The sequence below is a fragment of the Vitis riparia genome, chromosome 11 (genome assembly GCF_004353265.1).
Source record: "Vitis riparia cultivar Riparia Gloire de Montpellier isolate 1030 chromosome 11, EGFV_Vit.rip_1.0, whole genome shotgun sequence".
Classification (NCBI taxonomy): Eukaryota; Viridiplantae; Streptophyta; class Magnoliopsida; order Vitales; family Vitaceae; genus Vitis; species Vitis riparia.
The window spans coordinates 4,238,685-4,382,863 of record NC_048441.1 but is presented as its reverse complement, the minus strand read 5'-3'; the positions used below and the strand labels follow the sequence as shown (position 1 = coordinate 4,382,863).

Sequence of the window (144,179 nt, the reverse complement as noted above, 5' to 3'; positions counted from 1 at the left end):
AAGTAATCATCAATGTTTGTGTGGACCCCGCATTTCGGCTCAATGCGTTTCCCACTCGATGGCGAAACTCGCTTTTTATTCGAAAAATTGATCTTTATTGATTATTTGAAAATGACTTGGAGTCGCCACTTATTTTTGTTTTATTTTTTTAAAGGGTAAACAAAATAAGAAAGAAAAACCCTAAGTGTGACTCCTTATTTTGGGAAAGGCGATCTACGAAAAACCGGATTGGGTTCGGGGGTCAGGTTACTTATCGGGAAGGTACGGTAAAGACCGTAGCACCCCTCTAAGTCCCTAAAAACGGGTCTCTACTAATAAAATGAAGCAATCGTGGCATCTAATGAAGAAATCGATGAATACCCGAATTGATCATGCACATATGGGAATTAGTAGATATATACAGAATGACCAAAGTGAGAATAGATGCGTACCTGGGCAACGAGCCGTTATGCGCTATCAAAAAGTGAGGTTAGTGCACAATTATTGAATATTTTCGAGCATGCTATAGAGAGGAATAACATCAATCACGCTTGGCAATCAATCAATCAATTAATCAATCAATTATAAAATCACATATGTCGGGCCCCCACCAAAGCCCGTTTATTTTAGCATGAATTAATTCCATAAATTCCATTAGTCGAAATTACGGAATTTAAATTCATGTTTATTTTAAAACATTTTAAAATCATGAAAAATTTGAAAGTGACTCACCGAAAAGGAAAATGGCGGCCAAATTTTATTGAAAAACGGGTTTTCGGAACCTAAACGAAAGAAACTATGGATGAAAAATTAAAGAGATGAAATATTTTTTTAAAAAAAGGAATTTAAAAAAAATATTCACAAACTAGAGTTTAGGAATCTATTTTTAAAAAATAAAAGATGAAGAGATAATAAAAAAAAAGGTAAATAAATAAACAAAAGGAAGTGAGGATGTGTGGCTTAAAGGTGCGTCAGTTTCAAACCCACTGAATATCGATTGGAGGAAGAATCATGGAAGGTGCCGACCCTTCTACAAGATCAGAATTTAATGGCGTGCACAGCTCATCATATCTGCTAGTGGACCCGAGCGAAGTGGGTCCCCATCATAATATTTGAGATCTCCAATTTTATTGAGTGAGACAGAAAAGGTAGGTGTGATCTCCAGATCATCTGCTGGCAATTTTCTGAGGAAGTCAACGCTCTCTTCAAAATATGTGACTGCCGAATCAGCATCTCCTGTTGCTCGACTAGAACTGCTTCTAGTTGTGAACACAATTCAGATGTGTTGCCCAGTTTTTCCAACTGACCACGGATATCTTCTGCACATATACTAAGCCTTGATTTTGCACTTTCAACATTATTAGCACGAAATGCCCTCATCGCATGTTGCACCAAGAATGCACCTCTCTCCAAAGACGCATCCCCATATATCACTGTTTTATTATCACCCACTACTTCCTCTGAGTCTGTATTAACATGAAGCCTCTTTATTCTACTATGACCTTCAATAAAGCGATCAACTGTACTCTGAAGATTCATATCAGCTTCAATCTCCTCAATGTCGGCTCCACATAATGGGCAATCTTTATAACGCGAGATACTTGTCTTGCAATATACATAGGAAAAAGGCACACATTTGCTGCTTTCAAAGAGAAGCGCTTGGCATATCATACAGCTGAGAGGACCCAGCTTAAAAGTTTGAGAATCATATCCAAAGGGACACTTTGGTCAAATGCTGGCAGCATCGACAGAATCCTTTTTCGTGCTGGCAGAATCACCAGAATCCTTTTTGCCCTTGCCTTCAAGCTCCAACTGGTGCTTATTTTCCTTTGCAAATCTCCAAGAAAACGACCACCACAAAGGAATTTCCTCCTTAGCACTAATGATCAGCAATTCCCCCTTAAAAATCACTCAAATCCCTCCGTTTTCACTCCTCCTTCTCTTTAACTCTCACCAAAAAATATCTCAATCTCCTTTGGTGCCTCACCAGTTGCATCATTCCCTTCTGACATGAGTGCTCAGAATCCCAATTTTGAGGAGCTTCTGATGGTCCAAAAACACATGGCGGTTTCAGTTTCTGACCACTTGAGAGGAGAGCGAAGGGGGTGTTGATGAAGCCATGGACGCGAGGGAAGTATTGGCAGGTATGAAAATCAGTCAAGACAGGAATGTTGGGGGACGTATTTGCATGGGACTAGGAGGACGGATTTGTTGGGTGTAGGGAAGCAGTGGGCTTCATTGATATTTGAAGGGGTAAGAGTGGACTAACAGGGCTTTGGGGTTCAGCGCCATTGAGTTGACATCTGGGCATGGAAATCACAGCACCGGAGCGAACAGAGAGGGGAAGAGACTTGGAAAGGTCGCCAAGGAAAATCTCCCATATCCCTCTCTAAACACTGCCAAAGGATTGTTTAACTCATTTTTAGATTTTTGAAAGCATGAAGATGGACCACAACCAGTCAAATTTGGCACTACATTTATTTCGCCTGGAACATCTTCTGAGGAATCGCGTGACATGCAAGCATGCATTTCTGAACAGGTATCACTCTGATCCTGCAGATTATGACTACTCTGTCTGCAAACATGCTGAGAACACGAAGTTTGGGGAGCAATTAATGGGCCTTGAGTGGTTTCAAAGTCCTCCTAAATTTCAGGAGTGACATAATCAGAAATAGAGTCTTCAGAACCCACATCGTCAGATAATACATCATCATCTCTTCTGCCACTAATTTTGCTACAAGTTCCTCTTGATGCGTCTACTGCATCCATTTCAATCTGATGTTTTGCCTCATGGAATTCATCATTTTTTTTTTTTAGGATCTCATCATTAGTTGGTTCTTCAATTTCACTGCTACTGTTTTCTGATTCAGAAAGTTCAGAAGAAATAGAACCCGCCCGCAAGTGATTACCCTTCGTTTTCATCTTAGACTCCTCCTTAATGGCAGCTTTACTTCGCTCTTAAGCAGCAAATTTTCCATAATCTGAAAGTGAGGACAACAAACCGACACATCAACAATTGGAACACGAGAAACCATTCCAATCAATCCCCCACTTGATGAAGGCAACACTTGGTCAGCAGCCTTGGCAGCTTCAATGCCACTAAGAATGATGTTGAATGAAATAGCTCTCCCACATCTCCAGTCCTTGTCAGTGAACACATTAGTGGACTCAGCAACAAATTCGTCTCTAGGTTCCCAATACCAAAGACGGTGACTGGCATCTCACCCACAGCTTGTCCCATAAACTGAACTCCCATACCCTTGCAGCTTTTCCTTCTCTATCAGAGCACATGGCCATGCCCTGAATTGTTCATACTAACAAATTAATAATGAAGGTCAACAAACCACTTGCACATCCAGCCATCCAAAGGTAAGGATTGTCCCGACATCAACTAAACTGGGATTCTTTCTCGGATATTAAATACCACCCATTTATCGCTGCTTATATTATTCCTCATTCATATCTGAATGTGGGTGACACTCCCCGTCACAGAAATCATGAGAGTGTGAAGATACAACCCCATTTCACCAGATTCTCCTTAGCAGCATTACTGAGACAGGGCCAAACTGATACCAAAGACCACCATCTTCTTCAATTGAGTTCTTCTCAAAACATTTTCGAGGGAAAAATTGCTAGGTCTATAGCCAAACTCAAACAAAAAACCCAACACTAAAACAAACAGAAACAGAGGAAAGAGGGTGAAGAAAAACAGGGCATACATAGGAGTGCATGATGCCGTTAAATCTAAACTCCACCTTAATAAAGATTTAGGGAGCCTTAAAAAAAAACTGGTGGGGGAAATTCGAACGATATTAACGTGCCAACAAATAGCAGAATGAACACGCAATGCACACAAAGGGAAAAGAGATTCAGCACATAATCATGAAAAAGCAGTTTAACACATTAGATAATCAGAGCAAGTATCCAGATATCAGCAGAATGCATAGCAAGACAGTAATAATGGAGAACTCAGAGTATGGGAATGCTAAACCTGTGCGATTCCTTTCAAACGTAAGCTACTTGGTTCTTAACATGCTACCACTCTTCTCATCTCTTCTCAGCTCTCTCTGAGCGATCCCTCCCCTGCTCTTGCTTGCCCTCCAAGCTAAAGAATATCCTCAAAAATATCTCTGTAACCTTCTGAACTCCAGAATCCCTCCTGTAACCAGCTTGCTCTCTCTATATTTGAAGAATACGCTCCCCTACCTCTCAAGATCACCAAAACAAAAGCCTCCACTCCTAAAGCTCCCTGAATCTCTCGGAATGGCAGCCTCCTCTCCAAAAAAACGAATACCCCCCTCAACCTCTGCCACAACTTCCTTTTTCTCCAAAAATCTCTATCTCCCCTGTTTCTCTCCGAAAAGCTTCCTCAAAAGCCTCCAAAAGAATCTTTTTTTTTTCCTCTCCCCGATTTGCCCCCCACTAACAACCTGCAGAAAACCACCACAAAAAGCACTACTCTCTGCAGCTGCCAGCCTCCACTCACCTCCACATGCAGCTAGCAACGTCCTAACAAAAACGCTCCTCCTTCTAGAACCTTCTTCCAAGTGTCCCTCCCCTAGTGGTTCTCAAAACCACTTCTTTGATTCCACCACAGCCAATCCGGGATTGACACATGGCCACCTAAGGTGACGACACCTGTCAAACTTGGCTGCAGCAAAGCAAACCCTGAATGGGGGTCTACAGTTTGTTTGATGTATGGGCAGGTCATACAGGGAAGCAAACCTTTTGCACATAATGATGGACATCCATACGAGGTGGGTTGCTCACACTCTGATGACCCAACTGAGGTACGCCATGGCACTACGACTTTATTACTTCACAAACAAACTTGAGCACCATCCTCATTCTAGTTGATCGTACTAATTGATATTCATTCTCCCTAACACTAGACCATTGAAGCACGGTTGAGTCGGAATTCTGAACATCTTATGAGCCTCGCTTCATATGTGGCACAAGACATTGTCACACTACGTGCAAGGTCCAGTGGAGGACAAAGTGGTTATGCACTCACCCCACCACAAGAAGCTGTGAATGTAGAAAGAAAGAAAGACAAGGGAAGCACCGATGTACATCCTTGTAGTGATGAAGTGATGAGAAAAGGATCCGGTGCCGCAAGCACTCATTCTGGCCAGCAAAGAGTCACCGATGCAGCAGTAGATGATGGCCCATGTATTAACCACGGCACATTCCCACCTTCACAAAAGAGTGTTGAATTGCAATCACTTAAAGGGGTGAAAATTGGTGTTCAAGAAGGCTGTGGCAGCAAAGAGCCTTCTCCTACCCCTAGGCGGAGAGTTAAACACACAGCGAAAAGGCTTGTCAAGTCAGCCGCCATTTGCAATTCCCCTTTCGTCTCGCAATGTGTTCAACTATTTCCTAAAATAAGCCAACAAGAAAGGTTAGTTGCGGATTATGCGTTGTCAGAAGACGGTGAGCCAAAGTACTTCACATGAATTCACCATTTATTGTTAAAGTTGACATTATTGTTAATGTTTATGGCTATTGACTTAACACATTTTTGACATTGCAGCGAGATATTGTGAGATATGCATGGCACATATATAACACGGGATGAGCTTTCTTTGCTCAATGGAGGCCGTTGGGTAAATAGTGTGGTATGTCTCAAAGATTTCTATTCTGCCTTGGTCATTATATAAGATGCACATTATTATGTTTTATGGTCATTTACATGTGTACATTTTCAGATTATCGGACTGGTCTACCGAATGATGAATGCAGAACAAGTTATACCACCGCGCGCACACTATTTCAACCCATCATTCTCCGTGAGGCCTTAATCATAATTCTTTAATGCGTTTCTCTATTATTTTAAATTGGAGACTATGTGGTGAGCTGTAAGAACAAATGGACAGGTGGTGCTAGCCAGCCTTATGCCAAAGGCCAAAAAGCATGAAATCAAATAGCGGTGTCGGATGTTCCTTCATGCTGAATTTTGGGCCATGATTTCTCAAGTTGTGATAAGGTACGTCAAACCTAGTACAATGGCATCATGGTCAAAGTCTTTGTTTCAGTTAATTATCATATTATAGTGCCCTACTAACCTATTAATGTCAATGTCATCAATATGTGTGTAGCTATTTTTTCCCGTCTGCGACAACAACCATTAGCACATGCACGTGGTCAATATTCCAGCTTCAAGGGTCGAAATCTTATCTTTGTTGCCTTTAAGAAGGGGTAACAGGATAAGTGTCATATCGAGACACTTGTCTGATGCAATTGATCAAGCATTCCATGCTCATGGCATGCTCAGGCGATTGGAGGTCTCAAAATTCCAGCATGTGCAACCCCAAATTGTGCAACAACTAAATGGGTAGATTACTTTAACCGTTATTATTTTACGTATCATTAAATATGCGGTACTGGTGTATTTGTCTTTTATGCTTGATGTATGCATATGATTGGTGTAATGCAATTGGTGATGTAGATATAATTGTGGCATGTTCGCAATCAAGTACATGGAACATTGGAACGGGGCGACACTTGCACATTCAATCACGGAGGTAAGTGCAACCAAGACTTTAGAAATTGGTTTATTTGAATTTTTACCAAACCAGCCTATGATTTTGGTGTGTGTTGTGCAGGACAAGATGCATCTATATCGACTAAGGTTGGTCGTTACTTTAGTTACTAATGCAGCAAACAATGCTAGAGATAAGGTCTTGAAGGCATGTCGAATTTGATTAATAGAGGCCACCTTGGACAAGCAAGGTCAATGATGAAACCATACTTGCATGAGAGTGGGGCTGGTGGTGCCGGCAGTGCATAATCAGAAGGTGGCGCCCTCTATTTTTTTCTCTTTTGCTTGTTTCTCTTGAAAATTTATATTTGAGGGAATTTCCTTTCCAATAAAAAATACTCAGACATAAAAGTAGACTTTTTCCTGGAATCACAATTAAATACATATGAACTAAGCCAATAAATTAGTGTCCTTGTGAGTTTTGATAAGAGAAGACACACACTAGAATGAATACCCTGTGAAGTATTTTATTTATTATTATTTTTTTCTGTGATAAGTACCTTGTCAAGTGATTTTAATAGTTATTACTAAAAACTTTATACTAGAATTATATCTGCTGAAAAATATAGAGGCTTATTGTTTGAATATTTGAGCATGTAGGCTTTATCAATGGAAATTTAATGGTGCAGAATCTGGAGGTGGTTCGTAAGCTGGAAAAGCACTAAGAAAAGAAGAACAAGAAAATAACAAGGTTCTCCTCATTAATGCGATCTCACTTGCACATGCCAGTTGTAAGTTCTCATTTCTTGGATGGTTTGGATCTTTATGTTAAAGTTGTTAGTATCATGTGAAAGAGCTACTATCATACTATTGACTTCATTTTTTTATTGTGTTGTGAATTTCATTAGGTGCTTATGTTTTTTGCTACTTTCAACGATACAGATAAAAATTATGTTATTATTATTATAATTTTTTCTTAATTGCAGGCGACACTTGGAAAACAAGATGGTTGATAACCATAAAGACATAAGCAATGTTACAATTTGGAATCGTGGCTGCTGGAGGAAAGGATGTGATCATAAGACATTCTCATCATGACTTAGACTTTATAATATAACTGTTCCTATTTTGATTTTTGTTTGTAAATGTAGGCATGCCCAAGACCGAAGCCATCTAAAAACTATATAGATGCATCATAATTGGTTTTTTGGTTTACCATTTTTACTTTGGGCACCCATTGCATACTTCTGATATATTTGGGTTGTGACCCCCTTTCTGTTAGGTGCTTTTAGATTAATTTACCACTGACTATAAAAAATACATTGGTATATGAAATTTTCGTTGAGCTAAAAAGGTTACTCCATGACCTCTTTGCAGGTGCGTAGTTCTAAGAGAGCCATGAAATATGAGAAACTATTGGCTAGGTTGAAGAAATTGATTTCTATTCTACCTACTATTTGGCCAAGCTAATTCTGCTATATGAGAGGTGAAGCTGAAATTTTTAAGTAAGATATGGTGAATTCTATTTTGTGTCATCATCATGAATAACACCTATTGAATATCTGCATACTGCTGATATTGAATCTGTAATGGACAGTATCTCTTGGATTCATTGAAGACGTCTACAGACTGGTCCATCTTATGCCAAATCCATCCCACTGTGAGCTTATTATATGCTTCTCTTGACAGTTCTAAAATCGTCTTTTAGAAGTCTAATGTTAATGGATTTGCTTTAGTCCTAGAAGTAGTAGTTGGTTAACTAGTTAAACTTGCACATGCTATGCCTATAAACATCTTTTTGAAGTTTTGTTTGATATTCCATCACTTGTGGCTCAGTTTTGATGTCTCTTCCTTACTTCAAAGGCAAATGGTGATTGCAACCTTGTATGCTAGGACTAAAAATTTGTTCCTTCATTTCATTCAGCTTGTCCCCAATAATAAACTGGGTCGAGCAGAACATAGAAAGCCAGTTGAAGATAAGGCACCCAGAATTGGTTGAATGGTTTAGAATGGTGGAAATGCCACGTATAGCGGGATTTTTCATTCCATTGTTGAAGAAGTGGTCTATGGAATATGTTGGAAGGTTAGCTCACAGAATTCTCAGCTTTTAGTATAACATTGTTGAATCTTGGACAAATTCCCACTGCTTTTACAGGTTTATTTTTTCATCTAGTACCTTGAATTGGGAAAATAGTATAAAACACAATAATTTTTAGTGGTGTTGCAGGGATTATTCTTACTATAAGCTGTTGTGTGGCAGTAGGAAAATTGGGTTCTGGCCAAATTTCCTGCCACTTGTTTATACCGTCTATTGAGGACGTATTAATAGAGCTCATGAATTGGTCACACAGTCTTGTTTCAGTGGATAAATTGCACCAATTAGCCACTGAGGCAGGTTTTGAACAGGAGTTCCTGTATAATTTTGGTACAAAGATTCTGCCTAGCCAGAAAAGTGAAGATGTAGAATTTTGGATTGGTTTGGCTCAGAAAAAACTCGCTAAAGCAATTCGCAGAGAAAGTGTATTTTCAGGCCTTCAAACTTTTCAAGACAAGGTCAGTTCAGTGATTCATGTAATAACCTCCTGGCCTTTGTCATGGACACTTTTGGACAATCCTCAGATAATTTCATTTTCAATTTACTGAACTATAAGAGTTTGTTCTGAAGGATTCCATCAAAGCTAAGTGTTCAAGTTCTACATAAGCAAACATATAGTTATCATCCCAAATGTCGATCCCTCATTCGGAATTGTGAATATTTGAATGCTAAGGGAAGTATTTCTCATGTTCTAAGGCCTGGTCTTACCTTTCTCTATTAATGGTTGACAGGTTCAAGAGAGTAATTGTCTGGCTACTCTAGGAATTTTTGCATTTTTGGGAAGAAAAACAAGATTATTTTTGTTTGGAATGGGAATAAAGGATCTTAATGAGCAGGTTAAGGACTTTCTCAGGTACATCACTCTGCATTTTTTTTCTATAACCCTTTTAAACTCTCAACTTTATCCTTAGACTCCAGTAGGTTCAATGCTTTGATTTTAGTTACTTTGAGTGTGGTAGCCTTTTCATTTACCCCAAGTTTTCTTCACTCTCTGTGTATCAACTTTTCATGGAGGTCAGTTAGTTTTGACACACTTACAATAGGGAAGGAATTATATGAAAATATTCTAATATTCAAACTCCCTTTATAGGTAGTAGCTGATGAAATTGGATGGCTTGATTTTTATGCTGCATTTCATTTTGGATTCAATCAAGAGAGAAGGAGGTCCAAACAGCATGCCATCCAAGCAGAGAAAGAGATTATTTTACATGCCGTTTTTACGGTTTGCTATGATGTTTTCTCTGGGTTTGCACTTTTCAGCAGTTCAACTCAGCAAACCTTAAATGCAGACTTGTTGGCATTCTTGCTCCGAAGGTAGTAAGCATAATCTCAATTTTAAATTTTCTTTCATAGAGTTGCCATGATTGTTGATTTATTTTACTTTTTATATTTTTTTTTCAGTCAGAGCCTGCTTACTAGTTGTCTGGAAGACTACTGGGCTGCCTATGATAGATCAGGGTATGATAATGCTGATTTCTCAAGCAGTCAGTTGCAGAAGATTGCAGAAAGAAATGCTCTTCACCAAACACAATCCATTGAAACCAAAGACACTACAAGTTCATCTCTAACCTTGGATGCACAATAGAAGGTGACTGACTTAATGACAAGGAGAAATCCAGAAAAAATACCTCACTCTGGGAATAAACTGAGCAAGGTATGAGTCCTCAGTGGATAGATGAACCCAACAACAATTGTGAAACACCATTCTGAAATTATTCTTTGTAAATAAGTGATTGTACTACACAATTTTAGGGAACAATTACAATAATTTGCTGTTGGCAGGCTAGCTGCAAAGTGGGGACAGAGACAAGAACCTTGATGGAGGCAAGAAGGACAGCTGAATCAGAGGCTCTACATCAAAATTTACTCAGAAAATCCAGCATGAAGTTGATATCTACAAGCTCTGTAAGTCCAATGATCATCTGACTCAATGATTGGTAAAAAAAAACCATGTCAAAGTTCATATGGTAATGCTTCAAATTGAACTGTGTTTAAGGATATATGGATGGGCACTCAGGTGCTTTTCATAGACATCATGGCTTCTCTGGAGCTTCTGCTAAAGCAAATGCGTGGCCGCAGGGTTATAGAAAGGGAAAGAAAGAAGCTAAAACAAACACTAGCTGATATTGCTTCACTTATCCCAGTTACAATTCTAATGCTACTCCCTGTGATCACCTACTCATCAACTCTTTATTCTCCAATTTTTAGTCTTTCATCATTGGCTGAAGTAGCAGTTGGCTTTCTCTTTTTATATCCATGTTTGTGACTTTTGATAAGACAAAATGAATTATAATTGCCATAGAAGACAATTTATCTGGGCTTGCATCAACTGTGAAAATAATTATAAGAGAGGTGCTTTAAAATCCTTTTATCTTTTTCTGTGATCCAGGTATTTGTTGTAGGGCATACAGCCATCTTAGCAGCTATAAAGAAGTACATGCCATCCTTGGTAATTCTTGTCACCCTTTCTCTTTTCATATCCATATTTGCATTTTAATATTTTCCATTTCCATGGGATTACACCCTATCATGCACTATGAATGGTCATAAATCAGTCGTGTCTGCGCTAGCAGTTTCTGATGGTGTTCTTTACAGTGGGAGTTGGAATGGAACCGTCAGGCTGTGGTCTCTTAATGATCATAGTCCTTTGACAGTATTGGGGGAAGACACACCTGGAAATGTGATCTCAGTTTTGTCTCTAAAAGCTGACCACCATATGCTTCTTGCAGCTCATGAGGACGGATGCTTAAAGGTTTCTGATTCTTGAACCCTACTTAGTCTACACTAGAATTGGTAATCTTCCAATGGGGCATCTGGTGCATCCATGGAAAATAAAATAATCCAGTTTTGATTGATGTGGGCTTTGAACTCTCACTTTAGTCATGTAAAATAAAGCAGTCTCCAAATTGTTAATACAAAGAACAGAAACGGTTATCAATTATCCTCATTTTGAAATGATCATATCTCTTAAACACAATACCCTGGGTAAAAGAAAAATGGATGCATCCCAAATGGTTCCAAAAACAATTTGATCTTTATTTACAGTGCGCCCCGTTGGAGTATTATGAAGTCACTGGCCAAGAGGGGATTGGTATCTACCAAATTGCCAATGCCTTTATGTAGAGAACCTATTATGCGTTTACTTTCTTCTTCGCTTTTTCCAGATCTGGAAGAATGATGTCTTTATGAAATCCATACAAGCCCATAATGGTGCTGTTTTTGTTGTTGGCATGGAAGGGAAATGGTTGTTCACAGGAGGTTGGGACAAGAGTGTCAATGTACAGGTACGTTTGCAAAATGGTGTTTGCTTGGCTTATAAGCATAATTAATGATGGATGCTGTAAAACATATTAGCACTTTGAAGTTCTTTTTAACCTTCAATTCTGTTTTCTCTTTCAACTTTTGGTTTTTATTTAAATCTAACCTTGAATGAAAGGTTTGTTGCATTTGGTCAATGAATCAGTCTCATGGCCCTTTATTTGTAGGAGATATCAGGAGATGATCTTCAAATAGAAGCATTGCCAGTTGGATCTATTGCTTCCGACTCCACTGTAACTGCATTGTTATACTGGCAAAGAAAGCTTTTTGTTGGCTGTGCTGATAGAATTATCAAGGTAGGCTATACTTTTTACTCCGGTTTTTTTAATGAGAGACTGACTATCCATAGAGTTCAATCTAGAAAACTTCTTGTTACAATTACAAGTTTGAAAACCCCATTACTTGTTGAAATCTAAAAAATAGTCTACCTGTGCTAAGAATTTGCTTATAAAAAACTAACTTCAAGCATTCTGAGCAGAAACTGGATCATTTTAGTTTTGGAATATACGATGTTCAATGTACCATCTCAAGAAGTCATTTTATTATTGAATCTTTGTTTAATTTCACCAGGTGTATTCTGGGCAGTGATGGAAGCATCACTTAAGAAGATGTTAACCAAACTCAATACGTTGGTGAAGCTGCCAAGGGTGATGGGTCCATTACTGAGATGAAAATGGGGGAAGGAAAAACCTTGGTTTCCACATTAGCAGCCTATCTCAATGCCCTCACTAGTGAGGGTGTTCATGGTATGTGTTCTGTCTTAACTTGTTTGAAATGTGGTTGTTGCTTTTATGTGTGCAAATGAATGAAACAATCATGCATAGTTTTTCTTCAATGGCATTGAAAATGTGCTAGTAGAGTGATTCAAATGTAAGCAAGGCAATTGAATTGCTTGTATTGATTTGTGGAAAACATCCATGAGTACAAGAATCAGGCTAGGCGTCTCAATAATTATATTTTCTATGATCTCCTTCTGGGCTTCAGTTGGTTAGTTGGAATATATCTCCTGACAGAAAGTTAATGTTAAAATTTGTCTTATTTAAAGAGTGATAGGACTAGGGGTGGCATTAAAACTAATTTTGGAGGCTTCTTTGTCACAAATGTGCAATGGGGAATCTCTCTTTGGAAAATAGGCACATGACAACTATGGATTCAAATGTTAGCAACTATAACAATAAACATACTTAAATTTACGAATAATAAATGGATAGATGTTAGATTAGTGCCCATTGGTCCATCTGTGCACTAGGTAAGTGGCCCATCAATCCATTTTGTATGAACAAATTTCACAGCTTGCAAATCAAGAGGAAAGACAAAGAGCGAATAAAATAAATTTGTATTGATTCAAAATAAATGATTGGTACAAGTCCAATGTATATTCTATACAAAATGAGGCATGAACCTTGATGGTTCTATTCAACTCAGCTCTATGAAAGTGGGATTAGCATTGATAATCAACAACTTGGAATAAACATCTTGTTCTATCTGCCTGTCTGATCATAAATGAATTTGTTTGTTTTAGAATTAGCTATAATCATACTTCAACACTTTCCCCCTAACCTGTTATTTTGTGCTTATTCAATTTCATGGTTATGCTCTTACATTCCTCTTTAACTAATCCCATGTCTCTTATATTTCTCTTCTATAGGAGTAGGACAAGAGAATTGAAGAACTGACAGCAGAGTTGGAAAATGCAAGTCAGAGGTGTAAGGCATATCGAGCCAGTTTGCTTGCTGCTTTGAAAGATATGGAGGGAGAGAAACTAAAGATAGCAGTGAAAGTTCATAACACAAGGCTGAATCTCAAAGGTTGAACTCAGAGAGATGGTGGGCGTGCCTTATCCGTCATCGCCTTCATCATGTATACTACAAAAATAGCAGAAACCAAAGAGTGTGAGTTGGGTTGGTTTACATTGTGATGGACTATCCATGATCTCTACATATTTTTCTTTAGTGACCAAAAGAGAGTACAGTTTTTGTTTTTTGTTTTGTTTTGTTTTTTTTTTTTTTTTGCCTTAACCCTAGCACCATTGGTGTAATGTGTATTTGTTGTGAAGAATTCTAATAGGCTTGTATTGTTATTTCATTCTGCTTCTTGTTCAGTTTCTCCTCTTCTACTCTCGTGATTTGAAAGAAAAAGTTCAAAATCATTAATATGTGATATGCTATTAAGACCATGTTTGCTTTTGGAAAATTTTGATCATGTTTGCTTTTGGAAAATTTTGATAGAAAATGTGTAGAAAAGAAAATATAAAGAAAAAGTAGAAAAAAAGTCAAAAAAAAAAAATTATACTCAATGAATTATGTTTATATGGTTATTTAGACATTTGGTGACACATCATGGCCTTATCCATATGCATTTACACATTTGATTTAAACCCAACTTAAATCCTTCTGAAGACCATACCAATGGCTTTACTAATGGAAAATGAAAAGTTGAAAAACTTTCAGAAAATTCAATCTACTTTGAAGGATCAAGAAAACAATCATGAAATAGTATAGCATTTTATTTTGACACAGGTACATGTAAGGATTGAAGTTATCTTCCAATACACTGTATTTGCTTACATACTAGCACAAATCAATCAAGATAGTTTTATATTTGAAACTAAAAGTTTTCATGAGGCAACACATACAAACTAGCAATAGCAGCCGAGTTATGCAACATATAATCCAAGTGTACAACCATTCTTATACATAGAGGATTTACATGTAATATAGGAGGTTACTAAGTTGCTACAGAAGCATACAAAGACATTAAAACTTCTGCCTTCCCATTATGCTCAAAGCTGACTCAAGGTAAATAACTAAATGCATTCGGATAGTATTAAGACCCAGGACACATATTTATTTGTCTTAATTGAAATTTCATAGACTCTGATAGTGCAAAATTGTTACATTTTTCCTAAATCACAAATTACCAAGTTTGACAAGTGAAAGTACATGAAGTTGTTAACATACTTCAGAAATAGTGTTTAAAATTCAAGCTCAGATAAACTATTATGGCAGAGATTATCAAATACAGTGGTTTTGCTTTTAAGTTGCTTAGATTAGTTTTGCATCAAGATTGTCCAAATTAGATTGATTTTAAGTAAATAACAATTGACAGTTGAGACCTAAGTAGAAGTCAACCGATTGATAATGTCAAAATCATATCCAAACCTCCAAAGCAACAAGTTTAAACAAACCTGAGCTGCAAGAGTATGGAGAAAAGTCCAAGTAGCCCTTCCAAGCTCTACTTTAGTCACAGGATTAGCTGATTTTCCCTGAACAAAGAATTAATGAAAAAATTTAGCAAGAAAGCCAAGTCTTATATAATACCATATGATAGAATAAATTCACCAAGTAGATGCAAATATGAATAGATATCGGCATTACAACACAAATCAGGAACTAAGAATCCTACATCTGGTATGTGTAGATGGTTTCACTAAATCATCAATTTTTACATGGCAAGTTCAATGTACCATGATAGAAGTACCAAACCGAGACAAATGCCATAAAATGGGGAAAACCCACTTCAACCAACAAGCCAGTCACAAAAAACCAAACATTAGACAAGGTAGTAGCTAAGGACCCTTAAGGTAGTACCTAAGGGATATTAAGGTAATACCTAAGGGCTCTTAAGGTAGTACCTAAGCTACAGTCCCAAAAAACCAAAGGTGAACCACTTGAACACATATGAGAACCACATAATGACATGGGATAAGGGTCACAAATGAAGACCCGAGGCTTGGGAGAGGTTGACTTGAAGTTTTGGTAAGGTAGTACCTAGGGGCCCTTAAGGTAGTACCTTAAGGCCACTAAGGTAGTACCTAAAGGCCACTAAGGTAGTACCTAAGGAACAGTAGCAAAAAACCATTAGTGGACCACTTGAGGACTAAAGAGAAGCATATAATGGCATCGTCTAAGGGTCACAAAGGACGAAACGAGGATTGGGAGAGGTTGAGTTGAAATTTAGCAAAGGTAGTACCTAGGGTCCCTTAAGGTAGTACCTAAAGGCCACAAACGTAGTACCTAAGAAACAGTAGCAACAAACCATTGGTGGACCACTTGAGGACTCAAGAGAAGCATATAATGGCATGGTCTAAGGGTCACAAATGAAGAGCAGAGGCTTGGGAGAGGTTGAGTTGAAGTTTAGCTAAGGTAGTACCTAGGGTCCTTTGAGATAGTACCTCAAGGCCACTAAGGTAGTACCTAAAGGTCACTAAGGTAGTACCTAAGGAACATTAGAAAAAAACCATTGGTGGAACACTTGAGGACTCAAGAGAAGAATATAATGGCATGGTCTAAGGGTGACAAAGGAAGACCCGAGGCTTGAGAGAGGTCGAGTTTAAGTTTAGCTAAGGTAGTACCTAAGGTCCCTTAAGATATTAACTAAAGGCCACTAAGGTAGTACCTAAAGGCCATTAAGGTAGTACCTAAGAAATAAAGCAAAAAACCATTGGCGGACCACCTGAGGACTCAAAAGAAGCATATAATAGCATGGTCTAAGGGTGATAAAGGAAGACCTGAGGCTTAGGAGAGGTTGAGTTGAAGTTTAGCTAAGGTAGCACCTAGGGTCCCTTAAGGTGGTACCCGAAGGCCACAAAGGTAGTACCTAAAGGCCATTAAGGTAGTACCTAAGCAATAGTAGACAAAAAACCATTGGTGGACCACTTGAGGACCGAAGAGAAGCATATAATGGCATGGTCTAAGGGTGACAAAAGAAGTCCTGAGGCTCGGGAGAGGTTGAGTTGAAGTTGGGTAAGGTAGTACCTAGGGGCCCTTAAGGTAGTACCTGAAGACCACTAAGATAGTACCTAAAGGCCATTAAGGTAGTACCTAAGGAACGGTAGCAAAAAAACCACTGGTTGACCACTTGAGGACTCAAAAGAAGCATATAATGGCATGGTCTAAGGGTGACAAAGGAAGACCTGAGGCTTGGGAGAGGTTGAGTTGAAGTTTAGCTAAGGTAGTACCTCGAGTCCCTTAAGGTAGTACCTGAAGGCCACTAAGGTAGTACCTAAAGGCCATTAACGTAGTACCTAAGCAACAGTAGCAAAAAACCATTGGTGGAACTCTTGAGGACTCCAAAGAAACATATAATGGCATGGTCTAAGGGTCACAAATGAAGAGCAGAGGCTTGGGAAAGGTTGAGTTAAAGTTTAGCTAAGGTAGTACCTATGGGCCCTTAAGGTAGTACCTGAAAGCCACTAAGGTAGTAACTAAAGGCCATTAAGGTAGTAATTAAGGAACAGTAGCAAAAAACCATTGGTGGACCACTTGAAGACTCAAGAGAAGCATATAATGGCATGGTCTAAGGGTCAAATATGAAGAGCCGAGGCTTGGGAGAGGTTGAGTTGAAGTTTTCGTAAGGTAGTATCTAAGGAACAGTAACAAAAAACCATTGGTGGACCACTTGAGGACTCAAAAGAACCATATAATGGCACGGTCTAAGGGTGACAAAGGAAGACCCGAGGCTTGGGAGAGGTTCAGTTGAAATTTAGCTAAGGTAGTACCTAGGGTCCCTTAAGGTAGTACATGAAAGCCACTCAAGTAGTACCCCAAGGCCATTAAGGTACTACCTAAGGAACAGTAGTAAAAAACCACTGGTGGACCACTTGAGGACTGAAGAGAAGCATATAATGGAATGGTCCAAGGGCAACAAAGGAAGACCCAAGGCTTGGGAGAGGTTGAGTTGAAGTTTAGCTAAGGTAGTACCTAGGGTCCCTTAAGGTAGTACCTGAAGGCCACTAAGGTAGTACCTAAAGGCCATTAAGGTAGTACCTAAGTAACAGTAGCAAAAAACCATTGGTGGACCACTTGAAGACTCAAAAGAAGCATATAATGGCATGGTCTAAGGGTGACAAAGGAAGACCCGAGGCTTGGGAGAGGTTGAGTTGATGTTTAGCTAAGGTAGTACCTAGGGTCCCTTAAGTTAGTACATGAAGGCCAGTAAGGTAGTACCTAAAGGCCATTAAGGTAGTACCCAAGCAACAGTAGCAAAAAACCATTGGTGGATCACTTGAGGACTCAAGAGAAGCATATAAGGGCATGGTCTAAGAGTAACAAAGGAAGACCCGAGGCTTGGGAGAGGTTGAGTTGAAGTTTAGCTAATGTAGTACCTAGGATCCCTTAAGGTAGTACCCAAAGGCCACTAAGGTAGTTGATTACTACTCAAAAAGTGCTATTTTGTAGCTTTTAATTAATCCTTTTAAACACTTTTGAGTAGTAGTTAGTGTCTTTTAACCCAATTAGCATGTTAAGGCCCCTTTCAATCAATTCTAATCAAATTGTGTAAGTTTTGGTGTTTTTGTTAATATTTTGATCACCAAAGCATTATGAGATTGAGGAGAGTTTTATGGAATCCTTGGCAAGAAATGGGAAGCTTAGAGGAATGAAGAATCAAAGCCTTGAAGCACTTTTGCCATAAACAAGTCTGGAATGCAAAGGGGAAGCAAAGAGAATCCAGCCATGAAGCATTCTTGATGACAGTCACTGCAGCCACTTTTGGAGTACTTCCTGAAGTCCAAATTATGCATACAATATGTCATTTGAAAGCTTAGGAAGTCAACAATCCAATGCTTCAAACCGTGTGCAATTTGGAGCTGAAATGAGGAAGTTACAGCCTTTTAAAGGCAACTGCTCTAAGCTGAATGAAGGATTCAGCAAAGTGTTGCGGAATCAGCCTTTTGTTGCGGAATGATTTCGCAACACTTTTGCACAGTGCTATGGATTTCCCCTGAAGCTTCACGCTGCGATGGAAGCCAAATACCACAAGATGGAAGCCAACTTCGCGGAGGTGTTGAATCAGCCTTTTGCTGCAAAGAAATTTCGCAGCCCTTCTTGTGCACCTACGAAATCTCGCAGACCTCATTTTCACCTGCGAAACGGTCCTGAAGCTTCCCGATAGTTGTGCACCGACTCTTTTAGATCTTTTCTTCTGATATTTTTGTGTCTAAATTTCCATTTGCTCCTTGTATTCAGCCACTCATGTAATTCCTTAGCTAGGAAGTATCCAAGGAAGGGTAAATTACCTTCCTATATAAACTCTCAGGGGGTGACTCTCGGAGAGGTTGTTCTAGGAGATCCATCATAGATATATGTAAGCAACGAACAGAGCACTTGCTCTGTTTCTTCTATATATTTTTGTTTTATTGTTCTTTTTCTTTCTAGCCAACCAAACTTTGAGGATTTTTCCTCAGAGGATGAGAGGCTAAGCTCTTTGTCTCTTGGAGTGAAGAAAGCCGGGTAAGTTTCCTCAGGCATAAATTGGAAGTTTTGTTGTTTTAGTTTTTAATGAAGAGAAAGAGTGACCGTTAATGGTTTTTATCTTTTTAGTTAACTTAAAATGCCTTTAAATCACCTGGGCCAACACTTGGTAAGGCAAGTGATCTCCATCCATGGAGATTCACTAGTTTACCCCTTGCGAGCCTCTGGGAGATGAGTTGAAGGTAGGATTTTCTAGATTTGCCAACACTTGGTAAGCTTTTGGACTCCAAGGAGACATCCATTAGTTATCTCTTGCGAGCTTGTGAAGGGAAATCCAAGGTTAAAGATCACCTTGAATGGCAAGTGCTAGGTGAGAGGCACGAGCCATTGTAAGTTGCATCAGTGAGAGGGATTTAGTGTTTGAACCCATTAATGGGAAGCATCTGTACAACACCGGTTGGAGAAGGAACTATATGTTAATTCTCTAATGCGAGGAAAAGAAACAAGTGACTGGAACTCTCCTTTTTGCATGAGGAATCTGAGCCTAGTGATCTGAAACTCCAAGAAACACTTTTCTTTGTAAGTAAAATTAGTTACTATTATTTTTGGTTAGCTTAAAACCAATCTTTGTTCAAACATCTTTTTGTTTTCTTTTAAAGCTAACCTTGAATTGAAAAGGCACCAATTCAGCTTTGAATTAATATCATTTATGAAGTGAAAACCCATCCCAGTGAACGATCCTAGAGCCACTATGCTATAGTAGCTTTGTCTTTGCTACCCTAGTATATGGTGTAATAGGTTATAAATTTTGTTGATTAATCCCTCAATCAAGGAGCACCAGCTGGACACGAATCAGCTGAGACACCAATTAGGCATGAATCAGTAGTACCTAAAGGCCATTAAGGTAGTACCTAAGGAACAACAGGAAAAAACCATTCGTGGACCACTTGAGGACTCAAGAGAAGCATATAATGGCATGGTCTAAGGGTCACAAATGAACATCCAAGGCTTGGGAGAGGTCGAGTAGAAGTTTTGGTAAGGTAGCACCTAAGGAACAGTAGCAAAAAACCATTGGTGGACCCCTTGAGGACTAAAAAAAAGAATATAATGGCATGGTCTAAGGGTGATAAAGGAAGACCCGAGGCTCGGGAGAGGTTGAGTTGAAGTTTAGCTAAGGTAGTACCTAGGGTCCCATAAGTTAGTACCTGAAGGCCACTAAGGTAGTACCTAAAGGCCATTAAGGTAGTACCTAAGGAACAGTAGCAAAAAACCATTGGTGAACCACGTGAGGACTGAAGAGAAGCATATAAAGGCATGGTCTAAGGGTAACAAAGGAAGACCCGAGGCTTGGGAGAGGTTGAGTTCAAGTTTAGCTAAGTTAGTACCTAGGGTCCCTTAAGGTAATAAATGAAGGCCACTAAGGTAGTACCGAAAGGCCATTAAGGTAGTACCTAAGCAACAGTAGCAAAAAACCATTGGTGGACCACTTGAGGACTTAAAAGAAGCATATAATGGCATGGTCTAAGGGTGACAAAGGAAGACCCGACGCATGGGAGAGTTTGAGTTGATGTTTAGCTAAGGTAGTACCTAGGGTCCCTTAAGGTAGTACATGAAGGCCAGTAAGGTAGTACCTAAAGGCCATTAAGGTAGTACCCAACTAACAGTAGCAAAAAACCATTAGTGGACCACTTGAGGACTTAAGAGAAGCATATAAGGGCATGGTCTAAGAGTGACAAAGGAAGACCCGAGGTTAGGGAGAGATTGAGTTGAAGTTTAGCTAAGGCAGTACCTAGGGTCCCTTAAGGTAGTACCCGAAGGCCACTAAGGTAGTACCTAAAGGCCATTAACATAGTACCTAAGGAACAGTAGGAAAAAACCATTGGTGGACCACATGAGGACTCAAGAGAAGCATATAATGGCATGGTCTAAGGGTCACAAATAAACAGCCAAGGCTTGGGAGAGGTTGAGTAGAAGTTTTGGTAAGGTAGTACCTAAGCAACAGTAGCAAAAAACCATTGGTGGACCCCTTGAGGACTCAAAAGAAGAATATAATGGGCATGGTCTAAGGGTGACAAAGGAAGACCCGAGCCTTGGCAGAGGTTGAGTTGAAGTTTAGCTAAGGTAGTACCTAGGGTCCCTTAAGTTAGTACCTGAAGGCCACTAAGGTAGTACCTAAAGGCCATTAAGGTAGTACCTAAGGAACAGTAGCAAAAAACCATTGGTGAACCACGTAAGGACTGAAAGGAAGCATATAAAGGCATGGTCTAAGGGTAACAAAGGAAGACCCGAGGCTTGGGAGAGGTTGAGTTGAAGTTTAGCTAAGTCAGTACCTAGGGTCCCTTAAGGTAATACATGAAGGCCACTAAGGTAGTACCGAAAGGCCATTAAGGTAGTACCTAAGCAACAATAGCAAAAAACCATTGGTGGACCACTTGAGGACTTAAAAGAAGCATATAATGGCATGGTCTAAGGGTGACAAAGGAAGACACGAGGCATGGGAGAGGTAGAGTTGATGTTTAGCTAAGGTAGTACCAAGGGTCCCTTAAGGTAGTACATGAAGACCAGTAAGGTAGTACATGAAGGCCAATAAGGTAGTACCTAAAGGCCATTAAGGTAGTTCCCAAGCAACAATAGCAAAAAAGCATTGGTGGACAACTTTAGGACTGAAGAGAAGCATATAAGGGCATGGTCTAAGAGTGACAAAGGAAGACCCGAGGCTTGGGAGAGATTGAGTTGAAGTTTAGCTAAGATAGTACCTAGGGTCCCTTAAGATAGTACCCAAAGGCCACTAAGGTAGTACCTAAAGGCCATTAAGGTAGTACCTAAGGGACAGAAGGAAAAAACCATTGGTGGACCACTTGAGGACTCCAGAGAAGCATATAATGGCATGGTCTAAGGGTCACAAATGAACAGCCAAGGCTTGGGAGAGGTTGAGTAGAAGTTTTGGTAAGGTAGTACCTAAGCAACAGTAGCAAAAAACCATTGGTGGACCACTTGCGGACTCAAAAGAAGCATATAATGACATGGTCTAAGGGTGACAAAGGAAGACCCGAGGCTTGGGAGAGGTTGAGTTGAAGTTTAGTTAAGGTAGTACCTAGGGTCCCCTAAGTTAGTACCTGAAGGCCACTAAGGTAGTACCTAAAGGCCATTAAAGTAGTATTTAAGGAACAGTAGCAAAAAACCATTGGTGGACCACTTGAGGACTCAAGAGAAGCATATAATGGCATGGTCTAACGGTGAGAAAGGAAGACCCGAGACTTGGGAGAGTTTGAGTTGAAGTTTAGCTAAGTTAGTACCTAGGGTCCCTTATGGTAATACATGAAGGCCACTAAGGTAGTACCGAAAGGCCATTAAGGTAGTACCTAAGCAACAATAGCAAAAAACCATTGGTGGACCACTTGAGGACTTAAAAGAAGCATATAATGGCATGGTCTAAGGGTGACAAAGGAAGACACGAGGCATGGGAGAGGTTGAGTTGATGTTTAGCTAAGGTAGTACCTAGGGTCCCTTAAGGTAGTACATGAAGGCTAGTAAGGTAGTACATGAAGGCCAATAAGGTAGTACCTAAAGGCCATTAAGGTAGTGCCCAAGCAACAGTAGCAAAAAAGCATTGGTGGACAACTTTAGGACTGAAGAGAAGCATATAAGGGCATGGTCTAAGAGTGACAAAGGAAGACCCGAGGCTTGGGAGAGGTTGAGTTGAAGTTTAGCTAAGATAGTACCTAGGGTCCCTTAAGATAGTACCCAAAGGCCACTAAGGTAGTACCTAAAGGTCATTAAGGTAGTACCTAAGGAACAGAAGGAAAAAACCATTGGTGGACCACTTGAGGACTCAAGAGAAGCATATAATGGCATGGTCTAAGGGTCACAAATGAACAGCCAAGCCTTGGGAGAGGTTGAGTAGAAGTTTTGGTAAGGTAGTACCTAAGGAACAATAGCAAAAAACCATTGGTGGACCACTTGCGGACTCAAAAGAAGCATATAATGGCATGGTCTAAGGGTGACAATGGTAGACCCGAGGCTTGGGAGAGGTTGAGTTGAAGTTTAGCTAAGGTAGTACCTAGGGTGCGTTAAGGTAGTACCTGAAGGCCACTAAGGTAGTCACTAAAGACCATTATGGTAGTACCTAAGGAACAATAGCAAAAAACCATTGGTGGACCACTTGAGGACTGAAGAGAAGCAGATAATGGCATGGTCTAAGGGTGATAAAGGAAGACCCAAGGCTTGGGAGAGGTTGAGTTGAACTTGAGCTAAGGTAATACCGAGGGTCCCTTACGATAGTACCTGAAGGCCACTAAGGTAGTACCTAAAGGCCATTAAGGTAGTACCTAAGGAACAGTAGCAAAAAACCATTGGTGGACCACTTGAGGACTCAAGAGAAGCATATAATGGCATGGTCTAAGGGTCACAAATGAAGAGCCGAGGCTTGGGAGAGGTTGAGTTGTAGTTTTGGTAAGGTAGTACCTAAGGAACAGTAGCAAAAAACCATTGGTGGACCACTTGAGGACTCAAGAGAAGCATATAATGGCATGGTCTAAGGGTCAGAAATGAAGAGCCGAGGCTTGGGAGAGGTTGAGTTGTAGTTTTGGTAAGGTGGTACCTAAGGAACAGTAGCAAAAAACCATTTGTGGACCGCTTGAGGACTCAGAAGAAGCATATAATGGCATGGTCTAACGGTGACAAAGGAAAACCCGAGGCTTGGGAGAGGTTGAGTTGAAGTTTAGCTAAGGTAGTAGTTAGGGGCCCTTAAGGTAGTACCTAAAGGCCACTAAGGTACTATCTAAAGGCCATTAAGGTAGTACCTAAGGAATAGCAGCAAAAAACCATTATTGAACCACTTGAGAAATCAAAAGAAGCATATAAAGACACAGTCTACGTGTCACAAGGGAAGACCTCAAACTTGGGAGAGATTGAGTGTAAGTTGAGCTAAGGTAGTACCTAGAGTCCCTGAAGGTAGTACCTGAAGGCCACTAAGGTAGTACCTAAAGGCCATTAAGGTAGTACCTAAGCAACAGTAGCAAAAAACCATTGGTGGAGCACTTGAGGACTCAAGAGAAGCATATAAAGGCATGTCTAAGGGTCACAAAGGAAGGCCCGAAGCTTGGGAGAGGTTGAGTTGAAGTTTTGGTAAGGTAGTACCTAGGGGCCCTTAAGGTAATATCTGAAGGCCACTAAGGTAGTACCTAAAGGCCAGTAAGGTAGTGCCTAAGGAACAGTAGAAAAAAACCATTGGTGGACGGACCACTTGAGGACTCAAGAGAAGCATATAATGGCATGGTGTAAGGGTGATAAAGGAAGACCTGAAGCTTGGGAGAGGTTCAGTTGAAGTTTAGCTAAGATAGTACCTAGGGTCCTTTAAGGTAGTACCTAAAGGCCACTAAGGTAGTACCTAAAGGCTATTAAGGTAGTACCTAAGGAACGGTAGCAAAAAACCATTATTGAACCACTTGAGAAATCAAAAGAAGCATATAATGAAATGGTCTACGGGTGACAAGGGAAGACCTAAGACTTGGGAGAGATTGTGTGTAAGTTGAGCTAAGGTAGTACCTAGGGTCCTTGAAGGTAGTACCTGAAAGCCATTAAGGTAGTACCTAAAGGCCATTAAGGTAGTACCTAAGGAACAGTAGCAAAAAACCATTGGTGGAGCACTTGAGGACTCAAGGGAAGCATATAATGGCATGGTCTAAGGGTCACAAATGAAGAGCCGAGGCTTGGAAGAGGTGGAGTTGAAGTTTTGGTACGGTAGTACCTAAGGAACAGTAGCAAAAAACCACTGGTGGACCACTTGAGGACTGAAGAGAAGCATATAATGGGATGGTCCAAGGGCAACAAAGGAAGACCCAAGGCTTGGGAGAGGTTGAGTTGAAGTTTAGCTAAGGTAGTACCTAGGGGCCCTTAAGGTAGTACCTAAAGGCCACTAAGGTAGTACCTAAAGGCCATTAAGGTAGTACCTAAGGAATAGTAGCAAAAAACCATTACTGAACCATTTGAGAAATCAAAAGAAGCATATAATGACACGGTCTACGGGTGACAAGGGAAAACCTGAGACTTGGAAGAGATTGTGTGTAAGTTGAGCTAAGGTAGTACCTAGGGTCCCTGAAGGTAGTACCTGAAAGCCACTAAGGTAGTACCTAAAGTCCATTAAGGTAGTACCTAAGGAACAGTAGCAAAAAACCATTGGTGGAGCACTTGAGGACTCAAGGGAAGCATGTAATGGCATGGTCTATGGGTCACAAAGGAAGGCCCGAAGCTTGGGAGAGGTTGAGTTGAAGTTTTGGTAAGATAGTACCTAAGGGCCCTTAAGGTAATATCTGAAGGCCACTAAGGTAGTACCTAAAGGCCAGTAAGGTAGTACCTAAGGAACAGTAGCGAAAAACCATTGGTGGACGGACCACTTGAGGACTCAAGAGAAGCATATAATGGCATGGTGTAAGGGTGATAAAGGAAGACCTGAGGCTTGGGAGAGGTTCAATTGAAGTTTAGCTAAGATAGTACCTAGGGTCCTTTAAGGTAGTACCTGAAGGCCACTATGGTAGTACCTAAAGGCCATTAAGGTAATACCTAGGCAACAGTAGCAAAAAACCATCGGTGGACCACTTGAGGACTCAAAAGAAGCATATAATGGCATGGTCTAAGGACGACAAAGGTAGACCCGAGGCTTGGGAGAGGTTGAGTTGAAGTTTAGCTACGGTAGTACCTAGGGTGCCTTAAGGTAGTACCTGAGGCCATTAAGGTAGTACTAAAGGCCATTATGGTAGTACTAAGGAACAGTAGCAAAAAACATTGGTAGACCACTTGAGGACTGAAGAGAAGCATATAATGGCATGGTCTAAGGGTGACAAAGGAAGACCCGAGGCTTGGGAGAGGTTAAGTAGAAGTTTAGCTAAGGTAGTACCTAGGGTCCCTTACAGTAGTACCTGAAGGCCACTAAGGTAGTACCTAAAGGCCATTAAGGTAGTACCTAAGGAACAGTAGGAAAAAAGCATTATTGAACCACTTGAGAAATCAAAAGAAGCATATAATGACACGGTCTACGGGTGACAACGGAAGACCTGAGACTTGGGAGAGATTGTGTGTAAGTTGAGCTAAGGTAGTACCTAGGGTCCCTGAAGGTAGTACCTGAAAGCCACTAAGGTAGTACCTAAAGGCCATTATGGTAGTACCTAAGGAACAGTAGCAAAAAACCATTGGTGGAGCACTTGAGGACTCAAGGGAAGCATATAATGCCATGGTCTAAGGGTCACAAAGGAAGGCCCGAAGCTTGGGAGAGGTTGAGTTGAAGTTTTGGTAAGGTAGTACCTAGGGGCCCTTAAGGTAATATCTGAAGGCCACTAAGGTAGTACCTAAAGGCCAGTAAGGTAGTACCTAAGAAACAGTAGCAAAAAACCATTGGTGAACCACTTGAGGACTAAAGCAGCATATAATGGCATGATCTAAGGGTCACAAATGAAGAGCCGAGGCTTGGGAAAGGTTGAGTTGAAGTTTTGGTACAGTAGTACCTAAGGAACAGTAGCAAAAAAACCATTGGTGGACCACTTGAGGACTCAAAAGAAGCATATAATGGCATGGTCTAAGGGTGACAAAGGAAGACTCGAGGCTTGGGAGAGGTTGAGTTGAAGTTTAACTAAGGTAGTATCTAGGGTCCCTTAAGGTAGTACCTGAAGGCCACTAACGTAGTACCTAAAGGCCATTAAGGTAGTACCTAAGGACGAGTAGCAGAAAACCATTGGTAGACCACTTGAGGACTCAAAAGAAGCATATAAGGGCATGGTCTAAGGGTGACAAAGGAAGACCCGAGGCTTGGGAGAGGTTGAGTTGATGTTTAGCTAAGTTAGTATCTAGGGTCCCTTACGACAGTACCTGAAGGCCACTAAGGTAGTACCTAAAGGCCATTAAGGTAGTACCTAAGGAACAGTAGCAAAAAACCAATGGTGAACCACTTGAGGACTCAAGGGAACCATATAATGGCATGCTCTAAGGGTCACAATGGAAGACCCGAAGCTTAGGAGAGGTTGAGTTGAAGTTTTGGTAAGGTAGTACCTAGGGGCCCTTAAGGTAATATCTGAAGGCCACTAAGGTAGTACCTAAAGGCCAGTAAGGTAGTACTTAAGGAACAGTAGCAAAAAACCATTGGTGGAGCACTTGAGGACTGAAGAGAAGCATATAATGGCATGGTCTAAGGGTGATAAAGAAAGACCTGAGGCTTGGGAGAGGTTCAGTTAAAGTTTAGCTAAGATAGTACCTAGGGTCCTTTAAGGTAGTACGTGAAGGCCACTATGGTAGTACCTAAAGGCCATTAAGGTAATACCTAGGCAATAGTAGCGAAAAACCATTGGTGGACCACTTGAGGACTCAAAAGAAGCATATAATGGCATGGTCTAAGGGTGACAAAGGTAGACCCGAGGCTTGGGAGAGGTTGAGTTGAAGTTTAGCTACGGTAGTACCTAGGGTGCCTTAAGGTAGTACCTGAAGGCCACTAAGGTAGTACCTAAAGGCCATTATGGTAGTACCTAAGGAACAGTAGCAAAAAACCATTGGTGGACCACTTGAGGACTGAAGAGAAGCATATAATGGCATGGTCTAAGGGTGACAAAGGAAGACCCGAGGCTTGGGAGAGGTTAAGTAGAAGTTTAGCTAAGGTAGTACCTAGGGTCCCTTACGGTAGTACCTGAAGGCCACTAAGGTAGAACCTAAAGGCCATTAAGGTAGTACCTAAGGAATAGTAGGAAGAAACCATTGGTGGACCACTTAAGGACTCAAGAGCAGCATATAATGGCATGATCTAAGGGTCCCAAATGAAGAGCCGAGGCTTGGGAGAGGTTGAGTTGAAGTTTTGGTACGGTAGTACCTAAGGAACAGTAGCAAAAAACCATTGGTGGACCACTTGAGGACTCAAAAGAAGCATATAATGGCATGGTCTAAGGGTGACAAAGGAAGACCTGAGGCTTGGGAGGGGTTGAGTTGAAGTTTAACTAAGGTAGTACCTAGGGTCTCTTAAGGTAGTACCTGAAGGCCAGTAACGTAGTACCTAAAGGCCATTAAGGTAGTACCTAAGGAACAGTAGCAAAAAACCATTGGTGGACCACTGGAGAACTCAAAAGAAGCATATAATGGCATGGTCTACGGGTGACAAGGGAAGACCCGAGGCTTGGGAGAGGTTGAGTGTAAGTTTAGCTAAGGTAGTACCTAGGGTCCCTTAAGGTAGTACCTGAAAGCCACTAAGTTAGTATCGAAAGGCCATTAAGGTAGTACCTAAGTAACAGTAGCAAAAAACCATTGGTGGAGCACTTGAGGTCTCAAGAGAAGCTTATAATGGCATGGTCTGAGGGTCATAAAGGAAGACCCGAGGCTTGGGAGAGGTTGAGTTGAAGTTTTGGTAAGGTAGTACCTAGGGGCCCTTAAGGTAATATCTGAAGGCCACTAAGGTAGTACCTAAGCAACAATAGCAAAAAACCATTGGTGGACCATTTGAAGACTCAAAAGTAGCATATAATGGCATGGTCTAAGGGTGACAAGGGTAAACCCAAGGCTTTAGAGAGGTTGAGTTGAAGTTTAGCTAAGGTAGTACCTAGGGTCCCTTAAGGTAGTACCTGAAGGCCACTAAGGTAGTACCTAAAGGCCATTAAGGTAGTACCTAAGGAACATTAGCAAAAAACCATTGGTGGAGCACTTGAGGACTGAAGAGAAGCATATAATGGCATGGTCTAAGGGTGACAAAGGAAGACCCGAGGCTTGAGAGAGGTTGAGTTGAAGTTTAGCTAAGGTAGTACCTAGGGTCCCTTAAGGTAGTACCTGAAGGTCACTAAGGTAGTACCTAAAGGCCATTAAAGTAGTATTTAAGGAACAATAGCAAAAAACCATTGGTGGACCACTTGAGGACTCAAGAGAAGCATATAATGGCATGGTCTAAGGGTCACAAATGATGAGCCGAGGCTTTGGAGAGGTTGAGTTGAAGTTTTGGTAAGGTAGTAGCTAAGGATCAGTAACAAAAAACCATTGGTGGACCACTTGAGGAGTCAAAAGAAGCATATAATGGCATGGTCTAAGGGTGACAAAGGAAGACTCGAGGCTTGGGAGAGGTTGAGTTGAAGTTTAGCTAAGGTAGTACCTAGGGTCCCTTAAGGTAGTACCTGAAGGCCACTAAGATAGTACCTAAAGGCCATTAAGGTAGTACCTAATGAACAGTTGCAAAAAACCATTGGTGGACCACTTGAAGACTCAAGAGAAGCATATAATGGCATGGTATAAGGGTCACAAATGAAGATCCGAGCCTTGGGAGAGGTTGAGTTGAAGTTTAGTTAAGGTGGTACCTAGGGTCCCTTAAGGTAGTACCTAAAGGCCACTAAGGTAGTACCTTAAGGCCACTAAGGTAGTACTTAAGGTACAGTCCATAAAAAGCACTTATGGACCACTTGAGCATTGGAGAGAAGCACATAAAGGGATGGTGTAAGGGTAGGGGAGGAAGGTCCAAGGCTTTGGAGAGGTTGAGTTGAGATTTAGCTAAGGTAGTACCTAAGGGCCCTTAAGGTAGTACCTAAGGTACAATCCCTAAAAAACGAGACTACTTCCTAAAATTACCTTCTAAAATATTGTTATTGAGCCTTAACTTGAGGTGGGTCATTGGATGAATGGTTCTATAATTGAGAAGTGCTGACCAAAATCATCAAATCAATTTCGACCCCATATGTAAAAGAGAGCCTTTTTTTTATCTACTGTCCCAAAAATACACTGAAATGTTGAATTTAAATGGTTTTCTATTAGTTTGATATGGGGATGAAGTGTTGAATTTAAATTTTCTACTGGTACCATTATTATTAATTTTTCCTCAAAAAAGGTGAAGAAGAAGACAGGATTACTCCTTGAAGGTGGAAATTCGTACCAGCAGAAATGATCTTCTTCTTCACCTTTTCTGAGGAAAAATTACAGGATTACTTCTTGAAGGTGGAAACCCACTGAACGGAGACCCACATAGCTCATGTTGTGTTTCCTCTGATCGGCTTCTTCTCGGTTCAGATTTGAATGCTTATTACATGGAATATTTTGGATACCAGTGGCTGCGTACATGGAACCGTGGTGGCTGCTGACAAGGAAAACAAAAGGGCTATTTTGGAATAACTTTTTGAAACAGTATTTAGTGCATAAAGCCCATATTCCACTTTCTATGGGTTTCATTATATAACCTTCAAATGGGCCTCCCGAAACACAACTTCCCCTTTATTAGTTTACTTCTTTTATATAAAAATAAAATAATTAGATATACATAAATGCTTAATTAAAGGGATTAAAATAAGATATTACTGATCTACAGATTTAAGTGGGAGTAACCACCCCGGGGCCCGAGAATGATTTGTAATTAGATTTGCACAATTGCAATAATGTTACAGGGGGGAATTTCATAAATACCCTGAAATTTCTAGTGAAAAATTAAAATAATTAAAATAATTAAAATATAATTATTTATATTTTTGATAGAATTATTTAACAAAAGGGCCCCCGTGAGGTGGCTCTAAATTTTTTTAGCGCCTTCACATTTTTGCCCCACACCATAATTTAGGGTTTTGTTTGCTAGTTTTCTTCTCACCGTAACCGATTGGAACAGAAGTAGAGGGATGTCGTCGAGGCCGGAACTTCAGGCGCCGCCAGAGATATTCTACGATGACACCGAAGCTCGCAAATACACTTCCTCTTCTCGGATCATCGAAATTCAGGCACTCTTGTTCACCAACTCAACCCCTTTCCTTGCAACTCCCTTGGAGCTTCGTATGGTTTGGTTGCTCGGAAAATTAAATTTCGAATTTTTTTTGAGCAACCAAGTCGTCACTTGATTTCAATTTTTAATATCTTGCGTGTATATACATATATGTATTTCTTCTTTGGTCTCATTTTAGTTTGTATGTTGAAAGGCTAAGCTCTCGGAAAGAGCATTGGAGCTGCTTGCTTTGCCTGATGATGGAGTTCCCAGATTACTCCTTGACATTGGTAAATATTGACAGAGAAGTATTTCGATTGAATAATTTATTGTTTATTTGGTTGTTTAGAAAGGAAAAGAAAATTAGATGTTAACATCTTAGGATCAAATATTTTGGAAATTTTTATTTAAATTGAACTAGGTTAAGTTTTGTGGAAGTTTTAGTGTGTGTGTGTTTTTTTTAAATTGTCTGTTTTCTTTTTTAAATCCCAAAATAATGATTTTTTTACGTTTAAATGTTTAATTGATTGGGTTTAAAAGAAAGAGAAATTCAGAATGTGATAAAAAGCGTGAAACGTTAAGAATTTGAACTGGAATATGTGAGTTCTTGACATTGGTATTTAGCAAATGGAAAGTAGTGAATTTTTATTTTTATTTTGTTCATGTTTGGCATGTTTTGTAGATAATGTTATTATTAAAAATCTGGATAACAGAATTTTAACTTTTAAAGCAATACCTTTCTTTCACTATTTTGAACATATTGTCGTGGAATTAACATTCACCATTTTTGTATTCATAGGTTGTGGATCTGGACTTAGTGGGGAGACACTGTCTGAGAATGGACACCAATGGATTGGTTTAGATATCTCAGAATCAATGCTTAGTATGTGGACTGCCAAGTTTGGTTCAGTTTGATATCATTTTGTTAAAGTTTGCTTTATTTTGTCTTCCAGGTTTGATTTAGAATGTTTTTCTTTTTTACATTCAAGATGTTGCATCAGAGCGCGACGTTGATGGTGATCTATTGCTTGGAGACATGGGTCAGGTAGCCACCTAAATATCAGATTTTGATTTTTAAATTTATTGTTACTATATTAATTTTGTACTCTGCTACATTCAAAAAGAACTTTTGCAGATAGAGAACATAATATAGTTCATGGCTTAGGCTACATCACCAAAAGTGTTGTGTTATTTATATCCTAAAATCTTTTACTTTTGTGAAGTGATTCTATTCTAATAAGAGAGGAGAAAGGAAGGACAGATGTGCAGTCAAGTCTTTGAAATTATTTTTTTTTTTTTTATATGGTGGGTTTTTACATATCAGCTAGATCATGTAAATCAAAAACTTTGAACTCTAAGCAAGGGAAAATGCATAGTATTTGTGACTGCTGGCCATGATTAAGTTTGTATTGTATAATAAACTGCATATTGAGTGAAAATTTGACATTTTGTTTGTCATCTGAATGTCAATTGTGAAATTAGTCACATAGACATACTGACTGGTTCAGATTTACAGATGGAAATATGTCCACCCTGATTGTGAGTCCCTTAAAATCAATGATAGAGTTTTAAAAAATCCCAACTTAGATATCACTAACCTTCTTTCATGTCTTGCCAATAGATATTCTTGTTACGTGTCCATAATTGAGAACCATGGTTGTTCCTCAATCATATATTTCACCTTTAGCTTCAGCAGTTTATAACCATGCTGGGCTGTAAGAACTTTTCTGGATTTTTGATGATTTGGAGTCAGAATAGCATATTTATGCAGATAAAAATTATTTTCTACTAATGATTTTATTTTCCCAATGGTCGATGTACGCTTAATACATGAAATTCATTTCTATTTATCAAGTGATGCTCTGTGAGAAGATTGCTATGAAGTATTGTTGAAGCAGCCTGAGTGTTACAAACCTTAATAGGAAGTATTCTGCCTCCATTCCTCTTTTTGATTCCTCTTGAAATTCTTACACAATATGAGCTTGTCACCTCATTTGTTCCAATCAGGGTCCATATTTATCAAATTTTGTACATTGTGGAAGGAATTCTAGTCCTTTGCCCTTACTGATTCATTGCAATGAAATGGTTGTTTTTGACAAAACAAGGTCCATATATGTGAAATAATCAGGATATCATGAGCAAAAATTGCTTCAGATGGTTTGATCATGTGCAACCAGGAGCAATGAATACACCATTACAGAATAGTTTCTTTTGATTTGAACAGATTACATGATATGTAGGACAAAAAGAATAAGCATTGAGACTATGAAATAATATAATTACATGGCTATGAATTAGCCAAAAATAAAAAAATAAAAAAGTAGACCTACTCAATTGAGCAGAATAATGATCAGTGTCCTCTGTAGCCAATCTAAACAGCAGAGATCAGGCTCTATTGACCTATTCTGTGCATGAAATAGAGGATGGTGTTCCTCTGTGATGCATTATTTTGTGATTTCAGTTGTACTGTGATGTATCTTTTGTCATTTCATGTCATTTCTCATAGTTACTAGGGATGTCCAGAGACATTCTATGCTTCAGAATTATCTAACTGATTGTGGACAGAAGGTTAATTTCTTCCTTATACTGCTTTTTTTGAAGCAACTGCTGTTGGATTCCATATCCCATTCACTAGTGCTTAATTTGGTGTTTTGGTGTTGATCAAACTTCAATTGCTAGTTATCAGGAAATGCTGATATGTTTAGATTTTCAGGGTTTAGGACTTCGACCAGGAGTCATTGATGGTGCTATTAGCATCTCAGCAGTTCAGGTTTGCCTTCTTTGTTCCAGCTCTCTGTTTTCTTGGCATAAGTATTGTGATTGATTTCTTTGACAAGATAATATTTATGTTATTAGAATTTGCTCTATTTTGCATTTATGCACAGAAATTACAGAATTATGTATTTTTACTCAAGATATACCAATTCTTGCTTAGCCCTGTATTTGTAGATTTCATTTTCACTGAAAAGTGTATGTAAACCAAGTATTTAAACTAGGCCCATGTTCACTTAACTGCTGTAGATCAAGACCAATTCATCTCCATAACAGATTCAGGTGCTGAGCAGATTACACTTGGCTTGGCTGTAACGCATTAACATGCACAAATTTGTGGTTATACCTGATGTTTATAAAGAATACAGTGGTTGCTGCTTCAACCATTTTCTGTTTGGTTCTTTTTATGGATATATAAGTAAAGGTAGACAAGTTCAAAGGGATTGAGTGACATGCAAACATTAGAAGAAGAGTTTTTGAAGCCTGTACTTCAACTGTTTTCTTTGCGGTTTTTTTCTAGATATATCACTAAAGGTAGACAAGTTCATAGGAGATTGAGTGACTACAAACATTGGAAGAAAAGTTTTGGAAGCATGTGAGGTCTGGAATGTTGTATGACATAATGCCTTATCTCTTTCTGATAAAAAAACAATGCCTTATCTCTTTTGATCTATCATTTTGGAGCTTCATGCTTTTGCAGTGTTTCTTTTACTTGATCATGTTAGTTCACCTTAGGAAACCCAGTTGAGGAATGACTCTATTAACTTAATCATGCCTGAGCCTTAAGCCCATAGACGTGGCTCAGCTTGTGATGGGCTAATTTTTTGTGTTACCAATTGCTTTGATATATCCTCTACATGGTTCTTTGGTGCTTTAGGAAAAACGATACTCTGTTAGATGCTTGGCTGCATTTATGTTCCTCTTTTTATAACTGCATTTGTGCTATCTTTTTATTTTATCCATTTTTGATTTACAGTGGTTATGCAATGCTGACAAGTCCTCGCACGAGCCACGGTTAAGATTGAAGTATATCTAGATTCTTATTTTTCCCCAATTTGAGTAAAAGAGCATGCTTATTTCATTTGTGTGGGAGTGAAGAAAATCTGAAAAATTCTTTCTTTTTTAACCAAAAATAAAATAAAATAATAATAATAATTGAAGCATGGTTAACATTTCGTGTCTCCTTCCTGTAATTTAGTGTGTTTGGTTTAATCTCCTTGTAGGGCTTTCTTTACATCATTATATAGATGCTTAGCAAGGGGAGCAAGAGCAGTGCTCCAAGTATATCCTGAAAATGTTGCCCAACGTGAGTTGATCCTGGGTTTTGCAATGCGTGCTGGATTTTCTGGTGGTGTGGTTGTCGATTTCCCGCATAGGTATGCGAAATATCTTTAGGTCAATCTTATAATGTGCCTATCAAATAATCTGCTTTGCTTGTTGTTCATGGGGAGGAAACTGGCTGCAGTTCAGGATGTTTTCATTGCATGAGATTACTTTCTGCTCTGTTTATTGCATAGCAGAATGATTGTCTAAAAATAGCCTAGGAAATACTGCTTATGATTATGCTATCAAGGTAAATGAAATAATTGAAGAATGCTAGGAAAGGATAGAACCTGAGGAAATTCTATATACAACTGTACAATTGCTACAGCTCATACAAGCTGGAAAAAATCTTCAATAATCTGCCACACAAGCTGAGGGATTTTCCAACCGGCAGATTTTCCAACTGAGGAAAATGTAGTTATTTTTCAGAGTGAAATATAAGTTTCAAAATACGTGCATGTCAGCAAGCACATACATCGACAACAAATGTTCCTGACATTCAAATTAATGAATACTGAATGGATGTTAGTGTCTGTTTTCATTCAAATGGATTGGAATGATATATTTCAGAATCTTCTTCATCATGAGGCCCCCACTCCAGAAACATGAGTCAAACACTTCTTGTTTATGGTTCTTCAATCCCTGAGATGATTTTGCCCAGGGTGGTGCTACTTTTAGCATTTTTGTCTTTGTTTTCTTAATTGTTTACTTAAAAAATTCCTTATCCTCCCTTTGTATCTCCAATCCATTTTATAGGGAATCAAAGTCTAAATCAAGGATTTTCTTTTTCCAAAAAATGGAAAAGTTGTGATTTTTTAAGGGCTTAATGCAACATTTTGCAGTCATTTAGAATATCCTTATCATATAATTTGGCTAAAAATGGATAGCTTGAAGGGGGGGTATTTCCACACTCAAGGAGAATTATGTAGGATAAATTAAGTGCTAGTGATTCTGATAAAAGAAAATTGTTAAGTAAAAATAGTGACTGCTGAATCAATTGGCATTCGGTATGTAAATCAAAAGGATTTAGACGTCAGAGAGAGCTTAGTTAGAGCTTGAGGAGATGGAGTCTCTGTGTATTGTGTTGTAGTCTAAACTTTTTGTATGGATTCCTTGTGTAATGGAGTTCAATCATTATTTGGATCAGGTTTTTTGTAATTGTGGGGAGGACTCCTCATCCTTCTCATGTTTCCTTTAACATTAATATATTCATCTTTTGTTTCTGATAAAAATAAAAATCATGACTGCTGAATCAGTAAATTAATATTTTTTGTTCCCTTGGGACAAAATATTCCAGGGAAACTGAGCCATTGTGCTTTTACATCGGTAGTTCCTTGTGTTAATAATATATGCTAATAAACTTTTAGGTATGTTCCTACTTTGTATGCTAATTCTCCATTTTGCTCCCAAGTATGGTGTCTTACTGTTCACCTTCTCTTGGTGCTTTTTGCTTTAGCAAACCTTTTCCTTTGAACTTGGAAAAAGGGAAATGATTAATTGGTTGTGAAATGCTGAATAGTGACAATTTTTGAAGATTTTATGATGAATGAGGCTAAATTCACTTGGAAAGTTACAAAATGGGCTGAATTCTCTTGGGAAGTTGTGAATGAAATATCTGAGATTTAATTTTAGTAGAATCCTCGGTCCTTGAAATTTACATATGTTACTAACTAGAGGACTACTATTCTGCAACAGTACTAGGAGTAGAAAAGAATACTTTGTCCTCACTTGTGGTCCACCCTCACTAAGCACAGCTGTCCCAAAGGCGAAAGGTGAAGATGGAGAGAGTTGTTCTGATGATGAGAGTAGTGGAGATGAAGAAAATCAAACAGTGAGTTGAGTTTTATTGGGCATTGATTTTTCTTGTTTCTGTCTTCATTTCTGTTAACTACACTTTGGGTGCATGTTTCTGTGCAGGTGTCCATTTCAGACAGGCACAGACCAAGGAAAAAGCAGAAAATAACCAAGAAAGGGAGGGGGAGGGAATGGATACTGAAGATGAAGGAACACATGAGGAGAAAAGGAAATACTGTGCCGCCAGATACAAAATACACCGCTCGCAAACGAAAGGCCCGCTTTTGATTCCCTTTGAGTGCTTGCTTATATCTGCAGAGTATATTTTAGGAGGTTATTGCTGCTGCTGTTCTTTTGTTGCTTCCCTGAGCTGGCCTGACGGATAAGGGTCCCAATTGGGTGAAATATGATATGTAATGGGTTTGGTAAATTGAGGGAACTGTTAAGCACCAGGCCAGTTTTTGAGAGTTTTAGGAAATTTATTTGAGAACCAAGAGGGTGGTGTGCTACAAATTTTGCGTTAGTTTTAATTTAGTGCATTGAAGAATGGCTTCCTGAATCCTTATGAGTTATATGGCAGCTAGAATTTGCAATTTTTATATCTGAAAACTCCCCAACTCAAATGTTTTAGAGCAAGTGTTGTCTAATGGGTGCTCCATAAAAAGCAATGCATGATTCAACAAGAAAAAGGAAGTGCCAAAAAAAGACATTAAAATTTGTGAATTATTTTTATATATTATTTTAGACTCGTTTTAATTTAATTTTAATTATATTTTGTTTTCTTAGTCTTTTTTTAACCCGTGTAGTATAAAGAATAATAATAATAATAAAAATCAATAATATAGTGAAAGAGTGAAAAAGGGATCTCATGTTCTCTTCTGTATGAAGTAGACGAGTGATAAATGATTCTTTAGATTTTATTGTGATTTTAGATTCTAGTGGAAGTTACAGCTCGAGAATAATTTCTGATGAAAAGCTTAGATGTTTGGTTATATAATTAAAAAAAAAAAAAACAGTTTTTTATTCTATTTTATTTTTTGTGTTTTTGTTATATGATAAAAATAATAATTTTTTATTTTTAAAAATTCATTATATTATTTAATCATTATTTTTTATTTTCAGTTTTTTAAAACAAATGTATATGGAACAAGTAAAATGTTGTTTTCATTCATTTTTAAAAATAAAAGAAAAATATAAAGAAATTAAGAAAAAAAAAACATAAACAACAAATAAAATTGAACATGATTCTTATTCGCGTATCATGATCCAATACCAATGTAAAAAATCTTTAAATATAATTTTCTTTTAAATTACATGTGTTTTTTTTTTTTTTTTTTAATTTCTTCTAAATTATCTTAAATTTTTCATTAAGCATATAACTTTTAAATGAAATAATACTTGATATATAAAATTTATTAATTTTCAAAATTAATTTGAAACTCAAAAATTGATTTAATCAATACTAGCATAGAGCTCAATAACATCATAAAGTTATAGATAAAAATTTATTTTAGATGTTTTGGTTAGTTTTTTCTTTTTGCATATATCATATTTTTATAAAAAATTTTATTAAGCAAATAAACTTCAAATTAAGCAAGACTTAATATATTCAATTTACTATTGAATCTAACAATTTTAAAAAATAATTTAAACTCAAATAGTAATACAATTAATATTGAAAATTTGTGAACAAAATTGGTTTAAAACGAATTTTTTGTTTCTCTTCTACATAAAATCATATTTTTCTAACTTTTTTCATGAGATAAATAAACTTTAAATTAAATAAGGCTTAATGTGTTGGATTTATTAACAAGTCTAATAATATTTAAAAATATTTTGAAACCCAAATAATGAACTCATTAATACTAGAAATGTATCACAATGACTATTATTTATTTTCTCTACATAATTATATTTTATAAATTTTCTCATTAGAGAAATGAATTTCAAATCAAGCAACACCATGTATACAATTTATTAATTATTTTAAAAAATAATTTGGAACTTAAAAAATAGATCTAATTGCCAAAAAAAAAAAAAAGATCAAAAGTGATATATCCTTTTGCCACAACTTTAGTGCACATTCTATTTATCTCATTAGTGCACATAGTTTTCCTTTCTTCAATGTGAAACCCTTACTAAGCACAATGTCTTCCTTTTATGCATAATTCTCATGCATAGGTCTCCTGTTCCTTAGATGAGCAGTTTAGTTCCTCTCTGTACACGAGTCTTAATGTGCAATCTTTTCTTTTCAGTGCACTATTTAAGTGCATTGCTCCTTTCATTAGTGCCTAATTTGGTCTCTCATTTGCGCATTCTTTTAGTATGTGTTCCTCTTTTCCCTTCCAATGTGCATGGTGTCTTTTCCCAGTGCGCAATCTTATGCGCACTTCTCCTCCTCCCAAGTGCACAATTTAGTTCCTTAGTGTGCATAATTCAATGTGAATCGCCTACAGTGCGCTATTTGCACTTCCCAACTCCCCTGTGTGTCATCTTTCTTTCTCTAAGTGCACAGTTTATGATTTTATGTGAATTTACATGTTTTTAATTTGTTTTAAATCTTTTTTCTTTTAACATAAAACAATTCCTTGTTTTTTTTTTTTTTTTTTAAATTTCTTCTTTAGATATTTTAGGTTGGTAAAATTCTATTTTCACAACTATTTTTCCTTCTGGCATGCACTTCTCATGATTTTCCTTAGATCTCATCAATTTTTTATTTTCTCAATTTTAATCACATGAATAAATTTTACAATTCAAAAAATAATGGAATTTTCTCCAAATTTTTATGTTTTTTTTTTTTTTTTTTTTTTTGTGATCATTAGAAAGTAGGAAAATGTAGATTAATTCATGCAAATTAACTTGGGCATTGGTGGAGCCCTGCATCCATTAGACTTTCACTTCTTGTATATTTTACTTATTTAATTTCAATTGTCATTGGTTTGCTTTATGATATAGGTTACGCATGGGATTTCTATATTCATTATTATTATTTATGGACTAACCTTTGTTTCCCATGAAAGCACTTTGTTCACTATCAAGGTGCGCTTCTGCTCCTCCACATGCATTTGTTTCTATGTATATGCATGCTATGTTTAGATCAATTGCCTACTATACTTCCATTGGTTACCATCATTGACTTATTCTTCATTCCTTAATTCTTAGTATCCATTAATTGACTAAACAATTGTCATGTTTACCTTAACTTGATTGGTAGGAACCTGTTTTTAGGACTTAGAGGGGTGTTACCTTATAGCACCTTCCTAATGAGTAACCTGACCCCTAGACCTAGACTCGTAGACGCACTTTTCATTTTAAGGAGTCAGGTTTTATTTCTTATTTTGTTTTCCTTTTAAATAAACAAAAATAAGTGGTGACTTCAAACCTTCTTCAAAAATAGTTTTTCACAATCAAAAGAGAGTTGCCATTTTCAAGTGAGGATGCATTATCATAGTGAAAAATGTGGGTCCATAACTTTGGCTCGAATTAGATTTGTATCATGACATGGAAATGGAGTGTGCAAATGAAACAAAAAAGTTAAGAGATAAGATAGAAAAAGAAAAGATTTTTTATTTCCTTGTTGGTCTTAATCCGAAGTTTGATGAAGTAAGTGGTAGAGTTTTAAGCAAAGTTCTTCTTCTTTCCATAAATGAGGTATTTGCCTATGTTTGAGGGGGAAGAAGGATGCAAAGGTATAATGCTTAGGAAGCTTGAAAACAAACTCCTAGTGTTAGATAGCTTTGTACTTGCTACTTCAAAAACTGATGGGAAAAAAAATATTGATAGTGATAAGATGTGTGCAATTATTGCAATAAGCCTTGTCACACAAGATATATGTGCTGGAAACTTAATGGAAAGTCTCAAAATGGGAACTAAGGGTTCAATTTTGGTGAAAACAAGGAAAATAAAATTGCACGATCTACATAAGCCTATATGGAAGACTCAGGATTATTTTCTTAACAAAGATGTGGAGAGGTTGAAAAAATTGTTGTTGTAGTTGGAAGATCCAACCATAGGTTCTTGTTTAGTGGCCTACACAAGTAATGTTTTGCCTTAAACACCTAAAAAATAAATTGTTCTCTCACCTAGATCATTGATTCAAGTGCTTTGCACCATGTGACCAATTTTTCTACCCCATTTCCAACCTATTCTACATGTTCTAGAAAACAAAAAATCAATATTGCAAATGGATCATTTTCCCCTATAACCAATAAAGTAAAAAATCAAAATAACATCAAACCTAATCCTAAACTCTATCCTCCATGTCCCCAACCTGGCCTATAACTCATTTTCCCCTACTTGGATACTAATTAGGAAGAGGATTATCGTAAACCTCAAGGCTTGGCTAGTACTTCACCTAAAATAAATAAAATTTGACTTTGGCATAGATGCCTTGCCCAACCATCTTTCTTTACTTTGAAAAAACTATTTCTATCTTTGTTTGAGAATATTTCTATGAATAAATTTCATTGTGAAAGTTTCGCTCTTGTTAAACACCATCATATCCCAATTTCAAATTAATCTCTTTGAATTCTTCTTTATTTAGCTTGATTTGTTCTGGTGTGTGGGGTTCTTCTTGTATTACAAATAATTCTGGTTCCCGAAGGTTTGTTACATTTATAGATGACCATACTCGTTCTACATAGGTTTATCTTTTGAAATCTAAATCGAAAGTTTCATCCATATTTCGTTGTCTTTCACAACCTTATTCAAATCCAATTTGAAACCCAAATACATACCCTTCAAACTGATAATGGGAGAGAGTACTTCAACCAAGGTTTGATTGAATATTTGGAAAATAAAGTAATAATCCATCATTCTTCTTATGTAGACACTCCCTAACAAAATAAGGTTATAAAAAGGAAAAATAGACACTTATTTAAAGTTACCTGTGCATTGCTATTTGAAATGGATATGGCAAAAACATTATATGAGAATGTTATTTTAACAGTTGCTAATTAAAAATAGGATGTCTTTTAAGATTCTTGATTACAAAAGCCTACTAGAAAAACTCAATAAACTTTTTCCAAATTTTCAAGGGATTGGGAAACTACCTCCAAAATTTTTTAGATGTGTATCTTATTTACATGACTGCAACCACTTGAGAAAGAAACTTGATCTTAAAGCCTTTTCCTGCATTTTTGTGGGGGATTCCTTTACAAGGAAGGGGATACAAGTATTATCATCCACCAACTCGAAAGCAGTATGTTACAAAGGATGCAACCTTTGTGGAAGATCAACCATACTATGGGAACACCCATCTTCAGGGGGAGAATATAGAAGATAAGTGATGGGATTTTTCAGATTATTCTAACCATTCTAGTTAGAATAATAACTCCTTAGGTTAGAGAAAAAAATAATTTTGACCATTTTGAATTTAATACTCTTCCAAAAACATCCATTCTTATTACTCTTGGTGCTGAGTTGAATCATGATGGTGAAAAATTTTCTAAAATTTCTTTTAGCACTGAAATTCCTACAAAAGCTGAGAATTCTAGGCCACCTATCCTCAACGTGTATTCCATAAAAAAACAATTCGTTGTTGCTTCAAATGATCCAATCATTGACTCTAAAATAGGTATTGAAAAAGGTAAGCAGTTTTCCAATCATTTCACTGACTTAGATTTGCCTATTGCACCGAAAATGGACTCGGTCTTGCATTGTTCACTCTGTTTCTTAGTTTGTGTCTTCACAAAAACTCTCACCCCAATCCGTGCCTTCACCATTAAATTAGCTAACCATGAAATTCCAAAAAATGTTTAAGAGACCATGAACATGGAACCGTGGAAGGAAGCTGTGAAAGAAGTGGGGGCCTTGGAAAAAAACAATACATGGAAAGTGGTGAGTCTATCATATAGGAAAAGAATAATTAGATGCAAATGGATTTTCACTATCAAATATAGAGCTAATGGTAACATTGGAGAGGTACAAGGTGAGGCTTGTAGTAAAGAGATACACTCAAACATATGGGTTTGACTACTTAGATACATATGCACTAGTAGCTAGGATGAATATAGTGAGGGTGTTGTTACCCTTAGCAACCAACTTAAATTGGCCTTTGTAGCAATTTGATGTAAAAAAAAATGTCTTCTTGCATAAAGACTTAGAAGATGAGGTGTATATGGATGTTCTACCTAGATTTATACACAAGATAGGGGCAAATAAGGTGTGTTAACTCAAAAAATCCTTATATAGACTGGAAAAATCTCCACGGGCATGGTTTGGTAGATTTACCAAGTTAATGACCAAGAGGGGATATCAACAATGCCAAAAAAACCACACTCTATTCATAAAACATTCTACTCAAAGCAAGATAACAACTCTAATTATTTATGCTGTGATATTGTAGTAATTGAAGATGATTTAGAAGAGATTGGTAAACTAAGAGCATACTTTGCAAATGAATTTGAAATTAAAGACCTTGGAAGTCTTAGACACTTCCTTAGAAAGTTGCAAGGTCAAAACAAGGTATATTTATTTCTCAGCAAAAATATGTACTTGATGTCCTTGAAGGGATAGGTTTGTTGGGTTGTAAGCCTTTTGAGACACCAATTAAAGTCAACCATAAACCAGGGGAGAAGAAAGATGAAACAGTTGGTAACAAAGTGTTGGGCTCCCTTGTATGTCAGGGAGCATACCTCATATTCTTGGGGACCAAGTCAGTTACATTAATAAATAAAAAAAGGAGATAAAAAAAAAATAGAGAGAAGAGAAGAGAGGAAAAATGCATCTGCCTAGATTTCATCAACAAGCGATCCCGCGTCATCTGTGGTTCGATCAAGTTGAAATTTGGAGGAAAGGTTTGAAACTTGAGTAGCTACAATCTGAACAGTGGATATCAGATTTTGAGCTCGAGAACTAGTGTTACTACCTATGAACAGTAACAACATTTTTTGGTATACTTTCTCCAATTTTTCTTTGTTTCTTTTGCCAAGAGAGATTGTATAATCCAAGGCTATATGTGTTCTTGATGTATATTTGGAAGCCTTTAGAGATTATTATAGAAAAGACAGGTGTAACCCATTACTGTTGATAGTGGAAGTTTGAACCGAACTAGGTCCTATGGTTTTTCCTTTCGCATTGGGGGGTTTTCCACGTAAAAATTCTGGTGTTTGATTTATTTTTCTATTGCATGAGTTTATTTATTTATTATTGCTAGTTGTTATTGCCTATTTAATTTTGCACAAAGAAATGGTAAAAAATTATGGTGTTTATTGGAATATTGTGAATTCACCCTAACAATCGATATCAGAGTCAAGTTAATTAGCAGTGGGATCTCTTGAGTGAATTAAGTGGAGGGGGCTGGTAGTGGAATGATTAAACTCACAACTTTCAATTATTCAATTTGGAAGACTAGGATGGATGATATTCTATATTGCAAAGAGTTGTTTGAGCCTATTGAATGCAAGGGTTATAAGTTAGTTACTACACTGAGGATGAGTGGAAGATATCTCATGGTTTTGGAGGACCTAGAGAAACAAGAATGGAGAGCTCTTATGTTTCTTTTGTCCCTTTTAGTCGGTTATCTTATTAGGTAAGGCTTTATTTAAAGTAATTTTTATCAAAATATTTTTAATCCATGACATACCATCATTAATATTACCATCAAATATGTTTTTTTCTTCAAAAAATCATTTAATATTTGAATATATCAAAATAAATAAATAAATTACTTTGACAGTTTTTTTAATAATGTGCTATATAATATGAAAGTAATTTTGAAAGAATTTTTTCAAGGGATTCTTTATACTTTAAAAAATGGTTTTCACAAATTTACGGAATCCAAAAGACATCTACACAGTTCTGCCATGATTCTTGTAATCATATTCAAATGCCTAGTTAGATATAAACTAAAAATGTTCTTCTCAGTGTTTCTTGATGAAATGTTTCATTTAAAAAAACAAAAATCAATTTTATAAGAAAATCTACATCGCAATAATTTAAGAATCATTTCTTGTTTCTCCTAATTTTTCAAAAACAGTTTTAAAACAGTCTTGAACAATGCAACCTCTCTAAGAAAAATTAGGATATAGAAACCAAAAAGTATAGAATTTAAAAATTTTGATTATCGCCTCATTTTATAAAGGCTCCAAACTTTTAGAGTAGTAAAAACATTTTCTCGAGTCTAAATAATTATTACAAATGATTTTTCAAATTTTTACTAGTGTTTCTTAAAATTTATCAAACAAAATTTATATATATATAAAGAAAAACACCTTTTAGATAAAAAAACTCAGTGTCAAACAGACTCGAAGACCCCCATTAAATCTTCTAAGAATAACTTTGAAAATCAAATTATTAAAATGATGAAAACATCCCAAATTTATAAAACTAACCTCTCCCAATTCTAAACTTAAAATGTAACCAATTCATAAATATCCTCAAACACTTCCATTATTTACACGTATATGTATATTTTTATTTTTATTTTTATTTTTGCAAGAAAAAAATAAGAGCATTTTTGTACAAAATGAGTGTTTTTTTTTAAGTGAGGGTTAGTTTTACAAAATGGGGATGATTTCATCCCTTTTAATCAAATAACCCTTACTTTAAACAGAACAGACTCTTACTTCCAAACAAGCTCCAAGAAGATCATCAATATCACCCTGAGACAGCCACATTATTTCACAATGATAAAATTTCAAATTCCATATTAACAGTCTAATTCAAAGCACATTAACCCAATGTCCAAGTTAAGACCAAGCAGCAAGAACGCCATTTTTTCCAAGCTTGTAACCAATGCGCCCCGATCCTAAAACCTTATTTGTTGACAATGTGCAGAAAAAGTAACCAGTTCCAAAAAAGTCATTACATCAAAGCCAGTTTTGGGAACAATGGCAGACAATTATGATTCATGAACAAGCTAAATTCCTCAAAGCTCAATGTTCTTCCTTCACACCCAGAAGCACCAACATCGGGCTTGCTCAACTGTAGAGAACAGAGGATGAAGCGAAGTTAGTGTCATTTTTTTTTTCTTTTTCAAGCCTGATACATAGCAAAAACTGTGCCCGTCTTATTTAGAGTCAGTATTTTTATAAGTTTTTAACACTGTACAATTATACAATTATCAAGTACAAAACATGTGATTCAATAAGATAAAACAGTTTAAGGATTCAAGGTTAAAAATCTGACAGGTTTTCTTTTTTTTTTTGGTAAAAAAAAATAAAATTCTGCATTGGACAATCCAACAAATAAAAAGATAAATATTTTTTACCGGTCTGAGGCAATTTCACAGTCAAAGGAGTCAACCAGCCAAGTATCCCATGGTAAGTGTGAGATATATTGGTGTATGCATATTGATATTTATGAAATTTCAAAAATATATGTTGTGCATGCTGTGCTATGAATTATACAAAACTATGGCACCAAGAGCATCAATATGCTTGTAGAGAGGGACCACCATGACCAAACATTTCCGACTTGAGAATTCTATGGATGACTAACCACGAGAAAACTTCATATTTCCTAAAAATACTTATTGAAATCAAGTGTGGCAAGACAGGTCAGCAACCAGGTGGACCATTTCGGTGTTTGTCATTTTACAACTTCAAAATAGCAGAAAAAAATTGATATACGAAACAGTGGAATGATAATAGCACATGAAAAATTGGCAAGAGGAAAAAATATTACTAGCTACTGACCAACTTTATACTTCATGAGAATGAGCTCTAACAGAACTAAGAAGAGGATGAATGTTATTAGACCAAGAAATTCAATTCAACCAATATGGCACGTATAGATAGATCTCTTAAAGCTCTTGCAACTGATAGTCATGAAAATTTTGAGGATTTTCCATTGATCCTAAATCCATTAAATTCATAAAATTCACTCCACCAGAGACAACCCAAACCAACCCCCATCCCTCAAGAGTGGTTTTTGATTAACCACAGCTCCTTTTGTTACTTCCAGTAGAACCTGGGAAAAAAAATTAAATTAGATTAAATTAATAAAAACGGTAAATTTCATCCAGGGATTGTTGAAGAACATTAGGAGGGGATGGACAATTATCCGACAATTGTAAGTGGGCAGGAAGTTTCCAACTTATAAGATCTGGTGGGCAGTTGTTCCATCCAAAGTGGTGTTCCTTGTGCTTCTGCATAATAGGGAAATCCTCACCATTGAGCAGTTGATGCAGTGGGGCTTCTACTATGCAAATGAGTGTACTTTGTGCAAAAGTAATAAGAAGTCACACAATCACATTCTTTCCCATTATCCAATGAGTAAATAGCTCCTATCCTATTTTTTTTTTAATTCCTCTTCAGAGCAGTGCAGGTGCCTACTGGACTGATATAGGAAGTCATTGCCAACTGCCATGCAAAGCATGTAATAAATAAGATGTAAAAGTGGAAACCGACTCCTTTATGTTTGTTTTGGTCGTTTAGAATGAGCACAACACAATGAATTTTGAGGGAGAAGTATACAATTACAAGGCTGAAGGCAACCTGGCTACATCCTTGAAACCTTGGACCTCAACCTTCAGATTAGCCCAGAACTGTTTCTTTGGGGACTTTATTGATGGCCTTTTCGTGGAGGGGGATCTTGCCTTCATCTGTTCTGTTTTTGGTTTCATAGACCCTGTTTTTCTGGTCTGTTCTTTTTCTTTTTAATGAATCACATATTCTTTCTTTTAGGTATTCAATGTATGCCTCCCATCTATTAGGGCTCACTGCCTTTGACATGCGCGCGCCTATGGGTGGATAATAGACGAATTCTACAACAAAGGATGCAAGTGGTAGAACTTGGAAGAGCACACAAGAAATATGAGGGGGAAGACAAGTAATTGGTATTACACCAAGAAGAAGCAATACAGTTAAACCATTCAAGGGACAAGTAGAAAGAATGAGGGCTCAGCAGTCCTAAGGAAAAATGAAAGCTCACCAGTAAATTTTTAATTATCAGGATATTGGAATGATACTTGTGCAGACAACCGCAAAATAGTGGGGCTCTGAAACAAGAGATGGCACCCTATGACCCAAATTGTGCCACATCACTTTGCATATATTGTACCATATACCCACTAACTTAGATCCAATCCAATTAATACAGTTCCACCTTAAGTCTTGTATATAATCAGAAGAATGTGTCTTCGAGTCTTTCGTGTATTCTTAGTCCATCTCAATGGCATAGATTAATCCATCAAGAGAACAAACTTATCCTGAATTTCTATGCATATTTTTAAATACTTTCTAGTCATAAAATCTATCCTCACCATAGAATCGTCTTTCAAAATAACAGTGCCCACTGACCTCTATATTCCACCTGTCTAAAAGCTACCACCACTGGCCAGTTAACCATCATCTTGTATCAACTTTGCAAACACAATCCAACATGTTGACTATCTCCTTCCAGGGGGTTCAGAAGCAGTCACAGGAAGATGGTTTTATGGAGAAAGGTTATTCTACCAACATTATGGGTAAAAATGCCAGACTTTTTGGACAGAAAAAGAATGCTAATGGATCTGCAAAAGAATAGTTCTCTTTTTAATAAGCAAAAATCAATTCTATTAAAAGTGGCTACAAAAAGTGTATAAAAGTATACATGGTGTGTAAGAAGATGCCAAAAGGCCAAATAAAGCAAAGAAGGGCACAAAAAACAATACTCTCCCCCTACTTAAAAGCTCGATCAATCAATGAAGTCCAACGTGAATATTGAGTAATCACATAATACACTCTGACCCATCCCAAGAAGTTATAAATAAAGAATTGTTTGATTGCTTGATCCCATCCAATGTTTTCAAAAGCTCTCCTATTTCTCTTCTTCCAGATTGTCGAAAATAAGCACAATAATGAAGCTGTTCTCCAAGCTTTCTTCCTCTTTTTCCCAACAAAGAATCCATGTCAATGCATAAAGACACTTTTGGGTTTATCTAGTTCTCTAATTTTTTTTCTCTCCCTTTTTGGTGGTGGTGGTGGGGCGTTTGAGAATGGAGATTAGTATGCCTCTCACATGGAAGAGTGGTGGAGATCTGGGTGCAGTGACTCCTCTGTCTAAAGGTACCTTGAAGCTCAACTTCAACAATTGCTCCTTAGGTAACTCGTGTCAATTGGGAATTGGCAACATCATACGGACCACAGAGTTAGGATTATCCAAGCTCTTGAAGATAACTGCTTTTGGCCTGGATATCAAAGCAAAAATCCTAGCATTACTAAAAGGCCAGAAGAGTGCCGGAGGGTTGGGAATCCCCAGTCTCGTGGTGGAGGAGGGGACTCGGAGACAATTCTTTTTCGTGTTGCCAATGAAGGGAGAGGATCATAACTATATGTCAATTAAATCCAAAGATTTGGGGATTTCCCCAGAGCTTGGGGTTATTCTAATCCTTAAAATCCATATCCGCTAATCATAGTGGCAACATCTTCGCTACGAAAGCAGTCATTCCTCTTGTTGACGTCGTCTGGCATCAAATGCCCCCTACGCTTTCACATACTTCCTATGTTTCAGTTTTATCCGTGTAAATTCACTTGCTTAATACAATGACAATTCTCATTCCTGATAGTATATATTGGATCAATCTTTTATTCATAATAATTATAAAAAAATAATATAAAAAAAAAACCCACGATCACAATCAAAAAAGCGATAAATGACAAAGTTGAAAGGAAATAGTACCACAGATTAGGGCTAATTTAGAGAAGCAGCAGAGGAGCTCTCCACGAGCTTCTTGTCCCTTCTCTCCATAGCCACGTCCCACAAATCGTTACCTACGTGCTTCGGCTGCAGAAATTTGGAAGAAAACAAAATGAAAAAACAGAAAACGAAAAGAAAAAGAAAGAAAAGGAGGGTTTTGGATCTGAGAAGAAAATTAAAAAATAAACAAATAAGAGAAAAGCGTACGCGGCCATGAGCGGCCTTATGGATGTAGAACTGAGCATTGCCCATGACGCAGAGCATTCCAGCAATGATTCCCAGAGGAAGCGCTGCTTGCAACCATACCCACCCCATTCTCCCTTTCCTAATTGCTCTCTTCAGATTTTGCCCTAGCGCTTTCTCTCCTTCTCCCCCTTCTCACCTATTTCTAATCCTCGATTAGTCTGGCTTCTTCCACGACAATTTCGAGACGACGTCGTTCTATCGATCTGAAAGTGGCACGTATGACCTCACGCGTGTGGGATTCAAATTAAATTGACTAAATTACACTTCCAAAAAGTTACATGTACCCTAAAAAAGCCTTTATAAAAATTAATTTTATGTATATGACAACTAATATAGGAAAAATGATTTTTTTTTTTTAAAAGATTATTATATACAAATCTATTTTTATCTCAAATAATAGATAAAAAAAAGTAAGCAACTTTTCTTACTTTATTGAAATAAAATATTATCTCAAAAGAAATTATTGATATAAAATATCGAGAAAATTAGAAAAAAAATGTTTATTTCATTTAGATGATCATATGCTACAATTTGAAAAAACAAAAATTATTTATTAATATTATAGAAAAATCGAAATTTTATTTATGATAATAAAGAAATCAATTACTTTTGAAATTACCGAATATGGAGATAAATTCTAGTATCAAAATACAATTTTACACCTAAAAGTAGTAGAAATGCTTATAAAATCAGTAAATCTTTTCAAAATCACAAATATCACTCCCAAAATTAATCATTCCACTTCATAAATTTGTATATTTGCTTAGGATGGCAAAATATTTTATTGTTTCGTACGCTAATCTCATTGTTTTATAGTTTTGGTCTCATTGTTTTATGCCTAAATATATAGCAACTTTAGCATTGATTCTCATGGGGTATAAATGTTTTGTAATTTTATTTCCTTTTTCTTTCTGGTGTTGCATTTGAATTATTTCTTTTAAATGATTTGAATTATTTTATTTTTTTTTAGAATAACTATAACCATTGCATTGCTGGGAATTGAGTCTATCAAAACCATGATCATGTGTTCAACCTTGTCCATGTCAATGCCGATATCCATATCTACATCTATGAGTTTGTACAAACATGACATTTGCTACAAGCAATAACGTAGACCTAACATGATGAGATTGATGTTTTTTCTAATAAAAATTCATTATTTTATCGACTATGAAAAGACATGAGATTAATTTAAAATATTCAATGAAATAACTCTATCAATATTGCTACTAGAAGAGTACATTTAAGGCATAAAAGTATGGGGAAGTTGTGTTTCGGGAGGCCCATTTGAAGGTTATATGGGAATGAAACCCATAGAAAGTGGAATATGGGTTTTATGCACTAAATACTATTTCAAAAAGTTATTCCAAAATTGCCCTTTTGTTTTCCTTGTCAGCAGCCACCACGGTCTCCATGTAAGCAGCCACTGGTCTCCAAAATATTCCATGTAATAAGCACTCAAATCTGAACCGAGAAGAAGCCGATTAGAGGAAACACAACATGAGCTATGTGGGTCTCCGTTCAGTGGGTTTCCACCTTCAAGGAGTAATCCTGTCTTCTTCTTCACCTTTTATGAGGAAAAATTAATAATAATGGTACCAGCAGAAAACCATTTAAATTCAACACTTCATCCCCAAATCAAACCAACAGAAAACCATTTAAATTCAACATTTCAGTGTATTTTTGGGAAAGTAGATAAAAAAAAAAAAAGGCTCTCTTTTACATATGGGGTCGAAATTGATTTGATGATTTTGGTGAGCACTTCTCAATTATAGAACCATTCATCCAATGACCCACCTCAAGTTAAGACTCAATAATAATATTTTAGAAGGTAATTTTGGGAAGTAGTCTCGTTTTTTAGGGACTGTACCTTAGGTACTACCTTAGTGGCCTTTAGGTACTACCTTAAGGGCCCCTAGGTACTACCTTAGCTAAACCTCAACTCAACCTCTCCAAAGCCTCGGACCTTCCTCTCCTACCCTTACACAGTCCCTTTATGTGCTTCTCTTGCGTGCTCAAGTGGTCCCCAAGTGCTTTTTAGGGACTATACCTTAGGTACTACCTTAGTGGCCTTGAGGTACTACCTTAGTGGCCTTCAGGTACTACCTTAAGGGCCCTCAAGTACTACCTTAGCTAAACCTCAACTCAACCTCTCCTAAGCCTCGGGTCTTCCTTTCCTACCCTTACACCATCCCCTTATGTGCTTCTCTCCAGTGCTCAAGTGGTCCACAAGTGCTTTTTATGGACTATACCTTAGCTACTACCTTAGTGGCCTTAAGGTACTACCTTAGTGGCCTTTAGATACTACCTTAAGGGACCCTAGGTACCACCTTAGCTAAACTTCAACTCAACGTCTCCCAAGCCTCGAGTCTTCATTTGTGACCCTTAGACCATGCCATTATATGCTTCTCTTGAGTCCTCAAGTGGTCCACCAATGGTTTTTTGCTATTGTTGCTTAGGTACTACCTTAATGGCCTTTAGGTACTACCTTAGTGGCCTTCAGGTACTACCTTAAGGGCCCCTAGGTACTACCTTAGCTAAACTTCAACTCAACCTCTCCCAAGCCTCGAGTCTTCCTTTGTGACCCTTAAACCATGCCATTATATCATTCTCTTGAGTCCTCAAGTTGTCCACCAATGGTTTTTTGCTACTGTTCCTTAGGTACTACCTTAGTGGCCTTCAGGTACTACCTTAAGGGACCCTAGGTACTACCTTAGCTAAACTTCAACTCAACCTCTCCCAATCCTCGGGTCTTCCTTTGTGACCCTTAGACCATGCCATTATATGCTTCTCTTGAGTCCTCAAGTGGTTCACTAATGCTTTTTTGCTACTGTTCCTTAGGTACTACTACCTTAGTGGCCTTGAGGTACTACCTTAAGGGACCCTAGGTACTACCTTAGATAAACTTCAACTCAACCTTTCCCAAGCCTCGGGTCTTCCTTTATCACCCTTAGACCATGCCATTATATGATTCTCTTGAGTCCTCAAGTGGTCCACCAATGGTTTTTTTCTACTGTTCCTTAGGTACTACCTTAATGGCCTTTAGGTACTACCTTAGTGGCCTTGAGGTACTACCTTAAGGGACCCTAGGTACTACCTTAGCTAAACTTCAACTCAACCTCTCCCAATCCTCGAGTATTCTTTTGTGACCCTTAGATCATGCCATTATATGCTTCTCTTGAGTCCTCAAGCGGTCTACCAATGGTTTTTTCCTACTGTTCCTTAGGTTAAACCTTAATGGCCTTTAGGTACTACCTTAGTGGCCTTCAAGTACTACCTTAAGGGCCCCTAGGTACTATCTTAGCTAAACTTCAACTCAACCTCTCCCAAGCCTCGGGTCTTTCTTTGTGACCCTTAGACCATGCCATTATATGCTTCTCTTGAGTCCTCAAGTTGTCTACCAATGGTTTTTTGCTACTGTTCCTTAGGTACTACCTTAGTGGCCTTCAAGTACTACTTTAAGGGACCCTAGGTACTACCTTAGCTAAACTTCAACTCAACATCTCCCAATCCTCGGGTCTTCCTTTGTGACCCTTAGACCATGCCATTATATGCTTTTCTTGAGTCCTCAAGTGGTCCACCAATGGTTTTTTGTTACTGTTCCTTATGTACTACCTTAGTGGCCTTAAGGTATTACCTTAGTGGCCTTGAGGTACTACCTTAAGGGACTCTAGGTACTACCTTAGCTAAACTTTAACTCAACCTCTCCCAAGCCTCGGTTTTTCATTTGTGACCCTTAGACCATGTCATTATATGCTTCTCTTGAGTCCTCAAGTGGTCCACCAATGGTTTTTGCTACTGTTCCTTAGGTACTACCTTAATGGGCTTTAGGTACTACCTTAATGGCCTTCAGGTACTACCTTAAGGGACCTTAGGTACTACCTTGGCTAAACTTCAACTCAACCTCTCCCAAGCCTTGGGTCTTCCTTTATCACCCTTAGACCATGCCATTATATGCTTCTCTTGAGTCCTCAAGTTGTCCACCAATGGTTTTTTTCTACTGTTCCTTAGGTACTACCTTAATGGCCTTTAGGTACTACCTTAGTGGCCTTTAGGTACTACCTTAAGGGACCCTAGGTATTACCTTAGCTAAACTTCAACTCAACCTCTCCCAATCCTCGAGTCTTCCTTTGTGACCTTTAGACCATGCCATTATATGCTTCTATTGAGTCCTCAAGTGGTCCACCAATGGTTTTTTGCTACTGTTCCTTAGGTACTACCTTAGTGGCCTTAAGGTACTACTTTAGTGGCCTTGAGGTACTACTTTAAGGGACCCTAGGTACTATCTTAGCTAAACTTCAACTCAACCTCTCCCAAGCCTCGGTTCTTCATTTGTGACCCTTAGACCATGCCATTATATGCTTTTCTTGAGTCCTCAAGTGGTCTACCAATGGTTTTTTTCTACTGTTCCTTAGGTACTACGTTAATGGCCTTTAGGTACTACCTTAATGGCCTTCAGGTACTACCTTAAGGGACCCTAGGTACTACCTTGGCTAAACTTCAACTCAACCTCTCCCAAGCCTCGGGTCTTCCTTTGTGACCCTTAGACCATGCCATTATATGCTTCTCTTGAGTCCTGAAGTGGTCCACCAATGGTTTGTTGCTACTATTCCTTAGGTACTACCTTAATGGCCCTTAGGTACTACCTTAGTGGCCTTCAGGTACTACCTTAAGGGACCCTAGGTACTACCTTAGCTAAACCTTAACTCAACCTCTCCCAAGCCTCAATCCTTTCTCTCCTACCCTTACACCATGCCATTATGTGCTTCTCTCAAGTGCTCAAACGGTCCACAAGTGCTTTTTAGGGACGGTACCTTAGATACTACCTTAGTGGCCTTGAGGTACTACCTTAGTGGTCTTGAGGTCCTACTTTAGTAGCCTTTAGGTACTACCTTAAGGGCCCCTAGGTACTACCTTAGCTAAACCTCAACTCAACCTCTCCCAAGCCTCGGGCCTTGCTCTCCTACCCTTACACCATCCCCTTATGTGCTTCTCTTGAGTTCTCAAGTGGTCCCCAAGTGCTTTTTAGGGATTGTACCTTAGGTACTACCTTAGTGGCCTTGAGGTACTACCTTAGTGGCCTTTAGGTACTACCTTAAGGGCCCCTATGTACTACCTTAGCTAAATCTCAACTCAACCTCTCCCAAGCCTCGTGCCTTCCTCTCCTACCCTTACACCATCCCCTTATGTGCTTTATCTTCAAATCTATTTTATTTGCAATGTAAAGCTACCAACTATATGTATGGAAATTAAATTTAAACTCTTTCCAAATTAAATTTTAGCATATTTGAAATTTATACTTAAGCTAACATGTAATGATAGATGTTGCATGAATTTCTCGATTTTCATTATGTCTAGTTAGACCAGTGGAAAAATGGTTCATCTCAATTGTACATCTACTTTGTAGGCTTACCATTTTCTGTTGTAAAATAGTAAATGTATATAGGAAAGTGAGAAATGGTTCATAGTGAATGATGGCATTTTCCATTTGCTGTGCTCATTGAAATCAAAATTCATAACATAAATATACTTTATGTAAAAGAGCATACTAGGTTTAACAATAATATATTTTATTGGTGAATCAGACGATCTTCATCGCAAATGAACACACCGATGCCATGTATCATTTTTCATTTGTTACACTGGTTCATTGGAAGGGATGTGTGATATCCTATATTAGATTAGATATGAAAAAAAGCTCGAGATGCTATATATAAATATATGGGTTCTTCTTAATTTTATATACACATTTTAGAGCTATAAGGGTTACAAGTAAACAATTTATGCACATTCAATAGTGAAAAGAAGTCTGCACACTCCCACATTCCAGTGTTATTGGATGAATGAAGAGGGGTTTGGCTCTTCTTCCAGTTCACAAAGTCTCTACTTCGAAAAAAAATTGTCGGATTTCAGTATCTGCTCTAATGTATATAATGATAGGTTCTTCTCCGGGAAGTATTGTGGTAGAACCAGTCCAACAACCATTGATGTCACAAGGATTAGTTGGATTAAGAGCATGACCAAGATTAACCCATTTGACAAGAACATAAGATATGGAATGGGCCCATGTAATGTTACCCCATACTGCAACATAAGAATTGTAGTGATATAACATATGGTAAACTCCATTGTAGTACATTGGCCTTTTAAATTATAAACAAAATGAATGAGGACAAGGAATAAAATTGAATGAAAAAATGGGAAAAAACATGTATATACTTGTATGACAAGCCATGAAACAAGTTCTTTCCCTACGAGGTAATAAAGTGAGCAGCCTCTTCAAAGTTCAAACCATAAATCATCAGCCAATCTTTTAGGTTTTTCTTTCCCCCATCTTCCTTATAGTGCCCACCACTAAACCCCAAACACTCAAATACAATCCCAACCCTCTTTTTTCAGATTTTTACCCATTGTTCTTTACATTGTGTGACAGTGCCCTTAAAAAAGTAAGGTGGTTAGGGTAGGTAGGGGATGAAGACAAGTGAAAACAAAGTTTAATGTAAGCAGATGTTACCACAAAGAATAGTAACAAAATTTTGATGCCCAGCTTCAACATCCATTCAATATACTTGAGGGTTTGATGAACTGATGACTAAAATTCCTCATCTATCTTGAAGACATAATTATTTCCACCATCTAGGCTTGACATTACAGATGCCTTTTGATAATCACCCACTCTTCTCTGAAAGAAGTTTGCATTACCCCTGCTCAATCAAACAAACAGGACAAAAATCAAGGAAATCAAGCTAAGTAGAAAGTGGAAGAAAAAGTAATGGTTATCCGGCAACCAGGGCTTGGAGCAATAGTCATAAAAAAACACATATGCTGAAAAGTCAAAGCATGATAAGTTAAATAAGAGAGAAGGAATTTTGATCTTTTTCTTAAAGGAATCCACTTCCAACATGTCCTCAAACTCAAGGAAATCAGCTTCTAACCATCGCTTTCATCCTATAGTTCCAGATTCCATCTTGCACATCCCCGTATGAAAACTTTAACTAATGGGATAATTACAAGATCTAGCCTTGACCAACTTGTTTTGTACATACATGAACAGAAGATAAAAATTAATATTTCAGGGTCCTAGAAGAAGACATCTATTAATTAAGGTTAGGATGATAAGACTGAACAATTTTACACAAATGTGTAAAATAAAAAAAAATGGTGGAAAGCTCCAAATCAGATAGTTTAAAATTATCATGATGTAAAGCATGAGAGGTGTCAAAAGAAGCACCCTCTAGTGGAAGCACAACCTGGTTGAGCATGTGGAATGTCTCATATTATTGAATGATTAAAAACCCATTTTTGAGTCCAAAACCTAGTAAGCAAGACCTCCCAAATGTACATGTTTCTTAAATAAATAGTATTTTAATAGAGTTCAACAACATAAAATCAGAATCCAAGACATGCACTCATCAATACTCACTACAAAAAAATAATATTTGTAAGCTCAACAATTTTATATAAGACATGAAATAAGTATTATAGGAAAAAATTAATATAAATATTTGTAAAATCAACTATTTTTATATCATGTGTCACTGAATGGATTAATTCAATCCACGAATCTACATAATCAGTTGTTTCATATTCTGTTCATGATTCTTCGTCTTTGTTTACATAGTGAAAAGAAGATAAATTACATGTTTACAGAGTGAAAAGAAGAAAAATTACAGAGGAATGAATCTCAAAAACCCTTGTATCAATCAATCAACCAGTTTTATCCTGGAATCTGGGCTTTCCATATCCGACCTATAACCCGAAGCATGGGCATTCTCGTCTCCCCTCCTAAGGAAAACACCATGCCTCCCAGCACAATGAGGATGTTCGCACTCTCCAAGCAACTCCTCTTACTCTCTCTAATGCTTCATGGGATGGCCTCAAAAGTAAGCTTCCACCCATTTCCACCTATCTCCAGGTTGTAGCTGTAGTTGTCGGCCTCTACTTGGTTGCCTATCAGGCTGAGGAATGCCATGTAAATGGGAGTCGACCCTATAAGGAAGGTTTCAGCATGGAGACAACAGTGTTTGTCAAAACAATTGATGATCTGAAAAGGCAAAAGAGAAAATTATGTTATTTGCCATAATCCAACAACCAACCATGTTATCCTACTGGGACTGTTTTTCAATAGCCTGTGAATCATGTATGCACTGTTTTTGGCATCACTCTTAATGTATGGTGCTAAGGTGCTTATCTAAAGGTTACGTTTTATGAATCTAAATTTATGGCAATGTAAAAAAAGTACTTACAGTTACATCCCATTTGTAGCTTTGGTATTTATAGAGATCTTCTATCAAAAATTCAAGTTTGAACTTGCAGCCATAGAGCATGACTGCCTTGTGATAATTTGTCAAGTGAGAAACAAAGAGTGGAATATCCCCAAGAGCAGAGCACGGACATCCATACCATGGGCAGTTGTATGGTCTGAAGTTACACGAGTCTTCATGCATGAGCTTGGTGTGGTAAGGGATGATCTCAGGGCAACCAAACTCCTCATTCTTGCAATGCAGTTCAAGAGATTCAGCCATCTTCTCCAAAGCTAGACACCTTATATCACCGAGCTACTGCCTACAAGTGGGACATTTGTTGAATACCCTTGCTTTACAGCTTGAACAGAGTGTGTGTCCATTATGGCACTGCAGGAACAGAAGCTTTGTTTCAAACATTGACGAAAAACATGTATAAAATTGGGAGAATTATCTAAAAGACAGTGGTTTCACTGTCTTCTTTTTATAATAAAGTATTGTTCATAACAAGGAAAATGGTCTACTGAAGTGTTCAAGAACAAGATCCTACACTAGGTTAGGAGCAAGGGTAAACCAGTACCAGTGGTAGGAAAAAAACTCAACCCCATGTTTGCTAAAATGGTTATTTATCGGTATGCACTGACCGAAATTTCTCTATTGTACCAAAATACTTAGCCTTTTTACGTAGTAACTCTGGTCAAGAAAAACTAGAGAAAGAGTCACTACGACTTTTGTAGTATTTCGGGTACCGTTCTCAAGGACTGGCTTATGAAAATTGTCAATACTAGAATAAATGAATTGTTTTTGTTTAAATCCTTAAGTGAAAAACAATATGTGAATAATGTGAAACTAAGTAAAAGAAATTCAATTAATAAGAGAAAATGAATATTGATTTTAAATTCAATTGATTCAAGTTTGGGGTTTTCCACAATCCAACCTAGGGTATAGAAATTATAGAAAACAAGGGTATTTTAAGTAATATGATCTTAGGGTTTTGGGATCCTTGGCCACTCGCGATCAAGTTGGGTTCTATAACTCAAAATTGCATTCGAAACCTAATTTTTCCTTTTTCAAACAGATTCCTAAAACCATCAAATGAATGAGATTGATTATCAATTTAAGATTTGGCTTTTTAACCCTTCCTACTCCTTATAGCTTTGTTTAGGGGCAAATAACGGTAGGTAAGGTGATGATAACTAATGATCAAGAATTACCAAGAATCACTAGTATCAAGTAACAACCTACTGTATCATTCCCTAAATGAACTCATAAGGATAGGATAAAAAAAAATGATAAATTGTCACTCAACCAATAATTAATCTCATTGTTATAATAATTTACCCATTGTCCCTATAGGTTTCCTAACCCTTAGGTTTTCATGCTTCAAGCCCCAAGTTGGCTCTTAGCCTCTCATGGGGGTGATGTCACATTCACAATCCATAATAGGGTAAAAATCCATAATTTGAATCAAAAGAAACTAAAAACAATATATTCAATAGAGAAGAAAAAAAAAACAAACCAAAGTTCTCGTCTTCTTCCACCTTCAATGTCAAACTCTCCAGAAAAAATCAAAGATCCCCAAAACCTAGAATTGAGAGAGTTTATATAATATCCTCAATTACTTAACATGTGGCACACTCTCATTGGCCACTTATTACAAAATAATTTCCTAAAAATGATTAAAAAATAATAAAATGGTGATTTCTAGTCGTGTGGGGTCCACCTAGGGTGGATGGAGTGCTTTAGATGCAATTCCCGAGGTAGAGGAGGCGGAACATCAAAGTGACAGTGGGTGAATTCGAAATTGGTGTCATTTCGAAGTGGATTTCGAATTCATAAGTTGAATAGATGCAATTCCCAGGGTAGAGGAGGCGGAACATCAAAGTGGCAGTGGGTGAATTCGAAATTGGTGTCATTTCGAAGTGGATTTCGAATTCATAAGTTGAATTTCGAAATCATAAATGACCCTCCAGCTTGGTGCAATTGTCTTCAAATGGCCATAACTTCTTCATTTCATCTCCGATTTGCAAACCGTTTGAAGCATTAGACTCCTGACTTCCTGAGCTTCGAAACGATATATAGTATGTATATAATGGACTCTAGAAAGTGCTCCAAATTTGTCCTCAAAGTCAGAGTATATAATGTCATCAAATTTTTGAGTTCTAAATTTCCATGCAGCTAAATCTTGCTTCATGCCTCATTTCCCATGCTTTCTTGCCTTCTTTCTTACTCCATAATGGTCATTTATCATCTTCCAACCTCATAATATCCTTGTTTTGCCTTTCCTTACGTTCAATGAGTCTTGACTCACTTATTTCCTCATTTAGCCCTTTCTTGATCTTTCAAAATATAAAGTCATTCAATTTGCACAATTTTCTTCCCTTGAACCTAAGATAAATCTCCAAAGTATATATTAAACTCATGGATAGGGCCTTAGCATTGATTTAGGTCAAGTTGGGTGATTTGAATGTCCTTTGGTGCACAAATCATATCAAATATGTGCCATTAGAGCACATATTTTGGCTCCAATCATGCACAGGTAGCAAAACCTGTTAAAACCTTAAGGATTTGTGCCTTATTGAAGAGTGGACTCAATGTATTGGCAATGGTCTCCCATCATTTCTTGGTTTCAATTATCAACTTTCAAGTGGTCTTTTTATTTTTTTTTTCTTTCAACAGCTAATTTTCAAATGGACTTTTATAATCACTCAAATTATCTTATAATGTTCTTAGACCTTTCAGCTTAAAAGATTGATCAAAATTTTACTTGTAAGAAGAAAGAGCAGATCATTCATATCAAAAGAGAATGCAGAAACCATTACAAACCTCCCAAATGAGCAATAAGCAGTGGTAATGCAGGCAACAAAGCTTTTGTTTCTTCTGGTTTTCCAGCTGCAATATTTGTAAGGCACCAAGTTGCCTCAAGCAACTGCAATATAACAATTGTAATTATAATTGTGATAATAATCAGAAAGTTTTCTTTTAGTTCTCCCATGCCAATTTTAAATGGTAAGACAAACAGTAATCCACACAGATGCATTATTTTTTCAAGCAAACTCTAAATCATAGGAAGATAAAAAGTGTCATTCTTAATGCAGAGAAGACTAGTTGATAGAGGATGGGCACCTAAAAGAACTAAGATCTGCAACTTCCTCCACTTCCTTTCTCATTTTATTGTGGAAAAACACTTAATGCTTACTTAGAAAACATTTGCATGCATATGACAAAATTTCAGACCAAGAAATGAATGACACAACAACTATACAAAAATATGAGAAATTCTTAGAACCTGCTCATCTGGAGAACCAAATGAAAGACACTGCACAAGAACATAAACTGCTCTAGCTTTAAGAACAGCTTCAATTGGAGGGAATTCGGATCTTGATAATAGACGCCTTAAATCACGAAGGGCACTCATCCTCTTCTGCATTGCACCTTTTCCCCTAAAATTCACAAATTGAAGATGGTAAGTCAATTGCAATAGAAATTTACTTGCGGAGAGAGCACCTACAACGTAATTACTCATCAGGGAATGTAAATGATGTCCCGCCCCAACCCCGCCACACCAACAAGGGCACAATATAGCTAGATCATGATTTGTAAAAGATGAAACATAAATAAATAAAAATAAAATAATAAGATAAAGAAATATTTAATAATAAGAAGAAGAAAAAGAAGAAGAAAGTAAGAAAGAGAAAAAAAATATACTTATCAAAAAAAGAAAAGAGATAGAAAGAAGAAGAAGCTAAAACATTAAAAATTCAGAAGTCAAGAAATGTTGCTTGTTTTTGCTGCTTTCACAAAAAGGAAAATCTATTTCCCAGTGATCTTAATTCATAAATATCCTTGAGGCCTACCTCAAATGGCAAGGGGTTGGCATGAGGAACTGGGAGTTTTTGGGTTCAAAGAACAATAACAACAACAATAATAAATGGTAGAAGTGATAGCAGCAGTAGTGGTGAGAGTAGAATAATAATAATCTTGATCCCAAGCTAATAGATGATCACCACAAATGTTCCAAAACAACCCATTCAATATGCATTTTACATCCTCAGAATTGACCAAAAAAGAAAAATAATGCCTGTCTTTCCAGAATCACTTCTTAAACATGCATAAATGTCACTATAAAATCCATTCACTTTTAAGTTGACTTCCCTAATACTTTGTATTGATTTCTACAAAAACACTCTTTTGTAAGGCATTGCAAGGTGTAGTATTTGGAATTAAATAGGCAGAAACTCATTTTATAGGCTGCTTTTGTAATAAACTATTAACAACAACAATGATATCAATTTTCAAAATTTTTTATTTTCCAATTTTTGGAGGAACTAAAATTGAACCCATGATTTCAAATGAAAAAAAAAAAAAGCAACATTAGGTAAATTATGATTACTATTCTAGTTCCAATCATCTAACATGAAATTTAAATATTGATTAAGAAAACACCACCTGTACAGAAGGCAAGCAAAATCGTAGTGAAGGCCCTCATCTTTAGAAATAAGCTCATTTGAGAAAGTCAAACCTGGCATCAATCCTCTCTTTTTAAGCTAAAAAATGGCACAAAAGCTGAAAACCAAAAAGAAAAGGGGGAAACCCATAATATGTTACTTAAACCTTTTGACTAACAAATATGATCCATATTGAAGAACATAGAAGATCCCATGATTTGTAAAGAAACTACCTTCCCGAGAAAAAGATTCCTTCAACATGCAAAGGCAATAAGGCTCTCGGCAAATAAAGTGGAACTACAAAAGGGGATTACCACAATGAGAAACAACAACAAAAATTAAAGCAATAAATCCCATGCTTCACTTATTGAGAGCCAAGGTTCAAAGTTAAAAAATGGAACTGAACTATCATGATCAGGAAGCCCAAACAAAATCGAACCTGAGGTAAAGAATGTAGTAAAAGATTTAAAATTTGATGCTTGCTCGGAGAGTTTAGGATACAGAACATTATAGAAACTACTAAACCCAGGTCCAAAAATTTATTTATCAAGTGTTCTGCTCCCCTCCCCCCTCACCCCTGCCTCAACCCACACACAAGTGCTTCCTCTATGCAAAACAAAAGTCTAACAATGTTCTGGGATACAATAGCCTCTGTCAAATCCACATAAACAATCAAGCCCATTACTCAAAAACCTGGAGGGCTAGATAGGTTTCTAATTTTATTGCTTTTGCCATACACAAGTTTTCATTAAGTTTCAGATTCTATGGTTTTGTTATATTTCACATTTTTGCCCAATTTCTATGCTCTTAAGAGTTAAACAATAAAAAAAATTGGAATTTTTGAGTACAAAAACATTAAAAGACATCATCCAGTGCAATGTGCAAGTGCTTTTATGCATATTACGCATTTATATAAAAGTTACTCATCATTACTCATCAATACTCATTGCCTCTATCAATTGAGATAAACCTCAATCCATCGGGTCGAGGCCAATTGATTGAGGCTGAGTTTCAAAGTTGGATTAACCAGCCCGTTTCACAATCAATCAGGCCATTCTTGAAAGTTTGAGGCCAACAAAATATTTGAAAACAAAAATAGATATTTTTTTTCTAAAAAACAACATTTGGATTCAGCTTAATTTTAGGAGAGAGCCTTCAAAACTGCAACCTATTGTTTTAGTACAAATTTCAAGTTAAGCAAACCCTTAGTCATGAGGAATCCAACAGTTTTGCTCAAATTGGAGTCAATCTTCATAATCTTATATGTTAAAAAAAAAACTGATATCAAGAGCTTTTTTGAACTTGACCATAAAAATCACCCAAATTTCATAGTCCTGGAATAGCAAAATATTACAAAATCCAACCCTTCATAATCCTAACGATATATTTGACATTACTAATGGTGAATCATGAAAGACATTTTTTGACATAAATACAACATATGATGGTGGATTTTTGAGGTTGTGGCACCACTTGAAAATGTCCAGATCTGTGTTAAGGAAGGTCCAGGTCAACTTAAATCTGAAATGAATGACCCCATTTTCTAAATATTTGAGTTTCTAAAGCGGGGCCAACATCATCAATGAGAAATAGCCACCTCATATAACATGTACACATACCTCAACTTTCATATATAAGTGGTGCTCCCCTTCCAAACATCACCAGCATTAAGAGAGATGATATCGTCTGTGCAAGTAGGACGTCTATAGTTCCATGCAACAAGAAGAAACTTTCCATCATAAGTTGAAGCTGTCAACAGATAAGACAAAAGCAAAAAAGTTAAAACATTTACAACTAAAAAGGAAAACTCAAAAACATAACCTGTCTTTGATTACTATTCAAAAAGTGCTATTTTATAGCTTTTAATTAACTCTTTTAAACACTTTTGAGTAGTAGTTATTACCTTTTAACTCAATTGGCATGTTAAGGACCCTTGCAATCATTTCTAATCAAATTGTGTTAAGTTTTGGTGTTTTTGATAGCTTTTTGATCACCAAAGCAATCTAAGATGAGGGAGAGCTTTATATAATCCATGGCAAAGCAAATGGAAGCTCATTAACATGAAGAATTCAAGTTTTGGAGCTTCGTAGTCCTTTTCCAAAAGCAAATCATGAATATAAGAGGGAAAGCAAAGAGAGAAATCTAACATGAAGAATTCAAGAGGACAACAACTGTTGGACACATTTTGAATACTTACTGGAGTCCATTTCATGCATACTATATGTCATTTTGAATCTTGGGAAGTCAGGAGTCCAACGCTTCAAACGGTACGCGAATCGGAGTTGAAACAAAGAAGTTATGACCATTTGAAGACAACCACATCAAGCTATGCGAAATGAGCTGCGAAATGAAATCCACTTGCGAAATTTCGCAAGGTGTTTCGCAGCTGCGAAACCACCTCCAAGCACATGTGTGCCACTTCGCAAGTTGAAACTCCATCTTCACAGTTGCGAAATGAGTTGTTAAATCACCTCCAACTTCGAAACAAGTTGCAAATCATCTCCAAGTTGCAGAATCACCTCCAAGTTGTGAAATCACAAATTCAACTTGCAAAATCAAAGTTCAAACTTGGAAAATGGACAATTCAACGTGTGAATCACCTTGCAAAATCAACATTTTCTTGCAAAATGGATGTGTGAAATCCACCTGTGCAATCTTAGATATTTGCAACCGACTCAGTTAGATTTTTTCTCAAGATATTTTGTGTAAATTTCTATTTTCTCCTTGTAATCAGTCAAAGATATTATTGGGATATTTCTTAGAAAATATCTTCTCTATATATATCTTTGAACCAATGTAAAGAATGAAATCAATCCATCATATATCAGATATGTAATCGACGATAGTAAGAAATATATTTTACAGAGAACTTGCTCTGTTTTTCCTTCATACTTTTGTTTTATCGTTATTTTTATTTCTAGCAAATCAAACTCTGAGGATATTTTCTCAGAGGATGAGTGGCTAAGCTCTTTGTCTCTTGGAGTGAAGAAAGTCGGGTAAGTTTCCGAATGCAAAATTGGAAGTTTTGTTGTTTTAGTTTTTAATGAAGAGAAAGTGTGACCCGTTAATGGTTTCTATGTTTTTAGTTAACTTAAAACGCCTTTAAATCACCTGGGCCAACACTTGGTAAGGCAAGTGATCTCCATCCATTGAGATGCACTAGTTTATCTCTTGCGAGCCTTTGGAAGGTGGTTTAAAGGTAGGATTTTCTAGAATAGCCAACACTTGGTAACCTTTTGGACTCTAAGGAGACATCCATTATTTATCTCTTGCGAACTTTTGATGGGTAATCCAAGGTTAAGGATCACCTTGAATGGAAAATGCTAGGTGAGAGGCACGAGCCATTGCAAGATGCATCAGTGAGAGGGATTTAGTGTTTGAACCCATTAAGGGGAAACATCTGTACCACACCGGTTCGGGAAATAACTATATGTTAAATCCCCAATGCGAGGAAAAGAAACAAGTGACCGGAACTCTATTTCTGTATTAGGAACCTAAGCCTAGTGATATGAAACTCCAAGAAACACTTTTCTTTGTAATTAAAATCAGTTACTATTTTTGGTTAGCTTAAAACCAAGCCTTTTTCAATCAAAGTTTATGTTTTCTTTTAAAGCTAACCTTGAAATGAAAAAGCACCAATTCATCTTTGAATTAATATCAATTATGAAGTGAAAACTCATCCCAGTGAACAATCCTAGAGCCAATATGCTATGCTAGCTGAAGCTATCCCAGTACATGGTGTAATAGGTTATAAATTTTGTTGATTACTCCCGTATGAGGACCAAAATCAAGGTACACCAACTGGGTATGAATCAAATGGCACCGTTGCTGGGGACTATTGAGAGGACATGAATCAGCTGATACACCAATTGGGAACGAATCAGTCTTCTAAATATCCTACTTGGTAATTAAGAATGATGACATCTAGCTCTTCACCAATCCAACCATGCAACTAAATACATCAAATGACCCTAGATTATTGTAGGTTCTATAAGCAAGAAAGCCTTCATTAATGAACAACTTATCCAAAAATATAATATATGGGGTTTAGTTATTCACCTTGAATTAAGCCGAGATAGAGATGATATGTTTGGTTGGTACGATTCCGTTTTATATAACATTGAATGAGGGAGCCCCTTGCCCCAAGCTGGGGAAAAAAATTGATTTTCATTTATGAGCTTATAAAGGGATGGAAAAATGTGTTGAAGATTATAAGCATCCAAACAAGTAGCATTAAATTACAACAATCACTAATCACAAAGCAGCATCTAACAAACCCTCCAACCACCCCCATCCCAACACACATAGAGGACTTCAAATAATTTATAATGGCATGCTTGCAAGAGTCAAATATTCAAGAATCATAAAAATTAACTACATAAACTAAACTGGTTTAGAAAACTAAAATTCATTTATAAGAATAGAAACAACTTAATCCATAATTGTTCTGCATAATGACACTAAATGTGACCCCAACTCTATATTGCTTATAACTGAAACTTTTGATCATGCCCTACAAAATATTTTTATTGATCACTACTAGTCTTGCACCTTCATGCATTAGTTGATATAAAGTTTTTTTTTCAGTCTCTTTTTTCACAAAAAATTTGAAAGTGGACTATCAAAATAGTAAACCAATGGCACTTCCTTAGCTAGCATTGCTATAAAAGGACAATTCACTACGAGTTTCCCACTGATGGTATCAAATAAATTAAAATAACAGGAAAAGCTTGACAAACAACATAAAAATAAATAATCAAAATCTTAAAAATTCCAACTTCACCTCTCATATAGCAGAATTAGCTTGGCCAAATAGTAAGCAGAATAGAAAGCAATTTCTTCAACCTAGACAATAGTTTCTCATATTGCATGGCTCTCTTAGAACTACGCACCTGCAAAGAGGTCATGGAGTAACCTCTTTAGCTCAACCAAAATTTCATATACCGATGTATTTTTTATAGTCAGTGGTAAATTAATCTAAAAACACCTAATAGAAGGGGGTCACAACCCAAATATATCATAAGTATGCAATGGGTGCCCAAAGTAAAAATGGTAAACCAAAAAACCAATTATGATGTATCTATATAGTTTTTAGAGGGCTATGGTATTGGGCATGCCTAAATTTACAAACAAAAAACAAAATAGGAATAGTTATATTATAAAGTCTGAGTCATGATGAGAAAGTCTTATGATCACATCCCTTTTTCCAGCAGCCACGATTCTGAAGTGTAACATTGCTCATGTCTTTATGGTTGTCAACCATCTTGTTTTCCAATTGTCGTCTGCAATTAAGAAATAATAATAATAATAATACCAATAATGATGAGAATAAAACAGAAGCACCTAATGAAATTCACAACACAACAAAAAAAGGAAGTCAATAGTATGAGGGTAGCTCTTTCACATGATACTAACAACTTTAACATAAAGATCCAAACTATCCAAGAAATAAGAACTTACAACTGGCATGTGCAAGTGAGATCGCATTAATGAGGAGAACCTTGGCATTTTCTTGTTCTTCTTTTCTCAGTGCTTTCCCAGCTTATGAACCACCTCCAGATTCTGCACCATTAAATTTCCACTGATAAAGCCTACATGCTCAAATATTCAAACAATAAGCCTCTATATGTTTCAGTAGATATAATTCTTGTATAAAGTTTTCAGTAATAAACTATCAAAATCACTTGACAAGGTACTTATCACAGAAAATAAATAAATAAATAAAATACTTCACAAGGTATTCATTCTAGTGTGTGTCTTCTCTTATCAAAACTCGCAAGGACACTAATCTATTGGCTTAGTTCATATGTATTTAATTGTGATTCCAGGAGAAAGTCTACTTTTATGCCTAAATTTTCCAGAGAAACAAACAACAAAGAAAAAAATAAAGGGCGCCATTATTTGATTATGCACTGCCGGCACCACCAGCCCCACTCTCATGTAAGTACGGTCCCATCATTGACCTTGCCTGTCCAAGATGACCTCTATTAATCAAATTCGACATGCCTTCAAGACCTTATCTCTAGTATTATTTGCCGCATTAGTAACCAAAGTAACGACCATCCTCAATCGATATAGATGCATCTTGTCCTGCACAACACACACCAAAATCATAGGCTGCTTTGGTAAAAATTAAAATAAACCAATTTCTAAAGTCTTCGTTGCACTTACCTCCGCGATTGAATGTGCTAGTGTTGCCCCATTCCAATGTTCCATGTACTTGATTGCGAACATGCCACAATCATATCTACATCACCAATTGCATTACACCAATCATATGCATACATCAAGCATAAAAGACAAATACATCAGTATTGCATATTTAATGATACGTAAAATAATAACGGTTAAAGTAATCTACCCATTTAGTTGTTGCACAATTTGGGGTTGCACATGCTGGAATTTTGAGACCTCCAATCGCCTGAGCATGCCATAAGCATGGAATGCTTTATCAATTGCCTCAGACAAATGTCTCAATACGACACTTATCCCGTTACCCCTTCTTAAAGGCAATGAAGATAAGATTTCGACCCTTGAAGCTGGAATATTGACCACATGCACGTGCCAATGGTTGTTGTCACAGACGGGAAAAAATAGCTACACACATATTGATGACATTGCCATTAATAGTTTAGTAGGGCACTATAATATGATAATTAAATGAAACAAAGGCTTTCGCCATGATGCCATTGTACTAGGTTTGACGTACCATATCATAACTTGAGAAATCATGGCCCACAAATTTAGCATGAAGGAACATCCGACAGCGCTCTCTGATTTCATGCTTTTTGGCCTTTGCCGTAAGGCTGGCTAGCATTACCTGTCCATTTTTTCTTACAGCTCACCACATAGTCTCAAATTTAAAATAATAGAGAAACGCATTAAAGAATTATGATTAAGGCCTCACGGAGAATGATGGGTCGAAATAGTGTGCACGCGATGGTATAGCTTGTTTGGCATTCATCATTCGGCAGACCACTCCGACAATCTGAACATGTACACATGTGAATGACCATAAAACATAATAATGTGCATCTTATATAACGACCATGGCCCTAGCTGAAATGTTTAACACATACCGCAATATTTACCAAAGACCTCCATTGAGCGAAGAAAGCTCATCCCGTGTTATATATGTGCCATGCATATCGCACAAGATCTCACTGCAATGTCAAAAATATGTTAAGTCAATAGCCATAAACATTAACAATATTGTTAACTTTAACAATAAATGGTGAATTCATGTCAAGTACCTTGGCTCATCGTTTTCTGACAACGCATAATCCGCAACTAACCTTTCTTGTTAGCTGATTTTAGGAAATAGTTGAACACATTGAGGGACGAAAGGGGATTTGCAAATGGCGGCTGGCTTGACAAGCCTTTTTGCTGTGTTTAAATCTCCACCTAGGGGTAGGAGAAGGCTGTTTGCTGCCACAGCCTTCTTGAACACCCATTTGCATCCCTTTAAGTGATTGCAATTCAGCACTCTTTTGTAAAGGTGGGCATGTGTCGTGGTCAATACATGGGTGATCATCTACTACTGCACCGGTGACTCTTTGCTGGCCAGAATGAGTGCTTGCGGCACCGGTTCCTTTTCCTATCATTTCATCACTACATGGATGCACACCGGTGCTTCCCTCGTCTTTCTTTCTTTCTACATTCACAACTTCTTCTGGTGGGGTGAGTGCACGGCCACTTTGTCCTCCACTGGACCTTGCACGTAGTGTGGCAATGTATTGTGTCACAGATGAAGCAAGGCTCATAAGATTTTCTGAATTCCGACTCAGCCGTGCTTCAATGGTTTAGTGTTAGGGAGAAGGAGTATTAATTAGCACGGTCAACTGGAATGAGGATGGTGCTCAAGTTTGTTTGTGAAGGAATAAAATCGTAGTGCCATGGCGTACCTCAGTTGGGTCATCAGAGTATGAGCAACCCTCCTCGTATGGACGTCCATCATTATGTGCAGAAGGTTTGCTTCCCTGTATAACCTACCCATACATCAAACAAACATTGATGATTACGTTTGAAACATAAATTAATGATAACACCAAACTACGTTTATGGAGTTGTTGAATTTTAGCATACCTGGACATGACCATAATTGCCATAGGTGTGTATTTCTACAGCCAAGTGCCTCTTGACTTGCTCATCTATCCATGCAGCTGAAAGTGGACTGCGGACTTCAACTTGGAAAGCCATCATATAGAACTTGGTGATATAGAAAAGCTGTGAAGTGGGAATCAAATATAAGTTGGTTAGAGAAGCTATTACAATATCAACAAAAGAAGAAATTATTTTGGTAGACGCATATGACATTAATGTGGAGAGATTGAGAAATGAATACCTGAAGAAACAAGACACAACCTCTAATGTATGTCGGGTGATTTGTACGATAGTCCCTTATCCCATCCTCGACATATTGGAGAACAAACTTGGCCCAATTTTTGCGCACCCCCACTTCACTATCCCAAACAGTGTCCCACAAGTCATGTATACCTTCTTGTTTTGAGTTGGGGGCAAAGATAGTGGCACAGGCGAAAATGAGGAAGGATTTCATGAATTCTTCGCCAACGGGTAGATCACGCAAATTAGCTTCCAATATTTTAATGTCGTATGTGCGGTTGGGTGTGCTACGCCTATTGTAGATGAGAATGTCAACGCCATTGTCTGGGATGCCCAGCACCTCTCTAACACCTTTGGGCGTGACTGGGACAACAACTTTTGTTTCCATGCATAAGCGGTGGTAGCCAATGTCATAATTGACGACTATCCACGTTATTAGCTCATAACGCAATTCTTTACAACCAAGCTGCAACAAGCCCCCGAATCCCATATCGTTGATGGCATTTTTCTTATCATTGGGAGGGTATCCATGATTGATAGGAATTTCTTTCCCGAACAGTGGGATTTTGGTAACTTGACCTACAACATGAAAGAAGAAAAATATATTACAAATATGTTGCAATTCCAGAGTTAAGCCTTAAGGGCAATAATTTTAAAAGTAGGTTAAAGAGATGTCGAATATTTTACCGCTTCAGATCTTGATGGAACATGGCTTCTCCGCTTCCTTTGTCTGCTATCCATGTGTTTAATAAATGAAGTGCTTCTTTTCCTTGAGTATTTTCAACAACGGCGTAGACTAGTAGTTGGGGAAAATTATGCACCAAGAGATTGTGAATGGAACATCATCGTGACAATTGCAATATAAGGGATAGATGCTGCATCTGCACAATGAAATGAGCAGTTTTATATATGTATTCCTCATTAACAGCATAACAATCTTAAAAGGCCACTTGTATAGTGTTGTAGTTGTATTAGTTGATCAGAATTGATCTCAAATATAATAAAAATGAGTTCAGAGGCCAAAGAAAATTCAGAAAGTTTACATAAAACAGTTGTCCCTATGTCTGTGAATGATGGATTTTGATTTACAACCTGTATAAGCTTGTTTAGTACAACGATAACATTTGTTCAAGTATTGTACAACACAGTTCTTAATAAATGGGAGCTTGATATTTACAATATACCTTAAATTGGAATTAAAAAGTACACCACTATATGGTTTTCAACAAGATTAGCCTACTAAGAAATTAAGCAAAAGGAATTATGATAACAATCTTGATGTAATATTACCCATTACAACACACCAATGATAAGTGTTACATATGTGTTCTTGGTTGGTAACAACCTTTAGAAGAGTGTTCAAAACATGTAATGGATATACAAAAAACACATAGTTTCAGTCAGGGAAGAATGTGACAGCATTGCACTTAAGACAAAGGGTTCTTGCACGTTTTCCTATTGTGCCTGGAAGTATGACATCTTGAACAAGAGATAGTCCGTTTATCTTGAAATTGGGACTCAATGCGCTTCTTTCTTGGTCTACCGGGAGGCCGCTTGGTATGGGGAGGGTTAAGAGAGAGGAAAACTTCACCTGTGATAGATCGAACCAAACCATCATTAGCGACCATTGGCATGTCATGGGTCTCTATACTGGAGAATGAGCTCGAGTAAATCAGCTCTTGCATTGGGAATTTGTACCAATCTTGAACAAAATCAACAACATTCTGACCGATGGAAAGAATAATGGTTGCCATATGTTCACAAGGGATGCCCAATATTTCTCAACCCCTACATGTGCAAGTACGCTTCATAATGTCCACATCCAAGAAGGTGGTTCCGATAAAAACCCCAAATATTCCGTTCATGAAAGGAGTGATCGGATACACCTCACCCTTGGCAATTTTCTGTTGCACTTTTTCTTCATTTTTTGGCTCTATGCATCCCTTCCAATTGTTTGATTCCTCTTTATGTTTGACAAGCATAGAACCTAACTTAGCCATATGTTCCATTAGAAATGTACAAATGGAGTGATGTCTTTCATTCCTTAGCCAAACATTAAACGACTCGGTAAGGTTTGTGGTCATTTTATCCCATCTTTGTTTTGGGAATTTGGACATAGCCCAATGTTCGGGTTCATTTTTTTCAACCCATTTGGCCAAAGTGTCATTGTATTTCCGTAGTTCAAACATGGAAACATTGTAATCGTGCTCTAACCTTGCATAGGCAATACTATCAAGGAATTGGAGTGCATTTTCTTTACCTTTGTTCCCTCTTGTGTTATGTTTGCTCAAGAAAGAACTGAAATTTTCCTTCAACTGATGGTAACAGTAGGCGTGATTTTCAAGCCCAAACACTTCAGGAACACTACGAAGGAGAGTGGGATGTCTATCCGAGATAATAACGACTTCCTTATCTCCAACAACCTTCTTCAAATTTTGCAAAAACCAAGACCAATCGTCATAATTTTCTGAGCTCATCACTCTAAAGGCTAAGGGGAACATGGTGTCATTAGCATTGTATGCGGTCGCCGAAAATAACGCACCCCTATATGGCCCACTCATATGGGCGGAGTCAATAGCTATGATTGGCCGACACCCCATTGCAAATCCTTGGATAGATACTGAATGAGCAACAAAGAGTTGCTCAAAATGTCCATCACTTGAAATGCCCCAACTCAACAATGCTTCCCGGATTTGTTGCAACCATTTTCTCACACATCCAAGGCAACAATTTGTTATAATATTTGGGTTCTCCATAAATGCGCTCATTTGCCTTCTCCTTGATATTCCATGCTTGAAAATACGTCAATTGCATCCCATGTTGCCTTTGGAAGTCCTTACAAATTTGGCGGGGTTGGTAATCGGGAGTGGACCGGATGACATCATCAATAAGCAATGAAGCCCGATTAGATCTCACTAAAGGTTGGCATGCGACAACATCTTCCAAACTATGATTATGGTGGTTATGAAAAGTGTGAACCTAGACTATGTTTGAATCCCCAATTGCACAAGCTGTGACTTTCCAAGGACATTTAGTAACTATGCAAACAACTGTCATGTGTTTCGTACTATTCCTCTTGAAGCGATAACGAAATCTACTAGCAATTGACATCAAATAAACGACATCACGGAACTCGGCAGCATTGGGGAAGGTATGTCCACTACCCCTAATGGAATTTTCAAACCGCCTTGGGTCACATTCGAGTATATTTGCTTCCGCACATCTATGGGAAAACCCATATGACTCAATTGTAAGAGAGTCATGATAGAAATTAATTGGCATATCACTATCGGATGGAAGTAGGTGTGCAAAATTCGAACCAACAATAGGAGAAGGGGCACTACAAAGGAAAAGAAAAAATATTCATCCATCTACATATATTTGAAGAAAAGTTAATAGACATAGTGAATGTGATGTTGGGAAGGCTATCAGTACCTATTCGGTGTTATACAGCCTTCACCAACTTCACTTGATGATGAGACATAAACATGACAAAACATTTCGTTGAATCAAAACATCTTAAGTAGGGCTGCATCATCATGCAACGGTAGTAGACATGATGGCTCAAACTTGACCGTGAATTCCAATTTGATAGAATTCTGGTCAAAGTGCAGTGCATCACACAGTTTTGAAACGAAATCACTATGTGACATATGTCGGCTAACAACCATCGATTCCCTACGACCACTCTGATATTGAACAGACCCTCCAACACATTTAACTAGTTGACCGCCTTCATGAATGTAGCAAAACATGTCCTCTTCCATCACCTTAATTAAATAGAAACTTGTTACAAAAAAAATGACAACAAAAGTAAATAGGGATTATGTATGAATATAATGATGAAGGAAAGAGAAGAAGAGAGGGTGGAGAGAAAGACCATAAAGGGATCATCCTTGGGCCATGTGATGGTAATCGAATGTCTAAGATTTTTTTCTTAGTGACACATAAGACATAGAGGAAACGATGGAGCATGGATTGAAGGGCCCCTTTCTATATTCAAATCCTTAATATATACATGTATCCATAATCTAATGCCATGAAGTTGCTTAAGGAATATGAATGGTGGCTTCCTTCCTACCCACCTTTCCCATGTCCTCATCTCCAACCGATTTTCTATGTTTCTTTCCACTTCCATTCCTCATCATCCTAAAAACATAATTACATCTTATAACAGTTATCGAAAAGAAACTTTTACCAGGGATAAGACATTAATAGTTAAATGATCGCACATATCGAAGAGGGACATTCTTTTGATGCAATTAGTTTATGACTCTCACTCTCACTCTCATGTACATAACTTTTTATCTTAACTTTGTAGGTGTATACCTAGGCCTAATGTGTTTATACATGGACCTTGATTCGAAAGTGAAAAGTCCATCGTATCTTCACAAAGATCTCAATAAATTCCATATTATAGTTTTTTTCGAAATCAGTTTGTATAATGCATCAAATTCGTTCATAGAGTTAATATTCAATCACCTCATCCTTTCAAGGTAAGAAATTGAAAGCAATTTTGGTGGACAAAGACAAAGCAAAAATATGTGGTAAACAGTGAGTGATTAATGGGGCTGACTATAAACAAATAAGTTACTGTCTTAGTGAACATAACAGATGATAATAGTTGCACAGTTAGGAAGAAAAGTTGATTGCAGAAACATCACAATAATTATGGGTTTTCCCTACATTTGCATGATGTTCTCGCAAGAAAATGAGAGAGAGACAGAGACAGACACACAGAGAAGAAAGAAGAAAGAGCATAGGAAAAAGAGAATACCTCAAAAACAATTCCCAAGTAATCTATGAATGCTACAAAGTTGGTATCTTCAAAAAGTCCGTATATATCTGTAGTCCAACAAGGAGAAGCTGAGAATGGGAAGAGAAAAAGGGAGATGAGAGGAATGTAAAAGCTTAAATATAGTACATAATGAATAAGCTAAGAAGGATTAATGTTTATTGTAAATAACATAAGGCTCTTCTGGTATGTTTGAGCAAGAAGAAGTTAAAGTCACTTATGTTTGGAAATAAATATGACAACAAAACAAACATTTTATATAGGTAATATTTTTGCCCTCTCCTGAAAATTAAAGTGGAAACCTACAAGGATCCCAGCCCAACACTTTGCTATGCCAACCAGGTTTCAAGGGCTATGAAAAGAGAGGCCAAAATAAGCATTGAAGACAACTTTTAAGAAGCAAGAACCAGCAAGAAAGAATCTGGAAGCTAATATAAACAAATCTCAATCAAATTACAACATATACCCTGACTATGCAGATTCTATCACTCAAAATATTATGTTCAACTATTGACCATTAAGCATGCGAGTAAAGGTGGCCAGAAACAACATGATAGTGAAGGCTTGATTCAAACATGAAGTTGGTTGGCAACGAAGGATTCATATAGCAGTACCAGTGAAGTAGTTGGATCAAAGACTAGTTGAATTAATTTGTTAAAAATATTTTAAACAAATATATATATATATATATATATATATATATATATATATATATATATATATATATATATATATATATATATATATATACAAACACTTAGGATATTCAAACGTTTTTTGAGATAGCTTCATGTTTTTGTCTTTAGTTGGAAGCCGAAAGTAAAGCTAAAGTTGCAATTTTTTAAGAGTAGTGGTATTTTAAAATTTTTATAAACATGAAGGCCTTATTTGCTTAGATTTATGAAAAAGTAAAAAATTCTTATTTTTTTAACCTCAATAAACGCTTCTAAGTCTATTTGGTGGTTAATGTTGTTCAAAAAGTTTATGACTTAGGTGGTGTTTGTTTTTTTAGATTTTTGCTGAAAGCAATTTAGTTTTAGAATTTAGGTTGTTTGTTTTTCTACTTTTTCATTACTTATTATAAACTTTTTACTAAATAGAAAAAACCAAAATATGTAGCTTTTTCTAAATAGAAAAAATAACATATTGATTTTTTTTTACTTTTTAATACTTAATAGAAATAAAATACTACAGAAACAAGCAACCTAATATTTAACACTATTAAGCATTAAAGTTCTATTTAGAATTAAGTAAAAAAAACAAACACCACCTTAGTTTAGTATGGAAGTTAGGAAAATATTGTTTTTTTTGTAAAAACTCTTATTTGACTTATATAAGAAGCTTTTTTATATTTAATAAAACTTTTACGATACCAATATCATAACTTTACCTTCAATTTATAGCTAAAGCAAAAACATAGGAGACTATTTCAAATAAGGCTGAAAGAACTTCTTAATAGGTCACAATGAGGTTTCTACAAGAGTAACATTTTCCTATTTTCCCAACTTTCGTATTAAATTAATTTTTAACTATAAGTTTTTAAAATAAAATTAGCCGAACATAGAAACACTTCTTGAACTTAAAAAAAAAGCTAATGATTTATTAGAAGTCGATCCAAATATGACCGTATCATAACTTTAAATCAATGAAGGTAAATTACTTTTTTTTTATGTATTAGTTTGCTTTTCTTATAAGAAATATCTTGCAAATGTTTCTAAAATAATTTATATAATTAATAAATTGAATTAGTAAAATATTTTTCTATTATATTTAAATAACTAAAACTAATTTTTTAATGAGAATAAAATTTACAATTCTACAAGACAAGACACGTGATTACCAGGAAAATTACAACGAAAAAGCATTTGGGGCGAGACAAAATATTATTGCATACAAATAGCCCATCAAGGCCCATCTTCAGAAGCTTCTGAGCCCAGCTCCTCGGTTTCCATCTCCACCCTCCTCTCCCTACACCCTCTCTGAAACCTCATAAACCCTAGCTCTCTCAACCGAAGGGGTTTTCAGAGCTCAATCTTCTCCACTAATGGATGAACTGGACAACCAGAAACTCACTCTTGTTGCAAGGAAGCCGTGCTTTGGCCTCCCAACAGCTTGCCCTTCTTGCTTGCCTGTTTACATCTACCTCAGATTCGCTCAAGTTCCCTTTGATCTGAGTTTCAATCTCATTCATCCTGATTCTGGTATTCTCAATTCCAATCTCCTTTTTCTGCTGAATTTGAAGTTGGATTGGGTTTCTTGGTTTCCAAGATTTTGATCGTTGTACAAGTTTACATGCATGTGAAGGGAAATGATTATTGTTTTGATTCTGGTAAACTCCTTTGAATGGTCGGATTTCGTGTGCAGAAGTGATTGTCGTTGTGGTTCTTGGTTTATTTTTGGTGAATGCAATTGATTTATCAAAATGTGGGTTTGTGCCATTTTTCTGCTTCAAGGTCTGTCCCTTTTTTTGGCGAAAAATAAGGAAGGAGAATGCTGAAACTTACTTAAAAACCAATCACTTGTATACAATGTGTTGGACCAGTTTCTTGGTTTCAATTTCTGTGTAATCTGGTATGCATGTGAAGAGAGATGAAGTCCTTTTGATTCTTGGTTGGTTTTTAGAAATCACCTTTAGTTTCTCGGCTTGTTCACGGAATGTGTGATCTTTATTGCTTCCGGGTCTTTTTGGTTCTCAGGGAAAAAAAATGAGGGAGGGACACTCCTGAAACTTACCTAAACATGAATTGGTTCTTAAGATTTTTCCTTGCATGCTTGTTTTCTTTCTTGACTATGATATCCTAATTTAACTGAGTTTGAGGAATCTCTTACTTTTTTGTCATGGGATCATTGGGATGCAAATATTTAATATTTGTATAGGGTCGAAGCTTAGAGAAGGCTTTTTCAGGAGAAATCTTGCAGTGCATGAAAAAAGAATTCAATTTCTTTGAAAGGAAAAATTTGCATCATTTCTCCTTGTTGCTGAAGACAATCTTTCTTGATTTTATTCCAAATTTAGGTTTTAGAGGCTGCATTTGGTTGGTCCTAGACTAATTGAGAGTAACATTCCCCCTGCTGCTGTTAAATGGATTATTTTTTTGTAGAACTATGTCAATGGGACTCTACTAGGAACACACTAGTTTGATAAGCCTTGGTCAACATCTCATGTGTCTGTTGATCTTTTATCTTAACAAGAAATCAAGCACATCAATCCTGTAACTTTGGAATATTTATCAAAGAAAGAGCCAGTGAGTATTTCCTGTCAGGAAGATCCAAAATTACGTGTCGACTGTAATGGAATTGTAGATGGTCTCTAGTATTGAAATATGAATGATCTAAGGTGCATCCCATTGAAGAGCATGGTGGGGTACAGCTGACAACTCCTAGAATTAAGTGATGTTCCTCCAGTTGATGATCCATTTGGTGGAGTGTGAGGAAACTTATAATGTGTAGGTTTGACAGTCTTGAATATCCATTGATGTGTTGTTGTCTCTCTCTTTTTTTTTTAGTCAATAATGTGTTGATGTCTTCAATAGCTACAAATATTCAAATTTCCATTTCCTTTGTATGCTAAATTTTCCATTTCTTGCTACTAATTTCTAACATTTCTAGACCAATATTTGTATTTGATCAATGTCATGTTGATATTTCAGTAATTTCAAAACATTGATGTAGATGATGGATTGGTATTCTGTTCCTTGGTTTTAATGAGATCAATCCAATTTCAATAGTTACATAGTAAATTTTGGATCCAGCATGGTATGTACAGAAGCTGGCAATACTTTTGACTAGGTTGACCTGAGGAAAATTTGTCAGTAGTTCAAACTCTAAAATAAAAAGCAAGCAGGTTTCAGAAAGTAAATGGAAGCAGATGCGACATACTTGCCCTTCAAATCCCTCAATATGCCAGAGGAAATCCTGTGAATTCTTTTAATAGAAGTTGCAGCAAATATGCCAGAGAAAATCATGTGTAAAATGTATTGAAGATGCCACAGTGGGGCAACCCAAATGTGCAAATTGCAGCAACACAGGGACCAAAAAGAAAAGGAACAAAAGAAAAAATATGATCCCACAGGTTCATACCTTCAAACACCCGAAGAACCCAAGCAACTAATGAAATCTAAGCATGATCATCTCCTGCTCACAGTACATTTTACTGTCTGTGCGCACAATGAACTCAGAGAACCAGAATTACACATGCTAGTGTGGATGGAACAGAATGGCAGACGAAAACATGTTGGCTTCCCCAGTTTGGTGGTTAAGGCTTTGTTGATTAGATACGCACACCCTTAAAAATGATGGATAGTTCTTGTACAGTCATCTTGATTTTTACTAAGGAAATAGCTAAATTGGTCCTCAATGTTATATGACTGGAAAGATTACCAGTAATCTCTTCACCATGGTCTGCTCATTAATTGCATTCATTGATTGCTGTGATTGCTCAGGAGTGCAATTTACCATGCTCTGTTTTATTAATTGTTTTGATTGCTCCCGCATGCATTTATGCTAGTTTATGACCATGGTACTTTATTATGTATGGAAAAGTTGATAATCCTATTCTATTTATCTAAGCTAATATGCATTTATGCTAGTTTTGTGACCATGGTAGTTTACTATGTATAGAATAGTTGATAATCGTATTCTATTTATCTAAGCTAATATACAATCATCATGATGGGTTTCATGGTTTCTAATATCAGATCAAATTCCTTACATTGAGTCTGGTGCTTATGTGGCCTATAACAATGAGAAGGGTGGGGTTCTTGAAAGTTTAAAGGAGGATGGTATTATTGATTTGGACTCTCAACTTCATGCTATCCCAGAATGGTTATCCATGAAGGTGATGATCAGCACCTGGCTGGAAGAGGCAATCATGTATGAACTCTGGGTATGCTCTGATGGAAGTTCTGCTAAGAAGATCTATTATTCTGATCTCCCATGGCCAATAGGAAATATTTTATACTTCAAGCAGATCCATGCTGTGAAACAGCTACTTGGGATAACAAAAGACAATGCAGAACGAAGAGAAGAAGAGGTTTCAAGTTTTCTGTTGATCTTACTTCTCCCTCTTTTTTAGAAGTATATATTTGGGATATTATTTATACATGCAAATAAAAGAGCATATGATAGAGGAAATGGTGTATCTTTTTCTTTCTTTAGTTTGCTCCAAAGATCTGAAGCTTTTCCCTTAGGTTTTACACTATTTTTGTTTAATTGGACAGATTCGCAGGAGAGCAACCATCGCATATGGAGCTTTGTCAACTAGGTTAGGGGAGCAAACCTTTTTCTTTGAGAACAGGTGGTTTTTCAGGATGTGCTATTATAGATTTTTTTTTTTTTCATTTTATAATGTAAATTATATTAATGTGATTTCATTGTACCCATCTACACTGTCCTTTCCATGCAGGCCAAGTGGTGTGGATGCATTGTTTCTTGGGCATGCCCTTTTTACTCTTCAAGCTTTACCTGTAAGTTATGGACTGTACCAATGTTGTGATCTTTGTGGAAACTTGTTCTGGGCTATTGTATGCATGACTTAGCTGGAGTTGTATTTCATATGCGTGAAGTTAAATGAGAGTGGGATGGTCCAACATTCGTCAAAGTGAAAACTGATTTGGAATTTTTAGGAGGATGAATAGTCAACATGACTTGGACTGTTCCTAGGAGTATGAGCAAATTTGTTGGCTCACACAGTATTGTTTGCTTAAGTCGGAAAAAAGAAGTTTATGCCAAGTATAGGACTATGTGATTCTTTGACACCTCAGGCTGGATAGCAGCATAATATGAAAATGTATACTAACATGAAGGTTTTTTTTTTTTGAATAGGCAACGAAAGCAATATACAAATATTATAATTCCATTAAGTTTGTTAAAACGTTGACCATTATTCTACTAATTTTACAATTGAAGTTCAACCCTTGTTGTGCTTGTGGATCCTTATATGATTTGAAGTAATGGTTATGGTTTCAAAATATTTTAACATCATAAACTTATTCAAATTAATTCCATTTCCATGATTATTGAACTTTAGTTTAAAGTCAAAAGCTTATAAGTTTGGTAATATGTTACCATAGCACACTGAAAGAAAACAGCTACAAATGATAGCAATGTTTTAAGTGGTCCTTTTTGTTTTCAATGCTAGCTACAAAATGGAAAATAAATCAAACAAAAACCTTTTTTAAGGTACATTCAGTGACTAATATGTAAGTTTTGTCATATTTGGGTGCGGATTCATACTGCTTAGCAATCACTGGAATTTTTGACACAGAACATCTAAGGCTGCAAAAGGAGTCTTTTGTTTTGATGGAAGTTCTAAATTTAATTAATGTTTATGGATGAAGTAGTGGGCGGTATATAGCTGATCTCCCTTTTATAAACCTGTGAAAAATGTCTGATTCAATCAATATCTTCAAATAGTGATTAGAGAGCAGAAGTATTGAAGATTTTGATAAATATTTTCAAAAGAAAAAAATTGATGATAAAATTTTCACTGCAATACCTGTGATAAGGACACTTCTGTATTGGAAATTGATGTGTTCATACTTCCTGTGTCAGACATCCATTTAAACACTTACGGAAGCGTCTTTGTTAACTTCAACAGTGTAAAGAATGACAATGTTTTTATAACTTTATGATAGAGTGACTATGGTGCTTTTACTTCATTATTTAACTTCCAACTTTTCTTCCTCCTATGAAAACAGAAGCTCAAAACACATAAGGGTGATCGAACAATTTGAGGTCTAAGCCTCGATCGTTCAAGAACACATTCTGAAGCAGTGAAATTAGAGCCCAAAATTTGGATACAGTGAGAGAAATCACTTTATAAAAGCTTCCTACCAAGTTAAGAGGCATAGAATTGTTGCCATTAAGGGATTTACAGTCCTGGAGATAAAGGGAATGAATGTTAGTTGGTCATCCTGACATCCTGTTGATACTCTTTATGAAATTAACTCGTTGGACACTTTCTTTAGATCCTTTTCAGCACCCTCTTGGCTATCTTGGTAAACAGTTATTAAGATGCAACTGGTACTTGGAGGTTTATCTCATCATGAATTCATAATAAATCTGTTGTGTCAACTATAATTACAGATATTCTAGTCTCTTTATGACATATCTTAAGCCATCGACAAATTTTTAGTCCCAGTTTGAAACATCTTGGGAATACAGTTTTCTAGATGCTGGTCATTTGAAGGAATTTTGTTGTAGGAGGCTCAGGAAAGAAGCTACATAGGTTGTCAAAGATGCTTTACTTGAAATTTATTTTTCTTGGATAATGGTTCCTGTTCTTACAATTTCATCTGCTCTTTCTTCTTCAGTAATCATGTTTCAATGGAAACTTGATCTTGCATTTTGATAAAGACGACTCATCAGTCCTTGGAATTTAATTTTTTCCATTTAGTTGACAGTTCCCAAGTTTTTTATAATAAGGAAATATATTAAGCCTGTTCAGTTCCATCTTTATTTTTTCAAAATAGGACACATCGGTGTTGAGGAGCAAGCTCTTAGAGCACAGTAATCTTGTGCAGTATGCTGAAAAACTTAAGACAGAATTCATGGAAGCTGGTTCTTCATCTTCTTCTGTCCCACGGTTCCCAGCAGAACCTTCATCATCAACATCAAGAAGAGGTCCTTCAAATTGGAGTAAGATACTTTCTCTGTTTAAATTTATCTCTTACCATTTTAACCATCTCAATTTTGATGAGGTGAATCGTTTCAAAGCTGCCTTTACTGCATACCTTCATATATCCAAATCATGGTTCTGTATCTCAGTGAGATCCTGCAAGTTATTAGTTTTGGCCTACCTAAATGAACTGCAATTTGTGAATAATGGCTAGAAATATTCTGGTTTGGCAGATGGTTAATACAGCAATCTAGCCAATGTTTCTGGAATTTTATGAAAAGCATGGCTGATATTGCTGGGCTGGAAGAATAATTATTGTGCCCTTTTCCACATCTTGGCCCAAACTCAGGATTCTGTAGATATCATGTGCATGACTGCTGGGATGACATTGAAAAAAAAGGGTATAAGACCCTTGAATAAAACTAGTTCCTCTTTTCATGTTAGGTGGACCTAGGGCAAAGGGGCAGCAACTCCATAAGTCTGGCGCCATGCCTGGGCAGAGGGCACCTGTTTTATTTTTTTAAGCTCAAGGCAAAACAATGTCCTTTTGGCCCTTTTTCTCTACGTTGAATAGGGGATGTCGTTTGGCTTTTATTTTTTATTTTTTTTTCCTGGAAGAACTGAAGGAAAAAATGGTTATCTTGTGACCTTGTGTTGAAAAATGTTCATGCACCCAAAAAAGTGTTATTATATCCTCTAGTTTCTAAATTTCTCTACAACTAGATAGTTAAGCATCGAATTTCGTTTTGTTTTCTAATCTTTTATTGTAGATTGAAATTTATATTTTATTATATTTTGTTAGATGTGTCTTTTAAATATTTGGAATCTTTATTTTTTTGTTATTTGGATTGGGATACGAGATCACATTTGATGATATAGGAGCATATAATAAAGGTTTGAATGTCCAAATTTACCATATAAAATTGCACTTGTGCCCTATATTGCATCTCACTTCCCTGTCCTGGGTTTATTCTTTTCTGTTGTTGAAAATGTTGGTTTAGGCCCTTCTGTAAAAGTTCAGCATATTATACTATTTGATGAATAGGCAAATCAAGTGTTTCTTTTTAATATGTTGTAATGTAATGTATTAAATGTAAGAATCACACAAGCAACTGCCATTCAATTTTCAACTTGAAAACTTACAATAGTGGGTAATAGTAAAGTTGACTTTTACTCTCTTTTATTATCATTTTTTTGTTAGACTCATTTACGCCCTTTTACTATCACTTCACAAGAACATATTGCAAGTTTATCTTAAGAAATTGAGTCTTCTTTCCTAGTAAGATCTGATGTAGCCAAGTGGGCATCTCCTTTGGAATTGAGAAAGTGTTTTATCAATAGTAGGAATGAAGGGAAACCTTAATTGTTTATTAAAATGAAATGGTATCACTAAATTAATGAGGATCTATTTGTTGTTGGGGGCAATTGCCAATGTGAAATAGTCATGGGTAAAATCTATTGTTCTTCCATTAAGTCAATAAAGAGTTCTTATTTCTTCATTGGATTGATGGGCAAGTTGCACTTGTCTTGTGCATTTGCTATCCATAAGCCATGTATCAGATCAGGATGTTATATTAATACCTGAACATATTCAGTTTTACCTTTTTAGTTGGCAGAGTTATATATTCATGATTTAACCGCGCCACTGATTATTAAACTAGTAAGTACGAAAGATTTATGCTTCCTTGTCATATGAATTAAGTTCCGATTTGTGGAGTTGTGGTCCCAGCCATCTAATAGTAACCACTTTTCTTTCTTCAGTGGACAATTTTTTTTTAACTCGTCTAAACTTGATGTTTCATTTATTAGGTTCGAAAGCCAAGAGTAAACCAAAGAGGGAAAAGACTGAGGAAGAGAAAACTTTCAGAAGAAGGGCCAAATATTTCTTGGTAACACAACTGGTTGCAGTTCTAGTTTTTCTGTCTCTCCTGGGTGTAAGTGGTGGCGATAATGAAGTGGACCTTGATGATGAGGATGATGATTACAATTATTAACAAAGCATACATTCTTCAGTTTAAGTTTCAGTTCTTTCTTTCCTATTACCGGCACAAGGCTAGAACCCTACATGAGGATTAGCTTGTTCTCTCCTAATTTGTGTCTCATTTGTTCTGTATTTTCCATTGAAATTTTGGAAAATAAAAATCCATACAAATCAAAGAATTCTTGTGCAATAGATCAAGCTCTATTTTGGGCCCATCAAGTGGTACATTCTCACATTTTATTGACATTTTTTTGTAGTGCAGAGTATTTTTAGAGATTTTCTATGGTTTCCTTATTTTGTATTTTTATCTTAATTTGAAGAGCAGGATGAGCCGAATTAAATCAGTGCTGTTACATGAGGTCTGATTGTGGCTATTGTCGTGAAGTTGGTTTGTTGTGTTAATGGTGTATTTGTATGTTACAAGGCATCTCCTGTGATGTTTATATTTTTAAGTTAATTGTTCATTTGCAAAGCATGAGACTTATTTTAGAAATTTAAATTTCAATATGACGGTTTTCCAGAAAGATTATCGATAATTTATTTGTTTACATGCAAAACAGAGCATTAATGAAAGTTTGTGTCTGAAACTGAAGATTCCGCTTGGTTCTCTTCTTCAACATTGTTTGTTGAAACTTAATAGAATCTTGTATTTCTTTGACTGCAGATTACATGGCTTTTAACTTTCAGTGGTTTTTACATCCAAATGAACTGGCAATGTGAAAATTCCTTAGTTTCTTTGGTCAGATATCGCCTTGTCCTTCAAGTTTCCGCAAACTTATTTCAACTGTGAGAAACTTTGTTGAACAACACACACTAAAGTGTGCTTGTGTTACTGCTTGTGAGTTGGTTTTTAACTGGTGTAAACTGTTTGGGTGCCAAGAAAACAACCATTACAGTTTTGAAGTGTTTTTACTTCTCTCTTCACTTTTCCTTGGCCTTCCCAGCAACCAAACAGAAACAGGAAAACAGACAAGAGGGTAGGAGGGGATTAGCTATGTATATCATTTCAACCCTACTCTGTACTTTGCTGCTGTGTTCTAACGAAAATGATAACTTTGTAATTACATAGACAAACATTCCCAACCTAGCCTAGCTAACAAAACGCGAGAAAATTACACTCCAGCCTCACCTGAATCTCGCGGCCACTTGGTGTTATCCCATTGCTTAGCCAGGTTGGCGTATCCCTCGGCAGAACCAATAGCAAACTCTGTCAGTGAGCTCATTGCAACTGACATTCCAGCACATAGGACCCTGATGGCTACTTCAGCCATTTTCTCTGCTGTCATCACCTCCTCTTCTACTACCCCACCAACCTCCACCACTTCCAGACTCCCCCCAGACCCACCTCCGAATCTCTTTGATCCACCTGGGGCCCGGCGTGAGTCTTCTCTTAACTGTTGTGCGTAGAGAGAGCCCACCCCAGCCGCAAAGAAGTCGAGTCCTTCCAGCACAGGAACCTCATGGATGTCATCTAGAAACCTGGACCATTGGGTGCAAATTCCAAATATTGGAGGAGCCCCACTGGTCCTACGAGGAGAGCCCGGGCCTGACCTGATGCACCTTAAGAGCCAACCGGCTAGTGCACGCATGTAGGAGCGTTGAGAGGTTATCCATAACTCGAAACATGCTTTCCAGTTCCTGAGTTCAGCCTCAAGATTGGCAGCTGAACGGGCTAGCCTGTGTGGCTCAGTAGTTGTTGTTGATACAGCACCCTGCTTCTTTGCCTCTGCTATTTTAGAAGGCGTTCCAGCCAGCAAGAGCTTGGCTTCATCCAAGGTTCGCTTTTGAATCTGATGACACTCAGCCATTACCTTCCACATCCGAGCTAACCTGTGGGATTAGTATAGATGTTCATGATCAGAAGAGTGATGATAATTTTCTATTTTCATTGGATAGCAGAGAAAGATCAAAAAGAAAATGCCAGGAAGACGGTGGATGCTGCTGAATGATGTTTACCCTTGTACCAATTCTAGAAGTTGAGGCTGCAGCTCTTCATCCCTCAGAGCTTCTATCCTCTTTGAAACAGCTTCAACCGAGTGTATTGAAACCTTTATCTGGGTATGCAGATCTCTAATCCCTGCCCTTGTTTTATCAACGGAGGAGGGGTCATCTCCTCTCACGTCCTGGTTTCTGAGTCGATTGCATTTCCTCTCATATGCTATCCTAATCTTTTCTCCAGACTGTTAGAAAAGAAGGTTACAACTGGAGAGATTATTGATTTGCTCTTACTATTCTACATATAATGAATATGGAGTCATGCTTTCTTCAGAGTTGGTTTGAAGATGGTAAGTCATACCTTCACTTCATCGTATAGTTTCTTCTCCCAAGCATATAACCTGTCCAGCGTCGATTGATGACTCCCTGAAAATACACAGGATTCCTCGGAGACGTCACTACTGCTTGCATAACCTTCATCTCTGGAACTTGAAGAATTCATTAAGAATCTTGATGAGGATGATCTAGATGAAGCCGAGCGAATCAAAGCTACTGGATTCAACATTTTCATACCTGCAAAAAAACAAGAATATTGTAATTGATACCCTGAAAGTTTTGGATAGTCAAGAAGCAGAACTAAAACAAAACAGTATGTGCATTTCAATGATACATGAGTATTTGTATATTTGATGGCTGTGTTTGACACTAGTGAAATCACGAACAGCTTGCTATCAAAATTATATGAGAGCAACAATGTCTTTCATTTCTAAGATCTCATCTTTTATGAAGTAGAGACTACATCTCCATGTCATGTTGCGAATTGGGAATTTCAAGCCAACTATTGTTGATAGGCTTTATTCATCATTCTAGCAATTTCCATGCTTTGATGCAGAGAACAGAAGCCATTTCTGTAAAATACTCACCCGAGAGTTCATTTGAGGTTGAGGCGTACTGAGCTCTGGTAGCCTCCAGCAGGGCTGAGACCTCATTTGCTGAATTGCAAACAATCATGAACTGCTCTTCAAGATCCTTGATAACTTCTGCCATGCTTGTTGGCCGTCGGTTTACATAAACAGTAAAACCAGGAGTTTCTTCCTTGGATTTTTGATCACTTACTGCTGTTTCTTGATTACCAATCTCAACTTGCCCTTGACCTTCAGACAATCTTATGCTCCCACTACCGTGGGATCGTAGTCCTTTCACTTCATGGTCCATTTCAATCCCGCTATCTGCATCATCATCATCATCATCCTCATCCTCATCCTCATCCTCATCTTCATCATCAGCATCCTCAACAATAACTTCTTCTCTAACAAAGTTCATGTCAATGTCATCTCTTTCCTCACTTATATCTATCTTCCTCTCAGTTTCTTCTAGCTCTGTTTCTTCTTCTAAGTCGGGAATCCCTTCTTCTTCTCGAACCTGCCTTATTCCCAGGATCTCATCATCCATGGCCGGCTGATCAAGGCTGCTACTGTTAGGGTACCCATAATAGTCTAATGTTGAAAATGGATTCCAAAAGAAATCCCACTGAGAGGTTTGAGGTGAAGGAGGAGGTAAATTAGGTCTATCATTTGGGGTATAAGAGAAGAACGAAGAATGCATGGGTGAAGACTGCATTGCAAAAAACCCATCAATCCCCAGATGGTGCATTGGAGGGTAGGTTTCAACTCTACCAGTTTCCGGTGACTGGGGCCTCTCCTCAACCACGACTGCTGGGTTCCCACCTGGCCTTAGATAATTCACTTTCAAAGATGAATTGGGTTCAGATTGGATTGGTGTTGCAGAGAAGGATTTCGACGAAATTGGGATGAAACCAGAGCTTGTTTTCTTTACAGGCGTGAAGGATGGGGTTATGTATGAATCCAACAAGAACACCCGGGGCTCATCTCCTTCAATATAATCACGAAGCGCAGCAGAAACTCTTCTTAAGGATTGGATATAAGCAATATGTCCAGAGGCAAACCTGGCTCTTTGCTCAACAGCCTGTTTAATGAATCTCTTCCTATCCTTACAAAGCTGTATGGCCTCTTCATCTTCCAACTTGGATGTAGAACATCCCATTGCTCTCCCCCTCTTTCGCCCTCTTTTCCCTCGCCAATTTTTAGGACTTCTTCAGCCTTGAATCAAAACCAAAATCACAAGGGTTTTGTTGCAAATTTCCCACCAGATTCATAAGGATTTCCCTCACTGTTGAAGATAAACAGAGAATTTTGAGAGGTGAAGTTGATGAAGGGGAATTATCATACATGAAAACAGTGAAGGTATTCCCATAAATCAAGCTAAAAACAGCTCAAGTTACAGAACCAGAGGTTTACATGCAAGGAAACAAAAGTTTGAAAAGATGGTACTTTTCTTAGCTCGCAAGTCACAAATGGGAGTCAAGAACAGAACAAAGAAATAGAGATTCTCAGCTTTCTCTTCAATTCCTCAAAAACCCTGGAGCTAAAAAATCATCAAAATGGAAAGAAACCTCCTGTCTGAAGAAGAACCCAAAAAGACTTCAAATGAAAGAAATTAAGCATCAGACTTTTGTATGAAAATTTGAAGGAAGAATTATTATGGGTGATCAAAGTTGTGAAGTTTACAACTCAAAATGAATAAATTTAGGTAAAAAAAAAAAAACCAGGGTGGAGATTCCAATAAAAGGAAAATTCAAAGGGGCAAGCAAAGATGAAAAAGAATACTAAAATAAATAAAAGAAAGATCATTCAGAAGAAGAAGAGACTCACATACAAAAAGAAATGTGAAATCAAATTTGCAAAATATCATATTCAGTAAGTACATCAAAAGAAGAGAAAGGTATAAAGCAGAGAAGAAAAAACAGACTAACCATTTTGCAGATTTCGCATGGTGAAATCTGCTCAGTGTTTACTAGAACAGGTAAAGGATCAAAATTTTTCAATGATACCAAAAAACCCATTTGGAAAAAAAAAAAGATTTCCCTTTTTTTGCACTCAAATCCAATTCTCAAACGTACAAAAATTGGGGGGATTAAGAAATGGGAAATTGAACATAATTCTGATGAACAAAAAATGAAAATAAAAATCATAAGATAAAAAGATGAAGATAGTGAACCCCATGTTGCTTAAACAACAGAAACTGCACAAAAAGAAAAATGAGAAGGAAAAATTCAAAGAATTGTTAGAAAAAGTTCATGAATTGTTCTGAAAATATCTTTACAAGAAATGATTCAGCTAGAGCTTACAATGAACATGAACACTGCAGAACTCAGATGAACAGAAAAATGAAAAACCATTTCAGAAATTACATTCAAACTCTATAAATCCAAAAAGTAAAACTTAAAAAAGAAACCAAAAAAATAAAAAGCTCAAGTGAACATTATACTCAAAACCCACTTCTAAACTAGGGGGGAAAAACCCAGAAGTTGAAATTTTCAAATAATTATTTGAAAAAAAAAATAATCTGTACAATTTTTTTTAAAAAAAAAATAGAGGAAAAAATAAATAGGAAGTAAAGAAAGAAAGAAAGAGTTCATAATGAATTGCATTGGAAAAACATACCTGGGGTAGTGGGTTTGAGAGCGAGAGCTTGATCACTGTGTGAGACTGTGAGAGAGAAGGGAGGGGAAGGAAGAGAGACGTTGAGAAAAGCAACGGTCAAAATCCAAGAGAGAGAAAAAAAAATGAAAATACAAAATAAAAGAAAAGGATTATAAAGTCGGAGGTTCGTTGAAGACACAAAATAAAGGCAGGAATAAGAATATAACTGCTTTAGTTAATACCCTCCATGCTTCATCTATCCTCGAGATTGCCACTGGTACCAAATGACTGTAATGCCCATCACTTGCTTTGATTAAGAATTCTAGGTGTTAATACTTTTTTTAATTTTAATTCCAAAAAATTATAGAAAATTACATTTAGTAAATTTTTTATTAAATTATTAAATGGGGAATTAGATTACCTTAGAAAATGTTAGAATGATTTTTTCCTTTGGTGTTTTTATAAGTACAAACATGCTACCAATAGAAAAAAAAATCCCATATTTATTCTTTTTATATAAATATTACATCTTGATTTTAGATTTTAAATATAAAATTAATTATATTCCCGATTTTATCCTTGTTATTAATTTAATTTTTAAAAAATAAAAGGGTAATTGCATGAGTGAATAGTGTAGAAATAGGAATAGTGAAAGTGGAGGCAAGGGAAGGAGAGTTTGGTAATTTGAATAGAAACATAGTGGAGAAATAAGAAAGGAAATGCGATAAAGAACCATAAAAGAATGAAAAAGAAAGTGGGCTGTAAAGAAAAAGAGGGACCTCGGGTCCCTTTAAAGCCACGCCTCGTGAAACTTTTAGAAAGTAGCCCCAAACTTGACCATAATATCATAAATGCCATTCCAATCTCTCCTACCCTAGAATGACCAAAACCTCCATCTCCAACCCTGCTCCTACAAGATATGAAAAATCTCATATCAGATTGAAACCTAACCTTGATAGCACAGGGCAGTTGAATTTCAATTTATTTGCAAAACCCATAAATGAAAAGACTTAAAAAACTTTAAGCTATGTTTGGTTATTGAAAAGTTAAAATTTGAAGGAAAGCATATGGAATGGAAAGAAGACGTAGAAGAAAAGAAAGAGTAAAAGAAAAACAAAATTAAATCAATAAATTATTTTCATATTTTACTTTAAATATTTTTTTCATGGATTTAACTCTTCTTACTTACATATTAAATCACTTTAAAATATATAAAAAATTTTATAATTTTAATTATATTTAACTTTCTTCTATATTTTTCATAATAAAATCAAATATAAGAAAATCAGTTTTTTTAATTTTTTTTTCCTACTACTTTCCGTAAACCAAATATAATTTTGTAATTTGTTATCTTTGATAAGGAAACTTATTTTTTAATATTTGATTATATTATGAAAAATATCAAATATAATTATGATTAATTTCATTCACTTCTTTCTATCCTTATTGATATCAAATTTTATCAAATATCTCTTCTATTATTCTCATCTTTTAATTTTTACTCGTGTTTCTCTCACTCAAAATAAGAGAGATATTTGATAAAAATTCAAACATATAAGAGCTAGAAGTATTTAGTTAAAACCCCTTATGAGGTGAATGAAATTAACCCATATAGAAATATTAAAATAAGTGAAATAAATTTGAAATAATATATAAAAATAATTTATTAATTTTAAACTTATTTTTATTTTTCTTTATTTTTTTCTCTCTTACTTTTCCTCATAATTTTCTTTTATTTTCCCCGTATTTTTTCTCAAATTTTCTAGAAATCAAACATAACCTTAGAATTCATTTAACTAATTAAATTACAACAAAAGATATAACCCTAATACAAATTACCCAAGTTTCTTTGCTCCAAATAAGATTGGCTTTCACTACTTACGTTTCAAAAAACTCACCTCTGGACCGATATGAATCACAACAATTAGTGGATCACTCAACACAATGGCTAGAGCTCCCATAACCCACTTCATGTTGTACTTCTTAACCAACCATCTCCCTCCACATAGAGAGCAGAGAAAAGCATATAAAGAGAAGAAATTTAGAGTACATAAAAAGGGTTTTAAGGGACACATAAAAGGGTGAAGGGTAAAAGTGTAATTTTTTTTGTAAAAGAGGAGTTTTGAGATTAAACCAAACCTTCCTTGAACCTATTCACATCCACTTCATTTTAACCGTTTTTAGGAAAACAAAAATGATCATAAAATGAAAAGACAACTTTGCCATTATCCCTTTCATTTTCACCAATTTCTCTATTCACAATCTCGACAAAATTTATAGAAAATTGTTGTTTTGAAGTGAAAGACAAACAAATCATTATTTATAAAGATAAAGATAAAGATTTTTTTTTTCTATTTTTTTTTAAAATCATTTTTCAACCTTTTGAAGTTAATGAAGAAAGGAGTTCATGGTCGAGTGTTTGGATCTCTAAATCTACACACCTTTTATAATATTTGGTATAAGAGATCTAGACACTCTTCATGATGTCCAATTCACTAGTTATGGCCACCATGAAAAGCATTTAATGTATGAGTGATGAACACCCTATGGCGTTTGTGTGACATCCCTTGGGGAATAATTTTTTTTTACATTCATGTGAGGTAGCATCTTCGAATTGTGTAAAAGCATTTTAAAGTCATGATAACAATGAACAGATCATATCTAGATATAACAATGGATTATGATAAATAATATCAAATTCAAACATTACTTAAAAGTATGTGAAGTCAAACACCTCACAAGTCGTGGACGACAAAGGATGTCCAGGTCATATAAGAGTAGGACTACAACTTAAACGAGTTTAATTGAGATTTGAGTTGACAAGGGCAAGGTTTGGATTAATCTTGGGTTAGAAAAATATCAACTAAAAAATATCGGGTTATTTGATTAGAATGGTCAGAAATATAATTTTAGAAATCTAACCCTTCAATTTTTTCATAATGTCGTTCTTTTTTTGTAAAAATAATTTTTTTAAAACCTACTTGTAAATACTTGAAATAGTTAAAAAGTATTTATATTAAAAAAAAAAAAAGTTAATCTTCAAGGAAATGTTATCAAATCACCCACGTTCCGCTGCCCTGAAGTGGTCCAACACTTGGCCACGTCCTTCATCATGTAGCTGCTGTTAAGGAGCACGTTTCTCTCAACTGCTCATCGTGTGGCAAATCAGAGAAACGTGGCTTTGATGGGAAGCCACGTTTTCTTTGTATTTTAAATATCCGTCTTGGTCCCGAGCTCCTCTCTCATGCTGCTAAAAATCTTCAAAAACTACACCATCCATAAGGAGAGATAGAGCTTTGGAAACCAAAGACTTGCAACCCAACAATGGCTGGAGGTAAGTATGACATAAGTTACATTCTATATGCATTATGAATTGCTTACATTTGGTATCAGAGCCATAAATCTTGCCTCTGCCTTGGTATCTCTTTTGCACCAGATTTGCTTAGTTAATGGTTTCTTTTCTGGATGTAAGATACAGTTATACAGTATGTTTAGGAAAGAACATCCATAAGTTGATCTCTTAAAAACACTCCATAAATTGAAATACCTTGCTTGCTAACCGGAAAAATAATAGATAACAGAACAAATGTTTAGAACCCATTTGGTGGAGTTGGGGTTGCACTCCGACGGAACCACCCCTTTCCATTTGTTCTGGCCATTGACACTGCCGCGGTCGGCCATGTGGATCTGCCCAGAAAGTATAAGGTTGGTTGTTAATGTTGTAGGCTGCCTGAAAATGCTGCATTAAAATTGAAGCTTTCCACGCTGGCTGCGATGTCAACAAGCACCATTTCCGGTGCTGTTTAAGGCTGCAATTTCAGCAGCTGTAGGAGTCATATTCAGGGGCTATTCATAGCCGCTGCTGGTGCTGGTTTCAAGCACTGCAAGTGCCCATTCCAAGCACCATTCAGCCCCGTTTCGAGCGCCATTTAGGCGCTGTTCAAGCACCGATGCAGGTGCCTGTTCCGAGTGCTATTCAGGCACCACTGCAAGCGTCATTCAGGATTTAATTAAACGCCGCTGCTGGTGCTGGTTTCAGCCGCTGCAGGCGCGACTTAAGGAGTTCCAAAAGCGCCATTTCTGGTGCTTTTTGAGGCTGCAATTTCAGCAGCTAAAGGCACCATTTTTTGGTATTCAAGAAGGGCCATTTCCGGTGTTGTATTGGGGTTGCAGTGGTGAGCCGCTGCAGGCATGATGCCGGCGTCGCTTAAAGATCGGTTCAATGTTGTTTTGGTGCCGCGGATGATGCGGCTGCAGGCAATTAAGGGTGGTTATGATGCCAACGTGCTGAATGTTGGAACCCATAAATTAATAAATAAATAAATAAATAAAACTAGAGAGAGATTAGGCTTTTTCCTTTTGGGCCTTGGCATAAGGAAGCTATTGGGCCCATTAGACTTGTTACATGTGCAGTGATCCAATAAAATTATTAAAGTCTTTAAGTGTTGGGCCATGGGTCCATTATGATATTTGAGCTGATTTAGGTTCTAATGGCCCGGTTTGAATTATTTTATTGATTATTTTTATATATGTGATCCTTTATACATGCATATTAAATCATTAATTTTATTGTTTGTATGTATAAAATGTAGCTTAATTTGTGTTAGATAAATTAAATGTTGTAGCTATTAATGCATGCAAATTTTATCTAAATTGTATAAGATATATTAGAATATATATATCATATAATCTTAATGTCTAGTGAACCATATAATTTTTTTAATAATTAAGGAATAGCCACAGCGACCTTAATTATATAAAAATTATATATTAAGTAAATCTGGATCACATTATGGACATTAATTGTAATTAACTATATAAATATGATGATTTTACCCCACAGGGTTTTCATTATGTTTATATAATTAATTAGGATAAAATATTAAAATTAATTTTTCCTAATTTACCCACAGGAGTTAGGAATAATTAATTTAATAGGTTTATCATAAAGATTATAGACAGAAAATATCAAACTATATTCATAATAAATTTCATAATTCAATAAAATAGTTTGATAAAGTCTATCATAAAGATAATTAATCTGATTGAATTAAAGATTTAGCCCACAAGCAATTTTTAATAAAATTAGATTTAATTTTAAGCATGTTCTACATTGGTAAAGCATGAATTTATATTAAAGCCTCAAATTTTTAATAAGCTTGTAATCCTTTTGTGCAATTTTACCTAGCATATCTGATATTCGTTGTGAAGTTCCCGAACTTAGAGGAGATAACTTTAAGATATGGAAGGAGAGAATTCTTCTTCAATTAGGGTGCATGGATATAGACTATGCCATAAGGAAAGATGAACCACATAAGATCACTGATACCAGCACACCTGAACAAATTTTGTTGTACGAACGCTGGGAGAAATCTAATCGCCTTAGCGTGATGTACATTAAGACAAAAATCAGTGCTGGTATACGTGGTTCAATCGAGCAACATGAAAATGTTCGTGAATTGCTAAAGGCTATTGACGAGCAATTCGTCACTTCAGATAAAGCCTTGGCAAGCACCCTAATTATGAAGTTCACATCCTTGAAGCTCACCGCTGTAAGAGGTGTGCGTAAACATATCATGGAGATGAGGGACATTGTGGCTCAATTGAAGAAACTCGAGGTAGAAATGTCTGAATCTTTCTTGGTGCACTTTATCCTTAACACTCTTCCACCTCAGTATGGACCTTTCAAAATCTCTTACAACACACATAAGGATAAGTGGTCTATCAATGAATTGATGACCATGTGTGTTCAAGAGGAAGGAAGGTTAATGATGGAACAGGGAGAAAGTGCCATGCTGGTGACGCAAAGGAAAGGAAAGAAAGGAAAATCTCAAGCTAGTCAGAAAAGGAAGCAACAAATTCCTCCTAAATCTGACATTAAGAAAGACGAAAAGTGTTTAAACTGTAAAAAGAAAGGACACGTGAAGAAGAAATGTTTGAAATTTCAGAATTGGCTCGAGAAGAAAGGTAACCCTACCTCATTTGTTTGTTATGAATCTAATATGGTTAATGTAAACACTAACACATGGTGGATTGATTCTGGATCTACAATCCACATTTCAAATTCCTTGCAGGGTATGCAAAACCTAAGGAAGCCAGTGACAAGTGAGCAATTCATCTTATCCGGAAACAAGATGGGCTCGCATGTGGAAGCAATAGGGACATGTTATTTAACTTTATATGGTGGTTTTATTTTGGAATTGCAAAGGACCTTTTATGTACCAAGTTTCTCACGAAACTTGATTTCAGTTTCTAGACTTGTACCGTTTGGATATTCCTTTCATTTTTCAGAAACATCTTTCAGTTTGATTTATAAATCTGAATGTGTTGGGAATGGTATCTTGTCTGATGGTCTTTATTGTATATTCTTACAAAATGATACCGCTCATAATTCATTACATGTCCAAACTGGCATTAAGAGATGTGTTGTAAAAGAGGATTCCTCTACATTGTGGCACCGGAGATTAGGTCATATCTCCATAGATAGAATCAAAAGATTGGTGAATGATGGGGTACTTAGTACTCTAGATTTTACTGACTTTGAGACTTGTGTGGACTGCATTAAGGGTAAGCAGACTAATAAGTCAAAGAGAGGTGCTACTAAGAGTTCCACCATACTAGAGATCATACATACTGATATATGTAGTCTTGACATGGACTCTCATGGTCAGAAATACTTCATCTCTTTCATAGATGATTTCTCACGATACATGTATCTCTACATACTTCATAATAAAAATGAAGCTTTAGATGCCTTTAAAGTTTTCAAGGCAGAAGTAGAGAAACAATATGGTAAACAAATTAAGATCGTGAGATCAGATAGAGGTGGAGAATATTATGGTAGATACTTGGAAGATGGACAATCACCTGGGCCATTTGCAAAGTTTCTTCAAGAGCATGGGATTGTTGCCCAATACACCATGCCTGGTTCTCCAAACCAAAATGGTGTAGCAGAAAGAAGAAACCGAACTTTATTGGACATGGTGAGGAGTATGCTTAGCAGCTCAAAACTCCCTAAATTCTTGTGGACTGAAGCACTTAAGACAGCTGTGTATATATTAAACCGAGTTCCAACCAAGGTTGTCCCAAAGACGCCATTTGAGTTATTGAAAGGTTGGAAACCGAGTTTGCGACATATGCGCGTTTGGGGATGCTCATCTGAAGTGAGAATTTATAATCCACAGGAGAAGAAACTGGACCCAAGGACTATTAGTGGGTATTTCATTGGATATGTTGAAAAGTCTAAGGGGTACATATTTTACTGTCCATCTCACAACACTAGGATTGTGGAATCAAGAAATGCTAAATTTCTTGAATATGACTTGGTCAGTGGGAGCGATCAATTTAGAAACATAGTTTCTGATATTGATCATACAGAGTCTCAACCTTCCACTTCAAGCGATAGATTGTTTATTGTTCATAACACCCCTCAAGTACAAACGGGTGTTGAACGAACAATCAATGAAGTTCAACCAGTCATTGAAGTTCCACAAGTTGTTGACAATATTCCAGTAGACCAAGTTGATCAGGAGTTGCCTAACACTTCTGAACAGCAAGTTGAACCTTATACTTCCTCGGAAGATATTGGTGCAACCTTAAGAAGGTCTGCTCGAACTAAGAGGTCAGCAATTCCTAGTGATTATGTAGTGTATCTACAAGAATCTGACTATAATATAGGAGCCGAAAATGATCCCGAATCATTTTCACAAGCCATGAGTTGCAAAGAATCAGAATTGTGGTACAATGCCATGAAGGATGAGATGAGTTCCATGAGGTGCAACGATGTTTGGGACCTTGTTGAGTTGCCTAATGGTGTAAAAACCATTGGTTGTAAATGGGTTTTTAAGACAAAGAAAGACTCATCAGGCAACATTGAGAGATATAAGGCTAGACTTGTTGCAAAGGGGTTCACTCAGAAAGAAGGAATCGATTACACGGAAACCTTTTCTCCTGTATCTAAGAAAGATTCCTTACGCATTATATTGGCATTAGTAGCCCACTTTGATTTGGAATTGCAACAAATGGATGTGAAAACATCATTTCTTAATGGAGAGCTAGAGGAGGAGGTTTACATGAAACAACCTGAAGGATTCCCCTCTAGTGATGGTGAGCAATTGGTTTGTAAGCTTAAGAAATCCATATACGGTTTGAAACAAGCATCCCGCCAATGGTATTTAAAATTCCATAACATAATTTCTTCATTTGGTTTTGTTGAAAATGTTATGGATCAATGCATATACCTTAAGGTCAGTGGGAGTAAAGTTTGTTTTCTTGTTTTATACGTGGATGACATCTTACTTGCAACCAATGATAAGGGTTTACTTCATGAGGTGAAACAATTCCTCTCTAAAAATTTCGACATGAAGGATATGGGTGAGGCATCTTATGTCATTGGCATTAAGATCCATAGAGACAGATTTAAAGGTATCTTAGGTTTGTCTCAAGAAACCTATATCAATAAAGTTTTAGAGAGATTTCGGATGAAGAATTGTTCACCTAGTGTTTCTCCTATAGTGAAGGGTGATAGGTTCAATCTGGACCAATGCCCGAAAAATGATCTTGAAAGGGAACAAATGAAGAACATTCCATACGCTTCTGCAGTTGGAAGTCTGATGTATGCTCAGGTCTGCACAAGGCCTGACATTGCATTTGCTGTTGGAATGTTAGGACGATATCAGAGTAACCCAGGTATAGACCACTGGAAAGCTACAAAGAAAGTGATGAGATATCTTCAAGGAACCAAAGATTACAAGCTTATGTACAGACGAACAAGCAATTTAGAGATAGTTGGCTACTCAGATTCAGACTTCGCTGGTTGTGTTGATTCACGTAAATCAACATCTGGATACATTTTTATATTGGCCGGTGGAGCTATATCTTGGAGGAGCGTTAAGCAGACCATGACTGCTACTTCTACTATGGAAGCTGAGTTCATATCTTGTTTTGAGGCTACTTCACATGGTGTATGGCTTAAGAGTTTCATTTCCGGGCTTAGAGTTATGGATTCAATATCTAGGCCATTGAGTATATATTGCGACAATTCAGCTGCAGTCTTTATGGCAAAGAATAATAAAAGTGGAAGTCGAAGCAAGCACATCGACATTAAGTATCTAGCCATAAGAGAACGTGTTAAAGAAAAGAAAGTGGTTATTGAGCACATTAGCACTGAATTGATGATCGCTGATCCTTTGACTAAGGGCATGCCACCGTTGAAATTCAAGGATCATGTAATGAACATGGGACTTAGTTCCCTTATGTAGTTTTTATTGTACAAACTCTTATTATGATGTTTTCTCATATTGATGTGCACCTTTATTTAATTTTGAGAAAATTCAACTTCATTGGACCAAGAATGAACATAGGGTTTATTTATTAAGTAATATTGCCACATAAAGTAAAATGTTAAGAAATGAATACATTGTAATACATGGAAGATAACACTCGTTATATAGAGGACTTATCGCCATGATTCATATATTTGTTACTTAATGCGGAAAAAATGATGATCTAAGATAGGACATGAGGTTAAAAGTGTGGACCAAGTGGGAGAATGTTATCAAATCACCCACGTTCCGCTGCCCTGAAGTGGTCCAACACTTGGCCACGTCCTTCATCATGTAGCTGCTGTTAAGGAGCACGTTTCTCTCAACTGCTCATCGTGTGGCAAATCAGAGAAACGTGGCTTTGATGGGAAGCCACGTTTTCTTTGTATTTTAAATATTCGTCTTGGTCCCGAGCTCCTCTCTCATGCTGCTGAAAATCTTCAGAAACTACACCATCCATAAGGAGAGATAGAGCTTTGGAAACCAAAGACTTGCAACCCAACAATGGCTGGAGGTAAGTATGGCATAAGTTACATTCTATATGCATTATGAATTGCTTACAGTAAAAACATAGAAGATATGTTAAATTCACGACTATGAAAATTATTTCATTCCTTTTAACCAATTAATTCAAAAACATTTGAGATGACATAAGTTGAGGGTTCAAATAACCCATCAAAACCCGAACCCTTACATTATGATTAATTATTATTTTAAAATTATATTACCTAATGTTTTATTTAAAATATGAAAATATAAACAAGATAAGGAATGAATTATAATATTTCTCACTTTTTAATTATCTTAAGTTAAGGTTATCAGTTTTGAATTATCTTAACCTAATATTAAATCATTTTTGTTTGCTTGTTCAAGTATTTTAGAATGTTGAATTTGAGTTTGTGCTTGTTTCTTATATTAAATAAATGTATTTTAAATCGTAGGAACGTATTTTAAAAATATCATTTAAATGGCTAAGAATATGACTTGAGTAATCAAAACACTTCCAAAACCAATGGAGTTGAACCGTTAAAGAATGGGAAGATAAAAGACCCATGGAGCATGAACATTATTAGGGTTATTCGATTGAAAAGGCTTCTCAAAACCCAATTTTTGAAATTTAACCTCCCACCCTTTTTTGGCATCATTTGGAAAAAAATATCCTCATTATTTTCTTGTAAAAATAACTCTTCTTTTAAAACCTACACGTAAATACTTAAAACAGAAAATGACATTTATGTCAAAAATTGATTACTTTTAAAAATAAACAAAAAAAAACATGAGAAGGGTTAGATTTCCGATTCTAGGGATTATTTAATCCCTTTTAACCAAATGTTTCATATTATTAAGGTTAAAGATGGACAAAGAGCCAAAAAAGAAAAAGAAAAAAAGAAAGGGGTTTTGGGAATTTGGAGAGGTGATGGAGGTGTTACGGGGAATCTTGGAAGGTGATGGGAGTTCTTTTTGAACTCATGCTCTTTCCAAATAAACCCCACCTACTTTTTTATTTGAAATGATACATTTATCTTCATTCACGCCTTAGTCCTTACCCAAAAATCTTACCATAATTCCTTACTTTCTACTTTTGTCTTGTTTTTTTCCTTATACAAACTTAGTGGTGAAGACAAAATCTTCCTCTTTTAACACTCTGCCCAAGGTCCCCAGTCCCCACTAACTTGGAATTTATTTATTTGTTATTTTTTATGGAGTCCACTTAGTATTAAAAAAAAAAAAAAAAAGGTAATACACATTATATATCATGCAAGATTCAGATTTAATAATCAGTTTTGAATCTGATTTGATGTGGAATCATAAACCAAATAGTTGTTTATTAGAGAATCCTCTTATTTTATGGCTTGCCTATTGAATGTCAATTACCTTCAAGTCAAATGAATTTTTAGCAACTAGACTATACAAGAGTGTAGTCATTTGGATGAACTTTTTTTTTTTTTTTCCTACTTTTAAAAATAAGAAATATAAATACTTTTTAATTATGCTTATAGTTTTGTAAATATTAAAATATATTTTATTATTATATAGTAGAAAATAAAATAACTGTGAGTAATTCTTTTATTATTTTGGGTTGTTTTGATTAATTTTCACGTTTATTTTAAAATTAAGAGATTTTGATAAAAGAGTTAATCATGAAAACTCAAAAAAAATTAATAATACATCTCGACATAGAATTTATACCATTGGTTATTTAATTTTTGTTAAAAATCACTTAATCTATTAAATATTTAAATTAGAGGGTATTTGTAATTTGTTTTCACATTTTAGATTGTTTATTTTTTTTATGACTTATTATAAAATTTCAGTTAAATAAAAAAATTAAAATAGTTAAATTTTTCTAATGAGAAAAAATAATAAATTTTTCTTTATTTTCTAATGTTTAATAAAAAATAAATATTAAAAAACAAACAACATATTACTTAACACTATGAAATATTATTTAATTTTAAATTTTATTTATAATTAAGTAAAAAAAAAAAAAAACATCTTAGTTATGGCTTTTCCCATGAACCAAAATGCAATAAGTGGTTTTCAAGAATTTATAATTTTTTTTACTAAATTCTTATAGTAAGCCTAACGATAAATAATTTTTATGTAATTTTTATGGTTTTCTCATTTTCTCATTGAAAAAAAAAAGCTTGATTTTTTATTAATATATTTTAAAATTTTAATTAGATTTAAGTTTTTATTTATTTGGAACTCCTCTAGTATATCATTATATTATTTCAATTAATAATAATAATAATAATTATTATTATTATTATTATTATTATTATTATTATTATTATTGTTGTTGTTGTTGTTGTTGTTGTTGTTATATCAAATAAAAATTAACTTATTTTTATGGTAAATATTTATATTAAAAATATTTTTATTTTAGCATCTTATAAAAATTAGAAGTAGCACTAAAATTGAAGCAAAAACTTTTTATTAATTATGTTATTTAAAAAAGAATTAAATAGTTATATACTACAAATCATATGAATTAACTTAATATTATATTAAAATAATCAATTTTCCAACAATTTCCACCATTTTCCTAAAAACCAAACAAGCTAAATCTTTAATGGGTTTTCTTCACTTGCATCCATGGCAAATTCTCTAACCCTGGCAACACCCACTACTTTTCACATTCTACTCATTTTTCTTCATACTTTGTCTATTTGGTTTGTGAGAAAATAGCCACATAGAAGAAAGTTGCAACCCATTGGGTTTTCCAAAGGAAATAGCTTTTGAATTATAACGGAGGTGAGTTGTTTATTTATTGAAGAAATTATGATAGAGAATGCTAAATTATATTCTATAAGGAAGAATTTCCCAAAAATCCTAACATAAAGAGACCAAATTCCACTAGTATTTGGACAAATGTTGAACAAAGAAGATCTATCAAAAAATAAAGCAAAAGAAAAAAAATCTCTTTTCTTTGTCCAAGTTTATATCCAATCTTAAAGGATAATCCACCAAAAAAAATAGTTTTTTAGGTGAAAAACCCCTCACATGTATCAATTCATTTCCCGTGCCTCTTTCAAAACCTACAATAAAGAAAATAAAAAGCATGATACTTTAAGAAAATACATGGGAATTAGCAAATGAAAAACTTACAAAATCAAAACAATAAAGTTAAAGTTAAAAATACATCATAAAATGAAAGGAAAAAAAAATCAACTTCTTAGTTTTCTCAAGTGTCAAAACAATAATAAAAAAAGTTACAGACTTTGTTACTAATTTTTATTTTTTCTAATAGCTAAATGAAGATAATTGATAAAAGGATGAGTGAGTTGAAAAAGTATCAGAAGGCGATGTGAAGAGTGAAGAGATTTGCAAGAGAGAAGAAACCCTTAGTTCTAATTTCATACGTCATCGAGAGCTGTAAGTTTGTTGGAAAGTTCATAATCTCAAAGTTCTTTTAAGTTTGGCAAAGTGAAAATATTAATAATATTAATTTTTTTTATAAAAAAAATCACTTTTATATTAAGTTTTTTCAAGCCTAAAGTTCTAAACTTTTTTTATATTGAAAGATGTTTCCATAAAATTATAAAAAATAGATAGATTCTATTAAATTTAATTTCATATTTTATTTATTTAATTTAAAATTAAATTATTTTTAAAGTTCCTTTAATTTAATTATAAAATCAAATAACTTTTTGTTTATGTTTTTATCATCAATTTTTTCAAGAGATGCAGGGATCAACTTTTTAAAGTGGACTTTGAAATTTTGAAATTTCATTTTAATGAAATAAGTTATTATTGATATTTATTTTCAAATTAAGTAATTTTATATTAATAGTACAACAATGACCCCTTTAACCTTATATCACTTTCTAATGACTCATATTTAAAAATTTTAATGTCTTATAACATGGTTTTATTAATGAAATTTCGTATAAGTTAATACTTCCACCATTGGAAGAAAGAAATTAAAATTTAAAATTAATCAAATATAAAAAATATAAAAAATCTTTCCAAAAAGGAAAAAAAAAATGGAAGTGTAAATAAAATAAGTTACTTGAATTGAAAACAACTAACATTATTTTTTTTTTTAAAAAAGATACAATATTTTCTAAATATATTTGTATCCATAAAAGTTCAACTAACTAAAAACATTATTTTTATTAGATGTCTAGTAAATACGAGTTTACTAAAAAAAAAGTAATTAGAAAATGAGAAATAAGATTGAATTGAATAATTATGAATTAATAGATAATATTAATGATGATAAAATTTTGTAATTAAAAACTGCTACAACTAAATATTTTTTTGAATTAAAAACTTTTGAACTTTAAAAAAAAATATTTGGGTAATTGTAAAAAGGAAAAGTTTATAATATAATTAGATAATATTTATTATTAGTTTATTTCTTATACCAAATATGTAGGTTATATAACCCATTTAACAAAAAAAAAAAAAAATACCAATTCATAATGAGATTCTCAATGTATTTATATCAATAGTTTTATCTTATTACTTAAATTAAATTATTAAGTTATTAAGTTGATTTATGAAACACCACTAAAAAATTAAATTTTGACATTTAAAAATATAATGAAGATTGACATTCAAAATTATTTTTATATACTTGCAAATTCTGTCTTTAAAAATAAGATAAAAGCTTTGTAGACCCTCATTCATGGCAAATTAATTCTATTATAAAAATTATAAATTAATAATTGACCAAGTCCAATAAAATATTACATTTTTAACTTATAATATAAGTATATTTTGTTAAATTAATATTAATATAAAGATGCACTTAGATATACTTGGATTTGCCAACTATTTTTCCACTTATTTTCTTTAGAAAAGTGAATAAATTATTTGGTGTCACGTGATCAATAAAATATCTCATAAAAAAATTTAATAAGATCTTCGTTAATTGTTATTTATTATTATTTATTATTTTTATTATTCTTTCACTACTGTGGATTAAACTATAATAATTTTAAATTAGGGTTGGTCCCACGTTCATAAAGTCTCACGCAAGAAACGATGCCACGTCCACTTCTATCATTTATAGTCTCATCTCATTTTTAAATGGGAAAAGTGTGTTTTGATTAAAAAAAGTTAAAATAAAATTATTTTAAATATTGTATACTCTCCACGTTGAAAGATGGTTTTTGATTAATACCTTTTAAAAGCCTAATTATTTTTAGCTAAATATATTAAAATTTAATTTTATAAAATTTTAAATTCTCAATTTTTTTTTTACTATTATTAAATATTTGACTACACATTTTTTTCCTTTTTAAAATTGTACCAAGCCCAATGTTAGATCAAGGACCCAATTTGTTTCCTTTTTATTTATTTCTATTAAGCGTTCATCCTAAGTCAAGGTCGAATTCTCTGTAAGATTCATAGTTGTATTACTTATAACTTCCTTGTTTGTAAATAAAATCAATTCAAAATTATTTTTCATTCCAATGTGTAACTTATATCTATGTGCTTTATTTTTGCCTCGAGTTCCTCTTAGAAATATAGTAATACATATCCCAGCACATCAATCCCACAAACCTCTTATCAACGATGAAGGTGAAGAGCAAATCAAAATAAAAAAACTAACATTAGGTTTAGGAATAATCAAGTTCGAATTGATGACTTCCACCACTTCAATCATTAAAGTATAATAAAAAATAATGGAAAAGCTCTTGCATCATTGTTGAATCTATAATTCAATAATAGTCATGTTATAAATATATAAATAATGAAAAAACTTAATAATATTTTATTATTTTCCTTTTTATATATATCATCAAATTTAATCATAATAAAGAAAAAAAATATAAATATAATATTTTTAAATTTTATTAAATAAAATATATATAATATTTAAGTATGCAAATACATTCAAGATATAATTTTTTCAAAATATTTAGTTAAATATATATATATATATATATATATATATATATATATATATATAACATAATAACTTTAAAAAATAAAATTAATTGGTTAAAATGGATGAAATAATCTTCATATTTGTGAATTTAATCTCTTGCATATTTTTGTTTAAAAAATAATTTATTTTTTATATAAATGTCACTATTTCAAATATTTACAACATGTTTTAAAAGAAATAGTTATTTTTACTAGAAAAGAAGGAGGACATTTTTGTCAAAATGTGATAAAAAAAATAAAAATGAGGGGTTAGATTTCAAAATTTGGGTTTCTAAAATGCATTTTTAATTAAAAAAAACCCTAAAAAATATTAAAAGGTTTGTTACACTTTCAAAGGTAAATGCCTATTTAATGAATGGCTGGTTGAGGCTGAGGCATGATTTATGGCCCATGTAATACTTGGCCCATTCCCCTTTTGGGCTATCTCTTCAAGCCCAGCTTTGGAAAGGCAAACCGAAGCGAAAAAGGGTCTAGTAGACGGTTGAATCGGTTCAACTGGTTTGGGCCGGTTTTCAAAACATTGCTCTAGCCTGTAATATGAGCTTGTCTCTCTACACTATATTGGCTAAATTAGGGAAGCTCTGTTATTAGTTATTACTCAACTTGGGCCATATTTGAGTACATTATTTGTGAACCTTTTTAATATTAAAAATAAAATATAAAAAATTGCATAAAAACACATATACCGATTGAAAATGAGATCAAGCTTATAACATCTTATGTTTCTTTAAGTCTCATTGCTTTATACCTATCATTTTGTACCTTGATCTCATTCATTTATATTTTAACTTTGTATCTTGATCCCATATATTTGTACATTAGTCTTATTTTGTGTATCTGATCTTATTTTTTGTACCTTAATCTCATTGTTTGTACATTTATTTAATTACTTAAATTTTTTATATACTTTCAATGGAGGAGATTGAGAGTTTGATGGGTATTAAATCAGTATTAGTTTTTTCTAAGATGTTATTTGATTTACTTCTAGTGGTATATAATATTTTTAGATATTATATCAAATGAAATACATTAAATATATTGTATTACAATATTCGATATTTTTCAAAAATAAAATTATATTGCATCACAATATTTGTTATTTAAAAAATTAAAGCTTCTCTAATATTTAATGTTATTTAAAAATTGTTTTATAATTTATAATTTAATAAGTTTTTTTTTTGTTAATGTTAAAGATTTATGATCTCCTTCTTTTATGTTTATATCAAGTAATAATTACAACATAAATTTAAAATAAGACATAAATACTTGAAGTATGCAAGGGAAAGTGAAAACGTGGATCCTCTGCATATTTCCTCCCTATAGTGGTGCTATGAGAACTTTTATAAAGATAAGATGGTAAGTGGTAAAAAAATTGATCATCTCATTAGCTCATGAAATAATTATTAATTTATTTAATAAATTGGTGAGAGTGTCCCTTTATTTCTATTGGTTAAGAATATTTATAATTAAAATATTTATTTATTTTTTTTTAAAATGTGTTGTTAAATATATAAAAACTATTTGTGTATTTATGATATATTCTATACATATTTATAGTTTTTTTTAACTACAAGTTTAATTTTTTTTAATCAAAATTTTTATTTTGCAAAATGTGTGAAATCAAAAATTGAAAAAAAAAAAGATGAAAAAAATAAATTTATGATTAAGGGGATATTCATATCTTATATTTCAACTTACAATTATCATTTTCCTATAATATAAAAAATGTTAGGATAATATATTTGATTGAACACAAAATAAGATATATTATATCGTTTTTTTATCCTATCTCGTACATATTTAGTTAACCTAACACAACTTTTAAATTGACATGATGATGGGATATGGATATTCTAAGAGATTATTCTAATAAGATACACATATCTTAGTGAAACAACTTATTCTTGGTAGACAAGTAAATAAATAGTCTAACGAAAAAATATTACAAAAGTTATAATCTATTTTCTAATATTTATATTCTTTCCAAATATATAAATTATAAGTAAATGTTGATCAATTCCATGCACATATAAATCCAATCGCACAATAGAAATATGATATAATACATAAAAACCACCTAGAAATCCTAGATATATAAAAATCATGGATGGTTTATGAATCACAAATAATCCATTAAGTATAAAAAAAATCCACGAGTCTTATATTGACCAACACATGTTTCTTTCCACAAGTTTTGTAGTACTGATCGACACCTATGTGTATTTGCACAAATATTATATCGATCAACACCCTAATGTATTCTTTATACAATGAAATATTGTCTCTGACTCCTTAGTGGATCATCTCGAAAGGTATTAAGGTTTAATAGTTCAAATTCTCAACCTCTTGTCTTTCCTCCATAAAAGGGTTTTCAAGTTTCTCTAATTAAAATTTTGATTTTGAGAATTTTTGGATCAATAGAAAGTAACGATAAAATATTATTATTATTATTATTATTATTATTATTATTATTATTTGTGTTTTGACAAATAGTTATCTTTTTTATAAGAAAAAAAAAACCTTAGTGTTGATAGAATATGAAATTTAATAAAATTAAAAAGTAAAAACCAATAACAAAAAAAACATTTTAAATACGAAGTTTAAGGCTATGTTTGGTTCCCAAAAAATTTGAGGGAAAATGCTAAGGAAAGAAAATAAAAATAAAAATAAAAAAAGTAAAAGGAAATAAAAAATGAAGAAAAATAAAAAAAATAATAATAAATTATTTTTATACGTATTTTCAAACTCATATTACTTATTTATTTTTATTATAGCAAAATTAAATAATTTTAAAATATATAATTTTAATTATATTTTATTTTCTTTTATATTTTTATAGTGAAATTGAACATGAAAAAATTATTTTTCTTAATAGTCTTTTTATTTTCATAGTATTTTTTGGGAACCAAACATAACCTAAAGTAATATTGAAAAGTGAAAACTAATAAGGAAACAATAGCTTAAATATGAAGCTTAGAGGGATATGAATCGGTCTTTCAACCATAGAAAAAGGGTTGGTAGGTAGATTTTCCCATAATCTTTACAAAAAGTAGTAGAAGAACAGGAAGGTCTAGACACTCATCGAAAACACAAAATTAATAAACATAATAAATGTTAGAGGTTGCCTAAGCAAAAGAGGCAGAAATGGTAGAGAAGGGTATTGATATTGTCTTCGGCTGGATAGTTGTTGTATTCAACTTGATTGGATACTCCCTCACATTGTTGCAAGATTTTCTTGCTTCGTAGATTGTGTAAAAGAATCTTTTACAGATTTAAAAATTGAGAGATAATTTTTACGCATAGTTGGTGAAACTCTTATGCTATGTTTGGTTTCCGAAAAGTATTAAGAAAAGAAAATAAGTGATAAGAAAAATGATTTTCTCTCATGTTTGGTTTCATTATGGAAAATACGATTATTTAAAAATTTATGAATTTTAAATTATTTAAAATTTATATAATTGAGAAAAATAAATAAAATAAATTTGAAAAACATATAAAAAATAATTTATTAACTTTAATTTTTTTTTTTATCTTATTTCACTTTTTCTTTCCTTATAGTTTTTCTCTTTATTTTCTTTCTTTCAATTTTTTTTTAGGAACTAGACATAGTATTAAAAAATGAAATGTAGAATAACCTAGGGAGCTCCTCTCCTTTTTGAGAATGTACTCTTACATCAAAGTAGATTTGAGGAGTTCAAGATCAAGTCTTTGCATTGAAGATTTGAAAACGAGGAGATTTCTTCCTAGTGAAAATAAAAAAGGAAATAAGATTACTTTAAAATTCCTTCAACTTTTTAAAATTCATTTTTATATTAAATTCAATTTTGTCATTCCCAAAATAAATTCCAAAGCACATACTTTACTTCCAAGCTTAATTTATTCAACTTAAAGAAGGCAATATAATACTTGGTGGTAGTGAACTACTCTTGGACTAAAAATCTTTGGATCACTACAAGAAATAGGATTTTTGGTGACGGTCGGCAAAAATCTTTGGATCACTACAAGAAATAGGATTTTTGGTGACGGTTGGCGACGGTCGCCAACCGTCACCAAATCTTATATATTTGTGACCAAAACCTATTGTCGCGGTCTTATGAAACCGTGACCGAGCGTCACAGTATGAGGCGTAGCTAAAGGTATTGGTCACGGTTTCCTAAGTGATCGTGATCATATGATTTCTTTTTTTGTGACGGTCATACAAAAACTGTGACGAAAAAGTTCAGAATACTTTGCAATTTATTAAGTTAATTTAGTCACGGTCAGGTAATAAATCGTGACTATATGTTTAACCTTTAGTCACGATCAAATAATGAACGTGATTAAATGTACACTTATAGTCACGGGTAAAATTATCGATCGTGACTATATGTAAGCTTATGGTCATGGTCAAGTAAGTTACCGTGACTAAATGTAAATTTATGGATTAATGTAAACTTATGGTCACAGTTAATACCTTAAACCGTGACTAAATGTATGTCTATAGTCACGGCTAATACAATGACTGTGACTAAATGTAAACTTATGGTCACGGTTAGTGCCCTAACCGTGACTAAATGTATGTCTATAGTCACGGCTAATAAAAATTACTGTGACTAAATGTAAACTTATGGTCACGCTCAATTCCCATACCGTGACTAAATGTATGTCTATAGTCACGATTAATAAAATGACCGTGTGTGGACCCCGCATTTTGTGCTCATGCGTTTCCCACTCGATGGCGAACTCGATTTTTATTTGGAAAATTTGATTTTTATTTATTGTTTGAAAAATGACTTGGAGTCGCCACTTACTTTTGTTTTATTTTTAAGAGGGTAAACAAAATAAGAAAGAAAACCCTAGGTGTGACTCCTTGTTTTGGAAAAGGCGGTCTGTGAAAAACCGGATCGGGTTCGGGGGTCAGGTTACTTATCAGGAAGGTACGGTAAAGACCGTAGCACCCCTTTAAGTCCCTAAAGTCGGGTCTCTACTAATAAAATGAAGCTGACATGGCAACCAATGAGAAAGTCAATGAATACTCAAATCAATCATGCACGTATGAGAATTAGAAACAAGCATAAGGAGTGACCGTGATGCGAGAAAATACGTACCTGGGTGGCGAACCAATGTGCGCTATCAAGAGGAGGGTTAATGCACAATTAAGAAATAATTTCGAGCATATCATAGAGCAGAATAAAAATCAATCATGCATGGCAATTAAGTCAATCAGTCACATATGTGGGGCCCCCACCAAAGCCCGTTTATTTTAGCATGAATTAATTCCATAAATTCCATTATTCGGAATTACAAAATTAAACTCTTGCTTATTTTAAAACATTTTTTTTTTAAATCAAGGAAAATGTGAAAGACACTCGCCGAAGAGAAAATGGCAGCGAATTTTATTGAAATGGGGATGTTTGGTGCTCAGGTAAATTACTTTTTTAAAAAAAAATCAAGAGTTAAAATTACTTTAAAAAAAAAAATGGAATTTGGTAAAATTATTTAAAGATAGAGGTTTTTAAAAAAATTAAATTTGAGGATCGGAATTTCGGAAAATTATGTGAAAATGGAAATTTGAAAATTAAATTTAAGAAAATGAAAATTTGAAGAATTGTTAGAGAATTGAATTTTTGAAGATTTGATTTGAAAGGAAATAGAGTTTTGAAGATTTATTTGGAGGCGACATTTTAAAAATTAAATTTGGAATTGTGGGATTTTTAGAAAATTAAATTTAAAAAATTCGGATCTTGGAAAATTAAATTTAAAATTAGAACATTAGAAAAATTATTTCGGGAATTGAATTTTGAAGAATTAAAACTTAAAAATAATAATAATAATAATAATAATAATAATAATAAGCAAATGAATAGATAAATAAATAGTGATGAAAATAATAATGATTAAATAAATAAATATAAAAGTTAGAATTTTGGAAATTAAATTTGAAATAAATTAAAATTTTAGAAATTAATTGAGAATTGGAGTTGGGAAATTATATTTAAAAGTTAAAGTTTGGAGTTTTTACTAATGAAATTGGAGATTGTAATTTGGGAAAATTAAACTTTGATATTTAAAAAAAGAAGAATTAAAATGGGAATAAAAAAATGAAGAATTTAAAATGGGAATGAGAGCTACCCGTATGAAAGAAGGTAGGGAAAAAAAAAATTGAGTGGATGAAATGGTGAGAGAAAGGAAAAAAATAAATGAATAAAGAATGGGTTTAGAAGACTTGATGGTACGTATAGGAATAAAATAATGAAGGTGGAATGATGATGAAAAGAATTATGGCCATGCATGGGGGTGTGAAGGAAGTGTCTGGGTAAGGGTTGCTCAGTGGGGTACTCGCTCCAGGTACTTGTCAAAAGTTGTTTCATGTCCATCAATATTTGCAGGGAATGCTGAGCAGCTGCTTCCATTTCTTATGCAATCATCTCTCCTGCCTGCCCTTTTGATAACATCTCCAGCCTGGAAATCCTTATAGGAGTTCGTAACCAGATCCGGGTCTTCTTCCTCACAGCCCATGCATTTGGATAAGAGCCACAAGAAGGAAGAAATGATGGAAACAAAGCATAAAGGAAAACAGATAAAGATATGATTAAATGATGCTCCACTTCACGGGTTATCAGTGCCCGCTAATTAGGTAGGAAAAACCATGTCAATATCAATAGGTCATGATTCTCAAGCATTTCACAGTGAAATTGAAACAGAGTGAGGTCATCTTCTAGCAAAAACCAAAAGGGAAGAGAAACAAAAAAACTGTAACAACGAAACCACATTCATCCCATAAAAACAACATAAATCAAACAATGGGGATATCCACACTCAAACTAGCAAACAATACCCAGAAGCAGCAGGAAGATAGTGGATAAATAACGATAATAATAAAAGAAAAGACTGGAAAATCATGTTCAACTTACCTGGAAATCCTCCCTTGTCTTCTCTAAAAACAGCCACGCCTCTCTCCCTGTTCTCTCTCAGTTGCTCCTCAAAACCATTGCCAAAATATCTCCCTCTAACTCTCTCCCGTTACTCCTGTCTGGTATTTTCACCTCCATTCTCTCCATTGTTCTTTTTCCAGCAAACGGATCCCCCTTCTCCAGTTCTTCCTGTTCCCCCTCTTCTCTCTAGAAAACTCCAAAACCCCCTCTGTTTCCTTTTTCTTCTTTCCCTCTAAAGCCCTCTCAACCTCTGCCTCTCTCCCTCTGTCTCCCCCCTTCTCTATCTCTGCAGAAACAAACACCCCCAAAAGCACCACTCCCCCACAGCCCCTCTCTCATCCGTTCCTCATAACAGAAATCAGCTTTTTCCATAATCTTCTTGACACCTGTCATCATCTGATTTGTTTCCCAAAAAAGCAAGGTTGATTCCCTTATAACCACTAAGGAGGCGACACGTGGCTCGCTGGGGCTCTTCCACGTGGCAAAATCAGCTGCAGCAAAGAATGACCTAAATGGGGGTCTACAAATATGCCCCTCTTCGATAGAGTTCACGAGTGTAAGGAACATGATCAATGAAGTGAAAGCAAGTGTGAATAGTGAGTGGAATGAAGTGAACTCTATCGAAGAACCAAGGAGACCCCCATAGAGACACTAGTGAAACACGAACTCATTGAAACCAACGGGCGAACACAAAGGCTTTAATCCTAAGAGAAAAAGATGTCCAAAATGCCTCTGAAGCCACTCCAAGGATCCAGGCTCCCTCTAAAAAGTGTCCAAAAGTGACTCAAAGATCGATGTCAAAGATGAGTAACGGTCGAACCACCCTAAAGTACAGACAAAACGCGTCTAAAGGAGACTGCCCTATGTGGACTACGTGATGAATATGCGATAAGCACAGGGTAACGAAGTGAGGAAAATGACTCTGAAAAACCAAAATGGAGGAATAATGGTGACCCAGAATGCAAAGAAGACTCAACTATGCAGGCGTGACTCGGAGGTAAACAAGACCCAACTCAATCCGATAAAACAATGACCGATCGATATAGGTGCGGCCCCGACTCAAACTCAAACTGATAAGATGATGACCGATCGATATAGGTGCGGCACCGAACTCTGACTGATAAGATGATGACCGATCGATATAGGTGCGGTCCCAGAAACTGAACTGATAGGAAGATGGCCGATTGATATAGGTGCGGCCCCGACTCAAAAACTCAAACTGATAAGATAATGACCGATCGATATAGGTGCGGTCCTGAAAACTGAACTGACATGATAATGACCGATCGATATAGGTGCGGTCCCAGAAACTGAACTGTCATGACAAGGAGATGGCCGATCGATATAGGTGCGGCCCCGACTCAAACTGACACGATAATGACCAATCGATATAGGTGCGGTCCTAGAAACTGAACTGACATGACAAGGAGATGGCCGATCGATATAGGTGCGGCCCCGACTCAAACTGACATGATAATGACCGATCGATATAGGTGCGGTCCCAGAAACTGAACTGACATGACAAGGAGATGGCCGATCGATATAGGTGCGGCCCCGACTCTGAACTGATAAGATGATGACCGATCGATATAGGTGCGGTCCCAGAAACTGAACTGATAGGAAGATGGCCGATCGATATAGGTGCGGCCCCGAACTCTGACTGATAAGATGATGACCGATTGATATAGGTGCGGTCCAGACTCGAAAACTGACATGACAGGGAGATGGCCGATCGATATAGGTGCGGCCTCGACTCAAACTGACACGACGAATGACCGATCGATATAGGTGCGGTCCCAGAAACTGAACTGACATGACAAAGAGATGGCCGATCTATATAGGTGCGGCCCCGACTCTGAACTGATAAGATGATGACCGATCGATATAGGTGCGGTCCCAGAAACTGAACTGTCATGACAAGGAGATGGCCGATCGATATAAGTGCGGCCCCGAACTCTGACTGATAAGATGATGACCGATTGATATAGGTGCGGTCCCGACTCGAAAACTGACATGACAGGGAGATGGCCGATCGATATAGGTGCGGCCCCGACTCAAACTCAAACTGATAGGATGATGACCGATTGATATAGGTGCGGTCCCGACTCGAAAACTGACATGACAGGGAGATGGCCGATCGATATAGGTGTGGCCCCAAACTCTAAGTGAACTGATAAGATGATGAATGACCTGATCAAGTGACCCAAAACCAAAGGATGACTCAGATAATGATGCAAGCAAACTCGGCCGGAGGGGATATGCCCCAGTATGACAACTCATGAGGATCGACAACTAGGTCGAAAGATAATGAAGCCTATGGAAGGCCCGATGCTCCTAGGGAAGGAGGGTATGCCCCAGTATGCAACTCTCGGAGGTCAGCAACTAGATCGAAAAGGTGAATGAAACCTGTGGAAGATCTAGTGATCTGGGGAAGGAGGGTATGCCCCAGTATGTAATGATGAACAGACAGAGATGCAAAATGCCTCAAAACTACTGTACTCTGAGATATGCTCATCCATCATGTAATGAAAATGTCCAACCTCAAATAGGTAATGCCAAACAGGACCATGCATCGTGACACCATGCTGACAAAACAAGACTAACTGGTGAATAACAACAATGATGACCAGTACTCAAAATGCGAAAAACAAGCAAATCAACACTCAACATGCCAACTATCAAAATGAAAACATCGTCACTAATAAATCAACAATCTGTCAGGCCCTGCCATCATGGAAGATGTTGAACCTAAAGTCCGAAAGATGTATGAGAGCACAACCAAGGTGATCGAGGACTGATCTACATCTCCTCTTAAACGAGAGAGGGGTGAAGTCATGTGTCATAGTGGGATATGTAGGATAAAAGAAGGTGATGATTAGGCTCTGGTAAGATAGAAAGCATGAAAGTATCCATGGTGAAATGTCTGAGTATGAAATGAAAGGTATGTATCCGAGATCGTCCAAGTATGCCGAGAAGACTAAACCCGAGGTATCAATAGCTCCATAATCCATCGAAAGCAATAATCACAAACGGAAAGTCGAATCTCGATGTCAAAACCTCTAACAAGGTGGCTATGCCCCAGTATGAAATGAGGACAACATGAAATAGTCCAATGATCCATATCATCTAGTAGATGCTCTAATGTAAAGAACCAATCTGATCTCTCTCCAAAAGACGGATATGCCCCAGTGTACAGGATCCAATAGGGTGGCCATGCTCCAATGAGAAATGCTCTCCATCCTGGCTATGCCCCAAAGTAAAGCAATGCATCCGAGTCAACAAATCGATCAATCTCTACTCCTGGTGCTAAAAATGGAAACCTCTCAACACAATCCATATGAATCAAAATCCCCGGGCTCTATGAATGTGAATGAGGTGGCTATGCCCCAATATAAACTAACTGAAGTGACTATGCTCCAATGAACAATCAAAGTCCATCACCAATGAGAGGGCTATGCCTCAAAATACGTGCAATCTCTGAAGTAACTGTGTCTCAAAATGAACCATCATCTCAAAAATCAATCATCAATGAATGGAGTGTGTCAATGCAAAATATCGAGTGGGGTGACTGTATCTCCAATAAAAGTGCTCTCTGGAATGGCTACGCCCTAGTGCAGGGTCATCCAACAACTCCTAATCCATCATAATCCAAGTGAAGAAGCGAGCTGACTATGCCTCAATGCAAAACATCATCCCGAAAGAAAACGTCATCGATGAGCGGGGTATGCCCCAGTGTAGATAACGTCGCCTCTGAAAATCCATCACTGATAAGAGGGGTATGCCCCAATGTAAATCATCATCTCAACTCCCCATCCATCATGCTCCGAGGAACACTCTCCGACTAATCTCGAGTATTGTCCATGCGTGAGCCGTCAAACACAACATGTGAAGTCATGGCCTCAGGGTGGTCTCCAGACACGGGACGTAACGTAGGTCAAGGTAATAGGGTGAAAGAAATGAAGGGAAACTAGGCTCAAAGATCCCAATGATATAACCCCCATACCCCTCATGCATGAGATGCAATGCGTAGAAAACGTCATGAGTCCCCGACCTAGGGGTCGCCACACGAAAAGTGATAATGAATGAATGGTCACATCGAATAAACAAGCATGAAGTGCGGATGTTGAACTCATGTCAAACATCAAGCAGGATGAGAAAAGAATGAGATCAGATGAGATAGAGTGAAATTAAGGGATAAAATAAGGATAGAAAGAAGACGAAGAGATAGAAAAGTGAGTGATGGTCATCCTGTATCAAAGCATGGAAAGTAGTCACATCCGAAATAGACGGAATGATGGATAGAGCAAGGATCCAAAGATACTAAAGAGAGGTCACTTGCATCTCTCACAAAAACGAATGGGCGAATCATACTCTCACCCAAAATATACATCAAGATGAATCTCAAGAATAAGCTCCCATACGAGCTCTCTCTAACGCATAAACTCAATGAAACAAACTAGCACGTCTATACACATGCCCAATGGAGAATAATAAAATGAATAATGCGTTTTTTTTTTTTTTTTTTTTTTTTTTTTTTTTTTTTTTTTTTTTTTTTGCGCATACCCTGATCAATAGTGAATGATATCCCATGAAATACGTAGCTAAATGAATAAACTCTCCCCATATACTGATGTAACATGAATCCTCACTAACAAGACAACCTCTAAAAAAATAAGATCTCTGGACCACTGCCCATGGGGTGAATGATAGGAAAGAATGTGACAATCCTCCATGCAGTGACGTGTGAAAAACCACCACTCAAGGTAAAACAAGATAATGTCGAGTAATCAATGATGAGAGAAAAGACGGAACGAATATCACAAGTGGTGGTATGTGATATCGGAAAATAGTGATGAAATGATGTCCAAGAGGAAAATATCATAATGAAGAGTGAGGAATGATGCCTGAATATGTATGTCAGGTCTGGAACTCATGACATATCCAATCATAGCATGCAAGCACTACAGGGTCCCCAACCCGGTGTAATAGGTAAATGAGGTGATGAAAGAAAAGGCTATGTGCTCGTGTGAGGCTCAAAGGGCTAGCAACGGGTAACTCTATATGTGAGGGTGATAAAGTAAATAGGCTCATGAAATGATGGTCACCCATCCTTTGACCAAAACCTCGAACATCGTGCTTTCAAGATCTCACATGGTCAATACTAAAGACTGGCATCCACCCAACATAGTCATGGCGACTCCTCTGAAATCGTGCGAAAGCTCCCACTAATGCTCTATGACAACCATCAATGTACTCTGAAAATCAACTCACTCCATCATCATAAGTCACTCATCATCGTCTCATAAAATCACCATCTCTAATCATACCCGACTCTCTGAAGTCATGTGCAATGGCTCAACGACATCGTCAAGTAGTCAAACCACTCTCTCAGCATGATCCATATATCATCGTGTAGAGCTCACCTCAAGCCTAACCATCTCGGACTCTACCTAGTCAGATCAAGGAAATGATGGAAAGAATAGGCAATGGTACTGTAATAATACGAAGGCGAATAAGAATGGTAAAGGTCGCATAATGGTATGAAGGAGTGGTGTCATGTCAGGCTCAAAATGGGTAGGTCATCAAGTCTACAGAGTCAAAGTACGAATATGGATATGGTACTGCTGTAATCAAAAGGTGAAATGGGTCACAGCCTCAAACTCCCTAGGTCGATCTCCTGATCCTAGGTCAATAGGCTCAATGTCCTCCATGATAGGTCAGGCCAAAGTGATCGTGATATAAGTGAAAGATGTATCATATCGAAAGCATAACACGCATCAACACAAGATATGTAAAACACACCCAAAAGAAAAATGCCACATACTCGGATAAAATATCATATCACTAAATGAACCAACGAGTACATCATGTGTGAAACGATAAAGGACTACAAACAACTAGACTCTCAACATGAAACTAAAAACAAATGATCCTAAACCGAAAACAGGACTCAACAAAACAAAAACAACTCTGACGAACTGAAAACTAGACTCAACAAAATGAGAGTGACTCTGATGATAACCATAATCAGGATGAAAAGGTGCTCTAAAGTGAACTGCTGCAAAGTGATGTATCCATGTCGACTGAACCAAGTCCTCAACCTGGAAGATCCCGAAATACCATATGCCAACAGTACCATCAACATCCAAAACAATCTACTGAAGACTAGGAGGAGGAGGAACTGCATGTGTGGAATGCGCAGGCAGAGGATTGGTGGTCACATTTGGCCCAGCCAAGTCGACCAACCCCGAATCGATCAAGTCCTGTATCGCATGATGAAGTGCTGAACAACGCTCGGTATCGTGCCCCGGAATCTGATGATACAAGCAGTGCTCATGTGAACGGAAATGAGGAGGAATAGGATGGGGCAGAGGCCTCGGCGCCAAAGGAACAATCACCCCAGCGTCTCTGAGCTTCTCAAAAGCTCTAGTCAATGTCATGCCCAAAGGAGTGAACTGTCTCGCAACCCTCTGTGCATATGGTCTAGGTGGCGGGTGAGTAGCGGCTCTCGGATGTGGTGGTCGCGACTGCATGCTAGTCTGAGCAATGTAAGGCTCCTGAGCATAATCCAACTGATACTGATACTGTGGAAGAGAGAAAGGAGCTCTGACTGTAGGAGGCCTATAAGCTAAGCGATGCGCGGGCCTCTGGTGCTGATAGCTGATTACTACTCAAAAACCACATATTTTAGATACTAACTTTCATGAGTTTTACACCTTTTGAGTAGTAATTATGCCTAATTTGCCCAAGTAATACATTACTACCCTTGCAAGTGATTCTAATGGTTCTTTGTGAGTTTTGGAGATATTTTAAGGTGATTTTTGAAGCATGGAGTGACAAATGGAAAATGAATGGAGGAGGGTACATAATGTGGTCATGAAGAAGAGGAAATGCACTTGAACCAAGCTTTGAAGCTTAATTGAAGGTGATGGAGATGGATTAAACATGAAGAAATGAGAAAAGTTGTAAAGAGGAGCCGGAATAGCATAATTGTCGGTTTCGCATGACCATGCGAAATTTTCGCACAGTCATGCGAAATGAGACAGAAAGGAGGTGGCTGCAGCATAAAGGGAAATTTTGAGGAAGTGATTTCGCATGACCATGCGAAATTTTCGCACAGTCATGCGAAACGCTCCAGAAGAACGAAATTAAAGCTTTTGGATTCTCCACTTCGCACCATCATGCGAGATTGCTAGGGCTCGTGCGAAAGTGCATTCTCTCCAGATTCCTTGATGAAGAAGCATCTAGAAGACCTCTAAAATGTTGCCAAGTGTCCTTTTTACCTTGGCCTATAAATAGAAACGAGATGGACTCATTTAAGAATGCTAACTTTTGATACATTTTCTAATTGTAGAACTTTTTAGATTTCTTTTCTCTATATAATTCTCTACTTTCCTTCATTTTCTCTCATTTTCTCGGTAGCCAAACATGTCTTGTGAGATCAAATCTCCAAGCATGAGTGGCTAAATCTCGTTTTTCTCGGAGGAAGGAAGATCTAAAGGCAAGATCTATGGTGAATTAGAGAATTGAGCTTGATTTGCAAAGGTAATTTGATCCAATTGATTGATTAATTGAAATTTGGGGATTTTTCTCTTCAAATTGTCTTGGATGATTACTACAATGCAAGCTAGGTAGATTCATCAAATTCTTAATGCTAGATTTGATGAAATTGAATAGTTGCATTGTGTGAATCATTGGAAGATAGTTTAAGATGAATTGAATTTATGATTCAAATTGATCTCTTGGATTAGATTACCTAATTTTAAGAGAAATTAGATCTAGATCTAAAGCTAAATCAAAAATCGGTTTAGATGAAAATTTAGGTTTTCAATCTAACTTGATGAAAATTAGATCTCAACACCTATTCACCATGGAAATTGCTCTCTAGAAAATCCTAACTCCGAGAATCTCACATCTTATTAATTTTCTTTTCTTTTACACTTCATTTTGATTTCAATTTGAATACATTGCTATCTTGAGATTTCATCATGCAATTTCAAGTAAATTTCACTTGATCACCATCATTTCTTATCATCTCGTTCAAGCCTTAATTACCAAGAATAATCCATCCTTGTGGACGATACCTAAAAACCACTATACTACAGTAGTTTGTACTAAAACCACTTTTTGATCGGGTACAAATTGCTATAGAAGAGTGAATTAGGTTATAAATTTTGTTTTGATCCAATAAACGACAAAATCCGAGCGATCAATAGCTAATAGCACCAACCTCTCCAGATCTGGTAAAAGGACCAATCAGCTTCTTCCCCTTACTATCAGGGGAAGGAGTAGTATCTGTCCATAATCCTCGAGCGATGGCCTCCTCAACACTGAAAGCTGCCTGAACTAGACTCCTGAGATCCTGAAACGGGATGCCCACAAGACGTCTCGCGAATCTCGGCTGTAGGTTCCGAAGAACCATGTCAATCTGATCCTGCTCCTTAGGCCGATCTACCATACCAGCCACCTTTGCCCTCCAACAAGTGACAAAGGAAGAAATAGACTCCTCTGGCCTCTGTCTAGTGGCCTCCAACTCTCGTCTGGATACATCAATATCGGCACTGAAAGCGAACTGAGTCAGGAACTCATGAGCCACGTCCTCCCAAGTGCGAAGTCTCGAAGGCTCAACTGAAGCAAACCACCTCTGAGTTGCCCCACTAAGTGACATCGGGAAGAGGGCCACCAACTGTGCATCATCTATCCCATGTGCTCTCATAACTGTGCTGTATAGTCTCAAGTGGATCTTGGGACAACCAATCCCACTATAGCGCTCAATGTCTGGCATGCGAAACTTGGCGGGTAAGCTAGCCGCCGGTATGCCATCTCTATCATCCTAAGTCAAACCCCCGTCCTGCAATCTGATCTGTCTCATCTTGGACTCAAGCTTGTCAACCCTGGCCTCCTGCTCGGCCAATCGAGTATCCTCAATAGTAGGAACCATGGGAGGCGGTACTGTGACAGTAGGTGGTGGAATGATCTCATAATGATCTGCCAGATGGAATGGGGTACCAAGTGAAACCCCAGGTGGACGAGTCTGTGCTGTCTGAGATGCATGAGGAATCGTCTCGTCAGTGACCATGCCAGCCGGCTGAGGATCCTGGCGAGAACTCTCTAACTGATCCAAGCGTCTACTGACTCCGGCCATGAACTCCTGGATGGAAGCAAGTGTGGAAGCTAGCTCGTCCGACATCTCTACTAAACTGTCTGAACTCGGATATGAATCTGCTCTGATCAATCGACCTCCTACTCTCCTCCAAGAATGTGACTCCAGACTCAATCGACTCCTAAACTGACTCCCTACAATGCAAACAAAACAGATGAAGGACACGAGATAGAACTCTAAAAGACAACAATGCAACATGCAAGCACATGGTCCTGAGGTGGCAATCAGAAATCCGGATGTATGATGAGAACTCTAGAGTCATAAAGGTATCCACTGGGAGATGGGTACAAATGTGACTAGGGAATCTCCATCAATAATCCGAGATAAAAGAGGTGTGAAAAACACGCTATCACGAGATCAATACTCCATCTATAAACATATATCTTTGAATCAACCTTCAACTCGAGCTCCATAAGAGAAAAAATGATAAGGTGATCAAGACGAATCTCTCGAAAAAGTGTGGATGTGAAAATGTGCCTTTCACCTTTCCGTAATGAAAATATGAGCATCGAATCGAAAATTGAATCAAGGATCAAACAAATGATGAGGTACTGAGCTCGTGATAAGCGTACAGTGTAAAAAGATGATCAATGAACATATCCCAAAGTAGCAAGTGAGTGTCAACAAAGTGAAAGGATGTGTCGAGCCAAGAAATGAGAACGAGAACCCTAAGGAGGAAAACATGACAAACTCATCGAGTGAAAAGCGTAATCCAAGGTGACACAATAAAGGTGATCCGACCGATACTCAAACTCATACCAATCTCTGAGCACTCTCAACTGGAGACTAAAAGAAAGGGAGTGTCGAATCCGAACTATGACCATAGAGGCTCTGAAAGCCCTCAGATGCACCCACGTGTAGGGAGGGAGTCCTAATCGAAGGATCTACGGCTCATCCTACCAGGTCAAGGTGGCTCTACATGGATATGGGTGGACTTTAAAAGATCCCTAGCAGAAGAGATCGTACCCTCCGACGGTACGCAACCCTCTGCACGCCTCCGAAGAGACGGGGCGCTTCCATGCAAGGTGGTCATTACCTCCACACATGCACTACCTCGCATCCCAGGGGGTTTCCTATGGTAAAACCTCTCACAACTCTCAACACTCAGTGGTCGACTAAAGTGCACAGTGAATGGTGTGGGTGCATCCGAAAATTCTATGAAACTAAAAGAAAACACACTGGCCACACAAATATCCTGAAATTTAGCTCTGGGCTATACAAGTCTTCAAAGTTCGGACTCCAATCATCATCAATATGTCGACCACCTCCAGAATGCTCCCAAACATCGATATAGCCCATCGCTAGACCCTACTCCTGGTCACTAGCTCGGTCGAAGAGCAAACAAAGCAACAAGTCTCGTATCAAATACGAGACCAAGGAAAACAATGTCGACCGAGACTAGGGACTCGGAGATAAGGGGATAAGAGTGTGTCCCACATAGACACGCAACTCATGCAGTCACATCAGGATGAGAGGAGTCATGCAATAGACAGTCATGCAAAACAGGTATATATCATCCAAATCTACACTCAAGCTAATCGAGAAGAATATCTAGCAATGATAGCATGCTCCATGATAATCGAGATAATATACAACCAAGAGAAACAATCATGTCAAAGTGAACGAGGTACAATGGTGAGTCTATACATGTGAGGTGATCAGAACAATCATGACAAAATCAGAATGACTATGCTAAGCAAGGCAAGATCATCAATCAATATAATCAGCATGTCAATGTACTCAACAAACATGACAATGAAGCACAGACAAATCAAAATCCCCAATCAAGATAATCAATCTCATAATCAGCATGTCAAATATCTCATACAAATATATCAATGAAGCATGAAGAAACTGGCTATATCATAATCCCCAACCAAAATAATCAACCAACATGATCAACACGTCAATGTCCCAAGTGAAAACTCGAGAACTCTCAATGTGCAATCAAGAGATGAGTACCCACTGATCGACTCATCAAACACCACGTTTGCTTCACTTTAAGTTCAAGCTTGACCCTCTAAAAGTCCCCAGTGGAGTCGCCATTTTGTGGACCCCGCATTTTGTGCTCATGCGTTTCCCACTCGATGGCGAACTCGATTTTTATTTGGAAAATTTGATTTTTATTTATTGTTTGAAAAATGACTTGGAGTCGCCACTTACTTTTGTTTTATTTTTAAGAGGGTAAACAAAATAAGAAAGAAAACCCTAGGTGTGACTCCTTGTTTTGGAAAAGGCGGTCTGTGAAAAACCGGATCGGGTTCGGGGGTCAGGTTACTTATCAGGAAGGTACGGTAAAGACCGTAGCACCCCTTTAAGTCCCTAAAGTCGGGTCTCTACTAATAAAATGAAGCTGACATGGCAACCAATGAGAAAGTCGATGAATACTCAAATCAATCATGCACGTATGAGAATTAGAAACAAGCATAAGGAGTGACCGTGATGCGAGAAAATACGTACCTGGGTGGCGAACCAATGTGCGCTATCAAGAAGAGGGTTAATGCACAATTAAGAAATAATTTCGAGCATATCATAGAGCAGAATAAAAATCAATCATGCATGGCAATTAAGTCAATCAGTCACATATGTGGGGCCCCCACCAAAGCCCGTTTATTTTAGCATGAATTAATTCCATAAATTTCATTATTCGGAATTACAAAATTAAACTCTTGCTTATTTTAAAACATTTTTTTTTTTAAATCAAGGAAAATGTGAAAGACACTCGCCGAAGAGAAAATGGCAGCGAATTTTATTGAAATGGGGATGTTTGGTGCTCAGGTAAATTACTTTTTTAAAAAAAAATCAAGAGTTAAAATTACTTTAAAAAAAATGGAATTTGGTAAAATTATTTAAAGATAGAGGTTTTTTAAAAAATTAAATTTGAGGATCGGAATTTCGGAAAATTATGTGAAAATGGAAATTTGAAAATTAAATTTAAGAAAATGAAAATTTGAAGAATTGTTAGAGAATTGAATTTTTGAAGATTTGATTTGAAAGGAAATAGAGTTTTGAAGATTTATTTGGAGGCGACATTTTAAAAATTAAATTTGGAATTGTGGGATTTTTAGAAAATTAAATTTAAAAAATTCGGATCTTGGAAAATTAAATTTAAAATTAGAACATTAGAAAAATTATTTCGGGAATTGAATTTTGAAGAATTAAAACTTAAAAATAATAATAATAATAATAATAATAATAATAATAATAATAATAATAATAATAATAATAATAAGCAAATGAATAGATAAATAAATAGTGATGAAAATAATAATGATTAAATAAATAAATATAAAAGTTAGAATTTTGGAAATTAAATTTGAAATAAATTAAAATTTTAGAAATTAATTGAGAATTAGAGTTGGGAAATTATATTTAAAAGTTAAAGTTTGGAGTTTTTACTAATGAAATTGGAGATTGTAATTTGGGAAAATTAAACTTTGATATTTAAAAAAAGAAGAATTAAAATGGGAATAAAAAAATGAAGAATTTAAAATGGGAATGAGAGCTACCCGTATGAAAGAAGGTAGGGAAAAAAAAAATTGAGTGGATGAAATGGTGAGAGAAAGGAAAAAAATAAATGAATAAAGAATGGGTTTAGAAGACTTGATGGTACGTATAGGAATAAAATAATGAAGGTGGAATGATGATGAAAAGAATTATGGCCATGCATGGGGGTGTGAAGGAAGTGTCTGGGTAAGGGTTGCTCAGTGGGGTACTCGCTCCAGGTACTTGTCAAAAGTTGTTTCATGTCCATCAATATTTGCAGGGAATGCTGAGCAGCTGCTTCCATTTCTTATGCAATCATCTCTCCTGCCTGCCCTTTTGATAACATCTCCAGCCTGGAAATCCTTATAGGAGTTCGTAACCAGATCCGGGTCTTCTTCCTCGCAGCCCATGCATTTGGATAAGAGCCACAAGAAGGAAGAAATGATGGAAACAGAGCATAAAGGAAAACAGATAAAGATATGATTAAATGATGCTCCACTTCACGGGTTATCAGTGCCCGCTAATTAGGTAGGAAAAACCATGTCAATATCAATAGGTCATGATTCTCAAGCATTTCACAGTGAAATTGAAACAGAGTGAGGTCATCTTCTAGCAAAAACCAAAAGGGAAGAGAAACAAAAAAACTGTAACAACGAAACCACATTCATCCCATAAAAACAACATAAATCAAACAATGGGGATATCCACACTCAAACTAGAAAACAATACCCAGAAGCAGCAGGAAGATAGTGGATAAATAACGATAATAATAAAAGAAAAGACTGGAAAATCATGTTCAACTTACCTGGAAATCCTCCCTTGTCTTCTCTAAAAACAGCCACGCCTCTCTCCCTGTTCTCTCTCAGTTGCTCCTCAAAACCATTGCCAAAATATCTCCCTCCAACTCTCTCCCGTTACTCCTGTCTGGTATTTTCACCTCCATTCTCTCCATTGTTCTTTTTCCAGCAAACGGATCCCCCTTCTCCAGTTCTTCCTGTTCCCCCTCTTCTCTCTAGAAAACTCCAAAACCCCCTCTGTTTCCTTTTTCTTTTTTCCCTCTAAAGCCCTCTCAACCTCTGCCCTCTCTCCCTCTGTCTCCCCCCTTCTCTATCTCTGCAGAAACAAACACCCCCAAAAGCACCACTCCCCCACAGCCCTCTCTCATCCGTTCCTCATAACAGAAATCAGCTTTTTCCATAATCTTCTTGACACCTGTCATCATCTGATTTGTTTCCCAAAAAGCAAGGCTGATTCCCTTATAGCCACTAAGGAGGCGACACGTGGCTCGCTGGGGCTCTTCCACGTGGCAAAATCAGCTGCAACAAAGAATGACCTAAATGGGGGTCTACACCGTGACTATATGTAAACTTATGGTCACCCTCAATTCCCTAACCGTAACTAAATGTATGTCTATAGTCATTGTTAATAAAGTGACCGTGACTATATGTAATCTTATGGTCACAGTCAATGCCCTAACCGTGACTAAACTGATCGTATGCTCACGGTCAATTCATTAATCGTGACTAAATATAGGTATATGGTTACGGTAATTAAGTGACCGTGACTAATCATTAAGTCTATTATGACAAAATGTCCACTTATGGTCACGACTATTAATGACCGTGACTAAAATTAATCATATGATGGCCACCTATCCCCAAATTTTGGTGACGGTTCATTATTGAGCATGACTAAAAGTACACTTATGGTCACAATTTTTTAGTGGCCATGACTAAAATTTGTTATATTTTAGACATTGGTTTTTTATAAATTAAAATTTCCCAAACCTGTTATAAACCCAAACAAACCCATTTTAGACCTGTATATGCAATTAAGCAATTAAACCAATTTCAATATATTACAATCAATTATTCCAAGCTAGTTAAAAACTTATATATCAATATAAGTCATTAAATAAAAAAACATAATATAACAAAAAAAAAGAAACAAACAAACAAAAAACAAAGAGATACAAATTTAGTTTCACATTCTAACATAATATAACAAATCAACCAACCAAACATCACATAATAGTCATAGAAAGCAAAAAAAAAAAAAAGTTAGGAGAATCTATCATATAAATAAGTAGCATAATCTTTAAAAAAGTTAAGAGAATCTATCATATAAAGATGTAGCAAAATCTTCAAATTTCTACTGCTTTTGCTGAAATTGTTGCATCATTTGCATCATCTGTTCTTGAATTTGTGCTTGCATTTGTGCTTGCATTTTTCTTTGCATTTCCATCATTTTTTCTTCAAGCTCTTCTTTCACTTCTTCACGTGTCTTCCTTTGAACTTCTATCAACCTCTCTTCAAATGTTTCTTTCACATGTGAGAGTTCATATTTCACATTTGAGAGTTCTTCAATTGCAGTTGTAAACTTTTGTTCTGCAGCTATTAGCATCTCTAAGGCGTTTTCAAGTTGTGTTGAAATAATAACTCCTGATCGCCTTCTACTAGTAGAACCAAAGATTGAGGTAGGAGTAGGACCAAATCCATACCCTCGAACACGACCATGCCTCTCTGGACCCATGACTTGAGTATATATCTCATCTACATATGTAGATGCTACAGATGTAGATGCTCCAGATGATGCAGAAGTAGAAGAAGATGTCCCCTCAGGTTGGGATAGCAATTGCTGAAATTGATCCTGGAATTATAAGAAACAAAAAAAAAATTGTTAGACTTTTAAAATAATTTAGTATGAGGCTATGATTGAAACACAAGTATATAAAATTTATTTACTTCATTACCATAATCTCCTTAGAATGATCATCAACAGGCGTCCCATCTTTTCTTGTGTGTGTCAGGGCAAACATCTCAATTCTATTGGGCTCACTTCGATCCTCCTTCTTTTGTGCCTATTCTTATAAATAAAACAATTGAGTTATTTATGATGAATTATTTATGTACAAACATATCATATTAATAATAAATTTCCAACCTGTTCATATTGAATTTGAGCATAACTTTTTGATCCCGATGTATGCTTTATCACTTGTTTTGCCCTATTTGCCTTATTTTTTTCTGAGATATCCTACATCAATTAAAAAATAGCAAGTCACCTATATAGGTAATAGAAACATAATAAAAGTTATATACATGAAGTATTAGGTTAGATATAACTAATAAATATTATTTTATGTGAATATGAGTATCATAAGATACATTATCAAGAAAAGATCATTATCTTTACCTTGGCCTCAGGTGTACCCCAAAAGTGGATGAGCCACCTCCAATCATCATCCGATAAGTGTGGAGGTCGATGACACAATCTCTCCTCATCTGTATTATAAGGGTTATAATACTTGGCCTTCATTTTATTTATATAGCTTCTAAACAAATTTCCACAACATTGAAGAATGTAGCTCTTACATGTTTCTTCTAGTTCATATTTTTCCTGTATTGCATTAAAATGTCATGTATAAATAAGAGGTATCATTTTTAAACAATAACATTACAATTTAGATTGAATAGTAATTAGCATATACCAATACTAAGGCCCAAATCTTTTCCTTCACATCTTCACTAACATGATTCCAATCTTGAACTTGGATGGGTACATTGTGTTGAGATCGCACCAATGTTCCCATATAGCTTGACAATCTTTCCCATTTTCCATCATAAACAACTTGCCCTCTGGTATTGAATCGTGTAGTTTTTTTTTCCCTGGGTTTCATACTAAGTAAATCTAAGTTACGTGTTGGGCCATGTGTCCTTTTTTTGCTAGAGGATGAACCTATTAAAAATAATAATGAAATTAAAAGAAACATAATTTACTTATCTTATATAAAATTAAACATTAAAAACCTATCATTCAAGAAATTAAATATATCTAAACACATTTATCATATGTAAAGTTAAACATAATCTTCTTAATCATACCAACAACAGAAGGATCTGAAGAATCAGAAGGATCAGAACTACTAGGAGTAGTAGTTGCAGCAGGTTGTATGTCTAAGAGTTGCTGTAGATTGTCCAACTCATTTTTTGGAGACACTATTTGTACTCTTTCTCTTCGATGTGACATTTCCTACATAATAAAGTAAATTAGAAAAAGTAATACAAAATAAGTTACATAAATAATATGAAATAAATTATAATTTGTATATCTGGTAAGTATATATTTATGTACTTACCAATATTATTAGCTACACATCATCTATATCATTATCATGAATGAATTCATTATCTCTTTCAACAATGTTTTCTTGTCGTGATAGTAGAACATCCGTTTGGATAGTTTCTCCTGCAATGTCATTTCTATCCCAATTGATTAAATCATTCTCGATCAACTCATGCACATCACGTTGACTATGAAGTGTTATAAGATGTTGATATGGCTCTGGATCATTAGTAGATATTTTTTTATTCATATCATAAACCCCTCTAGTTTGTATCTCTACAACGGTATGCCAATTTTCCTCATTTGAATTTTGAACATAGAAGACTTGCTTTTCTTGAGATGCAAGCACAAATGGTTTATCTGTGCATATGGTACGTTCAAAATTCTAACACGTGAACCCATATTCATCCTTCTTTATTCCCCTTCCACTATTGACTACATCACACCAGTCACACTTGAATAAAATAACTCTATTTCCACCAAGGTAATGTAACTCAATTACATCAGTTAGCACACCATAGTAAGAAACATGACCAGGAATTGGGTTCTTATCTCTTGCACTTGCAAAGCTTGATACCTCTACAATCACAACAACTCCACTATTTTGAGTTTTTTTTTCCCTTTTCTCGTTCTCTTGTGTGAAATCTAAACCCATTAATGATGTATCCTCTATAACATGTAACTGATGTACTTGGTCCACAAGACAATGATAGTATGTGTTCAAAAATTGGACCTTCATATCGCACTTGTATAATCTATAGATTCAAATATAAGATGTTAATACATACATGTGTATTAGATAATAGAACAATTTATGTAGTGAATGAGCTTACACATTCTTCAAGCCAACTAATGAATTCTCTTCTGTGAATCAAATCTACATCTCGTGCACAAATACGAGGCTTAACCCTTATAGATTGCTTATGCTCTCTGATAAAAATGAAAAAATTAATTATAATGCTCACAAAGACCAAAATTAAATTTTTGTATGAGAATTAATATAAAGTTTCATTCAAATAAGTGTCTTACTCAATAAATGATGTCACTTCCTCACAATTAGTCAACACATATAAATGTGCTTGGGACCATTCTTCTATGCTAAGAACACGAGATGTTGACTTTCCTATTGTACGTCCCATGCATTTGAAAATGGTTAACCCTGCACCATTTGTTATGTTATTTTCAATGACATAATTTCTTTCTTCACGGTCATGCTTCGTTTCAACATCATGCAAATATCTTGAACAAAAAGTTGTACATTCTTCTGCTATGTACCCCTCTGTAATAGAACCTTTTGGACGACTCTTATTACGGACATAAGACTTTAATGTACATAAATACATGTCATTCCACAACATGATAGATTTGTTTCATGAACTATACGAAACCTAATATACATAAGATTAATTGAATGAGAACATACCGCTCGATAGGATACATCCATCGATATTGCACTAGTCCAACGATCTTTGCCTCACTTGCAAGATGAATAGGTAAATGCACCATAACATCAAAGAATGATGGAGGAAATATTCTTTCTAATTTTCAAAGTGTGACTATTATGTCATTCTTAAGGTGTTCTAATTGATCAATTTTTAACACTTTAGAACACAACTATTTGAAGAAACTACATAGTTCAACTATAACAGCACAAACATTCTTATGTAGAACTCCTCGAATTACAAGTGGAAGGAGTTGTTGCATGAGAACATGACAATCATGAGACTTCAACCCAAATATCTTTCTTTCATTCACTTGTACACATCGAGAGATGTTAGAAACATAACCATCTGGAACCTTTACTTCTTTAAAAAATTTACAGAATTCCTTTTTTTCATTTGAAGTTAGTGAATAGCATGCAGTAGGCAATATAACCCTATTCCCTCTTTGTATGGGGTGAAGTTGATCTTTGATACCCATAGCTTGCAAGTCAAGACGACTATTGAAGTTATTCTTCGATTTACCATCGATACTCAACAAGGTGCCAACTATACTGTCACATATATTCTTTTCAATATGCATTACATCCAAATTGTGAAGCAAAATGAGGGTTTTCCAATTGTGCTCAAGTTCAACATGTTTTCTTTTTTTTTTGCTGACATCTTATTTTTTGATGTCTTCCCTAAAGTAATATGTTCCATTCCATCTAATTGATGTAGAACATCTTCCCCAGACAATTGTTTAGGTGCTGCTCTGTGCTCTTCATTTCCATCAAAGGACTTTTCATCACATCGAAATCTATGATCAATTGGTAAAAATCAACGATGACCCATGTAACACCATTTTCGTCCGTTTTATAATCGATATGAAGAACAATCCTTATTACAAATAGGACAAGCAAATTTCCCTTTAGTACTCCAACCCGAAAGATTTGCATATGCAGGAAAATCATTGATGGTCCATAATATAGCTGCACGCATACAAAAATTTTGTTTTGTTGAAGCATCATATGTTTCAACTCCAACCTCCCATAAGTCATTCAACTCATCTATCAATGGTTGTAATTATATGTCAATGTCATTCCCAGGTGCAGTTGGACCAGGAATAAGTAGTGACAACATGAAGAATGTTTGTTTTATACACATCCAAGGTGGTAAGTTATATGGAATAAGAACCACAGGCCCCATACTGTATGAAATTGACATATTCCCAAAAAGATTGAACCCATCACTTGCTAAATCGAGCCTAACATTTTGAGGTTCTAGCACAAATGAAGGGTGTACGTTATCGAAGTTTTTCCAAGTCAAAGAGTCCACTGGATGTCTCATCATCTCACCTTCCATGCGACCATCACATGCCATTTCATGTGAGAAGCTGTCTTAGATGACATATATAACCTTTGAAGCCTTGGTTTTAAGGGAAAATAATGCAAGATCTTAGCAGGAATTTTCTTTTTCTTTACTGACTTAGTGAACTCATCTGTAGAGTGATCATCACTTGATTTCCATCTAGAGACACCACAAACAACACACTCATTTGCATTTGCATGCTCTTTTGAATACAACATGCAATCTGAGGGGCATGCATCAATTTTGATATAATGAAGGCCAAGGTCACGAAGTATTTTTTTTGTTTCATAATAGTTGCTTGGCAATGTCTCACCCTCAGGAAGTGCCTCCTTCAACAATTCAAGCAACATTGTAAAGGACTTATTGCTCCATCCATTAAGACACTTCATATGAAATAATCTTATGATAAAAGACAACTTTGTGAATTTTTTACACCCTGGATATAGTTCGTGATCTGCTTCTCTTAACAAATTATAAAATTTGTTTGCATCCTTATTTGGTTTTTCAAACTCCTCATGCACATGTGGACTTCGTTCAAATTCCTCATTTGGCATTGACATTCCAAATGCATCATTTAACATTTCTTCTATCTCATCAGGCATATCAGACTCATTAGTGCTAGTATTCGTAGGTTCACAAAACTCATATTCCCCATGCATCAACCATCACACATAATTTCTAGCTATCCCATTGTCCAACAAATGGTCATACATGATTTCTCTTTTCTGCATAACACAATTATTGCAACGAATGCAAGGACATGGGAGCATTTCTTTTCCAAGTGCATTGGTAAAGGCAAAATCTAAGAACTCCAAAACTCCTATATGATATTCACTACTTACTCTTGACTTCTGCATCCAACTCTTATCTATTGGCATTTTTCTCGTACTTCTGCAAATTAAACCCTTCAATCACATAATAATGAATCTTCATATCAACTTATAATGAATGTGATATGTTTTTTATCATCTCAAACTTCTATATTTGGTAGTGGTTCTTATCCCATTTAGAAATACATAATCCCTATGAATCAATCACTAACATGCTTAGTTTCATTTTGATAAAATTTCAGCAGCATTTCCCCATAGTTCTCCAAGTACACGAATTGGCTAAGGTATAAACATACTATTAGTTAGCTTAACTAAGCTGCTAACAATATGTCACCTTGTCCAAATATGCACCCAGAGAACAAGGGGAATCACTGTCAAATCTTATCAATATGTTTAAGCATAAGCGTGTGATTTCATAGATATTATGTATTTCCAAACTGTCCAAACAGACAATTCAAGCATCATTTGCAGACAATTCTACCAATCATATACAAAACATATAGGTTGAAAACTTGAATATGACCACAATAAATAATCATATCCACACGTCTACAACTTATATGTTTTTAATATATGATAAAAGAGACATTTGTCAAGCAAGGATACTTGAACGGGAATTCTAGGGTTTTCTAAAATGAAAATTAGTAAATGATAAAATTAATGACAAATAATATTAAAAAATAAATAGATAAAAACACACAATGAGACTAACACATTCGATAATTTATAGAAATGAATTACTAATATTTCTATTGCATAAAATCAACGAGGGTTAGTTCACAGATAACAATAATAAAATATAAAATCATAAATAAGGCCTCACAATAGATGCAACATATGCATATCTTAGATCATGAAGTAACGAAAGGGTAAGGTATAAATAAGATGAAACAAAACAAAAAATTTCTTAATTTTCTAATTTGGGTGCAAAACAAAAATTTTCTAAATATTCCTATTCTTTTTCTAGAATAGGTTTGATATTGTTTTTTTTTTTTTAAATAAAAAATGGTTTTTGTTGAGAAGTTGTTTTGGAAGTAGGATATTATTTGAGAGTATATTTAATTAAAAATATTATATAAGTTTACTATCTTTAAACTTTAAAAACTAATTACTTTATTTTAAATAAATAAAAAGACACAACTTATAAATTAAATCATAAAAAGAAAGATATAAATTTGAGAATAGATTTTACTTGTATCACTTTTAAAAATTTTATTTTTTATTTTTTACTTTTGACAATAATTAAAAATGTAAATATTTCACTAAAGTCAAGCATGGTTTAATTAATAGTTCTTAAATTATATTTGGGAATTCAAAGATAAAAAAAAAATTATTTTCTCCATCTATTTTTCATGAAGGTACATACAATATAATTAATAGTTCTTAAATTATAATTTTTTTTATCTACTTTCTATTTTTTTTTTATTTACTTAAAATATCATGAATTTTAGATTATAATATATATGCAGATTCAAAGGCCTATATCCAACTCATCATTAGTGGGTGTAACATGTAGCTCATGTGGATTGGGGGTTTGATTGCCAACTCAAACTCTATCCCAAAAAAAAAATTATATATATGTATATATTAAAGAAATTTGGAATCAATGGAAATTAAATGTATTCGGTCAAAATTTTAATAAATCACGTATAGGAAGTCTTATCTAATCTAATTTATTACCTAAATTCAATTCAAACTTTTTTTTTTTTATTTTAAGAAAAGTGGGTTTTGACTCACTCATTTTTAAAAATAAATAAATAAATAAATAAACCCAATTTTTATAAATAATTCATTTAAAAATATTTTGAAATGCATTTTTCATAAGTCATATCATTATTTCCTTAAAATATCATGAATTTTAGATTATAATATATATGCAGATTCAGGGCCTATATCCAACTCAGCATTAGTGGTTGTAACGTGTAGTTCATGTGGATTGGGGGTCTAGTTGATTGCCAACTCAAACTCTATCCAAAAAAAAATAAATTATATATATATGTATATATTAAAGGAATTTGGAATCAATGAAAATTAAATGTATTCAGTCAAAATTTTAATAAATCACATATAGGAAGTTTTATCTAATATAATTTATTACCTAAATTCAATTCAAACTTTTTTTTTCTTTTTTCTTTTTTTAAAGAAAAGTGGGTTTTGACTCACTTATTTTTAAAAATATATAAAAAAATAAAAAATACTTATTTGTATATATAAAATAAAATGTCTATTTGTATCTCTTATTTGTATCTCAACGCCTATAAAATAGTTGCCAATTAAGCTAATCAATAATCCATCCTTTATTATTTTATTCATTTCATAATTCTAATTTATAAAATTTCTTTAATCATGTAAATTTGGATGCATTGAGGGATTTGCTTTAACTGTAATTAATCCACCATTGCAATCCAGTTTGCACCACCATTGTAAATTTCTTTATTTATTTTAGGATGGAAATGATTTGACTATGACATGATGTCATGCCACGTGGAAAATCAATAAATTTTAGGGGACCTACGGTGGGAGCTATTACATACTTAAGTTTCATTCTATATTATTAGTTGTATAATGAATTTATTTAGAAAGAATTATGATTCAAAAATTTTAATAGCATGTTTGATAATTATTTTTAAAAAGAGTTTTATAAAAGAATTTTAATAATTATGTTTAATAAAACAAAAGAATATTTAAAATTTTAAAATATTTTTAAAATAAATTTTATGTATAATATTTTATTTTATATATTTATATAATTATTTTTTTAAACAATTATTTGTATACAAACTTTTCCATAATTATTTGTATCTCTTATTATATAATTAATAGTTCTTAAATTATAATTTTTTTATCTACTTAAAATATCATGAATTTTAGATAGTTGGCAATATGAGTTCCCAAAGCTACAGAAACTCAAAGCAAAATCAAACTCAAAGCTATAGAAACAAAGAAAAAGCAACACGTAGAAATAGACAAAAAGATGAATTAATGAAGCTAACTTTGTTGAAAACTAATCAAATTAGGAATACAACACAGTAATTAAACCCAATGGAAATAGACAATTGAAGAGAATGCAACACACACAAAAGAAAAAATTTTTCATTACACAATAACAATGGAAATAAACCCAATAACAATGAAATCAGAATTAATCATAGAAAAAATAGAGAGAAACTAGAGAGAAATTGTACCTTGGGAAGTAATTAAGTGCGGTTTTTCCAAAAGCACCAAAACCCTATAACAATGGAAATAAATCCAATAACAATGAAAATAAACCCAATAACAATGGAATCTCAAACCTAATCACAAACATTTCCAAAATACCAACTAACAAAACCAAAAAAAAAAAAAAAATCCCCAAAACTCACCAAAACCTAGAGAAAAACGATTTTTACTAGAATTTCTTGGAGGTGGCTTTGGCTTTATGGACCATAGCTTCCATGGGGCTTCTTCGGCATGGCTTCCATAATCTTTTTCCGGCAATGGCTTCCTCCAAGCAATGGGGGCTGTGGGTAGGTTTTGTGGGTTTTATGGCTGTGGGTTTTGAAGAGGAAGAGAAAATGGGTTTTGTTGGCAAGAGAGAGAAAAGCTTTATATTGGAAATGATTGCAGGAGAAGGGTTTTGTGGGTTAAAATGTTGGATGTGTATTTTATATTGGAAAGTGATGTGAGGCTTTATATTCAATGGTTAAAATGTTGGCCCACATGGTTAAAATGTTATATTGGAAAGTGATGTGAGGCTTTATACTCATGGCTTTATATATGGTTAAAATGTTGGCCTGGGTTATTATCAAATCTCATGGTTTTTTTTCATAGTAGAGTTTTTATATACCCACATGGTTCATTATTTCATTATTTTTCATAGTGAAAGATTTGAATCGGATTAAGTCTAATGACTTTTTTTCATAGTAGAGTTTTTTTTTTTATAAAAAATTTGATGTCTTGATTTTTTTTTTTTTGCTTTGTCTTTTTATTTTATCCAATTTATCTATTGAATATTTTATAATTATCACATGCGCATTTAATCACACAAAAAAAGAAAAAAAATTAATTTAATTTTGCTGCTATTGTTTTGTGTTCAGAACTATTAATGTTGAAAGTTTTTAAAGATTTAGAATTATCAAGTTTTTAAAATTTACAATTATTTTAAAATTTTAAATTTACAATTATTTTTAAATTTTAAAAATTTAAATTATTTTAAAATTTAAAATTAATTTTGAAAGTTCAATAATTTACTCAAAGTGTTGTTTTAAAATTTTTATTAAGTTTTATCAAGTTTTTCAAGTTTTAAAATTATCGAGTTTAAAATTTTCAAATTTTATATTAGAAATTTATCAAGTTTTATATTTTAAATTTTTTTATCAAGTTTTAAAATTTTAAATTTTATAATTATATATGAGAAAATTATCAAGTTTTATATTTTAAAATTGTTATTTTCAAAGTTTTATCAAGCTTATCAAGTTTTAAAATTTTAAAAATTTATATTAGAAATTTATCAAGTTCTATATTTTAAAATTTTAATAGTTAAACATGTTTAGTAAATTTAAGTTTACTAAAAAAGAAATAACTGGTCTTAATGATGTTAATATTAATGATGATAAAATTTAATAAAATCTTCTAATAATAACTTATCTTATTATAAAACCTATTATTTATCATATATAAAATGTTCTTTTTCTAAAATAATTCAAAGGTATAGGTAGTGTTTGCTAACGAGCTTTTAATTATAACCATTTTTTATTCTTAATAATAAATAAATAAATAAGTAAGTAAACCATAAAGAGGAAACAATTTTTTGTTCTTCAAAACAAAAAATGTTAATATTTTTAGTTATCTTAAATTGTTTTCACTTATTAGAGTAAAAAATATTTTCAAAAATAATTATATAAATACAAAGAATAATTAAAAATAAAATATAACATATAAAAGTTATTTTTTAAATATATTTAAAAACATAAAAAAAATATATTAAGAATATTATAGGTTTCTAAATCGACTTTTATTTTAAAATACATCCGCAAACAAATTTTTAAAAATGTTTTAAAAAACCGTTTTTGTATAACTATTTCTGAAAATGTCAAAATACTTCACAAATAAAACTATAATTTATTAGTATTTTTGTGGGCCTTAGGTGCTAGGAAATGTTACATGTGCATCCTACTCCTACTCTGTCTTCATTATTTTCAGTCACGTGTCCCTTTATATCTTATACCAATCTATTATTATTTTATCATATGGTATCATTTTTTCATATTTGATGATATTAATTTCTACCTTATCCCATATGCTTGTAGCTTAATTTCATCATACATTTGGACAACAGAATTTCAGACTTCCATTTGGTACTAAAGATAATAAACATAAACAGAGAATTGTGCGTTTAAGAATATTTTCCATGAATTTTAACTTTATAAATTTGTTAATTTTACAAATTTAAGAATTATAAAAGTTTAGAACTTTTATTTTTAATCATAAACAAAGAATGTTATTTTTGTAGTTATAAACTGTTTCTGTATTGCAAAAATCATAAAGATTAAAAAATATTTTATGATTGAAAATTAAATAAAACTATAAACAATTTTACTTGTTCATAGTAAAATTTAGTTATCACGACTATTGATACTTTAAATATAATAAGAATTATTTATCATATATAAAATCAATTTTTTTTTTAATTTGCTAACTCACTTGCATTTAAACTTTTTATCAAATAATATCAAATTAAACCATCATATTTTTAAACTAACATATTAAACTTTATTTTGCTTCTTATTAAAACATTAATCATAACAAGGAAATTAAATAATTTTAACTAAAGAAAAATAGGTAACACACTAATTTGTTTCTTAACTTAAAAAATATATAGTAATATAACTTTAAAATTTTTATAATTAATAAGAACTATTATTATTACTATTAATGATAATTTCTATTTATGATATATATATATTTCTAAAAAAATTATAATAGGTAACCCAAAAAATGGTTTAAAATAAATAATAGACTTTTGGTCACGATTGTGTAAACCCCGTGACCATAGGTTCAAAATATTTAAAATAAACCTCTATGCATTTGGTCACGGTTATGAGAAATTCGTGACTATAGGTTTTCCCCTACAGTCACGGTCAATCAATGGCGTGACTAAAAGTCACAAAATATATATATGGTCACAGTTTCACAAAAAACCATGACTAAAACATCATTTCGTTACACTTTTTGTCACGAATGATAAAATTATCGTGACTAAAATTATTGGCATCAAAATTTCCCTCCATAAATTTACAAATAGTCACGGTTTCAAATAAATCTGTGACTAAAATACCCTCTCATCAATCCTTTTGGTGACGGTTGATAAAATCACTGTGACTAAACATGTTTTTTTTCCACATTAACACATATAGTCACAACTTTATCCTGGCCGTGACAAAATAATATCTTTGGTCACTATATTTGTGGCCGTGACTAAAGATTCGTCATTAAAAACCTTTTTTTTTGTCTCTGGAGTAAAATTGTTAACATAAATTAATATACATCAACTTAGGATCAAAGAGGAAAATGTCGGGATACATCGATGATATATCGTGTATCGAGAGAGGTCGACACAATATTTTATGGAGAAAAATCGGAGATGAGAAATTTCTGTAAAAATCGATAAAAAAATTGTTAATATATCGCCGATTTATCGGTATCAGGCGATAAATCACCAATTTAATGGAGAAACGACCCTTGACAGAATAAAATAACCGATTTTTTGGCGACATCTTTGCTACTTTTTCCAGCTTGATCTGATGGCCCAGATCACGCCCGTGTTGATCCAACGACCCAGATGTTGCCCGCCACGTCTGCCTGCTACGGTCATCTATCCAAAACCCCAGATTGAATCTGGGTTTGATCCAATGGTAATATCACGATCCAAAGGTCAGATTTCGCCCAGATTTTGATCCAACGGCCAAAATTGTTTTTCAAAGGTAAAATAATCTTCCAATGGCTATTTTGGCCCAAATTTCTCCTATAAATAGCTCATTTTGCATCAATTTCATCGACCTTTGATTTCATTTTTCATTTGCTCTCTCATTACTCCAATTTTTTCTAAGGTTGCTCAATTATTCAATCATTTTAAGGTATGTTTGTTTTAAATTTTAATTAATTTTATTTTCAATTGTAATTAATTCATGTATTTTCAATTAATTAGTATATTTTCAATATGGATGATTTAACGTTATTTTTACATTCAATTGTAATTAATTTGTATATTTTTATTGAATTAACTTAGGTTAATTTGATTATTTAATTATAAATTGATATGTTTATTTTAGATGATTATTTGTGATTTATTTTCACATTCATTCTAGTTAGAATTAGATTCAACTAGTTAACTTAGATAAATTATTTAATTAATTTAATTAACATGAACCAGTATATTTGGAATATCAAATATGTTCATTTTTATGATTATTGTGATTTATTTTCATATTCAATTATAATTATTTTTTATATTTAGTAAATTTTTAATAGAAGTTACATTTAGATTCAAAAAATTAACTTAGATAAATTATTTAATTAGTTTAATTAACATGAACTAGTATATTTGGAATATCAAATATGTTTAATTGACATAATTATTGCGATTTATTTTCATATTCAATTATGATTAATTTATATATTTAGTAAATTTTTCATAGAATTACATTTAGATTCAAAAAATTAACTTAGCAAAATTATTTAATTAGTTTAATTAACATGAACTAGTATATTTGGAATATCAAATATGTTCAATTGGCATGATTATTGCGATTTATTTTCATATTCAATTATGATTAATTTTTATATTTAGTAATTTTTTTCATAGAATACATTTAGATTCAAAAAATTAACTTAGCTAAATTATTTAATTAGTTTAATTAACATGAACTAGTATATTTGGAATATCAAATATGTTCATTCTTTATGATTATTTTGTAGATTTCTCATAGATTTAAATTTAAATGTTGACTTAATTTTTGTTTACATTGAAATCACATTCAAGTGTATTTCTCTTGCAATAGATTTAGCATGGCTAGTGAAGGTGGTTTTGCTATGCCAGGGCGAGATCCAGCTTGGAAGTATTATTCACCAATTGAGGGTAACAGAAATGGAACAATTTGTAATTTTTATGGGTTGCTCTTGACAGTCTTCTTAAAAAAATGGTTGATTTGAAAAAATTGTTTATGAGTGATGAATGGACACAACACAAGCTCAGTCGAACAAAACTTGGACAAAGTTTGGAGCAATTATTGTTTGACCATACGTATTGGGACAGATTGGCAAATATAGTTTCATTATATGAGCCATTATACGTGGTGCTTCGACTTGTGGATTCTGAAGTTGTTCCCACGATACCATTTGTGTATGAGCTTATGCACGTGATGAAAGAGAACCTTATTCGTCAAAGAGCTGGAAATTGGATCTTCAAAATAATAAAAGATCGTTGGGAGAAAACACTAAAACATCCACTTCATGCAGCAGGTACTTAAGTACTATCTATCTTTATAAGTTTTTACTTTGTATTTAATTTTCTTTAAAAAAAAATACTAACTCTACTTAATTTTATTGTAGCATACTTCTTGGATCCAAGATTTCAATATAGGCGTGGAATCGATAGTGATTAGGAACTACTTCAAGCGGTCCATGATGTTCTGCAAAATTAGATCTAACTATTGAATCACTTGGTCAATTTGGAAATGAGGTAAATAAAAAACCGTTATTTTTGTCAATAAAACAATAATTTCATTCATCAATTTATTTGAACATTTACTAACAAATATGATATTAACAAATTAAATGTTGAATACATAGCTTGTGCTTTTTCGAGATGCAAAAAGAGGATTCAATGATCGAGTAGCGATTGCAGCAAGGTCAACCATGGTGCTCGGTGAGTCTTTATAGGAAAAAATTGATTATCATTATTGTAAATTCACCACATAAGTATTTATATGATTATCAAATTGGTTGCAGTTGAATGGTGGTTTATGTATGTGAATCAAACACCTACATTGAGGAAGTTAGCCATCAAAGTTCTCTCACAAAATTGCGTCATATTTTGCCTGTGAGAGAAATTGGAGCACATTTGCTCTCATCCACACAAAGCAACGAAATCGTTTGCCTTGCCCTCGATTAGAGCAATTAGTTTTTTGTTACTATAATATGAGACTAAAGTTATGCGATATGGAGACAGAAAATGATCGAGTTGCTGAAAAAGATTACCTTGATCTTCTTGACATTTCAACCGAGGTGGGTGAAGAAGAAGATAATCAGTTGTTCCAATGGGTTAGGCCTATACACTTGGATGACAAAGTTGGAAATCCTGATCCACGAATTGCCGCTCATGCTCAAGAATTTGGAGTTAATGTTGAATGTGTGTTGTCCGAAGAAGTTCACTCTGAAAGTTTTAGCAAAGATACCGATGATTCAGTTCAGACCGCATTGAATTCCCACCAAGAGATTGACTCCACAAGTGCTGGCCATAGTAGTAGACCTAGTGCTACAGGTACTTCTGCTTCTGGTTACGATGGTTCAAGAGGTGGAACTGATGATGGAGGTGATAATGCAGGAGGAGATATTCATGAACATCAACATAGTCAATATCCAATCAGTCAATTTACCAGTGAAAATGATTTCACACACTACACACAGGATGAAAACCATGGCTCTAGAAGAGCTGGTCCAGGCATAGGAGCTATTGGGAAGCCCTATAGAGGAAGAAAACGAATGATGGAACCATATAACGAGGAGTTACTTTCAAGGAGTTCTGAATCTATGAGAATAGGGACTCAATTTAGTGACTCCTCGAATGAGGCTAATGTCTACCTCTTCATGTGATGAGTTATGGTCAACCTTCAAGTTCAACCGATGAAGAGTATGGTATGTTGCGTTGTTCCCCTTCCAGAAAAATGTCATACCAAGTTCCATATCAAATGGAAGGAGGATTTGACATTAACACATGGGTGAACTTTGAGTATCCTATCCATGTAGAGGCAATGGGTAGGACTTAAGAGATATATGCATGGCATGTTAGAATTTTTAACCAATATTATCGAGGCTCATTAAGTTGGTACAATATTGTCTCCAACAGCAAGACGGGGTTCCTTCATTTATCAATCCCATTGAACCACATCGATCCTCATTTTGGTACTAAAGGGACATTGCAATGTAATGTGTACAAATTATTGATATTTAATGAAATGAAGTATTTTATGTGACTTTATAATGAGAACAATTACAAAATTAACATTTCTTATAGATCGACATGATATAATTACATCTAATATCGCAAATTATATCATATGTATATCAAATTCTTCAATAAAACAACTTTAAAATGTCTATTATACTTCTAATTATATTATTATGAGATTTTTCTTGCATTTACATGAGTTTTTAATAATTTTAAGGCTACCGATATTTTTTCCAAAATATTCGCCAATATATCTCCGATATATCCATAAAATTGAAGCACCGATATATCCATGATTACCGATATTTTCATCCTTGCTTAGGATTTTATTTATAGTGTGAGATATAATAATCTTAAATATTATATCTACGTAGCAGCTCATATTTGATTTATACAAGAAATTAACAAAAAATGGACATAAAAAACACATTGTATTTCAATATTTGAAATTTATATTACATCATAACATTTTCTATTAAAAAAATATGAAATCACTTTTGTATTTTAGTACAATCTAAAAATTGTTGTACAATTTTCATTCGGTAAGTAATTTTTATTTT

The 144,179-nt window shown here is 35.3% G+C and overlaps 5 protein-coding genes, 2 long non-coding RNA genes and 1 pseudogene across 13 annotated transcripts; 4 read left to right on the top strand and 4 right to left on the bottom strand.

Annotated features, from left to right (window-relative positions):
* Positions 1-1,024: 1,024 nt before the first annotated feature.
* On the bottom strand, positions 1,025-3,276 carry LOC117925394 (annotated as a pseudogene).
* Positions 3,277-11,749: 8,473 nt separating this feature from the next.
* LOC117925722 lies at positions 11,750-13,780 on the top strand. 2 transcript variants are annotated; one of them, XR_004653019.1, is made up of 4 exons: positions 11,750-11,839; positions 12,041-12,169; positions 12,444-12,604; positions 13,522-13,780. It is a non-coding gene; the product is annotated as an uncharacterized LOC117925722 (long non-coding RNA). The 2 variants fall into 2 exon arrangements; XR_004653018.1 differs by having other exon boundaries at positions 12,444-12,619.
* Positions 13,781-30,614: 16,834 nt separating this feature from the next.
* LOC117925431 (18S rRNA (guanine-N(7))-methyltransferase RID2) lies at positions 30,615-37,245 on the top strand. Its single transcript, XM_034844437.1, has 9 exons — positions 30,615-30,774; positions 30,970-31,045; positions 31,555-31,638; positions 31,745-31,800; positions 33,469-33,525; positions 34,504-34,553; positions 34,751-34,903; positions 36,546-36,681; positions 36,768-37,245. Exons 1-9 carry the CDS (start codon positions 30,676-30,678, stop codon positions 36,930-36,932), a joined length of 876 nt encoding a protein of 291 aa, XP_034700328.1. The 5' UTR covers positions 30,615-30,675; the 3' UTR covers positions 36,933-37,245.
* A 7,997-nt stretch (positions 37,246-45,242) lies between these two features.
* Positions 45,243-49,635, bottom strand: LOC117924455 (NADH dehydrogenase [ubiquinone] 1 alpha subcomplex subunit 1). Of its 2 annotated transcripts, none has more exons than XM_034843057.1 (3): positions 49,473-49,634; positions 49,248-49,352; positions 45,243-45,569 (listed from the first exon to the last, which is right to left on the bottom strand). In XM_034843057.1, exons 1-2 carry the CDS (start codon positions 49,578-49,580, stop codon positions 49,260-49,262), a joined length of 201 nt encoding a protein of 66 aa, XP_034698948.1. In that variant the 5' UTR covers positions 49,581-49,634; the 3' UTR covers positions 45,243-45,569; positions 49,248-49,259. The 2 variants fall into 2 exon arrangements, with proteins under 2 accessions (XP_034698948.1, XP_034698950.1); XM_034843059.1 differs by lacking the exon at positions 45,243-45,569 and adding an exon at positions 45,922-46,556 and having other exon boundaries at positions 49,473-49,635.
* Positions 49,636-57,375: 7,740 nt separating this feature from the next.
* LOC117925391 (E3 ubiquitin-protein ligase SINAT3-like) lies at positions 57,376-58,036 on the bottom strand. Its single transcript, XM_034844391.1, has 2 exons — positions 57,758-58,036; positions 57,376-57,555 (listed from the first exon to the last, which is right to left on the bottom strand). Exons 1-2 carry the CDS (start codon positions 58,034-58,036, stop codon positions 57,376-57,378), a joined length of 459 nt encoding a protein of 152 aa, XP_034700282.1.
* A 19,234-nt stretch (positions 58,037-77,270) lies between these two features.
* On the top strand, positions 77,271-85,411 carry LOC117925121 (mitochondrial outer membrane import complex protein METAXIN). Of its 2 annotated transcripts, XR_004652950.1 has the most exons (7): positions 77,271-77,541; positions 80,038-80,372; positions 80,560-80,636; positions 80,745-80,805; positions 82,813-82,978; positions 84,768-85,161; positions 85,265-85,411. XR_004652950.1 is itself a non-coding variant. In XM_034843992.1 (6 exons), the coding sequence occupies exons 1-6, from the start codon at positions 77,385-77,387 to the stop codon at positions 84,950-84,952; spliced, it is 981 nt and encodes a 326-aa protein (XP_034699883.1). In that variant the 5' UTR covers positions 77,271-77,384; the 3' UTR covers positions 84,953-85,217. The 2 variants fall into 2 exon arrangements, 1 of the variants encoding a protein (XP_034699883.1); XM_034843992.1 differs by lacking the exon at positions 85,265-85,411 and having other exon boundaries at positions 84,768-85,217.
* A 423-nt stretch (positions 85,412-85,834) lies between these two features.
* LOC117925120 (protein ALTERED PHOSPHATE STARVATION RESPONSE 1-like) lies at positions 85,835-90,491 on the bottom strand. Of its 3 annotated transcripts, none has more exons than XM_034843989.1 (5): positions 90,399-90,491; positions 87,798-89,064; positions 87,236-87,447; positions 86,896-87,119; positions 85,835-86,769 (listed from the first exon to the last, which is right to left on the bottom strand). In XM_034843989.1, the coding sequence occupies exons 2-5, from the start codon at positions 88,936-88,938 to the stop codon at positions 86,052-86,054; spliced, it is 2,295 nt and encodes a 764-aa protein (XP_034699880.1). In that variant the 5' UTR covers positions 88,939-89,064; positions 90,399-90,491; the 3' UTR covers positions 85,835-86,051. The 3 variants fall into 3 exon arrangements, with proteins under 3 accessions (XP_034699880.1, XP_034699881.1, XP_034699882.1); XM_034843990.1 differs by having other exon boundaries at positions 87,798-89,375; positions 90,399-90,460; XM_034843991.1 differs by lacking the exon at positions 90,399-90,491 and adding an exon at positions 89,708-90,051.
* LOC117925122 lies at positions 86,439-87,582 on the top strand. 2 transcript variants are annotated; one of them, XR_004652951.1, is made up of 4 exons: positions 86,439-86,715; positions 86,839-86,997; positions 87,119-87,224; positions 87,315-87,582. It is a non-coding gene; the product is annotated as an uncharacterized LOC117925122 (long non-coding RNA). The 2 variants fall into 2 exon arrangements; XR_004652952.1 differs by having other exon boundaries at positions 86,836-86,997.
* Positions 90,492-144,179: the final 53,688 nt, after the last annotated feature.

What these genes read in the sequence shown, in the direction of transcription:
- LOC117925431 (XM_034844437.1), top strand. Translation starts at nt 30,676, where the DNA reads ATGTCGTCGAGGCCGGAACTTCAGGCGCCGCCAGAGATATTCTACGAT. An exon ending in CAGATTACTCCTTGACATTG is followed by an intron (nt 31,046 to 31,554) that starts GTAAATATTGAC and finishes TTGTATTCATAG; the next exon opens with GTTGTGGATCTGGACTTAGT. An exon ending in GTTGTCGATTTCCCGCATAG is followed by an intron (nt 34,904 to 36,545) that starts GTATGCGAAATA and finishes ATTCTGCAACAG; the next exon opens with TACTAGGAGTAGAAAAGAAT.
- LOC117924455 (XM_034843059.1), bottom strand. Translation starts at nt 49,580, where the DNA reads ATGGGGTGGGTATGGTTGCAAGCAGCGCTTCCTCTGGGAATCATTGCT. An exon ending in ATAAGGCCGCTCATGGCCGC is followed by an intron (nt 49,353 to 49,472) that starts GTACGCTTTTCT and finishes AAATTTCTGCAG; the next exon opens with CCGAAGCACGTAGGTAACGA.
- LOC117925391 (XM_034844391.1), bottom strand. Translation starts at nt 58,036, where the DNA reads ATGGCTGAATCTCTTGAACTGCATTGCAAGAATGAGGAGTTTGGTTGC. An exon ending in GCTACAAATGGGATGTAACT is followed by an intron (nt 57,556 to 57,757) that starts GTAAGTACTTTT and finishes TTGCCTTTTCAG; the next exon opens with ATCATCAATTGTTTTGACAA.
- LOC117925121 (XM_034843992.1), top strand. Translation starts at nt 77,385, where the DNA reads ATGGATGAACTGGACAACCAGAAACTCACTCTTGTTGCAAGGAAGCCG. An exon ending in TCTCATTCATCCTGATTCTG is followed by an intron (nt 77,542 to 80,037) that starts GTATTCTCAATT and finishes TTCTAATATCAG; the next exon opens with ATCAAATTCCTTACATTGAG. An exon ending in ACCTTTTTCTTTGAGAACAG is followed by an intron (nt 80,637 to 80,744) that starts GTGGTTTTTCAG and finishes CTTTCCATGCAG; the next exon opens with GCCAAGTGGTGTGGATGCAT.
- LOC117925120 (XM_034843989.1), bottom strand. Translation starts at nt 88,938, where the DNA reads ATGGGATGTTCTACATCCAAGTTGGAAGATGAAGAGGCCATACAGCTT. An exon ending in AACCTCAAATGAACTCTCGG is followed by an intron (nt 87,448 to 87,797) that starts GTGAGTATTTTA and finishes GTTTTTTTGCAG; the next exon opens with GTATGAAAATGTTGAATCCA. An exon ending in AACTATACGATGAAGTGAAG is followed by an intron (nt 87,120 to 87,235) that starts GTATGACTTACC and finishes CTTTTCTAACAG; the next exon opens with TCTGGAGAAAAGATTAGGAT.